General features: G+C 50.0%; 9 protein-coding genes across 26 annotated transcripts in view; 6 read left to right on the top strand and 3 right to left on the bottom strand.

The window, feature by feature from the left end:
- The window catches only part of SVOP (SV2 related protein), a 23998-nt gene extending 6139 nt beyond the window's left edge, over nucleotides 1-17859 (top strand). For 4 of the 8 annotated variants that reach the window (XM_021413253.1, XM_021413252.1, XM_021413255.1 and 1 more), the window contains 14 exons: nucleotides 863-948; nucleotides 1629-1727; nucleotides 2299-2370; nucleotides 2942-3066; nucleotides 5439-5502; nucleotides 6722-6847; nucleotides 7263-7391; nucleotides 8514-8587; nucleotides 8901-8977; nucleotides 10018-10125; nucleotides 11601-11712; nucleotides 12288-12369; nucleotides 12603-12692; nucleotides 13252-17806. In XM_021413253.1, the coding sequence (XP_021268928.1) occupies nucleotides 863-948; nucleotides 1629-1727; nucleotides 2299-2370; nucleotides 2942-3066; nucleotides 5439-5502; nucleotides 6722-6847; nucleotides 7263-7391; nucleotides 8514-8587; nucleotides 8901-8977; nucleotides 10018-10125; nucleotides 11601-11712; nucleotides 12288-12369; nucleotides 12603-12692; nucleotides 13252-13458 (1451 nt within the window). In that variant the 3' untranslated portion in view covers nucleotides 13459-17806. Of the gene's footprint in view, nucleotides 1-862; nucleotides 949-1628; nucleotides 1728-2298; nucleotides 2371-2941; nucleotides 3067-5438; nucleotides 5503-6721; nucleotides 6848-7262; nucleotides 7392-8513; nucleotides 8588-8900; nucleotides 8978-10017; nucleotides 10126-11600; nucleotides 11713-12287; nucleotides 12370-12602; nucleotides 12693-13251 lie in introns of all 8 variants that reach the window. The other 4 variants (XR_002443502.1, XR_002443500.1, XR_002443501.1 and 1 more) reach the window with 4 other exon arrangements.
- On the bottom strand, nucleotides 17888-26630 carry DAO (D-amino acid oxidase). 4 transcript variants are annotated; one of them, XM_021413264.1, is made up of 13 exons: nucleotides 26521-26621; nucleotides 25592-25774; nucleotides 25206-25500; nucleotides 24125-24322; nucleotides 23502-23616; nucleotides 23253-23329; nucleotides 22906-22971; nucleotides 22611-22665; nucleotides 22172-22276; nucleotides 22011-22093; nucleotides 21053-21170; nucleotides 20786-20884; nucleotides 17888-20024 (listed from the first exon to the last, which is right to left on the bottom strand). In XM_021413264.1, exons 4-13 carry the CDS (start codon nucleotides 24316-24318, stop codon nucleotides 19905-19907), a joined length of 1032 nt encoding a protein of 343 aa, XP_021268939.1. In that variant the 5' UTR covers nucleotides 24319-24322; nucleotides 25206-25500; nucleotides 25592-25774; nucleotides 26521-26621; the 3' UTR covers nucleotides 17888-19904. The 4 variants fall into 4 exon arrangements, with proteins under 4 accessions (XP_021268939.1, XP_021268938.1, XP_021268937.1 ...); XM_021413263.1 differs by having other exon boundaries at nucleotides 25206-25503; nucleotides 25592-26630; XM_021413262.1 differs by having other exon boundaries at nucleotides 25592-26630.
- On the top strand, nucleotides 26816-55282 carry SSH1 (slingshot protein phosphatase 1). 3 transcript variants are annotated; one of them, XM_021413247.1, is made up of 15 exons: nucleotides 26816-26881; nucleotides 29656-29696; nucleotides 40040-40143; nucleotides 41537-41601; nucleotides 42179-42300; nucleotides 44367-44435; nucleotides 44840-44905; nucleotides 46182-46376; nucleotides 46626-46719; nucleotides 47691-47819; nucleotides 48730-48776; nucleotides 49664-49810; nucleotides 50503-50703; nucleotides 51606-52221; nucleotides 52634-55282. In XM_021413247.1, the coding sequence occupies exons 1-15, from the start codon at nucleotides 26816-26818 to the stop codon at nucleotides 53909-53911; spliced, it is 3240 nt and encodes a 1079-aa protein (XP_021268922.1). In that variant the 3' UTR covers nucleotides 53912-55282. The 3 variants fall into 3 exon arrangements, with proteins under 3 accessions (XP_021268922.1, XP_021268923.1, XP_021268924.1); XM_021413248.1 differs by lacking the exon at nucleotides 26816-26881 and adding an exon at nucleotides 26909-28920 and having other exon boundaries at nucleotides 52634-53911; XM_021413249.1 differs by lacking the exons at nucleotides 26816-26881; nucleotides 29656-29696 and adding an exon at nucleotides 37510-37648 and having other exon boundaries at nucleotides 52634-53911.
- On the top strand, nucleotides 58796-98164 carry CORO1C (coronin 1C). 4 transcript variants are annotated; one of them, XM_021412420.1, is made up of 11 exons: nucleotides 58796-59120; nucleotides 78880-79079; nucleotides 85370-85492; nucleotides 90148-90277; nucleotides 91746-91927; nucleotides 92489-92608; nucleotides 93203-93307; nucleotides 93955-94100; nucleotides 94827-94884; nucleotides 94972-95217; nucleotides 95567-98164. In XM_021412420.1, exons 1-11 carry the CDS (start codon nucleotides 58805-58807, stop codon nucleotides 95684-95686), a joined length of 1746 nt encoding a protein of 581 aa, XP_021268095.1. In that variant the 5' UTR covers nucleotides 58796-58804; the 3' UTR covers nucleotides 95687-98164. The 4 variants fall into 4 exon arrangements, with proteins under 4 accessions (XP_021268095.1, XP_021268096.1, XP_021268097.1 ...); XM_021412421.1 differs by lacking the exon at nucleotides 58796-59120 and adding an exon at nucleotides 64657-64805; XM_021412422.1 differs by lacking the exon at nucleotides 58796-59120 and adding an exon at nucleotides 64688-64842.
- Nucleotides 98772-100965, top strand: SELPLG (selectin P ligand). Its single transcript, XM_021412426.1, has 2 exons — nucleotides 98772-99278; nucleotides 99766-100965. Exon 2 carries the CDS (start codon nucleotides 99771-99773, stop codon nucleotides 100851-100853), a length of 1083 nt encoding a protein of 360 aa, XP_021268101.1. The 5' UTR covers nucleotides 98772-99278; nucleotides 99766-99770; the 3' UTR covers nucleotides 100854-100965.
- TMEM119 (transmembrane protein 119) lies at nucleotides 101111-106473 on the top strand. 2 transcript variants are annotated; one of them, XM_021412424.1, is made up of 2 exons: nucleotides 101111-103905; nucleotides 105030-106473. In XM_021412424.1, exons 1-2 carry the CDS (start codon nucleotides 103205-103207, stop codon nucleotides 105751-105753), a joined length of 1425 nt encoding a protein of 474 aa, XP_021268099.1. In that variant the 5' UTR covers nucleotides 101111-103204; the 3' UTR covers nucleotides 105754-106473. The 2 variants fall into 2 exon arrangements, with proteins under 2 accessions (XP_021268099.1, XP_021268100.1); XM_021412425.1 differs by having other exon boundaries at nucleotides 101111-103910.
- Nucleotides 107891-110786, bottom strand: ISCU (iron-sulfur cluster assembly enzyme). Of its 2 annotated transcripts, none has more exons than XM_021412530.1 (5): nucleotides 110672-110786; nucleotides 110488-110601; nucleotides 110174-110284; nucleotides 109673-109751; nucleotides 107891-109429 (listed from the first exon to the last, which is right to left on the bottom strand). In XM_021412530.1, exons 1-5 carry the CDS (start codon nucleotides 110750-110752, stop codon nucleotides 109425-109427), a joined length of 390 nt encoding a protein of 129 aa, XP_021268205.1. In that variant the 5' UTR covers nucleotides 110753-110786; the 3' UTR covers nucleotides 107891-109424. The 2 variants fall into 2 exon arrangements, with proteins under 2 accessions (XP_021268205.1, XP_021268204.1); XM_021412529.1 differs by having other exon boundaries at nucleotides 107891-109434; nucleotides 110672-110785.
- On the top strand, nucleotides 110927-125756 carry SART3 (squamous cell carcinoma antigen recognized by T-cells 3). The gene is made up of 19 exons (XM_021412526.1): nucleotides 110927-111234; nucleotides 112649-112775; nucleotides 113795-113899; nucleotides 114170-114354; nucleotides 115249-115354; nucleotides 116124-116248; nucleotides 116450-116605; nucleotides 116703-116841; nucleotides 117191-117298; nucleotides 117724-117801; nucleotides 117891-117949; nucleotides 118681-118790; nucleotides 119116-119228; nucleotides 119556-119632; nucleotides 120036-120207; nucleotides 120940-121388; nucleotides 121829-121981; nucleotides 123554-123741; nucleotides 124364-125756. The coding sequence occupies exons 1-19, from the start codon at nucleotides 111061-111063 to the stop codon at nucleotides 124542-124544; spliced, it is 2805 nt and encodes a 934-aa protein (XP_021268201.1). The 5' UTR covers nucleotides 110927-111060; the 3' UTR covers nucleotides 124545-125756.
- On the bottom strand, nucleotides 126201-130351 carry FICD (FIC domain containing). The gene is made up of 3 exons (XM_021412528.1): nucleotides 130192-130351; nucleotides 129608-129949; nucleotides 126201-128809 (listed from the first exon to the last, which is right to left on the bottom strand). Exons 1-3 carry the CDS (start codon nucleotides 130274-130276, stop codon nucleotides 127734-127736), a joined length of 1503 nt encoding a protein of 500 aa, XP_021268203.1. The 5' UTR covers nucleotides 130277-130351; the 3' UTR covers nucleotides 126201-127733.

Genomic DNA, 136161 nt, shown 5'->3' with positions numbered 1-136161 from the left:
CACATCACCCAAAAAAGTGGAAGCGATGCAACATGCCAGCATGCTGAGCTTCAGTGCCAACTGCCTGGGCTGTGGTCACAGACTGGGGTCCTACAACATTTCTAATATTGGTTGGATTTGTTTGATTTCCTTTTGGTTTGGGTTTTGTCTTTTGTTTTGTGAGAATGTCTAACTCTTAGCTAGGTAAAGCTTTTCTGTGCTCAAGTGTTAAAACCTTGAGACTTAAACTGTTTTAAGCAACTGGAAGATCAAAATATATTCTGGTTGTATTTCTCATTTACTGTTTGAGCAAAGGAATTTGAGATATCATAGCTTCTTCAGATGGCACAAAATAATGAGGTCATGCAAATGTGTGGGAAACATAACCCTCAGCATTTTTAACAGAACTGTATTAAGATATAGATGCCTTGGACAAATTCTTCATTCACTTAATTACAGTTTGACTCTGAGTACAATAAAATACTCTTCTGCACTTTCCATCCCTTGTATAGTATTGCTATATGCTGTTATATGTACTTCTCACTGAAGGAATTTGTAAGTCAGTGGCTGGTGGAGTTACTCCCAGGAGCAGCAGGCTGAGAATGCACTGAAGTCATTGGTGCTACTCTGAGTTATTTCTCTGTCAGTAAAATATGTTATGAATATTTAGAATCGTCTTGGCTTTAACACAATTCCTGAAAAATATGGAGAAAAAACTTGGGTATTGGGAATTGTATAAAAGCAAAGTAGCTCTGTTAGTTATTTTAAATCTAAGCAGATTACCCAGTTAATAAGTAGTCACCCTGACAGAAAATGCTGTCTCAAGGGATGCATCTCTCTGGGAAAGGAGTACACTTCTGCACTAGAACTGTTTTCTTTCTAGATACTTTCATGGTGGAAGATGCGGTGGAAGCCATTGGATTTGGAAAGTTCCAGTGGAAGCTCTCTGTTATTACAGGATTAGCATGGGCAAGTAACTGTTATCAAGATGAATTGCATGATCACCCGTTACAGAATCTCAGTGATTTCAAATTAAGTAGCCCTTCTCTGTAGACAAAAAGTCTCTAAGCAGATAATTGTGCAATGAAGAAAGAATTTTACCTGAAATTCTAGAGTGACAGCTGGACTCAAACTTGTTGTGTGGAGGTAAAGAATGACTGATTGATTTCTCTGTTGCTGAAATTCTCTACTTGAAATGCTTGTTTCAAATGGAAAGGATACAATCCTATTCCTACAGATGTCAGTTTTCATTCAGTGACCTTACCACATTCATCCCATCCGCTAAATTCTCTCTTTCCTGTATTAGTCAACATTATCGTTCTCTGCTTCAGATGAGCACCAGTTCAGTACTTCTGGTTTTAAACTTTGATATCAAGAACAGGAAGGCAGGCTTTGTTTTCACTTTTCTGCTGTTTCTGAAGCACTGTTTGTTACATCCACAGCGGTATATTTTTGGGTAATGATGTCAGGAGCCCTTATTTTCCGTGGACATCCACTGTACGTTGCAAACATACATGTTTTGTTTCACCTGCAATGAAGAAATGCCAAGAGAAGAAGCAAAGTTCATTTCAAGACGGGGGATGAATGACTGTTGTATCAATCTAATTTTCAGGCAGTGCTTTATTTTTGTTTCTTTTTCACTTTTCTAGATGGCAGATGCTATGGAAATGATGATTTTAAGTATCCTAGCTCCTCAGCTTCATTGTGAGTGGCGATTACCAAGCTGGCAGGTTGCATTGCTCACATCGGTAGGAAAAATAACTGACAGCTCCTGTATTCTGTAAGGTTTTTCCACGCACTGTTATTCAGACATTATGCTTTATATCCCACAGTTAAATCTGTTCGTGGCCTTTGCAAATTGCCTTCTTAAAAAGCCAGAGCTTGAAGAAGGGAAACTCAGTGAGAAATGAGGAAAATTTGCAAGTTTTAGCTTCAAAGTTTCATGTAATTTCCAGGAAAATATATGAATTGACTCAGATTAATTGTCATTACCTTCATTATGCAAGATTTCATTCTTTTCTGAAGACAAGTAAGAGATTCAGTCTGCTGAAACTCACCCTAATTCCTGGACAACAGCAAACTCCCTTTCATGTCAGTGGAAGTGATGCTGGGCTAGAGTGCATTCTGAATAATCTCACTGTATGAATAATTGCCTTTAGTAGTCTCTACTGCAGAGGAACCAGACCTGGAACGTCTGGAAATTTTGGTCTGCTGCTGAAGTTTTCAAGTTTCATTTGAAGCTGTGTTTTCTTTGCTGTCATATGGGAATTTTCGCTTGTCTTGTTGTTAAGGGGAAGATTTTTTTCTGGTGTTTCCTAGGTGGTGTTTGTGGGAATGATGTCCAGCTCCACCCTCTGGGGAAACATTTCAGATCAGTATGGGAGAAAAACAGTAAGTGTTCAGCTCCTGCTGGAACATGTGGAAGTATTGCAGCAGTGTGTGTATTTTAGTGGGTGATGTTGACAGATGTTGACAGCTTGTATGTATGAAGAGTTAAGCAGAATTAAGCAGAGCCAGAAGCGACCTCCCATGAAATAAAAGGGCAGAAGTTTGGGAGATTTACTCTCAGAAAATAGGAAGGAAATAAGAAGTGAGAAAAATAAGAGCCTGGTGGTGTTACAAAGTGAAGTTTCTTGTTGCTGTTGTTGTGAAAGCCTCTCTGAAATTCTGGGTGCAATACAGCAAATCCTTGTACAAATAGAGGAATTTTGTGTTCAGTTTGTGAATGGGTCCATAAATCCATCACGTGCTGTGATGTCATGTTACTGTCCTGCTACCACCTGTGCCACCTTCGACCAATCTTTAGGAAACCTTTAGCTGCTGGACTTGCAGAAGCAGCATTTGCACCTTCTGGCTGTGAAGTCAGAAGTTTACTTGTTGTTTATTTACATCTAGTTTACATGTTGTTTATTTGTGTTACAGCAGAGATTTTATTTTTCCCTCACTTGTCTGTTAAATACAGGGGCTAAAGATTAGTGTGCTATGGACCCTCTATTATGGGATCCTCAGTGGTTTTGCGCCGATATATAGCTGGATCTTGGTGCTGAGGGGCCTGGTGGGCTTTGGGATTGGAGGAGTGCCTCAGTCGTAAGTAAATATTCACAAGTCTCTTTTCTATCTTCTTTGTGTTATTTAAAAAAAAAAATGCTTATGTCAAATTCAAGACTTTGATCGGTTTAGTAGTCCCAAGCCCACTTTTCTCTTGGTGTTTTGGATCTAAAATATTAAATTTGATAAGCCTTTGAAGAAATCTAATACATCACTGAGGTGAGTCAGATTTACAATGACTTCTAAGTGAAAATGCTGGGTACCTAAATGTAATATGCTATATGCCTTGAGTTCTATTTCACCCTCAGGTGAAAAGGAGAGGCCCAAACGGCACACCTAGCAGTAGGTAAAGCACAACAGACAGCATTTTGTAGCCATGCCCAAACACTGCATTAACAAATTGTGCTGGGAGTAGTCAATAAGGGATGTCATGGACTTGCTGCACGATAGATGGTGACCTAAACAGCAGCAGTTAGAGGTAGAGTGAAGCCTTGACTACTCCTGCTTTTGTAAAGCTCCAAAATATTGTTCAGTCAGAGCCTGAACTTTCACATCTGAGCCTGAGTTGGAGTTCCAAAATCATATAGCCCAAACCTGGAGCAGTTCTGATATCTTCATGGCTCAGACACATTTCTAGTACGAAGGTGGTGTCAGGACATTTCTCTATTACTGAATAATTCCATTCTGAAGAAGAGGATCTCTAAATTTTCCACTTTAATAAATAAATCTGTTCTTGGCTTTTAATTATAAATGGAAAGGGATGAGTATATCTAGTCTTTCTCCATATAGTCCTTTATCCTTATTAATAATTGATATTTTGCCTCATGGAGGTGCTATTTCAGAGTAATCAGAGCCTAACTTTGATTGATGGCTCGCAGACTTCTCCACAAGGCAAGTCAATATCCTGCCTTTTCTATTGCTGCTCCCAGATAAAAGATTCAGAGCTGAGATGGAGCTTCACAGTTTTATTAATCTTCTCTTACTGCTCATCTGCTCCCTGTTAGAAGCTGCACAAAAGCATAACATGCATGTACAATTGGAAAGTCCTTATCCTGCTGTGTATCGAGCAGCAGTGAGGCATTTTCTGCCATGCAGTTCCGACTGAGCACAACTGGAATGAGGCAGGAGAACAACAAAGACGAAGCATCGGAGTTAATAATGCCTCGTACTGCAAACCCATATTAATGATGTTCCACAGAGCCCCGGTGGAACAGTTACAGCTCAGCTAATTCCACTTTACGGAGGGGTGGATAAAGCATAAGGGCTGCATGGCTTAATGAGAGACAGAGAGGAGCTGGTTACAGAGCTCAGAGTGGATTCCATTGCTGCTGAGTCTGTTTCTTGCTCTAACTGTAACAGCAATACCTTTGACAAAAAGAATTAATATATATCTGGCATGAGAAATAGCTCCTTTCTAGTATTAAGTAGACAATATTACTTTGGCTACGAGTAGCTGTATTTCAGTGAAATAACATAGGCATCTTTATAATTATATTATTGTATTCTATCGTTGGTATGGGAGAAAGGTTTGTATGAAATGTGCTATTAAAAAGAATACACCCAGCAGTAATAAATTAACTAACTGTAGCAGATGTCCCTTTACCTCTACACGTGTAGGAGCTGCACCTGCGGCCTCTTGGCCTGTGAGATGCTGTGTAACCATGAGCATGACTGCTCATTCACAGTTCCAACATCCAGTCTTTCACAGATACTGTATTCTTTCAGAGATGAGGGTGAGCCAGTGGAATGCAGAGAAAGTAGGAGCCAAGAGTCTTACCACACTGAAGAAGACAAGGGAGCCTTGGTTGGCTGCTGGCCCTTTGGTTCTGCCCTCAGGAAATGTTCACGCAGAAGCCGTCCCATTGGCACAATCATGAAATAGCAACTCTGTGAAGTCAGATGATTTATTTTTGATTCCTCGCTATCTAAGAATGGAAATTATTTTATACCGATAGCGCAAGCAGATCTTGAAAATGTTTATGTCTTAGAAAACTGAAACCTGGCAGAGCAGGCCAATGTGATGTTCTCTGAGCCAGGTGTAAATAACTTATCCAGCAAGAGCTTGCATTGACTGCTGATGGACCACGTTGAAAATGCAGGCATCATGCCCGTCCCAGACCAAAGCAGTGTTATGAAAACATACGCAGCAAGAGCTGTTACATTTAGCTAACAACTGCAAGTCATGTGAGCAGAACAAATTCTGCCCTCTCTTGCAATGATGAACTAAAAGAGATTGTTTCGATGTCGCAAACGAAGTCTGAATCAGTGTGCACGGTATTGCTGGCTCTGAAGGCTGGGAAGGGTTTTTGTTACTCCTGTGGGTTTGGCAGTTTTAATAAAAGACAAGCACAGTGTCTGACACCTCTCAGTGTGCTAACATGATGTTTTTTTCTCAATGCTCACTCTTACAGGGTAACCTTATACGCCGAATTCCTTCCAATGAAAGCCAGAGCAAAATGCATTTTATTAATAGAGGTGAGTAGTGTAGCTATGTGTGCTGGTCCACGGGGGGACATATTCTGCTGCTGGTTACTGCCATTCAGTCCTATTGATTAGCGGTGTCACACATGGCAGCAGTCAGGTCTTGACAGTCCAAGTTAGTGTGGAGCTCTGCAGCACTGAGGTCAGCGGGCCCAGAACAGTGCCAAGTACCCAGCACTTCTGAAGGCAACACGCAGAGCCCTCTGGTGTGACCTAATGCTGCAGTGAGATTGATGTGTAGCTCAGTAATGGATAATGAAGAGCTGACCGTTCAGTAAGCGCAGGGCTAAATTCAGCTCTCCAGATTCAATCCAAATGTATCAAAGTCACACGGAGAGGAATTTCGCCTTATAAATACTTTAAGGGAAAATTTGCAGCCCTTGGATTGAAGGGTGCCAGTGGAAGTCAGTTAAGCAGAGAGCAGGGCTGTTACTCGTCTGAAGCAGTCCATTTGGAAGGAGCATCCTCATGGAAAACCTCGCTGCACTGAAACAGCTTCTCAATTGCACCAGCGGTTTTCTAAGATAACTGCTGGCCAGTCCTGCTTTTGGCTGCTTCATCTTTTGTAAATAGAGTTCAGCAGATGAATCGCTCCCTTCTGTGCCATTTTTGTTCTGCCGCAGTTTGGCTACCTCAGAGCAGCACTGGGTTAGAAATACATTCTGAGCATTAAATAGCAAGCTGTCAAGGAAAAGAAGATTAGTCCTTTTCCAGATTCATAATCCAAAGGAGAATAATCCTGCATGGCTAGGATATGCAACAGGGTGCCAGCTCCATTACTTGCTCAGAAGGTATCAATTTCTTCTTTCACTTACAGGACAAACTCTGAGTGGCTTTGCTAGCTTGGTTTTGCAAAGGAAGGCAAATACTATAAACCTCATGGTGTTAGGGGGGTACAATACCCACAGAGAGATGTTAATGGTCATTTTGCTTAAGAAGCAGAATGTGATGAGCCTATTCCTTCTAAGAAGCTACCTCTGGTTAAACATGAGCGTCTAAAGAAAGTGATGTTAGGTTTTCAGAGCTGAGCTTCTGCCACATGTGCACAGATCCCCATAACATACCTCCATTTCTGTTTGCATGCAGTGGTGCGTATTTGAAATGTCTCTGGCATTTCTGTCTCCAGCTGTCCCTACAGAGAGCCCAGTTTTGAACGTTTCAAAGAATGCTTAGTGGCATTCTCATCTGTGACTGTTTCTTTTCCCGTTGGCAGGTCTTTTGGGCTATTGGAACGGTGTTTGAAGTGCTCCTAGCCGTGTTGGTGATGCCCACTCTTGGCTGGCGGTGGCTTCTCATTCTTTCTGCCCTCCCGCTCTTGCTCTTTGCTGTCCTGTGTTTTGTAGGTATTCTCTTAAAGATGTGTTTAAAAATGCCAATTTTGGAACGCCTAGGGCATCTTGGGATCTGCCCGGGATGCTTTGCCTTCCCCACTGAGAAAGGATAATGTCAAGATCCTGCAAAAATGCTCAACATTTCTTGAGTAAAAATGAGACAACAGAAAGATTGAGGCTGGAGTTCTGGCTTTATGGCAAAAATGCTGCTTTGCAGTTTCTCAAAGCCTAAAGAGGAACTTGACATTTGACACAAAGGAGATTTTCTGCTTTGTTAAAGATTGGTTCTGTGATCCTGTCTTATGTTGGTAGTCTGCTGGGGTCGTGGAGATTTCCCACTGTAAGCTCACAAATAAAGCCTGCAGTTTGTTCATTGCTGTGTATTTGACATCACTGTGCATGTGGTCTGCTTTGCTTTCTTAGTGGCTGCCAGAAAGTGCGAGGTATGATGTATTATCTGGAAATCAAGAAAAAGCCATTGCCACTTTAAAGAGGATAGCAACAGAAAATGGAGCTCCAATGCCTTTAGGAAAATTAATTATTTCCAGACAGGTATGTATGGGTAACTGGCACATGGGATAACAGTGAGACTGTACTGTAGTCATAGGGATTTATGTAAGGAAATAATCGATGTTAACTTTAATTTTAACATCTCAACCACTAATAAAAAATGAAAGAAGATCATAGATGCCCAAACCATGGTATGAAAAAATCCTACTCTTAAAGAATATCACACAAACCAGATCAAACTCATGGGATGAGGTGGAATCTCATGTTGAATTTTTGGATCTCATGTTGAATTTAATCCTGATTTTGTGGAGCTGGAATGCTACAAGCTCCAATGCAATCCTATTGCGTGGAGCCATTCAGGTTGTTACTTCTGAACTGTATGCTACCACATGAATTACATTGGATTTCTTTTCACTTTAGTGTTACACGACCAACTTTTCAGCACCCCTGTCAACATATAAATCAGCTCTGCATTTACAGAACACAGAGCAGACTTTTACAGGAAAAAAGTTACAAAGTTAGCCAGCAAGCAGGAACAGCAGAGGCAAACCTGTTGGTTTGAACGGCAGCAAAACTGTAGAGCTCGGCAGGAGCTTTTTAGTACTGGTCTTACTAATTGGAGATACAGGTTCAATTTTCTACAGCCTCGATGAGTGAGGACCAGAGCTCTTGTGCCTTTCACAAATACTTGGTTCAGCCAGGGTAACTATGATGGGCTGTGCGGGAATGCTCTGCAAGTTTTGGAAGATTCTGTTTTCCGGGTGGGGTGGGAAAGCCCTTTTCCTTAACCACAGGTTTGTGGGCTGAGCCTGCCACTCTGTTTTAGGGACACTCCGTTGAAAAGGGGTCTGCTTGCTGGAGGGCTGCCCTGTAGTTCCTTGGCACCTTGCCCTGGGTCTCGATGGGCTGTGCTAATTTAGCAGAGCTGACTGCAGGCCGCTTGAATCATATGCTAGCTGTGTGTTGGCAAAGTTCTGCTGTTCCACTTTCCAGCCCCTCCTTCCTCAGACGGATTCTCACCTTCCGACCTGAAGAGCCCTGAGTTCAAACTGAACGCTTGTCCTAGTGCATCGTCCTGTATATTGTTATCCCTTGCCACTGTACATCCTCCAGTCTGGGAGCAGTGAGTGCCCTGATTCTCTGACTTACATTTGTTTTCAACAGGAAGACCGAGGAAAAATGAGGGACCTTTTTACACCCCATTTTAGATGGACCACGTTGTTACTCTGGTTTATATGGTAAGAGGAAATGTAAAGGGCTCGATGCCAGCACGATTCTAATGGTTTTTAATTGAGGTGTTTAACAGTCTCATTAAAATACAGCAACATCCTCTTCGAAAAAGAAAAAACCCAAACTGTATTGATTTGTAATGTATTAAACCACCCAGTCACCTGCATTCTTGATCTTATCGCCCTTTCCTTTTCTAGCTGCTGCTAGGAAATAGCTTTGAGGTAGCACTCGGTGGGAAACCTCACACAGTGGGTTCTGCTGTGGTTCATGTTGTTTACCAGAGGTGCTGTCAGCTGAGATTTCTTCTTTTCTTCCTTGCAGGTTTTCCAATGCTTTTTCATACTATGGGTTAGTTTTATTAACTACAGAGTTCTTCCAAGCAGGAGATGTCTGCAGCAGTGAGTACTAGTCCATCTCTTCTTTTTAAATATGCCCTGTAAAGTAATGGAATATATTTTATTTGATGACTTTCAGCAGTTAGTTTAGGAAGGACTGTGGCTGCCAGCCTGAATTTTAAGGCATCTACTCCTATTAAACACCATTGACAGACAGTGCCTTATTTCCCACACAATGCAGAGAGGTCCTGCAGTGTCTCTGAGCCCAAAATGTAAAACGGCAAGACAACCTTCAAAAGGAGAGCTTTCAGAAAATGTGTCTGTTCTTCCTGAGAAAAGAGTGATGGAATCAATGTATGTTTCTAGATTTGACAGGCTTAATTAGTTCTGAGATAGAGATAACTGCTGCTACTGTGGAGCTCCCAGGTTCTCAAGATGTGAAGACCTGGAGAGAAAAAAGATAGTGCTGGGAAATCAACGCCCTTTCTGATGCAGGTTTTTGTGTTAAAAAAAAGCTCTGACTGCATCAAGAAGAGGCTGACAAAGTTTGATTCCCCAGGGGAGGCATGATTTTATTCAGAACAGTTGTGATTTGTCAAAACTGTCTGGTAGTTTGAAAATTATGGGAAGGGGATGGGTAGCATTGGGAGAAGATACAGAATCCAAACTTGCACAACAGTGCAGACTTGAAGAATACTTTTTTTTTTTTTTTTTTTTTCCCCAAAGACTTGGAATTATTCTGTCTTCTCAAAGTACAGATGAAGGGTTAATATCCCAACTTATGTAGGGAGAAACCTGTGTTACAAATGTTAATTCTGCTCACTGTCGTAAGCCCTGGGCTGAAGAATCACTAAGCCTGTACAGCTGATATTCAGGTGTACATGCAAGTCTTCCTGCCACAAATAAGACCATAAACTGTTCAGTTGCAGCTGTATCTTCTGGTCTGAATGTACTTGTTGTGCAGCAGCGTTACCTTGGTTCACATCCCTTCTTTTATTTTCAGCAGTAAGAATGGGTCCTTTAGCCATAGGAAAGGAAGATGAGCAGAGATGGGATTACTTTAAATATATATATATATATATTTATTTATTTTTCTCCTGCAGTTTCCAGTAGAAGAAAAGAAGTTAAAGCAAAGTGCAGCCTAACCTGTGAGTATCTGACAGAGGAAGACTACACTGATCTGCTCTGGACAACCCTGTCAGAATTCCCAGGTAAGTGGTGATAAAAAAAGCTGCAGTTTTTCTCTGCCAGTAGCTCGGTGTAATTGGAATGGACTTTGGTATGACAGAAATGGGTTCTCCTGACTGGCCTAATGCCACTGTATTTCCAGAAGCAGTGGGGCTCCTTTCTTGAAGTGTTTGATACATGCAGTACACACAGTAGCTGTAGCTCCCTTCACTGTCCGTGACATCACCGCAGATAAAATCACTAGTAATTGCTTTGTGAACCTATAATGGCCTGTCTTACTATGGATTCGTTCCAAGAAACATATTAGGCATTCAGAGGAAGAGTAACGATTAAATAAAAGGGGCAGAATCACTTGAACTTTTATCCATAAATGACTATCCAAGACTATTTTAAAAGGATCCTGGATATAGTGAATCAGTGGAGGACTTGCTTCATAACACTCTGTCCAGCACAGCCGTGATTTTCAGTCAATTTAAAATGAATTTCAATGAACAGTCTTGCACAGGACAATCCAGATAATATTTAATAGCCACTGTTTCTTTGGATGTAAAAGATGATCTCTCAGTACTAATCTATTTGAAATAATGCAGTGAGGCAGTGGTGGGGATATTTTCGCTGCTTTGTATTGCAGTTTCAGGGACAAACACTCAAAGAGAAGCCATTTAATATGTGAAAAGTTGTGAGTCTGTGGCACATGTGCATAGTCCATACCTAATGAGAGTGTTGTCTTGTATAAAAGTCATTCTTGGGAAGGACATAAGTGGACAGAAGACAGTATGTAGTCTCAGACTGATGCTATAGCTGAACAGACTGGTTTGGTCCTGAGACATACTAAGATAGAATGCAAGAAACACTAACTGGGATACCTCTGAATATGACACTGGCAACACTGGTGCTTGCATAATCCCCACGCTTGCTGTACCTCTGCCTTTAAAGGCATCTGGAAAAATTGCTGAAGAGAGAATTCTTAAGAATGTGAGACTTACAGAGCTTGATCCATTTCTTTTATCAAAGAGCAGGTGAGAAGTGATTCGATGGCAGCACATAAACAACTTACTGGAAAGAAAATAGTAGGTTTAAGCAGTGGAAAGATTAGCAGGGCACAATGGTTGGACGTTGAACAGAAGATATTCCTGTTAGACACAAGGCAGCCATTTTTAGCACTCAGGTTGGGAACCACTGCAATAATCAGAATTTAGCAGATGTCAGAGCTGATTGCTCACTGCTACATCTGTGTGCCCCCTGAGTGAGTGTGCAGGCACATGGACCCCTGTGAACATGGAGCAAAACTCACAGACTGGGACACAGAGTGGTATTTTTTTGCATGTGCTAACGGTAATTGGACCAGCCTGTTCCACTCCTCTGCTTGATTCCTCTCCCGAAAAAGAACTTTGAGAACAGATTTTCAAATCGAAATAACATAGCCTATGTTAAAAGCCAGCTGATGCAGCCTCCACCTGTGCTCAATTCCCAGCAGTCAACTTGTCTCCTTCTACAGGTGTGTTAGTAACACTGTGGATTATCGATCGGATAGGCCGCAAGAAAACCATGGCCCTGTCCTTTTTTATCTTCTCGTTTTGCAGCCTGCTGCTGTTTCTCTGTGTTGGAAGGTAAGTAAAACGTAGTGAGAAACCAGCACTGAATCTGTGTTCTCTAATAATGGTGGCAGGAGGCAGATGTTTGTTTCTCGGGGCTGAAGAGCAAAGAAATGTAAAATAGCCAGTGGAGAGCTCTCTGAATTTAAACCTTTTCAGGCACAGTACAGAAACTGTGTAATAAGAAACCTTCCAGTGCTGTAAATATTCGGTTGGTATGTAGGTTCGTGTGTTTTAAACAGACAAGCTGCAGTCTGATTTCTTTTGTGTGCCGATTTTTTTTGTTAGCACCATTCATAACATGGAATCTATTTTGTCTTATTTAGATAAGCTTAGGCACTGGCTGATTATTTCAACAGTCCTCAGCTGTCAGTGAGAATGAATACCCTTAGAAAACTGATGTGACTGTGGGAATGCAGATTGTTTGGCATCACTATTACATTAAGGGTCCAGAAAAAATATGAAGGGTTCATTTTAAAAAAAAAATTGTTGTAACAAAATTAGCATTTTTTTATTGCACATGCCTCCAAGTTAAACAAACAGATTGTACAGAACAATCCCAAACACTGCTCTCCTTTTTATCCTCACAGAAATGTTCTTACTGTGCTGCTCTTCATTGCAAGAGCTTTTATTTCAGGAGGATTTCAGGCTGCTTATGTTTACACTCCGGAGGTAAGGAGGTTGGTTTTGTAATGAGACTATTTAAGGGGATTGAGAACATGGTGGGAAAGTCATTTTTATGACCTCTTCACAGTGGACCTAACCCCAGATATGAGTTCCTGATCTCATCGTTGTCTAACAGAACTTGCTGCAGTGCTACTTATTGATTTCCATTGATTAAGGAGGTTGGAAGGAAGAGGAGGGAGCTGCTCACTTGAGTTAATGGGCTGGTGCTTTCTTCACAGGTTTACCCAACAGCCACGCGTGCTTTGGGCCTGGGAACATGCAGTGGAATGGCCAGAGTGGGAGCTCTCATAACGCCATTCATTGCACAGGTAATATCCCTTCTCTTGGTACTGATGGCCTAGGAAGGTGGTGGAGAACCTGCCTCCCTGCTGTTAGGGCCACACCAAAAGCAATCTCTGCGTGATGTTGAAGGACACTCGTTGCCCGTTCCCTGAAGAGAGTTCAGGCTCATCTCTGAATTTACCTCTTACTCTAGAGGTCTTAAGATGGGAGATAAATAACCACGGGGCAGGCTGCTGGATGGACGTAAGGGCTCCTTGGAAGACACCCACCTGGAGATGGGGTCTGCGAGGGGCTCACAGGTTTCTGTGGGTTGTGCAATGCCACTTTTCTTTTGAGACCTCAAGTCCTAGGTGAAGCACGTGTGGAATGCTAGGCAAGGAGGTTGGGAGAGCCAGGCTCTGCAGGGACAGGACTAAGAAGCCTGTGTCAGGAAGGGTTGCTCTGCAGAAAGCTAAGAAGAAAGCTTATGACTGTGTAGTCTTTGAGGAAAGAAAAGTATGCAGCACTAAAATTCCTCCTACTGTATTAGTATTTGCCTTTCTTTTTGTGATAAGGCTCAGTGGTACTATGTTGTGTTTTCTGCAGGTGATGTTGGAATCTTCAGTCTATTTAACACTGGCAGTTTACAGTGGATGTTGCCTGCTGGCCGCTGTGGCTTCCTTCTTCTTGCCCATTGAAACGAAAGGTCGTGGCTTACAGGAGTCCAGCCACAGAGAATGGGGACAGGAGATGGTCGGGAGAGGATCTCGTTCCCCAGGAGTCACCAGGTCTAACTCTGGGTCACAGGAATGATGAGACATGAAATCCTGCTGAAGGAATGGATGAAATAAGCAAGATACGTTCCACAAAAGGCCAACTCTGAAGCATAGAAAGCAGACCATACTGTCACTGCCAATGTCATGTGTCAAACTGCAGGAACTTTGGGGTTGAACCTAAGTAAATCGTGTCACTACTGCTCTTTGCTCACACACATAAAAACTTTACTTCCATATTGAAAGGCATTTGATCCAGATGTCATTTGAAACTTAGCAGGAAGGGTTTTTCTTAAGTCTGTTGTGCTTGCATGGTCAGCTATTCAGCTTAAAATGTCCCGTGTCAAGCAAATAGCTACCTGAATGCCACTCGGTATAAGCTGTAATTAAAATAATGTACTCTCGATGCCTAAAAACAAAAGATTAATATTTATTGTGTACTTGGCATAGCACACGGTGGATTCCATACACTACAAAATAGGTTTTATGAATTAGATGCCTGCCTTGCACTTTTTAGCCATCAGCAACAACACCAATGCAGTAACAGCAAAACAGCTGATGCTTACGAGTTCACTTGCTTATGGGTTCTGCTCCTTGAGAACTAACGGGCACTGTGAGTGAGATTGCTTGGGATCTATTTCCTGAATGTTTCTCCCACTCGAGGCAGGTAGTTTGCGTTGGTGAGGAGCGGTATTTGCTGCAGAGATGGAATCTCATGTGAGAAACGTATGTGCTCTGTAAATCTTGATGGTTTGGAGCAGAATTTGACTTTTCTACCATTGCCAGGAACACTGAGCACTCTGTTGCTTGGTGAAGACTGCTTCATCAGTGCTGGTGTCTCTTTGTGTGTGGAGATGCACGCTGTGGTTTTCTGCATGGGTCCAGGCCTGTTTCTGCTCAGTTTGCCTAAGTGTGTTCCTGCAGTGCTGCAGCCAGAACCTTTGGTGAGGATGCCTCAGTCTGAACAGCTACGTGGAACAGTTTGGATGGGGCCTCTTTTGAGTGTCTCCCAACAGAAGCTGGTCTCCTGACAGCTGGACTGGACTTCTCAATAGCTGCAGATTGCACATGGACTGCAACGGCAAGCTGGTGACAAAGGAATGTAGCTGGCATCGCGTCAGAACAAACATCCTGGGAAGAGCCAAACCACAATCTTCCTGAGAAGAGGAACTTCACTCCTTCAGACATAGCCAGCCTGTGGAGGTTGGTGATCCTGCTCTTGTTGGAGAATGTAACAGAGTTCAGGTGAGGATAAGTTTGTCTTGTTTGTCAGAAATCTGTCTCTGCAGGGAGTCGGAATTCCGAGTCTGTGGACGCGCAGCGAGGAAATGCAAACAGAAGCTGAGACCTGTCTTATCCACGTCTCAGTTTGTTTTCTGAATTCCACACTGTGGAACACACGACCAAATGGAATGAGACGGACTAGATGCTGATCGCCAGGCTGCGGGAAAGCAATACATTTTTCTAATACGTGTGGTCCGTTGTCTCACAGAAATGTTGGTAAGTGTGCAACAAATTTTGCACAGTAGAGTTATCTTAAGTATTCTGGGAACCAAGCCCCTTTTCTGTGGGGTAATAACAGGTCACTGAGTCTGTTTTTGGGTGCAATACAAATGAACACTGTTAGGGTTCACCTTTTGTTTAGGGATTTGCAGCACTGTAGTGCAGTATATTGCTCCAAGACACGTTGGGGCTGTTTGTTTATAGCACCGAAAATTAGAAAGAAAAGAAACTGAGGAAACTCAGACTAATTAAAAAAGGCCAAAGAGTTTGTTGATATTCCGTGTTTGAGTATCTTCTGCTGAGAAAAGGTCAAGTGTGGCAAGGCACCAGAATGTCTGTCTGCTCTCTTACTGCTTTCTGATGGTGACTGCAGCGAGGGACTCTGGAAGCAGTGGGTGTAAGCAGGCACTTTCCTTTTTGTGGTTATATGAAAATGCAGCTCAGCTCACAGGAGATCCTGCTGTCGATGTGGCTGGTGATGTAGGAACGCACTGTCTGTTCCAGTGGCTGTTGCTTCGTGTGGGTCTGGTTATCTTTGATCTTTGTCTCTGCTGTGTTTGTATCCTGTGTGCTCGGTCTCCAGCAAGCTCAAGTTCCAGTCAGCCCTCAGCAAACAGACGGGGCTCTCATGGAGCTGACAACCGGTGCAAATAATTTTTTTTTGCCACCTTTTATCAGGCTGTAGTTGGATAATTTTCCCTAACATACTATGCAACTGGGGTAGCTCAGTGCTGCCTCAGAGATGCACTGACTCGTTTCCCTTGGATGCGTGAGGGACGGGCATGGTGCTGGCAGAGGAAGGAAGCATCTCCTGGATGCTGACATTTTGGTGTACACCCCAAAACTGGAGTGCCCAGAGGAGAATCCAGCTGGGTGTGAGCCCACCTTGGAGGTCAGGGTGAATATAAAGTGCATGAAATCCATGGCTGGGTGAATGCCACCTCACAGCCTGGCTGCTACCTTGGTTTGCCACTGAAAGCCTTTTCCTTACAATTCTGCTTTTCCAGTGTTAATGTTCACACGGCACTTTGTTATTCTTTGAGCCAATATTCAACAGCATTGCAATGGCCTTCAGAGTGTGCATTCAGAGGATTTAGGAAAGTATAGATATCTAGTAAACTTCAAACAAAATATTGCCCGGGTAAAGGCTTATAGGTAAGGCAAAGCCTTTGGATGCTGTTGAGTAGTTCGGGTTTTAACCTGTGACATTTACAGTATTGAAAAAAAATCAATACAAATTGAAGGCACTTTTGCTTTTCACTTCTTACAAATTCTGCAACGGAGAATGTATCTAACGATACGAGCGTTATTAAGAAGGCGAGGACGTTTGAGATAGCTCACTGAAAAACCAGAGGGACGTTTGGCTTGATACACAGCAGCCTATAAATAACCATGCATCACGTCTTATCAACATGGCAGCACCGCTGATGTACATAACAAGCTTCCAAAGATCGTTTCACACGCCGTTGACTATTTTTCCCTGATGAAGGAATTAATAGAGCTCGTTCACTGAAGACAATGAAGTGACATAATTCTGGAGAGCAAACAGAGTTGTGGGATTCAGAGTTCTGCTGTCCAATATATGAATGTGCAAAGCTGTTGTGGGAAAAAGAATTCTCCCAGTGTGCTTTGATGGAATGATTTCGTATTCCTAAATGCTTGCCGAAAGAACATTGAATGTTTTCCTGTGTTTGAATGTACAGTTTCTAAGCTGGATACATTTTAATGTTTAAAAACTTTGTGTATATGGAGCTTGTTGTAAAATGATCCTCTTGTTCCCCTGTTACGGATGCAACATCGGATCGTTGAATTCCACCCTAGATATTTTATGTTTAAGAAATAAATAGTTTTTTCAGTAAAAATGCCCTTGGCTGTTCCACAGGATTGTCACAAAGGTAAGCAACCTCCCTGGGGTTCCCTGTGATGGTCAGATATGGGATGCCCTCAGGGCAGGGAGGCTTCTTTCTATTTATTTACTTCTTTATGTACACTTTAATTTTAACCATCTCATTTGTAGAAGGCATAATAGTGTAACCCTGACAGCCTTCCTCTGCTCTTCCAGTGGTGTTCTGATGCCCAGTGATTTACAAACTCAAAGAGGTTCCTCTCTGAGCCACCACGACTCATCATCTGCCAACGCTGTGCGTGCTGTGGCAGCGTGCTCCCGTCCCAGCGTGCAGCATCTCTGCTCTCACCGCCAGCACAGCTGCTGACGGGGTGCTGGGATGCAGAGCCCCATGTCTGCGGATGGGAACAGTTGTCTCGTGGCAGTAACACTGGGGGAGAATATTCATTCTTCTGTGTTTTCTGTGAATTTTTTTTGGCATCCTCAGCCCTTCCCAAAGCTCGTTCTGCTTTCCAAAATGCCGGAGCTGCCGCTGGCTCGCAGAGGATGACTTTACTGATACTTGATGCGTTTCCAGCTTTGTTTTGTGTCACAGGCCATCGCTGCTGAGAACTGGGAGTTCGTAAAACGTGCTGATGCTGCCGCTGGAGAGGGCATTTTTTGCTTGTCAAGACACACTTGCAGCAGCCAGCTGGGCTCCCCGCTGGTTCTCTCTTACCTTACCATTGCCACAAAAATGAGCTTAACTCTCCATGGCTCTTCTACCCCATGGCGTTCCATTTAGGGCTTCCAGCAGTGCAAAATACCGCTCCTGTAGCTCTGCTCTCAAAGCAGAGTGATCAGCTGAGCTCAGTGGTGGCATCCCACGCCGTTCTGTCTGGGGGCTGTTGGCAGCCACGTGCAGGCACCCCCACGGTTTCACACTGCTCTATTTCAGCTTTGTTTGTCCGCTCAGGAAGTGAAATGACAGCTCTTCCTTCTGCAGGAGGAAACGGCCGGGAAAAACGTAGCATTGAACACTGGGAGAAGGAACGATGATCTGCTGGAACGTTTCTATCAAATCAGCATTCGAAGCCCTATCCGTGCTGCCATTAATAAGAAGAAAGCGTCACGCGCAAGGTAGTTGGCTATGATCTTTATTGTGCACACACGTTAAATTGTAGCCTTTTAGAAAATAAGCAAAATCAGAAACTGCAAATAAAACCCCACCCCCAATCATTTCTGTTTGTTTTCTAAGAGGCCCCACACGACTCCATTTGTCATCCTGACCAATGCAGGACAGCTGCTCCTACAGGCTCTGAGATCAAAAGAATCAACTGCTTTTTGCCAGCTCGCTTCTTTCTGTTTGGAGTTACAGCAGTGCAAATAGAACACAGTCCTTAATATCTCATATTTGGAAGAAGTGAACTCAAGTGGATGCCATTTTGCTGGACGGCTCCTACTCAAGCACTATCACAGATCATTAGGCTTAGCATCAATCAGTGGTAAATGTTCTCCAGATATTGCCTTTTCACTGTCCTTTTCTGGATGATAACCCTCTGAATGTGACTGCAGTCCATCAGGTGAGCTGCCAGATGAAGAGGGAAACCCTTTGGCAGACAGACTGGACAAGACAAGAGCTCCTATTCCCATGCAATGGCACTGCAGGTGTCACAGCAGAGGCAAGCACCAAGGATGCAAAAGGTTGAGAGGAAGGAAAGGGGACAGGGCAGCACCTCTGAGAAATTCTGGCCCTTACAGTGAGAGAACTGCTGCTGTGTTTGTACAAGGGCAGACGCTGAGCTCATGTGCTCAGCCAAGATTCTCAGGTTGTTCCCACTGCTCACGACGTGTAAAACTTGGGAATTTCACAGTGTGAACAGTTACACAGCATTCAGTGGAGAACCACGTCACGGGGAGGTCTCCTGGGGCTGTGCTGGCACAGTGACCTCCACAGCACTTCAGAAATGGAGACAAGCCTCATACATGCCTGGGGGCAGCAGGTCTCCTGTGTGTGGATCATATCCTGCAGCACTGAGCACTCACCCTTGGGGAATCTGAAGCATCACGGCAGGTCCTTGGGCAGGGTGCTGGGTCTGTGGGACTGCTGAATCCAGGATGAACCCAGCTGCACTGCAGCAGCTCTCATTCACTGGTATGGCACTCTGGATCTGAGGCTGATGCTTCCTGACCTCACAGCACCTTTCTGTTTGTGAAATACTTACAGCAGGAAAGGCACGTGGCATGGAACAGGAGCCCAAAGCTCATCTCCAGAACAATGCCTGGGACCCCTGGAAGTGACACTGACCACCTCCTGCTCCTTGCTCCAATAAGAGTCACCCTCCTGGGTGCTGTCCCTGCCTCCTCCCATTGGCACAGCCCCGGGGCTGCCTCCAGCCCCATCTCACAGCTGAGGGAAATAGGAAACCAAAGTGCCCATGGGAGTTTTAGGGACAAGAACAGCTATTTGGTGTATGTGCTGTGCTATATATAGGATCTGGCAAGTACACAGAGCTGGAACATGTTGCTTTTGTTACTAAAAACATCATTTGGAAAGCCCATTTTAGGTAACCGCTGCTGTCTGCTGCCAGATACACTAACCAGGTGCTGAAGACCCGTGCTTTGTCCTGGCATGAATGTAAGAAAAGCAATTGTAAGCGGAGCACGTGCTTGTGGGGCTGTTGTCACTTCCCTGGGAGCTTCTTCCTACTAAGGAGCTTTTGCCTCCCGGGGGGAGCTCACAAATCCAATTATACACTGGGTGTCTGAGCAGCCAGCAGAGACCTCGTGTAGCACCAGCTCGCTTTCAGATCCTGTCCCACTGTGCAGATGAACTGCAGGACTGCCAAGGCTTCAGCTGAACTCCACCTGCCCTTTGCAGACTGATCCCTGGGACAGAAGTGCACTTTGTCACAGATAATTAGTCCATGTTTTAAAGCACTTCCTTTGGGTAGGTTGCATGAGGCCATGGTGGAGGAAATTCGGCCGTCTGGCAAACGGCAGCAGCAGAACTGGCAGCAACCCGAAAACAAGACAGGAGGAAGCAGCAGCGAACCTGGCAGGAGTGTCAACAGCCTACATGCACCACTGTTACTTGCATCTTTTTGCTGTGATTTCTAAGCTACTGTTATCGCAATAATCCCAGGTGAGCAGGCAACTCACAGGCGGGACTGGGACTGCTTCTCCTGCAGGATGTTCCCGAGCAGCCGGGCTGCAGCCATGGCACAGCCCCAGTGGATGGTGATCCCAAAGCCGCCGTGGCCGTAGTTGTGTATGACCTGCCGGGGAGAGAGGGAGTCAGAACACAGCAGCACTCACCACCCTGCTCCTCAGAGCACACGGGGTTTGCTCCTGACAAGGTAAATTGCTTTGCTTCGGCTGGAGCCCCACTCGCTGCCAAGGCAGCGTAGATACGATGTGCTGATAAAGGAACAGAACGATCCATACAGCAATTCAAAGACAGCCTCACTTTGAACCACGTTCTGGGCTTTGCCTAAATACACTGAGCCCTTTCCGAGGCCTTTCCAGCTGAAAATTCAATCTATTTTCACTACGCTTAATTACATTTTGCAGTCACCATCCCCTTTGGAGCTTTAATCTTTTCTTCAAAGCTGCACAGAGGCACGTACCCGAACCCGTTCCCTCTGTAGGGCTGTGGATGAGCTTCGAGCTGAAGTGCTGAGGAGTGATGCACTCCTACATGGACAGGGCCGTGCTGAGGCTCCAAGAACAGTGGCACACCGCAGCTGGTGCCATTCCCAACTCCCTTCTCTTAAAGGAGACATAGGCAGGGCCAGCAGGACTTGGTGCCTCAGAATTTTACTGTGTCCATTAAGGACTAAGCTCCAACTGCAAGTTTTCCTTTGGCAGTAACGCTCTCCCCATAAAATCCATCACAATGTTTTCAACACTTATCTCGAGGATTTGCCATTAGGAGAGGGGAGATGGAGCGAGGACCGCTGGCAGCGTGGCTGCAGAGCAGCAGCCAAGTTTGTAGCTGCTAGCACCCAATTAGTGCCACAGTTAATGAGCACAGTACCTCTGTTCTTGAGTGCCCATGGCCAATGCTTTCTCGCTCCAGGCGGATGCTGGGACGCGCCGGTCTCAGGCCGCTCCACTCCTGCACAATCTCTGCTTTCTGAAACCAGAAGCCCATCAGCCCAGCCAAAATCCTCCCAACAACCCCACCAGGAAGGTGTGAGCAGTGAAGAGGTGCACAGAAACACCTCCAGCTCTCAGGGTTTGCTGAAGGGAGTCACCATGCACTGCTGATTTGGGGGTTTGGTGCCAGGCTGGAGTCACCCACCTGCAGCGCGGGCAGCAGCCTGCAGCACCTCTCCCAGATGGATTTGTGGTCCTGAGCACTGTTCTCTTCGTTCCAGTTGCCTTGCTGGTAGATGCCTCCCAAAACCGTGAACTCACTCCTGCACCAAGAGCACAGGGCAATAAGTGGTCCCTAGCATCCCTGGTGCTACCAGCTGGAGGCACTCACTGTGCCATGCCCACAGCACGCTCCTGCCTGAGGCATCCTCACGAGCCAAGCAGGCAGGAGAGCAGTGCCTGAGCGTCTGCTTGTGGGTAAGTTGTTCATTAAACACTATCAGCACCCAAAAGGCCTTGGCAAAGCAAAGGGCTGATTTCATCTCCTATCAAACAGGGTGAGGGAATGGAATGCTCCCGGCAGGGAGCACAGATTCCCACCATGTTCTGCTCCCCTCAGAGCCAGCCTATGGCACAGCCAGCAAAAATAAACACGTGGAGAGAGGAATTTCTGTGGGGTTGGGACAGTGATAAGAGATCGCTAGGAGCACTTCAAGTGGGAGCTGTGAGCATTCAAAGTTCCTATTTACATCATGGCTTCTTGCCTAAACCTGGGAAGTGCCAGAAATGCAGCATTCAGGTTACAGCTTAAAAAACCTCACCGTTGCCAAAGTGCAGTGGATGGCTGCTCTCAGGGGGATACAGGCGGGATGCACAGCAGACATGGATTTATTTACCCTGCTGCTTAGCTCCCTGGGTACGTGCATCTGCTGCCATCTCAGAAAGATCCCAGCATCTCTAAGTAAGCTCCCAGAGGGAAGCAGGTGCCGGAGAAGTGCTGGAAGCTGGGCTCTGCCTGGCACTGCTGCTCCTCAGGCTCTGCTCCCCAGTAAGAGACAGGGGCAAGGAATGCAGAGCTTGTGGGCAGATGTAAGCAGGGAGCAGAGCTGGGGTTGGTGCTCTGAGTGCAGAGCACTGCTAGCGTTACGCTCGCTGCTACCTACCCTGGTATGACATAGGGTGAGCTGTAGATCCCCGACTCCATGTCGTGAGTGATGATGAAGTGCTTCACCCATGGGGCCAGGACCTGGGGGAAGAAGGCAGGAGGGTGACAACGGGTGACAGCCAGGACACAGGATGCATATGGGGCAGGCTGCAGCCTCACCTTGATGATCTGCCCACGGGCAGGCTGCAGTGCAGGGTCTGGCTGCAGCTCCCCAGCACGGATCCCGGTGCAGTTTATGACAACATCAATTCCCTGGGAAAACATCTACCGAGAGACAGAGGTGGTGCAGTGAGCAGCATGCAGACAGTGATGCTACCCCAGGGAGCACGAGATTCCTGCATCAACACCAAGCCAAGCATTTGGTCCCGCACTCTGGTAATGAATAAAACAGAAGGGCCAGACCCAGGGCACAGCTTCCTCAGCACGGCTCTTTTGTGTTTGCAGCTTAAGGCAAAGCCGCACTGCTGATGCTTGACTGCATCTTGGCTCCCCCCCAGCCCTAGGTTCTGCTGGAGCAGGGTGCTTCAGGGGAGGATGGCCCCATAACACCTTCTGCAGCAGAAATTCCAGGCTCATGCTCCCCACGTCCCCAGCTCACCTCCTCAAAGGACTCGACCTTCCTGTGGAAGAACTTCACGCCTCTCTGCGCTAGCCTGGAAGAGCAAGTTCATCTGTTACCAGCACATAAAAGCCAATGTACCATTCAAATTAATGCCTGTAATTGATGCACAGAGTAGGTACGGCTTGTTGCTCCTCGTAATAAACACTCATGGTCTTCTCAGCAGTTCTTAAATACTCTCCAGCCATTATTAGCTCATTTCCCTAATGGCGTGGAGCCCTGTTGAGCCCTCTAGGTCAACCAGGGAAGAGCAGCAGCAGGGCTTAATACTCACCTGTTGGTGAGCCAGGGCAAATAGCTCCTGCACTCCAGCATCAGTGCTGTGTTGAACCAGCCATAGCTGAAAGACACAAGGATAGAAAGTGATAAGGACCACATCAGCTGCCCAAGGGCAGCTGCATCCTCTCCCATGCACTGGCACAGCCAGGGCTTTATTTTTTCCCCTGTTTACTGCATAGCTGATTTTCTTCCCTGAGTTCAACAGTATATAGTGAAATGAGAGAGGGACCTGGAATGGTTTTCATGCATTGTTACTGCTTTCTTTGAGGTGATTCCTACTTCTTGCAAGGGAAGCAACTGTGATGGAGCCCAGAAACTCCTGGAAAAAGGTCCTCAAAGTACCTGTAGCCAGGGAAGAGTTCAAGCTCTTTCGGTGTCAAGTTCCTGAAGCCAAGGACAATGTTCTTCCAAGATGGATCCTGCAAAGGGGAGAAGGTCCGATGTCACTCAAAAGGCTGTAATCAATTGAGGTACTGCAGGGACAGGAGTGACAGAGATGTCCTGGCTGCCCAGCTCCAGCACAGAAACTCAAACCCGCCCAGTGCCCAGAGCTGGGGCCCTTCCTGTCCCCCCCCATGCCCTACTCCTTACTGGTACAGGCTGCTTAAACAGGTTGTATCCAGAAATCAGGAACAGTCCCATTTCCTTCGCTTCTGGTGAGTTGAGGTACCCCAGGAGGTGCTCAAAGGTCTCCTTGTTCCACAGCCTGCGTGGAAAAAACAGCAACACCAACTGCCAGCCCTTCAACTGGTGGGAAACTGCAGTGAGCAGGGATGGATGCTTCAGAGAACCATATAATCACAGAACTGTAGGGGTTGGAAGCGACCTCTGGGAATCATCCAGAGGTCAGGCATCCCACCCTTTAGATATTGATAAGCTTTGATCAATCCCCTCTCAGCCTTCTCTTCTCCAGGCTGAACAGCTTCAGGGGTTTCAGGGAAATCAGCAATGGGCCCGGTGCTCCAGATGTGGCCACCCCAGGGCAGAGCAGAGGGGAGAAGAACCTCGCTCACCCTGCTGCCCATGCTCTTCGTAACACACCCCAAGGTATCACCGGCCTTCTTGGCCATGAAGGCACACTGCTGGCTCCTGATCAACCAGGACACTCAGCTCATTCACCGCAGAGCTCCTCTATAGCAGGTCAGCCCCTAACCTGCGTACTTATCACAGAATGGCTTGGGTTGGAAGGGACCACGGAAGACGCTCCGACTCACGTCTCCTGCAGATTGCCGTGGTCACTCAGGTAGGGCTGCCACAGGCCCGCAGCCCCATCGCTGGTGGTGTGTGGTGTGAAGCGGTCGGCATAGACCTCCAGCTGCAGCTGGGGCACCAGCGCGTGGAAGCGGTCGTGGATACACAGGGCAGCGGACAGCCCGATCACTCCAGCCCCAATGACAGCGATGCGCATGGCTCTGCATGGTGAGAAAAAGGCCTGGAAGAAGGCACTGGGGCCGAGGTGGCATGGGGCTTCCTGAGACCAATCCAGTATGATCCCAGTTTGGCTGCTAGAGCACAGGAGGATTGTGCAGGGACTGAGCTGTCTTGGGGGCACTTTACGTGCAAACACTTTCCCCATAGAGTTTCCAAAATGCTCTTCAGCACCTGCCTGCAGTGAGCAGGCAGTGCAATCATGAATGTAGAGTTGCGGTGTGTCATGGTGGTGGGAAAAGTTTTCAACCATCGCTCTCAGCCCCTGTGCTCTTGCCAACAGCCCTGGCTCTGCGCATTGACCTGCGGTAGGCCTCCAGCATGATCACCATGGAGTCATCATAGAATCATTAAGGTTGGAAAAGACTTCAAAGATCATCAAGTCCAACTGCCAACTCATCCCCACCATGCCCACTAAACCACATCTCTAAGTGCTACATCTCCACATTTCATTGAATCATTAAGATTGGAGAAGACTACTAAGATAATCTAGTTCATATTTTAAAGCACTGGGTATAGCCATGGGCACCAGGCTGCCAGAAGCATGCCAGACCTGGTTTGGGGCAGGATTAGAAATTCTGCACCAGTTTTATTTGGATAAGGTGAAGCACAGCACCCCTGTGACACTGCTCAGCTCGCAGCAGGACTGACGTCTGCTTGGGCTGCAGGATGAGTCATGGGAACGATGGGCAGCAGGACAGGGCCATGCTGCTTCCCATCTGCTGCCACTCACAGGTCAGAGCCAGCAGAAATCAGGGCTACTTCTGCCAAATGCAGCCCTGAGGACAAGCTGAGGAGGCATTCATCTGCCCTGTGAGCCTTCAGCTGGTCAATAAATAACAGAAACACAATTTTCCACCAACCTACCTGCAGAGTACTCCAGGCAGGCTCTGTGGGTTTTGGAGGCTTCAGCAGAGCCCCTGGTGCAGTGCAGCTTGTTTGCAGCCCCGCAGTCCAAGGTCTGAGCGCCCAAGGCTCACAGCCGCACCCTGTGCTGGGCAATGGGGTCAAAGTCTTTCCTCTGGTCCCAGGAGGTGGAGTCTGGTGCCCCATGGTCCATCCTCTGGAACCCCACAGGGTCACTGGGGTCCATGTCAAAGTCCCCAGCAGCAGGAATTCAGTCCTACAGGAGGCAGGGGAAAGGTGGGGGCAGACAGGCGCTCTGCTGAGACAAAGGGGAAAAAAACGTTATTCGAAGGCCTAAATTATTAAAGGCTTTACTTATAATCAGCAAAGCCTCTTAAACTAATTACCCTATTACTTGCCCGCTGCTTGCTTTTGGCACTGCTGACCCTTCACACTTTCTTCAGCTTGGTTATAATGTGGCTCCTTGATGCTGTACCTGGAAATGGAGGCTCTACAGATGCTCTACGGATGCCTTTTCACCCCTATGGCACCTCCGTGGGGTGTCTGGGGCACGTGGATGCAGCAGACAACTGATTTTTCATAGAATCAAGGAATCATGGAATGGTTTGAGTTGGAAGGGGCCTTAAAACCCATCCAGCTCTACCCTCTGCTATGGCACACCTCGCATAGAATCACAGAATTATTAAGGTTTGGAAGAGACCACTAAAATCACCACGTGCAACCCCAACCCACCCCCACCACGCCCACTAACCACATCCCTCAGTGCCACATCTCCACGTCCCTTGAACACCTCCGGGGACAGCCACCCCACTACCTCCCTGGGCAGCCTGTGCCAATGCATCACCACTCTTTCTGAGAAGGAAATGTTCCCAATATGCAACCCAACCCTCCCCTGGCACACTGTGAGGCCATCACCTCTTGTCCTATCACTGTTACTGGGGAGTAGAGACCCCCCCCCCATGATAACCTCCCATTAGGGAGCTGTATGGAGCACCCAGCTGTCACAGCCTGAACAGTGGCGGGGGCCCACCCAGCTCGGCCTTGGGCACCTCCACGGACGGGGCACCCACAGCTTCTCTGGATGACTCCACACCCTCACACTTTAGATTTTCCACCTCACATCTCACCTAAACCTACCCTCTGCCAGGCTAAAGCTGCTCCCCTTGTCCTACCACTACAATCCCCACAAAGAGAGGCACCGCAGAGCCTTCCCTCCCCCAGGCCGCACCCCCAAGCTCTCAGCCTGTCCCTATCGCACAGCTTCGAGCACCCCACAGCTCCATCTCCACACAAACTCTCAGCCCCCGAGGCCTACCCTCGGCGCAGGACCGACTAGGCCCCACCCCGGCTCGGGCCTGCCCCCTGCTCTGGCCCGCTAGGCCCCACCCGGACCCGCTAGGCCCCACCCCGGCTCGCGGCCTGCCCCCCGCTCGGGCCCACTAGGCCCCACCCTGCCGTTCCGTCCTCCCGCCCCTCAGCCCTCGCTCCTCCCCGCAGCGCGGCGGCCACCGGCGGGGCCCGGTGCTGCGCAGCCGCCGGGCGGGATGGAGGCGGCCGGAACCTTGCAGCCGCCGTTGTAGTCGGGCCCTTATCGCCGCGGTCCCCCCGTCATGGCGCTGGTCACGCTGCAGCGCTCGCCGACCCCCAGCGCCGCCTCCTCGGCCAGCACCAGCGAGGTGAGGCGGGGAAGGGAGGGCTGGGCCTCGGGCGAGGCCTCCGCAGGGCCCGGCCGGCTCGGGGGGTTCACCCCGCCCCGCTATGGGCCGGTTCTCGCTGCTGATTCCGCTGCCATCACCGCCGCCCCCCGCTGCCGCCTTCTGTACCCCCACCCGTCCCCTTCTCCCTTCTTTCTCTTTGGTGACCCCCAAAAAGCTGTTCCTCTCCCTCGCCCCCCCCCTTCTCCTCGCTGCCCTTGGCCCCGCAGGTGCGCAATCCTATTTGTCACCTGTCAGGGCCCGCTGGCCCCCGATTAGCTGCTCTCGGGGATGAGCTCCGTGTGGTGGTTGGGTCCTGGAGCTGGGGAACATGGGGATGGTGCTTGCACCCTTCAGAAGGAGCGTGTTGGGTGCTGGCATGGATCCTGCAGCTCAGAGCTGCAGAAGGGGACAAAGCAGTGTGGTCTGAAGAAGAAGAGGCTCAGGGGAGAGCAAGAGCTCATCGCTCCCTACAACTCCTGAAAGGAGCTTGTGGGGTGGGGGATCGGCCTCTGCTCCCAGGTAACAGCGATAGGATGAGAGGTGATGCATTGCATCAGGGGAGGGTCGGGTTGGATACTGGGTGAAACTGCTCTGAAAGAGGGGTGATGCACTGGCACAAGCTGCCCAGGCATGTGGTGGGATCACTGTCCCTGGAGGCATCCAAAGAACGTGGAGATTTAGCACTGGGAGATGTGGTCAGTGGGCATGGCAGGGGTGGGCTGATGCTGGACTTGGTGGTCTTACAGGTCTTTTTCAGCCTTCGTGATTCTATGAAAACCTGTTGACCATCTGATCTCCCCAAATGGCTACCACCAGGTGCAGCCAGTGCAGTCGGGCTGGGTTTAACTGGGAAGGAGAGTCCAGGTGGGCCGCTCCCTTCCTGCCCACACACACCTGGGTCAGGCCTCATGCTGTGCAGCTCGGTGCCCACCTCTGGTTTGTCAGTGGGGTAATCCTACTTCCCCCCAGTTTCCCACCAAACTTGCCTCCTGGTTGTGCTTTGGTGACTCTCAGGGGAGTCATTCCCTGTTCCATGTGAGTGCTCCCTCCTGGCATGCAGCCTCATAGAGCTACAAACCATCAGAATTCAGCCTGGTAGCCGATTTCAAAGGAAAAATCCCTCCAAAGAGTGTCTGATTTCTACTCCTTCTCCCAAGGATGGATTTGCAGGCTCTGCAGGGTTTTTAGCCTATGGTGAATAATTACTAGAAGATATATATTTTTTTAAATGGAAAATGATGACCAAATATTCTTGCTAATTGTGAGTAAGCTGCTGCAGCCTCTCCTAACTTCTCAGCCTGAAGGAATGCAGGAAATGGATGCTGCTGCCTGCACGAGGCTCGCTGTCGTAACACACCATAAATCCGTAGGGGTGATCCATCCGAGTAGTGATGGCATCATGATGTGTGTCCTGGCCGTGCTGCTTCCTCCATGCCCCTTGTGAGTAATGCCTTGGAACTTGGAGGGATGCTCTGCCCCGATGCTACCCGTGCTGTGCTCCTCTCTTCCATTGTTTCTTTTCTGCGGCAAGGAAAGCGGACTCGAAACCAAGTCAGCAGCTGCAAAAGCTGATCCCAGAGCGGCTCTAGGACCCGGCTCTGCTGCTGAACCTCAGTTGGGATTTCACAGCCCTGCTTGTTTAAAAAACGTCACTCTCCGACCCGTTGCTACGTGACTGACCCAAACAAACACAGCAGTGACCTCACCGGACCCCGCAGCCCTCCCAGGGCTGTGGGCAAGGGGCTCATGGTGCTGTGAGCGCTGTGACTCTGGCTCTGGCCACGCCATGTAAACAAACTAAAAATAGAGCTGGTATGCTTCCCTCCAGATCGCCGCCCGTTGTGGTTGTTTGAGATGGGATCTGTGCCTCTCTCTTCCTCCCCATGGCTGTACTTCAGTATCCAGGCCACGCGGTTGTGTGGTTCTTGCAGGCTGCGGACTCTGACCCCTGAGCCGTAATGGGAGGAGGATGCGGAACAGCCTGGTCCCTACGCACACACACTCAAAACTTTAAGCTTGTATGTTTGATGTGAAACTACTCGCTTATTTTTGGGTTGTACAAAGCCACCTGGAAATAAGTAACCCTTCCCAGGGCACTGTTTGATGTGGGTTTCAAGTGATGTTAGTAAATCACGAAATGTTCTCTGTGCACTGGTGCTAATGGGGAGACACAGACCTTCAGGAGAGCATGCTCTGAGTTATCCAGGTCTGAACGGTGGTTTCCTTGTCACAACACAATCCATAAGGTCCTGGGTCCCCAGCGTGTGGTTGCTTTGAGGGGATGCTGCTGGCCCTCATTCTGGTCATGCAGGAGCAAAGGAAAGGAATGATCTTTGAGCTTTTTCCTTCCAGGCAGCTCTGGACTCAATTAACCACAATTCTGTTTTCCTTTAGTGTGGAATTTGGTCCACAAGCTGGTGGGGAGGTGGAAACAGGCTGGGCCCTTCCCAGCACTCGCTCACACTCCTGTGTGTGCAAGGCAGGTCGGTGTGCTTCCGAGCGATGCACGCTGCAGGACCAGCTTGCAGGATTAGGGCCTAATAGCCTTAAAGCCCCCGTGAGCCCCTTTGTCAGAGGGCACGTATTGCCAGAGAGCCTCCTTTATCTCCAGCACTGCAAAAACACATGGGGCGCAACCACCCACTGTTGCTAGGATGGTTTTAAAGGACGTGTTCTTTTTCTTTTTTCTTTTGTTTGTCTTATGGAAACAACCAGCATGTAACTTTCTCTGTCTCCTTCTTTTTTCCCCTCAGCTGGAGGCTGGCAGTGATGAGGAGCGCAAATTAAATGTGAGGTAAGCAGAGCTGTGTGGCTCTAAGCATTGTTTCTGTTGCTGTTAATTGTCTGCCATGCACTGGGGTCCCGATCCCACCCAAAACTCTGGCTGTTCACTCCCCTTTCGTGGCCAGCCCTGCAGGAGCTCCGCACTGTGGACAGCCTTCACCTTATCAGCGTGGGCTTGAGATGAGGGCTTAATGAACTGAAAGCATAAAAGGGAGTTTGGTTTGTTCCTGATAGGAAGAAACTGGAATATTGCTCATCAGTTCTGATCACAACACTTAGCTGTTAGCACAGCAGCTCTTTTTGCTGCTGCTTTGGGCTGGAGCTTTGAGTAAGGAAAGGAGCAGAGCTCAGATCTTTCCTGGCTATTGAGCCATCCCATAAGGGAATTTTGCTTCTTGGATTCTGGGATTGTACTGAGCTGCTTTGCTCATACAAGGAGGAGGGGAAGGCTGAGATGCCCTGCTGGAAAAGGGCAAGGTGACACTGTGCAGACACGAGGAACAGTAACAGCACAGGTGGTTTGGTGGGACACCAACCTAATGGGGCTCTGAGTAATGATGTGGGTTGCTCACTCTAAAACCAGCTGCTGCAGACAGCTCTTAACCTCTAACCTGTAAACCACAATCCAAGAGATAAAATGCAAAAACACAGCAGTGCTTGTGCTTCTCGATACGACGTCCTACTTGAGATAAAAGCAAAGCCACAAATGCTGCTGCTTTGAGTCTGTTCTTGTTCTTTCCATTCCATTGCGTGGTTTGAGATGTGTTGTTGCAGTGATGTAAAACTTGGACTCCGGTGGCAGCTTTCTGCTGCAGCCTGGTGGTTCAGCTGCAACGAAGACAAAGCTGGCTGGGCTTGGATCCTGTGACACCCAGCAGGTTTGTGCAGCGTGTGGATGTTAGAGCACAAACGTGATTATCCACCAAGGGAAATTGGAGAGGAAGGCTGTTCCCTCATGGAGCAGGAGGTGATGTAACGTGGCTGCAGCTGATGTTAAAGCAAAGTTTAGTATTCCTGGTTTTCTTCCCAGCTTGATTGTGGGCTCATTACATAATGAAGTGCTTAAGCCAGGAGCCCACTGATGTCATGAGCAGCAACACATCCTTACTCCTTGTGCTTTTTTCTGTGTTATATTGAATAGTAGCAATCTGCCAATAGCAGGCTGATAGTTTTTGTTTATGCATGTGATATTTGTACTGAATGAGGAAACACAACTTTATTCCTTCTCATTACACGTCAACATGATGGCAAAGCACAGAGGGATGCTGGGAGGTGGCTGAGTGTGAGGGCCACCTTTGACTGAGCTCTTTGCAAGCCAGAAGTGTGCATCCATCTTTGACCAGAGTGATCCTGTGGGAATGGACAGCGTGAGGCTGAGCTTAAAATCTGAATGCTTTTCTGCACGTCGTTGAAAAGTGATGTTAAACTGAGATCCTGACAGCTTCCCCTTTCCTTCAGCCTCCTGGGGCTACTCCTCCCTACGTGGTTTTCAGGATAAGAATCTGGTAATCGGGTTGTGAAACAGAGCTAGAGAATGGGACAGCTCTTGTGCAAAGCCTTTGCTGTACTCGGGGAAACAGCACTGAGGACTGGTGGAAAATCTGAGGCACTGGTGCAGACACAGCTTTGGTGATCGATGTCACTCCTCTGTGCAGGGGCTGGGTGAATCCCACCCCCTCCTGCTGGAGCCGCTCTGGATCAATTCCCTGAGACTTTACCCGGTGCCCATGGGGTGGCAGAATTGCTCAACTTCATCGTGCTGCTTCTGCAGCAGCTGAGAGAACAGGTCCTCTGAAATAAGCCCAGGAGTGGGCTGGGATGGTTTTTGTGGATTTTAAATCCTGGAGCAGCCTGGCTGGAGTCTTGGGTGACAGTTGTGCTTTGTCACATCTGCCCTGAGCCCTGGGGTCAGTGGTCCAGCATGAGGCTTTGCAGACCTCAGAGGCCCTAATAGGTAAAAAAAGGAAGGGTTGCTGGAAAGAAGAGCCGAATCTGCTGCCAGCTCAAACTGGATTTCATGGATACAGGATGAATGTGCTCTTACTCAGTTACGGCATAACTTTTTCATCCACGTGCTGAACAGAAGATTTTCCTTCTGTCCAAAAAAACGTGAGGATTTTCATTCTAGGCTGCACGGTTGGATCTGGTGATGTGAGCTATCAGGCTTCTTCTCTCTGACACTTGGGGGAAGTGGTCTGTGTCCCAGATTCAGAACTGACCGCGCGTTTTACTTCTCTTTGCACTGAGCTCCTGTATGGTTTGTCGTTCCAAAATGCCTTTCTTTCTGTTTTCTCCCTGAAAAAGCTTCTGCCCTAAAACAAAGTGAAGGGATACGTTCAGCTTTTCCTTCAGATGTCACTGTCTGCATTTTCAGAGACATTACTGTGCTTAGGAGTCCTCCTTTTTTCTCACCTCCCAAAGGCATTTCAGCAGCATCACCTGCTGCAGTCCTCCTTCCCGAATGCTGCCCAGCCTTGGGATGCTGTGCCTTGATCCTTTTTTTTTCCCCCCTGCAGAGCACCTGCATGATCTTGAGAAATCTCAGGCAAGGCGAGGTTATGTCAAGCGCACAGGAGAGTGCGTTAGCTCCATTTCAGTGGGGGATTAGGTGGAGCCTGCAGGTTTATGAGCCCTAACCCCAAGCCTCTGCAGCCCAGCAGGAGGAGGATCACTGCAGGCAAGCTCCTTGCAGAGCATCGTCCTGCTGGCATGCACCGACTGCCTCGTTAGGAGGAGCTCGTTAGGTTAAATTCATTGCAGTGAAGCAGGCTTCTGCCTGGCGCTGTGGCCGCTTCGGTTAGGGAAACTCCGAGCCACGTGCTGCACGGGGAGGCTCTTATTGTGCTTTGTTGTATCATGGATTTTAATGCACGACAATTTTGTATTAATACTTCGGTCTTTAGCTTTTGTAGGGATTTCCGTGCACGCTCAGATGGCGGCAGCAGCGCGGCGTGGATGGCTCCGAATAGCTGTGCTTTGGTACTGGGGGGTATCCAGGGCTGGGGCAGCTGTCTGACAGTTGTTTGAAGGGAGATTTGGGGGCAGAAGCTGCTGACTTGGTGAACTGTTCAAAACAGGACGCTGAATCACATCCTGGCCGGGCTGCAGCATCCTGCCCTGGCGCGCTCCATACAATGGGGCGGCGAAGTGACGGGCTGCTGACCCACAGGGGCTTCTGGCCCGAGCTGTGGCCACGTGAGCCCGTGGGGAGATCACTGGGCCACGGCATGCTGCGCTGGTTTGTGGGGATGTCAAAGTGAGCTGGGGAAGCGTGCGCTCCTCTCCCACCTCTTTGGGATTTGGCCTTTCCAGGAAACTGTTGCAGACTTGACGTTGAGCAGCAGGGTGAGTTTCCTTGGATGCAGGCAGGGTGGCAGCAGGAGGCTGCGGTGATCAGACCGTGTAGGAATTGTGTATAAATCTTTCTCCTTTTTTTTTTTTTTTTCCCTTTTCCTCCCCTGAAACCTCAGCAGTTTGGCAAAAACCCTCTGGCCCTGTTATCAAAGGAACCGACTTCGTGCTGAACGCTTTTTTTTTCCTGTAAAGGCCAGTGTGGTTACTGTTTACTTAGGCACCAAAGAGCCGGGTCAGAAAAATATTTTGGTTCCAAATGCCTCCTGATTTTTAAATACCTTAATCTTTGATAATCAGCTGCCAAGATCTGCGAGTCAGGGATTTCTCATGCAAATCGGGCTGTGGCCAGCCTGACAAGTGCCCTCGGGAGGTTGTGGAGGATGTGAAATGGACAGGACACCTTCAGAGGCATGGCTTCGCTTCCAGTGAACAGCACTGAGGTTTTTGTTTCCCGAATGTTCGCGCAGCGCTCAGATCCCTGGCGTGGAAGCACTCTAATGGCACGCTGAGAAAGCAAAGTAAGGCAAGCGAAAGCCCAGCCTTGAGTGGATGGCTCACGGTACAAAGCGCATCCTCTGCTTGTGAGCGGGATCAGAAGGACCCCTCTGCAGAGCTTGCTTTGCCTCTCTGCCCCATGAAGAGAGCAGACAGAACACAAGGGCTGAGGGCTCCGCTCGGCCCCTGGGCACTCTTCTTCCGCTGCCAAAGCCACGCTGCTCACCCTTGTCCCTGGGGTTTGCTGGGTAAGGCAGCCTGCAGCAAACGCTAGAGGGGGTGCCTGTGTCGAGCCAGAACTTTTCCTGCCCTTCTTTTACCCTGCGTGATCCGTCAAGATTTATTTTATTTTATTTTGACGCGTTACCAATGTGTCAAGTACTCCCCGGTCTCCGCTGCCTTTTTTGGAGTCGTTCTGAAACGCAGCAGCGGAGCTGTTTTGTGGGTTGCTGTGCCACTGCTGCTTCCCATGCTGCTGGCTGTGTCCTGGCTGACCTTTGTTCGCTCCGCTTGGGAGCTGCGTTCTCCAGCCCTGGAACCATTCTTCACCTTCCTTTTCTTTTCCAGCAGTGCCGCTGGAGAGTTCCCACTTGTTCCTCGTCTCTGGGAAACGCTGTCAGTGGGTGAACTGGGGTGACTTAATGACACAGCTCATTGTTTTCATCCCTTAAGCTGACAGGGAGGAATGCGGGAGGATGGGGCCACGTGGAGCTCAGCTGGGGAATGGGATGGGGCTGGGGATGGGGCAGGAGCTGCTCCCGGAGCTGCCAGGCTGAGGGGCTCGTAGCATATCATAGAATGACTTGGGTTGGAAGAGGGCCTCACCTCCCTCATAGAATCATATCATAGAGTGGCTTAGGTTGGAAGAGCTGTGGCTGTAGCTTGGCAACAAGAACAGAACTGGTAGGAAAAAGAACAGAAGGGAACTGGTAGGAAAACACAGGGCTTTGGGGCTTGTTATTGCAAGGGAAGGGAGCCAGCATTTGGGGAATAAGCAGCTGCTGGATGGGCTGAGGTCTGTGGGGGGTTTGGCCCTACGGCTGTTACAGCAGTGACCTCATTTTCCAGTGGGAATCTCAGAAATGCCCGCTGTCATTTGAAGTGTTAGCTCCGAGCGTGCCGTGTAGCTGGGGATGCTGCAATCAGCCCCGTGCCTTTCCGAACTCCGCGATTCATGGGATGTGTAAAAAGGGTTTCATCTTTTTTTTTTTTTTTTTTTTTCCCCTTGTGAAACAGTCTCTATTTTATTTGGCCTTTCACCATCACGTACTAGGGATTCCTAGAATTTTCTCTCCCCAGGCTGTTGGGAGCTGTTCTGCTAACTCATTTTGCACAAGTCTCTGAAATGGGAGCGAGCTCACTGCTGTGTTCGCTTCCCTCTTCCTGCCCCTCTCTTGGGCAGGGCTCTGGCCGTTATCTGGGTCTTGCTGCGTGCCAGGATGGTGCTGGGATGGAGCTGGGCAGGGGCAGCACAAAGCCATGGAATGAGGACGGAGCTGCCGTGTCCCCTCCTGTCCCCGCTGTCCGCACGGAGCGGGGCCAAAGGCTGCGTGGGGCGAGCAGGAGTGGCTGGAAGCAGTCTATTTATCTTAGGAAATCAGCTTTTGTGGGCTCCATGATTGATTTCATTTTTCTTTTTCCTCTTTGTGCCGGAGGAGAGTTAGTATCTGGCGCTGTGAATGGCCTGCAGTGTCTCCAGCCCTTCTCAGCATACTTGTGCTGTGAATGTGGCCCACGCCTTTGGGCAAACAATGCGTGCTCAGACTCCGTGCGTCGCCGCAGCCCTAAAAACACAAGCCCTGCTGGGTCTTCTGCCCTCCTTACCATTCCTTGGATGGGGATGGGTGTGGGATGCCCTGGCCCCGTGGGGATGGGGATGAGCTCCGGGCTGTGCTGTGATTCGCAGCTGATGTTTTCGGTTCTGACATTTTGGGTTTCCTCTTGGAGCGCCTTGTCTGTTATTTGGTCAGCTCCGTGTCTTCAGCTGAGAGCGATGACTTCTTCTAACCCATCAGAGCCGCACCCTAACGTAGCCACAAATATGGAAAGGGCCTTCCTGCCTCACATTTTTTGGTAATAAAATACTATTTCAGAAGACAGACATTTCCCCAAGTTCCGCTGTAGGCAGCTGCCTCAGCTCGAGGGGCACCGGAGGGATTTTGGCAGAGCACTGCAGTCCCAAGCAGTGCAATGTCAGGAGGTGGTTAGATGCCTGCAGTTCCCACCCAGGTCAGTTGATCACCATATCACAGAGCTCTGCAGTAGCACTTCGTTGTAGGACAGCTTTTTCTGCATTGGGGTTGGGATTTTTCTTGCCCTGCTGCATGGAACGTGCAGCAGCCTGGAGGCCCCACGCAAGCTCAGCAATGCAGCTGCTGCTCATCTTCCTGCTCCTTCTCCCCTCAAATTTCAGTTTCTGTCAGATGTGTTCCTTTGCAGTGTAGCTGGTGTTATTTTGGTGTGACTGCCTTCTGGATGCTGTAGCCTGGAGGCATCCCTTGTCCCTGGAGAGCTCCAGCTCAGCCCGGATGGACTGGTGCCTTCCTTTGCCCTCCTGTCACTTGTGTGTGTTGCTGTGTTAACGAGGGAGAGGCTGAGAGACTTAATTTGACAAACATCTAGTGGCAGGAGAGCGTGGCGTGGCCCCGTGCCTAGCAAGGCTCCTTTGCAGAGCTTTGCAGGAGCACAGCACCCTGCAGGACGTGCAGCGTGGGCCCTGCTGAGGATGGAGGGTGACTGCAGACTGCTTGTTTGCCTTTGCAGACTCGGGGAGCAGTGTTTTGAAACGATGATGAGGCACTGCCTATTGTGTTCTGAAGCCACTTGAAACGTAATTGATGTGTGTTATGGCCACGTTCTTCTGGAGCTTTCCTGAAGGGGAAGAAATATTTCCTTTTAAAGCTGAGCAGCGTGGAGCCGGCGGACAGAGCAAGGAGCTGCGGAGCCAGGAGGTGCCATAGTCCAGAACCATCCTCACCTCGTAGAGCTCCAGGCACAGGAGGGCCTCTGTTTTATGGACAGCAAAGAAGTGCAGCTGTTCTGTCAGCACCCTCCTGCTGACACTCGGTGCTCCCAGGTGCCTGTAAGTGTAGGTTTTGCCCCCCTTAGGGGGCTGATGTGCTCCCACTGAGATCATTTGGTAAGGGGCTGCCCTGCAGCCCTCCTGGAGCACCCAGATGCCACGCCACCGCAAAACCCCTGGGCTCAGCGTTTCTTTGAGAGCCAAAAGGGGCTGCTGGAAAGCAGTGGTGCTGGTTGGGATTCCTGGGAGGGCATCCAGCAAATCGGTGGGTTGCGCTGTGTGTGCCAATGGGCAGGGCAAAAAAGGAACAGAAAGCTGCTTCTTCCTCCGGGGGGGCTGGAGCACCAGCATGCTGCTGTGGTGAAGGAATTAGTCAAGGGTCGGTAAGAAATAAGTCTCCTTTGAATTTGGTTATAGGCAGTCCCTGACAGAGGAGGAATTCCAAGCCACCTGAAAGAGGTTCTTGTTCAGCAGCGCATCGGTCACTGTGCAGTGCAGCGCACCGGGACGTGGCCGCACCGTAAGGGGGGGAAGTATCCTGATCTGTCTGCGATGCCTTTGCCACATAGACCTTCCATTACAGGGTTTTGATTGTAAAAACCAGTAAGGCATTGGGCAATATGGAATGTAAGCATCAACGCGATGCTTTTCACCTCGTCCTGCCCTGCATCGCTCTGTGAGCACGGGGAGGAAACAAACAGCTCGCACCAGTCTGTAGGAGGGAAGTGATTAGACGAGCTTCAGCTGTTTTTTTCCCCTCCTGAATGGCCTTCTTTCATCAGGATATGTTAGGACAAGTGCTTTTTCAAGCCAGGATATCAGTGGAAGACACAGTGTTCTGTAGAAGTCATCCAGTTCCTGGGTAGCATCAACAGATGCGATTGCTCTGCTCCGCACAGAATATACGATCGACCTTTTCTTTTCCTTCTTTTCTTATTCTTTTTTCTTTTTTTTTTTTTTTTGTATGGGTTTAGAAGCAAAAGGATGTGAGTTTTACGGCTAGTTATGAATCTTTTCGAATTTGCTGACTTCTGCCTGACTCTTGGGCCAGCACAATGCTTCTGCTGTTCAAAGAAAACCAGTCCAAATTAGTATGTATAAACCACTCGTCTTTATGCCTCTAACAAACGCTGCTTGCTAGGGCATTTAGCACTGCTGCTGGGGAGGGAGCTGGGGGTGCTCTGTAACGATGGGAGAAAAGCTGCAATTGGGATGTTTACTGGAACTGCAGGCTTTAAAAGTGTCGGAAGGCTGGGTTGGGATGTCGCCTCACGCCTTTTTCTCACTTGTATTTTGCTAGCTATTAGAGGATTTGTGTGGAGTGGCTGAGGGTGAAGTGTTCCTGGAGCAGAGTTAAGGGTCGGCGTTGGGTAACCTCGCCGTTTTGGTGCAGTGTTCCGGGAGAATTCACAGTGGCTTTTGTGCAGCACTGCGCCTGTGGCATCCCACAGCAGCTCGGGGGGAAACTGGGGTGCTGGGGAGCACGAGCTGGCTTATGAGGTCGGCGTGCAGATGGAGACGCAAGCATTTAAGCTAGAATACTTCAAGCTAGAGCAGACATCTTGCTCTCGGTCGCTTCTTCAGTTTTGCTTTTATTTGCTGTGCTGATAAAGACCCGGTGGCAAAACGTGCTCTGTGCAGGTCAACCTCTGCCTGCGGGCACTGTGCTCCCCCAGCACAGCTCTCTGACTGGGAACGTTCTGCCTTATTGTGAAGGTTTCCTGCCTGCAGTGAAGGAGAGCGTTAGGAGCTGCACATTATCTAACCGTTCCTTTCCTCTTGCTGCAAAACCAGGGGGGTATGCACGAGGCGGCGATCTAGTGAACATCCTATACGTTGTGTTGGTGTCATGGCTTTGGTGCTGCTTCTGTCTTTGTTTTTTTTTTAACGCTTTCTTGTTAGGTCAGGAGTGAGGAGGAAACAGGGCTCTTGTGGCTTTGCTTATGGGATGGACCAAGCACCCGCCCGCAGGGATTCTTGCTGTGGGTGGGTGCTGGTGGTGAGGGCTGCGGGGCTCACAGTGAGCCAGGGGTGAGTGCTGCGGGAGCAGAAATGGGGCAAGCTTTGTTCTAACTACAGTGCAGTTGTCCTGCCGACAGCTTATTGGCCTGAGATAGGGCTGAGGGAGCCTGGAGCTTGTGTGAAGATTTTAGGGTGCTCAGCTTTTTAGGATGGACTGAGGTCTCAAATTTAAACTCGATCCCGCTTTTCTAGGAGCTTTGTGCCTTGAAGAAGGCTGTAAATTCAGGCAGCTGACTGCAAACCTTGGCTCTGTCCTTGGAAGAGGGAAGACCTAACTTGGAGCAGGAGCTGGGAAGGCTTGAATTGATGGCTCTTTACCACATTGCTGGTGCTCTCTGGGGCCTTTGCCTCTGCCTAGCAGTGAGAGAGCACACAACAGACCAGCACTGGGAGCAGCAGCTGGGATCATTTGGGATCATTTCTGTATGGGATCATTTTCTGTAGCATAAGCAACTCTCATGCAGCCCAGACTCATAGTGGAGCTCTTATATTTAGTTGAGAGCAGTCAGTAATGAACTGTGATCTATGTTGGGAAGCACAGGACAGCAGAAAGTTGGGCTGTGTAGCAAGGAACGTCCCTTGTGATGCTCCCTGCCTGATGTTTGGAGTGGGGTAGGAAGTGCAAGGTGAGCAGTTACTGTGGCACCTAAAGTGTAGCTTGGGACACGTTCATTGCCAGCCCTGTGGGGAAATGCCAACTTTAGCACTTATATCCACGTCTATTTCTGAAATGCTCACAGTGTACAGTTGCAATTACAGGACCGTGTAATTAGGCTTGTGCTGCTCCTCGCTCTGACTGCTGCTTCTGATTGGCCTCCTCGTTAGCTGTGTCTCGTTTGTGTGTGCATACGCTGTGACCTCCCTTCTTATCAGCACTATTTCCCAGGACAGCTGTATCTCAGCAGAGCAGAGAAAGGCCTTTGCTGTTGTGTCTGTTGCTTTTTGCCCTGAAATTTCAGCGCACTTCATTCTCCTGTGATGTGCAGGTTTCACCTTCCCTCCCTGCCCCTGTAAATCTGTGATTTATAGCTGCGCGTTCTTGTTTTTGCATTCCAAAGAGATCTCAAGAACTGAAATTAATAGGGACTGATTGACTCAGGACCTGATCCGAAGTCATTTACAGGTCCAAGCCTGTAGGAATTCTTACCCTTTGCTGTTTTTAAGTTACAGAATTTGATAATCAAGTGATAAAGTCATTTCCAGTCCATGACAGCTCAGGCAAGTATCTCCTGCTATGGCCAAGCAATAAAATGCTGGTGGAAAATGACACAATTCTTCATGAATAATCCTGGAGCTGTGCCTTGCAAGTGGCAGAATCAACCTTTGGGAGCAGCTCCTTGTGGCAGATCCTGCTGTGTTTTAACAAGGAGAAGCCCTTCCTTCCCCAGATGCCCCGACCGGAGCACGCGTTTTCGCTGCTGTTTCCTTTGAGCTGACTTCCTGTGTCGTTTGTTTTCCAGCCTGAGCGAGAGCTTTTTCATGGTGAAAGGAGCAGCCCTCTTCTTGCAACAAGGAAACAGCTCCCAGGGCCAGCGAAGTCTCCAGCACCCTCACAAGCATGCAGGTATGGATTAAATCATGGCCTGACGCTCTCTTCCCTCTTTCTTCCCTGTTCCTCTCCCCCACACTGGCAGCCCCTAGCAGGTGTGGGCAGTGGTTGGCTCCTCTGTCTGTCACAGTGGGCCTTGTGCAACCCGCTGGGGAAAACCAGGTTTTCAGTCCTCTTGGTTTGGATGGGAAGGGGTGACAATTGTGTCTTCATTTACACTTTTGTCATTCTCTTGGAAGTGTAACTGGAGCAGGAATTCATTCTCTGCAGACATTGTGGCGTTCTGTAGCCAGGAAAGCCCTCTGAGCCAGAGTCTGTGCTGTATGTGCATCCCTGTCTTCTGCAGCCTCCGATGAAGAAATGTCACTTGTTTCTGCTTCAGTGGTTTGATCTTTGCCTTCTCCTTTGGCCTGTGGGGAGGAAAATGCAATGGGCTGAGTCGTGTGGCTCTAGCACCCCTTCTGTGGTTACTGAGCTCCAGATTCAGTGTGTCAGGGACGTTTCTCCTGAGTGCTCTCCCAGCCTTCCACAATCTGAAGCTTGGGACTTCATCTTTCATCTTGACAGCATCTTTCTTTTTATTTATTTATTTTTAACTACCTGTTGCTGGTTTTGTTCGATGCTACTTCTTAAAAGTGAGGAACGCTTTCAGTAGGATTTGAGTCTCTGGACGAACACCCATTTCTTAGCTCCTTACACCCCCTTTTCTGGTTTCAGGAAATCCCTTTTTCAGTTAACGGATCTAAATCTGGCCTGCAGACATTTCTCATGGTTTGAGAACAGCTTGTCCTTCCTCCAGGCACACTCCAGTGTTCCCAAATGGTGGGAGGAGAGTTGTGTGGTGCATGTCTGTAAGGACTGATAAGCCAACAGGGTTTAAGGAAGTTGGATCCCACTCATCCTGTAATTTTATGCCTTCTGTCATTGATGGTTTTGTAATAAGTGGTTAAGGGGCAAGAAGAAATAAGCTTATCAGGGCATTTTGAGTGCAGAAGCATGTGGGAAAGGCACAGTGTGGTACTGTGTGCCTGCTGCTTAGTAAACACTCCAAGCACAAAGAGGCTGTTTGAATGCCAAGCATGGCTTTGGGTTTCTTCAATTGTCAGCAACTTCATATACCCAGCAAACATCCTACGGAAGGAATTTTATCTTTTATGGAAAGCTATGAGTGCGTTACCAAGTTATTAGATGTGAACTTGGTTGGTTTTCTTGTAGATTCTTTGTTCCTTTTGCTCGCTTACACCGAACAGGAATGTACCCACCACTCTGGAGTAGTTGCATGAGCAGTCCTTTATTTGATGCAGAAGGGATGCATCACCTGAATAGAGCATCTCCTGCAGCCCTTCCTCCTCAGGAGTTGCTTAGATTCAGATGACCTGTTCTGATGGTTTCTGTGCTCTCACTGCAGGTGATTTGCCTCAGCACCTCCAGGTGATGATCAACCTCCTTCGCTGTGAGGATAGAATCAAACTGGTAAGAACAGGTGCATCTTCCTGCCCTTCTTTCTGGTGGAGGTATTTGAACCAGGTCTCTGCAGGGACACGGAAAGCATTGGCGAATCCAGGTTTTCATGGTTAGCTTCAGTCCCATGGTGTTTCCCTGTGTGCTCCTTTGAGGCTGATCCTTACATCCAGGTTACGAATTGGGTCCTTGTTAATTATCCCCTCTAGAATGGCTAGATAGAATGTTTCAGTGAAGGCTTATCAGCGTGGAAGAACCCTCTGAGCCTCTCCAGCTCAGTGCACAACCAATACTTTTACCAGCTTTCGAATTGAACATCTTCAGAGGAAATCTTCAGATTGTGTTTGGTAACACTTCTCCAGTGTGGGACAGGTCATCTGGACTGCTCGCATTTCTTCTCCTCTCCTGATTCCAAGTCAAACTGGCAACTGGCCTTGCTTGGAAGAGAGACTCTCTCTCCAAGTGTCTTTCATACTGCGGCTAAATAAAGCTTTTGGGCACAGTTGCACCTGAAAAACATTAGTCAGCAATGGAAGTAAAGATTATCCAAAGGCTGTTTTGCAGAGCTTGATGTCTTTTTTTTTTCTAGGCTGTCCGTTTGGAAAGCGTGTGGACAGACAGAGTCCGGTACATGGTGGTTGTGTACAGCAACGGGCGACAGGACACAGAAGAGAATATTTTGCTGGGTGTGGATTTTTCCAGCAAGGAGAGGTATGTCTAGGGCAAGGCTGGGCTTGGAAATCAGGGCGGCTGGATTCTCTGGAAAGCCCGTCAACAACTGTCCCCAAGCAGTTAATTTTCATGTCCTCTAGCAAGAGAGGAGCCATAGCTGTTAATTCTTCCGACTGTTCTGAGAGTGCCTTTTGTTCCAGAAAACTTTTGGTCTCCTTTGATTCTCTGGGCTCTCAGTGCAGCTGTGGGCAAAGCATTCACTTGTAATCCATCTTGGGGGCTGTGGTATCTACCTCATCTGTGGTAGCTTGCTGTCTCCTCATGACAAAATGCTTCTGTGGAAGCGTTTGCTAAACTGGAACTTATTTGCTCCATCAGACTTCAAGTCTGTTTGTGGCATGATGCAATGGAGCTGTTTCAGGTAGGTTAGTTGCCAAATAGCGTCAACAACAATAGTCCAAGAGTACCTCCAAAACCAACAAACAAATGTGTTAGTAATGAGCTGTTCCTTTTGTCTAACTGATAAGAGCACAGAATGTTTTGGAATGAAAACAAAACGTTGCTGCAGACCTTCTCCCATAATTCCAGTTATAGGTGAGGAAACCAAGAACGGCTCTTGGCTCGAAGAGGTGAGGCAGCTTTGGCAGAGCTGGAGTTAGAAGGCAGAGCTTCCAGACTTGTTTCTGTTCTCCAGTGATTGAGCACGTTGCCGTGCTGAGCTGATGTAGCCAATGGAGCTTTGTGGGGTTTTTTTTGTCTGGAAAACCTCTGTGGATTTAAGTGGGAAGGGGGAGCTTCTGCACTGCAGTGGGTCTTGTTGGTGAACTCCTAGCAATGCCTTCCTAAGGAGATTGTTGTCTTGGCTTTGCTGCTGCTTGTGTGTCTGCTCTTAATTAGTGCTGTTGGTGTTAGGGAGGAAATTCCAACGTAGCATTCCCTTCTGGCATGCTTGGTGCGTGACAGCAGGGAGCATTGGCCTTGTCCTCTCCAAATCCAAGGTGACCTTCCAGTAATTTGCTCCTGGAGGTGATTGGTGTGAGACAAGAGGAGAGATGGAAAAGTTATGGCGAATCCATCCTAGCTGCAAGGCTTGCTGCTGGTTCAGTCAGTTGCCTCTGACAGCTGAGGGATTTGTTAATTAAGGAAAAGCGTCGTGCATAAAGAAGTCTGTTGGCATTAGTGACTCACTGAGGGACTGCAAGGCTCCGTGTTGGGGCTGAGATGGCACTTCTCAGCTGTGAGTGTTCTGGCTGCTGACAGTTGGGCTGGTCAGGCTTTTGTGGGCTTTATTCCTTGTACATGTGTTTAATAAGAAACTTTTTTTCTCTCAGAGCTGTAGAGTGCACATTGTCTACATGTGTGTTCAAACTGGCCTCTATCAGAGCCTTTGATTCACTGTAGGAAGTGGCTGAAGGCTTTAAAAATAGTAGAGTAAAAAATATAAAACAAACCTGGGTTCTTTGCTTTTGGTTGTTGCATGCATCCTGATTTCCTTTAAAACTTTAATATCTCAGCAACTGAATTATTTAGTGGTTGAAAGTTGCCGGCCCCCCATTATAGTACGGTTTTCTTGCCAGATTGCATCTCTGAAATGGAAGTGTTCTTCTGGGTTAGGTACCCCCATAAAATGCTTTTTTCTTTTCTACCAGCCAAAGTGATGAAGTGAGAACCGAGCACACGATCCTTTGAAAGGCCCCAGGGGTCCTCTCTGCAAAGGGCAGAAAGGAAAGCACCTACCAGCACTTGCTGAAAGCTGAATCTCTGCAGCCAGAGATTATATCCTGCTCTTCTCTCCTGTTAGGGAACTTCCTTGCCCTGAGCTTATGAGGGTGATAGAGGAGCAGAGGTGGTGAGGCAGATACTGCAGTGCATTCTGGCAGCTGTGGTGGCTGATTCTGTGCTCTTGGTTCTCCGGTGTCAGAGAAGACCTTTACACTTTAGTTGCCCATCTCCTTGTGTGCTACACGTTGGATGGTCGAAGGTATTATGAGGAATTACTAAAGCAAGGCCAGAGCATTTTAAAAATTAAAGGCTATTAATAATTGAGGATATTGGCATGACTGCATTGTGGCCTATATTTAACATCCTTAACGTTTCTCTTCCAGTAAAAGCTGCACTATAGGAATGGTTCTTCGTCTGTGGAGCGATACTAAGATCCATCTTGATGGCGATGGGTAAGAAACCCCATGAAAAGGACAGATGTGAATGGCCTTCCCTTCTGGGGGCTGCTGTGGGAGAGACTGCCTGTCATCATACAAATAAGTCCCAGTTTCAGATTCATGGCTGCAGTCCTTAAATTCAGACAGAGTTTTTGTCTTGCTGCCCTCCATCCACGCAGTGGAACCTGTCATATCCAGTCAGTGCTTTCCAAAATCCTGCCCAAGGGGTGGAGCTCCCATTCCTGGCGGTGTATGGCAGGTGTCCGCTTGCCACCTTTGTTTGGGAGGATAATGGAAAATCAGTGATGGAAATTCCCATCCCTTATTCCTATTGATTGTGGGTGCTCCTGTAGCTGCCTCGCAGCAGGCTGAGGTGCAGAGAAGAGCAGTTTGTGACTGTTTTTTCCCCTCTCTCTTAGTGGCTTCAGTGTGAGCACTGCTGGGAGAATGCACATCTTCAAGCCAGTGTCAGTGCAAGCCATGTGGTATGTGTGCTAATTAACTTTATTGAGAAAGAGGCTGTAATTTCCGTGAATAAATTACCAACAAACAAACTGCATTTTAGCATTTTCCATAACTGATACTTAGCGAGCTGCAGCAGGGATGCCGCTTCCTTGCATCAGCTGGTAGCAAGGCTATGAAGAGGCTCCGGGAGCACCGATCCAAAACCAGCATCTTCTCCTGCAGCTGTGTGCTCTGTGACGTGAGAGCAGTGGGAAATGGCACTGATGAGATGTATAGACATGAAAGCCCCACGTGAATTCATCAGGCTGCAAACCCGGTCTTTCCTCTCCGCGCATACTTCCCTAGTAGGAGGGAGTCTCGCGACCCGTTGCCAATCTGATGGCATTTCCAACTCTGCCCCATCCCTGGGGCCAGGCTGGGGCTCCTGCTGCGTGGAAACTTTCCGTACTGCTCTGCAATCATGCTCACCTTTCAGCTCCTGACACCCCTCCCATGTGCAGGGATTCCAAAAAGCTGAAGCAGAGATGGCTGAATCAGCAGCGGCTGTGCCAGCAAATGCCTTCTTGAAGAGGCTTTATCCTGCTCCAAACAGGGCAGATGCCTCTCTTTGGGTTCTGCATGGAAACTCCTGTGCTTGTGATAGCTGGTAGGGACAAGATAAAGATGTAGAGAATGGTGACGTGCTCTGGATGGTTTGGTACAGAAACAAACAAAACTCTCGTTCCTGTCATTTTTTGAACTCGGCCCCTCCTGTTGGCAGCCTTAGATGTGGTTAATATGTTCCCTACAATGACATCTTCAGAGCAGAGCCTTAAAAGAAAGAAGGAAAGAAAAAAAAAAAAAAAAAAAGGAAAAACGGAGGAGGGAAGGGAGGAAAGAAAAAGTAATGCTAGGATTTACAAAAACAAATGACCCAATCTGGGCCCTGTCCCTGGAGCGTGTCAGGGGCCAAGAATGCTGTAAATATGTATTTGACTCCTTGCTGAAGGTGGTTTGAAAATTGTCCATGTTCTTTATTTTTCTTTGGTCTGGCTTTACAAGTTAGCTAATGATTAGGTCCCAGAGTGGCTGTGCCTCGTGCTTGCCAGTTGATGAGGAGAAAATCTAAGCCTGTTTCAGATGGGCTCTTGAGAAAGCCTCCAACGTGCCCTCTCTGAACTCTGATACAATAAAGCTGCAGCTCTCAAAAAGCAAACTGCAACACACAGTGCTGAAAGTCTTCTGTGAAAATCTCTTAATCTTGATTTATGTGTTTGTGCTGATTGTGCCTGCACAAATTTGTTCCCAATCTTGCAGGTCTGCTCTACAGATCCTCCATAAAGCCTGTGAGGTTGCAAGAAGGTACAACTACTTCCCAGGTGGGATGGCCTTGGTCTGGGCCACGTACTATGAAAGCTGCATCAGCTCTGACCAGAGCTGCATCAACGAGTGGAATGCCATGCAGGACCTGGAGTCCACCCGCCCTGACTCTCCAGCTCTGTTTGTTGACAAGTCAGTTCTCAGTTTTATTATAAAAAGTTGACTTGGTTCACAAGAGAAATCCCCTTTTGTCCCTTTTGTTCCTCTGGCAGTTAATTTCCTTTCTCTACTTAAATGCCTTCAGATGTTTTCCTTCCATTTTCCTGATCGAGATGCTTTCAGTGCAAGTCCTTCCCACCAGCCCTCTGTGCTGTCCACGTTGCATTGTCTCAGGAGTGTTTACTGCTGGTTTGGAGACATCCTCTCCCTTTTCCTTTCCAGGCCAACTGAAAGGGAACGGACAGAACGCCTCATTAAAGCCAAGCTCCGGAGCATCATGATGAGCAAAGACCTGGAAAATGTGACTTCAAAGGAGGTAAATAGAAAAACTCCTCCTCCTTTATTCTTCCTGCTGGACTCCTTTTCCAGACAATGTTGTACTGACAAAAAGATGTTGTAAGGTGAAGTACCACTGGCTTTTGAGTGTGTTTCCAACTGATAAAGGCTCTGCTCTTGGCTTTGCTACACCTCTGTTTCTCTAGCAGTAAAGCAGAGTAATACCAATATCGGAGCGCATTTTTTCAAGACTTTAGTAACAAGCCAAGAGTGGCATGGGAGGTGATACTTCATTACAACTTGAAGCACGTGTGGGCATGTCCAAGCAGTGAATTTGAGGCCACTTATTCCTCAGAGTTACATGAGCACAGAGAGCACTCTCTAAAGATGCAGTTAGTGGCCTGAGTCCTCCCAGCTGTGAATATGCACAGCTGTTTTAGAGGAGCATCCTGGTCTTCACTTGTTCATGGACACGGAGCAAATTGTGTGCTAAGAAACAGTGTCTTCCCCTCTCTTTGTTGGCTTCACTTTCAAGATTTTGTTTTCTTTGTTCCTGAGCAATGTCAGAGAGGCTTACAGGTGAAACTTTGCTGGTGTGCCTATGAATGAAGAGTCAAGGCTAAAACTAGTTTGGATCCGTCCCACAGGGGCGCAGTGCAGATGTACTCAGAGCAAATGGTAATAGTTCCATGCAGGTTTGGGTTTTGAGTTTCATGTTTGTCAGTTGCCCTCCTGGGTCTTGTTCATCTCCAGTTATTTTTTGGAAGGAGGTGCATGACACGTGTATTTTACTTGGATGTTATCTGAAGCCTTCTTCACAGATCTCAGATATGGGGGCCTAAGATGCTTGGAGTGATGCTGCATAGTGAGATTCTTTGTCTCCAGAAGGCTGAATCCCTCCTGCTGTCTTTAATGAAGTACATAAAAAGTGTTTTGTAAAAAGAGTGCCAATAAATGTTTCTATTGAACAGAGATGATTCTAGGTGGCATCCTTTGTTTTCTGCTCTGCAGATCCGGAATGAGCTGGAGAAACACATGAATTGCAACTTGAAAGAATTCAAGGAATTCATAGACAATGAAATGCTGCTTATCCTTGGTCAGATGGACAAACCCTCTCTGATTTTTGATCACTTGTATCTGGTGAGTTGCCCTCTTAGGAGCTCCAGCACAGATGAAGGCTTAGTGAGGGTGACCTGACGAATCACTGGGCTGTGGGGGATCTGCATTTGGTGTCGAGTTCTATGTGCATGGCCAAAGCTGTATGAAGAGTAAGGCTGAAGGTGCTGTGCCCTTCGACTTTCTGCAAAAGCAAAGAAAGATGTGTGTTCTGTGTAATGTTTTGCCACTAGATGGAACTGCAAGCAAAACCAGACACTGCCGTCTGGAACAAAGACTTGCTTGAGATGAACACATTTGTGCCCCTTACATGGGGTCACTTTTAGGTTTTTTTTTTCCTGGAGAGAGTCAGAGGAAGTGTTGATGTCTGAGGGCAAAACCTGCTTTTTAAACCATGCTTAGCTTTCTGTTTTGTGGATTCAGTGAGATCCAGTGTGACCACCTCCAGAACTTCCAGGATTTGCCTCACTCTTCCCATATATATATATATATCCTTGTGATCACAGTTATGCCACACATAATTATTTTTCTTTCTCAGCACTGTTTATCTCTGTGGTTAAAAATCCAGAATGGCCAGGGCATAGTGATTTGGGACTGAGCTTACCCTGACTCTTGAGTCTTACAGGATTTCTTCCTGCACAGCCCTTGTGCCTTTTTGTCCCCAGTTCTTCTGATTTCAGAGGGACCGTGAACATTCCTCGTGCCTGAATTTGAGGCTGTTAGAATGAGCCTGCTCTGCCTGCTAGAATGATTCAGGCAGCATCCTGTGGTTCTTCACAACACCCTGAAGCTGGTGGTACTAATTGTGCCCTTCAGTAACCATTAGCAACATTTCAGTTGGCAGCTGAAGAGCAGTGCTGAGACTGGGGCACTCAGAATCTTAGAAATGGAGAAGCTCCTTTGAAAGATGTTTTTATCTGTGTGACTGTTGCAGGGGTCAGAGTGGAATGCCTCTAACCTGGAGGAGCTGCAGGGCTCGGGGTGAGTACCGTACCGTCCAGGCTCTGAGTCCTTTGACTTTTATACTGAGGTCTCTTGAGATGCCGTGTGGCATTTGTAGTTGGTAGGGATGAGTTCCCAGCAGTGTGGGTAACTGATCATCAGGACTTTGGTCAGGAAAACTTTCCTACCTCATTTCCATCACGTATGAAGTGGAAGTAACAAAACTTTTAAGATCTCTGAACCACCCTCCCGGTGTGTAGCAGCCAAGTACGAAGCAGACATATACGCTGTTGTGTCAGGTGTAAATTCCTGCATGCTGCAGAAGAGCAAATGTTACAGTGCAGCGTTTAGGAAAAAACTCCATCTCAGTGGAGCAGAACTTCCTGTGGATGAGCAATCCCCACCTCACCTGCCCAGACAGGCAGCTGCAGGGCTGTCTTTCAGCACACTCTCATCACCACACCACTTCTTGGCTTGATTTATTTTCAGGTTTTTTGGATGAGTGAGAATTTTACGTATATTTGCTGTTCTCCCAAGGCATACGCCACCTCTGATGTGAGAAACTGAAAATTATTGCTCAACAGCATGACTAAAAATGTTTAATTTGGAATCCTTGGGAACAGATGTCTGAACGTCTTTGGGCCAGTGGATCAACCAGCACGTTAATGCTTCTGATCTTTGGTGAGGGCATCTTGACATGCGGTGTCTAGAAGTCAAAGCTGGAAAAACTCTGCAATAAATACCCCACGGCCTTGATTTATCTGAATGATATGAAGCAGTAAATCAATACGGGCCTTCTTTCTCCCTAGGTACATTGCAAACCCTGCTGTAGTATTTGGCAGGAATCAGGAGATTCACAATGTGCATCAGCTTCCTTTTCATGACCGTGGCAGCTCAACTCTTATTTTTCTTTTCGCTCTCCGCAGCATTGACTACATTTTGAACGTGACCAGGGAAATAGATAACTTTTTCCCTGGCTTGTTTGCCTATCACAACATCCGGGTGTACGACGAGGAGACGACTGACCTCCTGGCTCACTGGAACGAGGCATATCATTTCATAAACAAGGCCAAGTAAGTGGGCTGGGGGACGTGGTTTGGTGTGTGAGCACATCCCAGCAGAGCGCATCCAATCCAAGCCACAGCAGGAGCTGCCTGAAGTCTGGGGGAGGTGACACTGCCCCGCGTGCTCCAGCCAGCTCTGCAGCTGGAGGTGGCAGCTGGGCTTTGCGTTACATCTTCTGCCAGGAGTTCTGTGTCCCTGGAGCTTCCGTGTACTTTGCGTCTTCCTGTACTGGTTTTAACCCATTTCTAACCGATGGGTTTTTTTAATTACTATTATTTTGTTTTGCTTCTAAAAGGAAACGGGGACGTTTCCTCTACTTGAGATGTTCTGGAAATATTCCAAGGCGTGTCCTTGTTGGATGAGCCCAAGAGATGGTGACAGAGCCCATCACACGCTGCTGGTTGTCACACGCAGGTTGCTCCTGCTTACCCCTGTGCCCAGAGCATTGGGCAAGAGGGTGGGAGGCTTCGTGATGGCCTCTGACATGACAGCATGGCTGAGGCTGCCTTTCCCACCTCCTGACTTTTCTGGAGAAGGATTCTTCTCACGGGCATCTTAGTCCAAAACGCTCCCAACCTACTGAGCTGTGGTGTTAAGAGTGGTCAGCAGGGCAAAGCACTGCCCCTCCACCATTTAAAATGTTAACAACATGGATGATAACCAGAAAGGTTAGAGAGGTGTTTTCTTTATCTTTCCACAGGAAGAATCACTCCAAGTGCCTGGTGCACTGCAAAATGGGCGTGAGCCGGTCTGCGTCCACCGTGATAGCTTATGCAATGAAGGAGTTTGGCTGGTCACTGGAGAAGGCCTATAATTACGTGAAGCAGAAACGCAGCATTGCAAGGCCAAATGCAGGCTTCATGAGACAGCTCCTGGAATATGAAGGCATTTTAGATGCAAGGTGAGGTGACAGAAGGAAGATTAGCAGGAAATCAAAGGAGCTCATCGTAGGCAACACCTCTAGAGTTTCGGTGTATCGCAAAATATTGAGTTCCATGGATTTCTCTTCAGCCATTCAGCTCTTCTGCTAATGAGCAAGACAAAAACAGTGATGACGTGTGTGGTGCTGCAGTTTGAAGGCCACTCCACCATGCAGAGGGGCTCTCTTTGGAAGGGCAGAAGCAGGAGCCTGGGCTAACTGCTCTTTTCTAAACCCTTTCTCTGCCAGCCCTCCTCAGATGGAAATTAGCTGTCTTCCAGGGAGATCTGCTCTGGTATAATTCATCAACAATTTCTCTGTGCTTGAAAAGCGTGTTGGTGTTTCTCAGCAGCAAAACATTGTTCTTGTTTTATGAGGCAGAACTGAGCTTGGGCAGTGTTGGAGGCGAATCATTTGCAGTTCTGGGTGACCATGCCAATCGCGAGGCTTTGTCACTGCAAAGGCTGTAGTATCTAATAAGGGTTTCTGCATGCTCCACTTGGCCTCTGCTCTAGCTGGGGAAGAGAAGGAAAATTTTCCACTCTGGTTCAGCAGAAGCCGTGCCATGAAACGTGCAGAGATGTTGGTTCAGAGCGTTTTATGCTGGCAGAAGTCTCGGTTTCCCTTGTGTGTGGTTCAGGGCCCTGCTGTGAGTCTGCTGGGCCAAAGAGATGCTGGAGGAGGTGCAGTGGGCAAACTCCTGATGCTTAGGATGGCCAGGTGGGAGCGCGGGGCTGGACCTGCCAGTCAGTCTGTGCTGGGTTGTGGATCTGCTCCGGGCATAGAGAGGGAGGGATGCTCCTGGAGCTGAGCACCCTCAGCTTGTGCCGCAGCCATCAGCAGCTGCTCCACTGTGCTCACTTGTATCTCTGTCCTTCCTCCAGCAAGCAACGCCACAACAAGCTGTGGAAGCAGCAGGCAGAGAGCAACCTCCCCCAGAGCACAGACGGCACTGCAGGGTCGGGTGACTTCTTACTTGAGAGCTTGGACATCGACCTCGAAAACCGGCTGGCTGACCTGGACACCCCGTCGCAGTCGGCGTACCTGGACAACCGAGCTGGCACGGAGCTGCCCATAGGCTTCAATTACTGTTTCCGCCGCCTCTCGGACACGCTGCTGGAGAACAAGGTGCCTGGGGACAGGGAGAGCTTTTGCCACGTGGAGGAGCTGGAGCGGGATGCGCTCACGGAGCGCGCGGCCTCGCTGGCGAGGCAGCCTCCAGCCGTGCCTCCGGAGATGGCCAAAGGCCTGGAGCCAGCGGAGCCACTGGCAGAACTGAGCAGCTTCTGTGAGAAGGAGGTGAAGAAGAAACGGGACTTCAGCCCCCGGAAGGCGAGAATGGTGCTGGGCACCAGGGAACCGGGGGAGGACGGTATCAGGGAGGAAAACCCCATGGAGAAGTGGAAGCGGCGGTTGTCCGTGCACAAGGAGGAGAGCAGGCTTAATAGGGAGAACCTGAATAACAACAACAGCAAAAGGAGTTGCCCAGAGGATTTTGAGGTGCGTATGGATCTGATGTGTAGGTGATTAGCATGGCTGACTACTGCAGGCAGAACTACTCATCTTCGTAGCACAGTTTCATTTGACTTGGAATAAAGCCTTTCGTTCCATGATGAGCTCCTCCTCCTTTTTGAAGTGCTTCTGAACATGGCTTTGCTTGCCCAAGCTATGGATATAGATGCCAGAGAGAGAGAGCACACACATGTGAGTGTACTATAAACTGCTCTGGGCAACTTGCTTGCATAACCATCACTTGAGACGGTAGGTGTCCTTCCACTGGGAGTTATTGTTCCTGCTGTGGGGCACGAAGAGACAGGGCAGCGGGCTGCCTTTCAAAGCTGCATACATCTCATGACCTTTGCCTCTCCCTGTTCTGCTCCCACTGATCTGTACCTGTTTTCTTTTTTTGCAGCATGACGCAGTGTTTGGGATCCTCAGTAAAGTCAAGCCTTCCTACCAGTCCTGTGCTGAGTGCATGTACTCATCGGGCAGCCTGGCTCCGGACTCCTTTGGGGAGCAGTGTGAGAAGCTGAACCCCAGCTCCGCGCACCGCAGCTCCACCATCTGCACGCAGCCAGCCCTCCTCTCCCACCTCCCCTCCTTGGGGGAGCACCTGCCCAGCAGGGCACGCATGGAGGAGGGAATTGGGACTAGAAACACTGAGGCACTGCTTCCCCTGTCAGCAGGAGGCGGTGCTTTGGAAGCTGGTAATTGCAAATCCGTGGTTGCTCATCAGTGCGGCTTTTCAGAGAAAGGAAAAGACGTGCCAGAAATCCCTGTCAGAACGCTGCAGCCCAGGAGAAACTCACACTGTGACAAGAGCCTCCTTAGCACAGAAGTGGTGAAGGAAGAATCTCTGGCCAGAAAAGATAGCAAACCTACCAAGGACCTGAAGTACTTGTTGTTCAGTAAAGACTTGGAAAAGCCAAGTGCTAACAGTTACTTGATGCAGCATCAGGAGTCCCTTATCCAGTTGCAGAAGGCAGGCTTGGTTAGGAAGCACACCAAAGAGCTGGAGCGGCTGAGGAGCCTGCCCTCGGACACCTCGGTGCTGCTCCGAGAGAGCGCCCTGGGCAGGGCCGAGCCCAGCATCGCAGAGGAAGGTGAGGAGCTGGTTCCGCATCCCGGCCTCGTGCCCCTGCTGAGGCCTTCGCCGCCTGTACCCGGAGATGCTGAAAGCGACCTGGAGAAGCTGGAGGTCAAACGCGTGCTGGAGGGGATCTCTCAGAAAACCTCCACCCCCGTGGTGTGCAGGCTGGAGCACACCAGCAGCTTCACCAAGGACTTCCTGAAGACCATCAGCTACACCCCCTCGTCCTCCCGCAGCTCCAACCTGACGCGCAGCTCCAGCAGCGACAGCATCCACAGCGTGCGCGGCAAGCCCGGCCTGGTGAAGCAGCGGACTCAGGAGATCGAGACCCGGCTGCGGCTGGCCGGCTTGACTGTCTCTTCCCCGTTGAAGAGGTCCAATTCTCTCGCCAAGCTGGGCTGTCTTAACCTGTCCTCCGAGGACCTGTCCAGCGACATGGACGTGTCGACCATCACGGGCTCCAAGGAGGCCGTTTCCAGCGAGTCTTCCGGGCTCTGTGAGCCACCCTCTGCCCCAAGGAGCGCGGATGTTGGCTCCAAGCTGTCAGCCAAGCCGGCCCTTGGGAACACGAAGACTCCGCTTTGGCTTGGCAAAAGTTGATGCCTTCCGTGGGGGGGGGAATAGGGGGCTGGATTTTTTTTTTTTGTTGTTTTCTTTTTTTTTTTTCTTTGTTATTGTTATTTTTCTAAGGCATTTATTCGTTGCACCAATCATCCGACTTGCGGTAGTTCGTCTGACGCCGCCTCTTCTTCCCCTCCTTGTACTCTTAAGCGGGGAGAAAAAGAAACGTAATGGGTCGTGGATGGCACAAGGGAAAATAAAATGTTTTGCATGACTTAGAAGAGGACCGTGTGTGTGAGTCGCCCGTTGTCCTGCAGGACGCTGTTTCTCATACTGTTTGCCAAGTGTAACAATGTGCTTGCGTGTGTTTGTATATGGATAGATACTTCCATCTGTCTATCTATATGAAATGCTGAATTGAGAGTCTCAACGAAACAATTAGTTGTGACTTTTTAAATTGAAATGTGTCCTGCTAAAACAAGCACTCGTGGACAAAACCTTTATAACGGTGACACGAACGCTACCTCTGCTCCTGCCGACTTTTAGTTGTGGTTTGTTTGGGTTTTTAAAAGCTTTTCCCACCGTACTGACTGTTACCCGAAGGCGTTCCCTTCCTGTTAGCTGTGTTCTGCTGGAGGAGCGGTGCCGGGCTGTCCTGCACCGCGTGCTGTCGCTGTAACGTCAAGTGAAGGAGTGTGAAGCCGTGTTCGTACCGACTGTGATCCGCTGGCGTTGTCCTTTGCTGCATGACCACGTGAATCGTCGTTGTCTCCTGTTGGTGACGGAGTGCTTCCAGGTTGTGTTGCTGTCGAAGGTTCGTCGTGCTCAGGTGGAGAGGTGCTGTGCCCTTCGGGTGTTTTTCGCTGTTGTCGTGGTTTGTGATGTCCCAGTGATGATGAACAACCAGTGAGTGGCCGTGCACCGTAGTGAGTCTCAATGTGTGATGCTGTGTTGGTGTTGTGGGGACCTTTTGTCGGGCTGCTGGTGGCACACGGGACAATGAAGCCATCCCCTACCTGGCTGGGCAGGACAGCTCCTGGCTGCCCATGTTCCCTTCGCAGTGTGTAACAGGCTGGGGTCAGACCGGAGCTCCCAGGACAGCGATGGCAAGCGGATGCGCATGGAAATCCCAGGGCAAGAGTGAGCCCCAAACCTTTAAAATCCCTGTGGAGCCCTGTCAAAGCCATTCTTAACGATCCTCTCGTTGAGGTGAGGGAAAAGCAGAACTGTGAACTGTCATTCTCAGCCCACGTTCATCAAAACCTCAATGGCTCGAGAAAGGGAGCCGTGTGCTTTACTGTCCTACGTGCCCTGAATTAAGGTTTTTCAAGACTGTACTTTTTTTATATTAACAGTGTGAGGAATTGGAGGGACTGGGAATCAGTAAATAAACGTCCCTCTTGAAAGAGTCTTACATTCCCCGTGCGTTTTAAGGGCGCGTTTCCTATTTCCCCCGTGATTTGAAGCAGAGCTCCTGCACGTGGGGCCCCGGAGGAGACGCACGGGGCTCTGCCTCCTTTGGGGCTTGGGGCTGATATGGATGCTGATGCCCACTGCCGTCACCAAGAGGTTGGTGATGCCACCAGTGCCACTGCCATCGGAACAGGCGTGGTGTGCCATACCGGGGGGGTTGTAGCCAAAGCTGTGATGCTGCTCACAGGCTCGGATGTGTTGCATGAGAAGGTAGATGGTTTGCTTTTGTTTTCCACGTATCGTAATCCTTCTTTTACAATGGAGTGCCTTAAGACTAGTTTACAAATACTGTGTATTTACGCTGAGCTGTTCAACTCTGCTGTTTGCTGTTCATTTTTTTTGGTGCTTTCGGTGTATCCGGTGGCAGTGAGACTGTTTCCACTTCCTCCCTCCGGCCCCGCTCACCCCTTCCCCATTTCACTGCTGCCCGTGGGTGCTCAGCCAACTCCTGCCCATGACCCAAACCCAACCCCATCCCAATGGAAAACCCAAAGTGGGCCCCGTTCTCCCACCTGGTCGCTATCAGGATGGCTCAGCAGCTGTGGGAGGAGAGCGAGGGTGAGCGCCGGGCCGTGTCCATCGCTGTCCTGTCTCATAACAACGTTCTTTTCATTCCGTTGTATTTCTTGAGTCTGGTTTTATATTTAAATCGGCAGTATCTTTTGTACTGTGCGTTGGCGGTAGGGGATGCATAATGCACTTTTTTTTTTTTACTTTGGTTTGTACAGACGTACTGTATATTTTATGTCCTTCTGGTGAGAAAAATAAACGTGTTGTTTTTTTTTTTTTCCTTTTACAAACGAGCTTTGCAGCGTTTTTGGGAGGTGGGGAAGGATGGGCTGGGCCATACCCTTGCTGTGCTGGGTATGTTCTCCCTGCCCTGCTGCCAGGGCGCAGTGTAGGAGCTGCACCTGAGCCATGGCACGGGCCCGGCTATGGCTTTTTAAGTTGGGGAAAAAAAGAAAGAATATATGCTTAGCTCCTGGAGGCAGAACGGAGGTGGGTATTTCTCTTTTCAGAGCTCCTGGGCTGGGTGCGAGGATCTGCCCCAGGGTCCCCCCCCCAAGAGGAAAACCTCCGCCCTGCTCCAGGCGAGCAGCTCTTCCCCAGCACCCACCGCGTTTTTGCCTTTAAAGGCAAGCAGTGAGCGGGGCCGCGCGCCTGCGAGGAGCAGGGTGCTGCCCGCCGCTGTGGGAGCTGCGCCGGGAGGAACATGTCAGTGTTTACCTTGGCAGGGAAGCAAAGCGCAGGGGCTGGGGATGCTCTCCGGCTTTGGCACCCTTTGCTGAGTGCCTCAAGAAGTCCTTAACCCCCACCAGAACTGGGCGCTTTCGGGGGGTTCTCTACACCACGATTGTTGTGGGCTGGATGTTGCCCGCTGGGTGAGCTGCTGGTGCTGATGTGTGGGTGCAGAGCTCACCCTGGGGGGGGGAGGAAGCCCCGGGCTCGTGGCGTCTCCACGGCAGCGCTTTGCACACACAAAGTTGTGCAGTGGGGAGGCACTGGGAGTGGAGGTGAGTTTGTTCCTCTTCCGATGGAGCGCCGTGCTCGGTGCTGCATCCTGTTGGGACGTTGCTATGGCAAAGCCACATCTGCAGTGACGTGAGGACCGGGCGGCTCTCGGGGCTCAGACTTCTCAGCGAGTTCTGCCCCAATGCATCCTTACGTGGGGACTGAGATTCTCCTTTTAGCCCCTTTGCCCCTCGCTGCCTTGCAGGCAGAGCTGGGGAGCAGCATCGTGCCTCCATTGAGCATCTCCCACGGGCTGGAGGTGAGCCCAAAGCTCAGGGTGCTGAGGGATCTGTAGGAGAGAGAAAATAAGGAGTTTGGTTTTGGCACAGCGGGGGCAACCACGCTCTGCCACATCCCTGCAAAGGGCTTTGAGGAGTGGGAGCGCAGCGCCCGCTCGCTGCCCTTTGGGCCAATTTGGGAGTTTTTCTGCATCCTGCGCTGGGATCCCGCCCCAGGGCAGCGCTGCACCATAAAAGGCAAAGCGCTGGGGAAGCGCTGGGATGGAGCCCGGTGCCAGGCGCCCGCTCCCCCCGTGGCCGAGCTCCCGGAGCCCGCTTGGCAGCAGCGGTCACATCCGAAGGGGGGAAAACTTTGAGCTCGCAGCACTGTTTAGAGAAGCACCCAGCACATCCGTAGGGATTTTTGCTAAGTGATGCCTTGGAGTCTCTCATAGGAAACTTGTTTCTGAGCGCGGCTGCCGTTGGGCTCCGCTTTTAGTGATGCCACAGAAACTCCCTTAGCACTGATCCGTTCCTGAGCTCGCTGCAGCCGGCCCGGCCCTCCTGGGGGCCCTGCGCCAGCGGTGCTGCGTCCCAGCGAGCAGCGGGCGGGCGGCAGCTGCGGGGTGAGCCCAGCGCTCCTGCTGGAGGGTGACCCTGCCCCCGACGCCGGGCCTGGCCCCAAATCACTGAGAGCAGAGGGGAGCGAGGAGCTGTGGCTGCTGGGAAAAAGAAGAGAGAGCCTGGAGGAGGATGCGGAGGGAGTGCTCCCCATAAGGTGCCATGGGGCAGCACGTGGTGCGGTGATGGGCGCTGCGCAGGGAGCGACCCCAGGCCCTGCGCTAGGAGCTGTGCCATGCCAGCAGGCAGCCCCCGGCCACGAGGCTGAGGAGCCCCCACGACGCCGGCACAGAGCAAGGAGAAGGCAGCGAGCCCTGGTGGGAGCGAGGCGCTGAGCATGGCAGCCTCCACCTGGCAGTCCTACGGATATTTACGGGATGACACAAGCCAGGCACGAGGCACAGACTGCGCCACGTCCCGGGGAGGTTCGGCAGTAGCACGCCAGGAGCGCAGCCCTCAGCCTCGCCAGCAGGGCCTGGGTGCCACGATCCGGGCACGCGGCCCCACCATGAGCTCCGCGGGGATGGAAGGAGAAAGCCCTCCGAAGGTGTACGAGATGCAGGTGGGGCAGCAGTGGGCTGGCAGCGGGCGCACGGTGAGGCCGGTGGTGTACAGGCTGGAGGAGAGCGAGTACCGGCGGCTGCTGAAGGAGGCAGAGGAAGGCCCCGAGGAGGAGTGGGAGCCTGAGAATGAGGGGCTCGGACCGCAGGAGGGCTGCCCAGGGAATGGGGTGACAGCGAGCCCCAGGCTCCATCGGATTGACGTGCTGCGGGGAGCCCCGCTGTGCCGCTCGTACTCGGAGAGCAGCGTGGAGCTGCGGGCGGCGAGCAAAGCGCCGGGCTGCCCCATGGAGGGTGGCAAACCCCGCGTCCCCGCCAGATCAGACAGCTTCGAGCTGATGGATTACATCCTGCAGAGCAGGCAGGAGGCGGGGGCACCGCTGTCCCACAGCCCCCGCGACGGATTCACGCAGGTGTTGGGCTTTGCACCGTGCCAGAATGGAGAGGATGGGCAGCTCGCAAAGAGTCGGGCGGCCAGGGATGCTCCAAAGCTTTCAAGACAGAACAGCACCCAGGTGCCGGAGAGCAGGGAATGGCTCGGAGCAGACATGGATATGGAGATGCTGGAGTCATACAGTCAGAAAAAATCACCTCCGGCCCCACCGGTCAGGTCGCACAGTAAGGAGAGCCTGGCGCTGAGCATGAGCAAGACCGTGGCACTGAGCGAGGCGCTGCTGGAGCCCTGCGGCCCCACAGCCCAGCCAGGAGGGAAGGAGCCAGAAGGAGGGGGCCCAAAGGAGCAAGGGAGGAAGAGCGAGGAGGAGGAGGAGGAGGAGGAGAAAGTGCTCAAAGTCGCCGACGCGAAGAAAACCTTTGAGAAGGCAAAAGCAGAGGGGAAGGCAGCGACTGGCAGCACCCGGAAAGGTGAGGGGGGCAATGGGGGGGGGAGCGGGGCACAGCTGCACAAAATGGGCAGAAAGACAAGGGTCTGCAGGGTGGGGGATGCGGGGCACGGCTGCGTCCTGCAGAGCTGTGGTTGTGTGAGGGAAGGAATTGCGATGGGTGCCAGCGGAACTGCTGTGTGAGAAGGGGCTTTGCTACGCCGTGGCTCTCCCGGAGCCTTTGGTGCAATTAGTAAATGAGCGCCACGTCCAGCTCAGGTGCTTTTCATGAACAGGTCTAACACGGGAGCGCCTGCACGGGACTTTTTCACGCTTTCACGTGTGCTCCTTTACCTCTCTGCACACCGGGCGATCCGATATCAGTTGAATTATGGCGTAACGAGGAGGTATGGTTGTCCTCGGGTTCTTTTTTCCTGCGCTGTGACTTGGCCGGGTGAGCTCAGGAGAATGACATCAGTTGGAAGCCGTCCCCCTGCAAAGCTGTGGGCTCTGCTGGGATTTCAGCTGTGAAACAGAAACAGGGAGAGGTCAGAAATGAGCGTGCTTGAGGAGGTGTCGGACCGTGACGGTGGAGCTGCACCTTCGGCGTACTGACAGTCTGAGATTGGGGATTTCCTTATAAAGGAAAACAAATGTCAGGGCGCAGGAAATCTGTGCCGGTTCGGAACTGAGTTACACGGTTGCTTAAAAGCCAGGGGCGGTTACCCCACTGGGCCGGGGCAATCACACTGAGAGGAGATCCCTGCTGGGGTGGTACAGAGCAGTGGGGAGAGGTCTCTTCCTGCAGCCCATAGGGAAAACCTGCTGCTGAGCTCGCCTCTTCCCACGCCTCGCGCTGCGCCAGGAGATCTCGCTTCTGTGTACCGCTGTGTGATGCCTTTCTTATACCTCTGATTTTTCCAGCACCTTTGGCCCAGCTTGATCCTAGACAGCAGGGAGAGAAACAGAACGAGATGGCAAAAGGCTTCCAAACTGGTTGACTAATGAGGACAAGACTGGGCCGTGGGATGCGTGACACGGAGACCCCGCAGCGCCCAGCCCCGCATGCAGCCCCGCTCACTCCCTGCTGCCTGCCTGATTTTTTCCTGCTATTCAGAATGATAGGAAGCGTCAGTCCTGGGATATCCGTGTTGTAAATAAAATACAGCTCGCTTTTTTCATTATTGCTATTTTTTTCTTTTTGGTGCGTGTTCTGCTTTCTCATCTCTCTCCCGTAGTCAGTCAGCTGGCATGGCGGAGGTAGCAACAAAGAAAAATCCCATCTGTTGCAACTAATTGCTTTGTGGTTATTCGGTGTCCCAACAGCTTAGTTAGGTGTGAGGACCACGAGGCTTTTATTGCAAAAAAAAAAAAGCAGGGGGGAAAGGAAAATATAATATATTACGTGTTCATAGAATCATTTGAGTTGGAAGGGACCCCCAAAGCCATCAGGTCCCACTGCCTGCAGTGCACAGGGACACCCACAGCTCCATCAGTGCTCACAGCCCCGTGCCCTGACCTTGGGCATCCCCAGGTCCAGCCCCTTGAATGATCCTAGATGATGATGGAGAAGAAAAATACATGAGGAAAAAGACAAGCTTGGATCTAATATAAAGATCAGCTCTCACGGTAAAGCTGGGCAGCAGGTATTCTGTGCCTTTCCTATGGAGCTGTTGGAACGGATGGCTGTGACATCTATATTGCTACGCATAACACGCGTGAGAGTGCGCACAAGGAGTAATAGATGTGCTTTATGAAATGTGTGTTTAATCATTCATAGCTGCAGTATGAATTATGGATAATGCCATGGCCTAATGCTCATGTGCAGGGACGGGGCAGAGCCGTGATAAAACTGGGGGGCTCCAGCTCCTCGCCCCTACTTTAATTCAGGTGTTCACCTTTCCTTCTGTCTGCATCACCGATGTGCTCTCACATTTCTCCCTTTCCCAGCCGTCGTTCTACAAACCTGACGGAACACATTGCTCACGTAATCTTTGCTCCGTAATTCCACAGCTCCCCTTTCTGGCTGAGGACTGAATAAAAGAGATTTGCTTGCGCGGTCCCAAGGTCTGCAGGCTGAGCTGGGACGGGTGGGCCAGCACCAAGAAATGTCTTAGAACCATTGCGCCCCGGCTGCTTTGCATGGTCACGGAGGCATCCCTTAAAAATAAAGCTTGTGCCGTGGGCTAGAGCTGCCCTTGCCAACGTGTGCCCAGTGGTCACTGAGAAGTCAAAAGGCTTCAAGAAAGAAATTGAAAGACAGCGGACGCAAATGTCCTGGCAAAGTTGTATAGTTGGGATGCCCACAGTCCCAGCCTGTCCTGCCCGGAGTATTTTGTGTGACTTAGCAGTAAAGCTGCAAAAACAGGACTTCAAATCGCTGATCTCTCTAAACCCTCCGTAAGCCGTTTCCCTTCATTCAGAATATATTTAGCCACGAGGATTTCGGCAAATTGAAATGTTTGAAACAAATGCATCCCCCAAACGACTCTCCTGAGACGGCGTGGCCGGGCTGCGCCCCTGGGGATGGCTCTGCCCTGCCCTTAGGAGCACTGCTCGGGCCCCCGTGGAGGCAGCAGGCAGCCTGTGCCACCCTATTTTCCACGTTCTAATGTCTCATTTACAGCTGTCTTAAAGCGCTTATTCTTTTAGCGTGATGCCCGGGGGAGATGCACTCCTGGGGTTTGCTTCTGATTCTGTTTCTGATTCGCGCCGCGCTGCGAGCAAAGCGATTTTCCAGCAGGGCTGAGAGCCGCAGCTCTGGGCAGACGATGAGGAGCAATGCTCCAGGGCTTTGCAAACAGCCCGTGTGCCTCCGGGTGTTGCTTTCTTCACCTTTTCTGAACTAGAACGAACAACTCTGCGCTGGCAAGGAAGGCTGGGGGGTGTACTGAATGTGTTACTTATAAGGCGTGTCAGGATCGCGGCGGTGATTTATTGCACCGATGGAATTGATGCATATTTGCAAGCAAGCTAAATTTAGCTGCTGACCTAAGTTCCAGAGATGGAGTCTGGAGACACGGTGCTGTTTCCGTATAAAGGCTGTGAGACGGACCCGGCAGCAATGGTGCATGCATGTAGCAGAGGGCAAGATCGGTGAGACGGCAGAAAGCAGCGGAACATGCTCTGAATAAATCCTGAATTTTTCTGCAAACTTTCATTATCGGGCGTGTTAGCGCTTCCAAAATAGAGGGACAAACTTTGTTGTCGGATTCCTTGTAGCTGCAAGAATTCGGTAATTGGATATTTTCCTTTAGAAAACGGAGAATTTGTGACATATTTTGACAAGCTGTTGGGCTCGGCTATAATTTACGTACTGTTTGTTAGGATGATTTCATTCAGCTGAAGTGATGAAGATTGCTGTTTACAGAGGAACCAGAGAGCATCTGTAGAACCTTGGCCACCCTTTTCTGTCGCTGAAGACTTCAGCTTGAAATTTCTGTCATTTCTTCATCGCCTTCTGTGGTAGTCTGCTGGGATTGACACGGCTCATTAACACAGGTCAGGGGCTGTGTGATCTTTGGAGTGTTTCCACCCGAACTCCTAATGAAGCAGCAGTGAAAATCCAACAGGTATCGCTTCCTTCTGAGTCAGCCCCGAGTGGCTCCTCCAATGATGTGTCGAGTGAGCCGCCCCGCAGAGGGAACGCAGAACTCATCGGTCAGGGCGGTAATTGGAAGGGTTGTGTTCTGATTGGATTTCTCAGGAGAAATTTCACTTTGTCCCCTCTGTATATCGCTCACTGTAGAACCATGGAATGGTTTGAGTCAGAAGGGACCCCCAAAGCCCATCAGGTCCCACTCCCTGCAGTGCACAGGGACACCCACAGCTCCATCAGTGCTCACAGCCCCGTGCCCTGACCTTGGGTGTCTGCAGGGATGGGGCACCACCACCTCTCTGGGCACGCTGTGCCAGTGCCTCACTGCCCACATTGTGAAAAACTTCCTTATATCCAATCTAAATCTCCCCTCTTTTAGTTTGAAACTGTAGGTAGATGCCAACATCTCATCTGGTTTCTCTTCTAAGCTATGGGTAGTGCTGGGTACTTCCACTTTGTCTGTTGTATTTCAGACCAGAGTAATGATTAAAACACCGTGTTCTGAGCTAAAAGAAGCTATACACATGCAAGATCACATTATTGTCAGTACCATTATCCCTTTGCATTAATAGCTTCAATCAGCTTCTAACCCAGATGCTCAGTGTGCGCAGTGCAGTGATGGCAGCGGGACTGGCAGCCGCCAGCACTGTCACTGACTCATTGTATGACCTTCACTGAGTCACGTACCTGGATGGAAAACATGAATCACCATCCAAACCCATTAAACTGCAGATTACCTACGGGTCTGCCCCCTATAGGGCTGCCACGCTGCTTTTGTTTTCCTCTTTTTTAAGATTCCAAGAGATCACTTGCGGGACGAGGGCTGAGCTCGCAGGAAGAAGACATTAATTTCATGTTAATTGCTGCCAAGGGCGGGTGCTGGCCAGGATGCAGCTCTCATCCCGAGGTGTATCGTTTTGTCCCAAGGTGTTGCTGGGTACAAGAGGGAGACCTTCCTGCTGGTTGGTGGTTCGCCTCGTGTCAAAGTTGAGCGAACGTTAGACGACGTTTGATTGTTTAATTTGCAGCCGTGGCATCCGGTGTTTGCTCCAGTCAGGCACACGCAGCTCGGAGGCTTTCTGCAGGCCCTTCACGTGGGAAGAGGAGGCTCTCAGCTCCCCACAGCCACCTCAGCGAGCTCTGAACCATGTAGAGAGGAAGCCACGGGCGTGCCGCTCCCCTGCAAAGCCAGGCCCCTTAACCGCATGCAAACAGATTCGCGAATATTGGCCAAAATACACGAGGAAGCCGAGCAGCCTCGGGTTTTGGCCATGTATGGTAAACGCGGTGTCCCTGTAGGAGCATGGCTGTGGGCAGCCCCACGCCAGCGTCCCCAAAAGGGCTTCGCTTCCAGCGCCCATCTCTGGTTTTACGGCAGCTGGGCGCCCACTGATGAGCCTGCACGAGCCAATGAGGCAATGGCCGCTTCCACTGCGGAATTATTGGGTCTGTTTGGTGTTTTTGTTGAGAGCAGCCCAGCCCAGAGGGCTTACGAGGAACTGCCAGCTCTGGTTGCGTTCGGCCAACATGGGGTGCCCCAAAAACGCGCTCTGAGCACCTCTGTCTACTGTCTGCTTGGGTATTTTAGGTAAAAGCACGGGGCAGGGTGAGTTGTCACCACATCAAGGAGCTGTGTGTGACAGGGCAGTGCTGTCTGTGAGGGAAGAGGCCTGAGGAGCGGCAGGGACTGCTGCGGGCACTGCCTCGGTGGGAAGGCGGGCACTGACAGAAGGGACCGAGTGCATGAGGGAAACGGTGCTGCTCCTGACGCTGCCAGAACCGTGCAGGGACCACCCCATCCCCGCATCCATTGCTGAGGGACAACTGCCGGCCGCCCCCTACGGCCCCGCGGCTTTTAGCGGCGCCAGGCAGCAGAGGGGAGGGAGAGACAGAGCGCGCGACCACGCGTGGCGGCGAACACCGCCTCGCCATTGGCCGAGATACCTGCCAATCACCCGAGCCGCGGGAGAGAGGCGTGGCTGCGCCGCCGGGAGGCGTGGCCAAGAGGGGGCGGAGCCTCCTCCCGCTGCGCCGCGGTCAGTCGGGCGGTGGCGGCGGCGGAGGCGGCAGTGTTGGAGGGGGATCCGCCGGGCTGAGGAGCGGACGCGGGGAGGCGGCTGAAGGATCGCGGTGCGCGTGGGCGGCGGGAGGGGAACCAGGGACGGCGGTGGGTCGCCCGGTAGGGTGGAGGTGGCGGGCTGGGGCGGCTGTGCCCACGGGGAGGCGGGAGGGCCGGGCCGAGCCGAGCCGAGCCGGGCCGGGCGGCGAGGGCAGGCGGGGCCGCCCAGAGGGAGCAGCCGGTGGCCGCAGGGGATGCTCGGGCGGGGCCCTTCCTTCTTGGGCCCTTCCCTCGGAGGCGGCTGTCAGCGCCCGGGGCCTGCGGGGGAAGCGCCCTGGGAGCGCGGGCGGCTGCAAACCGCGGTTTCTCGCCGCTCGCCTCCTTATTAGGTAGCGAAACGCTCCGGCACCGCCGCGGTTCCGGCATCCGGCGGAGCGCTGCCGGGCTGGGGCCGCCTGCTGGGTGCCGGCAGCGCCCGCTGTGCTGCCCGGCTCGGCTCGGCTCGGCTCGGCAGCCCTTTGTCCCGATGCCGGCTGCCCCGGGTTGTGCGCTGCCGCCGGGCTTTGTTGTTGTGCACGGGCAGCAGCACGCCGAGGGCCGGAACGCTGCTTGTCCGCGCTCCGCCGTCAGCTGCCGCTCTGCTGTGCTGCACGGAAAGCCTTCTGACATGCATAAACATCCCTCTGCTGTGCCTTCATCCAGACAATGTGCTGCAGGAGACAGGTTTCACTCTGGCTTTTTGTTTTCTTTTTTCTTTTTTTTTTTTTTTTTTTTTTTCCCCCCCCCCCCCCCCCAATCTATCTAGAAACAAAAGTACAACTGATTGATGCAGTTCTATTGTGGAGGGTGAGTGCCGTGCATTGGTGTCGGTTTTTTGTTCCCAGCTGTAGTTGCAGGCTGTGTGTCGGAGCATGCCCATTCAGCCCATTCATGCAGCTGTGCCGTGGATTAGACCCCGCAAGAAGGATGGCAGCAATGTGGAGGAGTGACATTTGCAATGCAGCGCTCTGCGGCGCGCTTTGCACTTTGCCGGTAGCAGCTCTGCTTTCATTTCAAGCCGGCCTATACCCAGACTGCTCGCTGTGCTGCTCGCTCCCCCCTTTGCCTTTATAAGCACGCAGGGCTGGGTTCGACCCCATTGAATCATCCCCTGCTCCAGGGGAAGAACGGATTCCTGTGCACTCAGCGACACGCTGTGCTGCAGCTGATAGTTGTGCTTGCTGCAAACTGTGCACGCAAAGGTAGCAGATCAGGTGCTGCTGTGATCAAGTCAACGCATGTCTGGCAGTAATTTTTCAATGGTCACTTGTAGCCTTGCGTAGAGATCGCTTTAATCAGCACTCTGTGTCTCTTTTATGCGCGCTGTTGGCATCCCCCTGTCTTCTGGTGAGCTGCCTTTCAAACATCATTGCATTTTTCAAGTTAAATCTTCGTGCTTATTGCATCTGTCACTTCTGGGATGCACTCCAAGCAAAAGGCAGATTCAGTGTAATGGCAATGGGATGGAATGCACAGAAGGGTAAAACATCAGCGTTCTTCAGAGATACGGCAGAGGGCTGGGAGAAGTCTGTGCTCGATGACTGCTCCATGCATCATGCTGAACTTTAATGGTCGAGACTTCAACGACGGTGTCATAAAATGGCTCATTACAGCATAAAGTTGCGTGTCGGTCGTAGGAGAATTTATGTTAATGTCTTTAATTTGATTATTGATTCCCGGGGAATATAATTAGCTTGGATGCCAGCTTCCTAGTTGGAAGACGTGAGCAAAACACTTCCTGGCCTGGGTTTTCGGCTCGGTGAGGTCATCGCTGCACCACTCCCAGGGCCAGGAATGTCCTTTGCTGTGAACTCGCAGGCGCATTTTCACTTGACTTTTGAAGCGTGGTTTTGTTTGTTTTGGTTTTGTTTTCCTGAGGGCTTTGGTGATCATCTCAGCCCTCCCGTAAGGATGCGTTGGAGCAGAACTCGCTGAGGATTTGAAATGCCCCAGTTTCGGCGTTACACAGGGCACATGCACAAGATTTATATGTCTGTGCTCTCTTTTAGTTCTCTCCCTGCAGCCTCCCCCACCTAGAACTTTGGGTCAGAAAGGCTTTGGGCTGAGGGCCGTGTTTCAGGCCAGCTGGGGGTGAGCGCTGATGGTTCCAGATGCGCACGTGTCGGTAGGGATCGCTTACTGCGCTCTCCGTTTGCCGATAGGATTCTCTCATTCCGTTTTTCCCATTTGAGTAATGACACAAAAATGGGTTATTCGAGTTGTTCTGAGGTTCTGGCTGCTCAGCAGGGCGACTTCACGTCACTGCAGGGTGATGCTGGGGTCGGCTCACCCAGCGTGAAGGGTGCTCCTCTGCAATAAGTGGTGTGAAATTCTTCCTGGTTACAGCATCACGGCATTCATTCTGCTGTAAGTTAGCCTTGTAGTTTTATGTCGTGAATAAAAAATGGTCAGAACGAGCGGCAGGATACAGCTGGAGGTAGTGATGTGGCATGAAATGGAAGGTGACTGTTGAGGCACTGCTGCGTGCTTGCTCAAATAGGTGAATTTTTCTTTACGCTTCTCCCGTGCAATTCTTCATGCTAATGAGACAGATGTAATCTCTTAACAGCGGTCATCCTTGTAAGAGGTCACCCAGTGCTCCTGAATTGGGGCGGACCTGGGATGGAATACCATAACAGCTCTGGAATCCAGCTCTGCAGGGCAGGAGCTAGCAAGGAACTCGACAGAAATAAGGAAAATGGTGTGTGTTCCTGGAGGGGAGAAAACCATTGGTTCTGTCAGAGCCTGGAGCCCTGCGATAGAAGAGGTCTCCCCACTTCAGAGGTGACAAAATACAACGTGGGCTCTTGGGTTCGTTTTTCTCCTTTGCTTTTTTGTCAATGGTTTAGATACCAAGGAGGAATTGTCTGCGTTGGAGAAAGGATGATTCTTCAGCATGGTCACTTTGTTTCTTCGTCGGTGTTGCTTTTTCTTTTTCTCTTTTTTTGTCTTATTTTGGCTGATAACAAGCGCTAGATGATAAGTTTCTCGCTCTCAGTGTGTGATGGCTGCACTGGGGTCTGGGCTCGGAGGGGGAAGCCGGAGGTGGTTGGCTCAGTTACAGCGCTGCCGCTTGGCACTGAGCTGGGCCTCCTGATCCGTCTTAATTGGGTTTTCCTTGGTTTCCATTTTAATAATTCGATTTGGAAAAGCAGTGGAAATAAAATTAGAGTAGTGGTGGGATCTGACTTAAAGTGATTACGTCGAGCCCGATGCGGTCGGTGCGCCGAGATGCGCTAGCAGTTCTTCTCTGCAGCTTCCGCTGTTTGTGTTGAAGTCAGTTTTCTTTTGGAAGGTTCTTGTATTTTCTCGTGGCTCTCCAAAATGGGTGCAAATTGTCCCCAGATCTTGGCAGGCCGCACCATCTTTGCATGCGTTCCATGTGTGCCCTGCTGCCGCGTCCCACCTGCAGCTCCAGGATCTGGGATTTTGGATCGTCCGAGTGCTTTGCAACGTGGGAACTAGGTCCCTCTTCTGCATGTAGTTGCCATAGTGACTGTGCTCTCCGGTCCCCGGGAAGCTCTTGTTTATCTCACGTAAATGCATCCAGTGCCACCTTGTAATGCTGCATCTGGCAGGATTCTCTTTCTGTGCGGATCTGGCAGGGATTTGGCATCCTCTGGTCCTGCAGATTTGGATGTTGGGCGTGTGTCAGGCACAGTCAGCCAGACTGATAATGGAGATAATTAGCACCACCAGAGATTAGCAGGCAGTAATGAAGGCAAGCTGGAGGAATCACGCTGCCCCCCAGGAGCCAGCCGGTCGCTCAGCATGGAGGTGGTCATGGGCACACACGTGGCAAGGGCGGCAGTGCTGGTGTCTCAGAGATACTTCTAGAAATGGTTTTTCCACTCACTTGAGGTGCTCAAGCCTCGCACAGACTGTCAGTCCATGCTGGTATCCTGAACTCACAGTGGTTTGGGGTGTGTGCTTGGTGTTGGGTTGTGGTTTTCATTGCGATGAGGCCAGGCAGCGTTGCAAATGTTTCTTGTTTCCGAGTGGGAAATGGGAGGTCATGCGTTCTGCTGGGCTCCTCAGGTATGGGGTCCTGCAGCTCTGCTCTTTGCACCAGCACACGTCATGGTGTGTGCAGGTAAATGGCCATTCACGCCCTGAGCTGCTCAACTGATTTCATACCGTGTGACTGACGGAAGCGCTGCAGAATGGAGTCAGTGGCCACAAAGCTGCCTTGTTCAGAACAGGAGGGGGATTAATTGAATTATTTTTTTGAGTTTTCAATGGTCCTGGGGCCAGAGGGGGAGGTTGGAGGGGAGAGTAATTTTCATTTTTGATCTGTTGAGGTCGGTTTGCAAGGCAGGGAGAAATGGGGAGCCAGCTCAGACAGAGGCCAGCTGCCAGATGCAGCCCTGCCTTGGTGCAGCATGGCGTGGAGGCACAGCTGTCCTCGCTCCGAGCTGCGTGTCGTGCCTTCAGCATCTCTTTGCCCGGCCCCCGCTGTCTCTGGAGCGATTCGTTCAGGTTCTGCACGGCCTCTCCCGACGCTGCACTGCCCAGATTCAGCCTCCTGTTTCACCGTGCTTTGGATGCTCATGTATTATCTCTGGGCTCCTCACTTTGCTCCCTGATGTTTCTCTGGGGGCAGAGGTTATCTCTCAGTTCCTTTTATGTAGTGCTTGCCACATTGGTCTACAAGGGGAGCTCTGAGGCACTAGGAAGGATCACACGAAAACCAGCTGGGGCTTATCTCAACGCGATGCCGCCTGTTGTTTTGGCTGTTCCTCCCGCAGTGCTGTAAATGCCACAGGAGCTCTGTCGGGGGGTTGAAAGCTGAGGCTGTGCGTGCGGTAACGTGACCGTCGAGACAACAGGTAGGTAAAGCTTAAAGGTCACCAGGGGCTGTAATTCCTGCCTGCTTTGCCTGAGGCCAGGCCGTGCTCATGTCACCGCTGCCTGTGCCGGGTATTGGGTCCATGAGCGGAGCAGCTGCAGGACAGAGATGCTTAAACTCAGCCCTTGGTTAAAGCAAACATTGGAGGGGCTGTAGTTGGTACCATGGGAAAGGAGTTGGCAGATTGACCTCATCACTCTTTACAGCTAGGTGAGGGTCAGCCTCTTCTCCCAGGTAACAGCTGTAGGACAAGAGGTGATGGCCTTAAGAAGCACCAGGGGAGGTTCATGTTGGATATTAGGAACAATTTCTGCTCCAGAGGAGCAGTCAGGCACTGGCACAGGCTGCCTAGGGAAGCGTTGGGGTCAGCATCCCTGGAGGTGTTCAAGAAATGTGGAGATGTGGGACTGAGGGACATGGTTACTGGGCATGGTGGAGGTATGGGGTTGAGCTTGATGGTTGTGGTGGTCTTTTGCAACACTAATGATGCTGTGATCTAGCCCAACCCTGATTTCCAATTGCTCTTTATGGAAAGAGGACAGGACAACAATGGTGCTCGCTGAATTACAGGCTGCTTGGCCAGAACTGCTGGCAGGACAGCAAATGGAAATCTGGAGATGGACATGCCAGTTCCAGCTGTGAGAAGTGAGATTCATTCTACAGCTTATTTGTACAGCATTAAAATGTGAAATGTGTTCACGTTTGTCCAGCCCGAACCTTCTGTGTCTCTGTGTCTCCTCTGCTGTGGATATTGTCTTGCCTTTGACAATTATCATAGGTTGGCTTGGTTTGGAAGGGTCCTCCAAGATGATCTAGTTCAATGGCTGGGCCGTTTGCAGAGCTCGGCACCCGGTCAGTCTGAGTCACACTTGGCAGCTCCTCTGTCCTGGCTGTGCTGAGCTGACGTTTCTGCTTTATTTCGAAGTGGTGAGGAATTTGTGTCCCTGCTGGCTTGGTGTTTATAGCAAAGCGCTTTCCGTGGGCCTGGGTTTCCTGGTGGGGCGTGGGCTGCTTGGAGAACACTTCATCCATGTGATAGATTTTCATCGAAGCATCTTCAGTGTTGGTAGTTCTGTGGTACCTCTGGGTACTGTGATGTGTTGGAATTTAGGAGGAACAGAATAAGGTTCATCAAATCCTTTGGAGATTTCTCCTTTTGATAAATCTTTTCAGGTTTTAAGGCGTGATCCACTTAGCTGGAGAAGCAGTATAATGTTTCCAGTAATGTCTTAAGGCTACTGAGGTTCAACAGGAAACATGCTCACCTTAGAAAACACCGTGTTAATCAAATTACCTTCATGACTGCACCTCTTCTTGACTTGTGCAGAATGGGAAATCCTGCACGTGTTATTCTTTGTGCTGGGCTCCTGGCACCCAGGTGCTGTTTCTGTTTAGCCTCCAGTGTAGGTTTGTCACTGAAGATGATGCATTCCTGCATCGGGAGCTGTTTTGGGTGCGATGCCTACTGATGAGCTCCTGTCACACACAGGCTTAGGTTTACAATTTACTTCACTTGGGGGCCTATGATTGATTCAAGCTGCAGGAGAAAATACAGTCCTTTCTTGCTGGTAGGACTTGGTTGTGCTAGAGAAGAGCACTTGTGCCTAGCTAATTAGTTGGGACCTGTGGGATGGGGTGAGCTCCAGCTGAGTTATGATACCAGTGGTTTGATAAGAAATAATGAAGGTCTGATGGGGAAGAGCTCTTTCTGCATTCGTAACCAGCATCCTTGGCTGTTACTGTGCTTTCACTCAAAGCCCATCTCCCAGGTTAAAAGGGAGGAGAAGAAAAGTCTTGTGGTATGTCACCCAGAAATATGAGTGATCTCAGACGAAGCTTCATGTAACCTTCAAGAGAGCAGAAGAATTCAGCAAATCGAAGTAGCAGCCTCGAACAGATTGGTACTTCCCCGTTAGCTCTGCTGCACTGATAAGAGAACTAGGTCAGCTGTATGGAGCAAGCATTTTATCTGCATACTTCTCTTAACAGGCATCCTGGAGCTTGGCTGTCGGAACAGGCTGGCTGACTTGCAGCTCTGCACAGGGGGCTCTGCTCTCTGTCTTGTGTTTTCCTCAGGGTCGGAGCATGGTCTGAAGCCCTGTTGCTCTCTACTTGATGGGTTGTGCTGCTCTTACTGTTGAGGTGATGCAGTCAGTCCCCAGGGGTGTAAGTAGCATCTTCCATCACGCTGGTGTAATGTCTCTGGCTGAAGTTCATGGTGCTGTTGTTCAGCTGCTGTCTCTTGACAGTAGGTGAGTGTACAGCATACAAGGAAGCATCTCTGGTGTTCATTCCAGTGGAGAAAGTGGAGGAGAAGGAAGGCTATTGCAGGAGAGCATGGGGAAGGCACGTGTTATGTGCCATTATGAGGTCTTATCCAGGGTTTTAATGCTTTCTTCTTTGCTTTGCTCTCCCTCGTCTTTGGTTATTACACACTTTTCATTTTTACTAACCCTTTTTGTGCAGTCTGTATGAAATTGCCTTCATCCACATATCCCCAAATGCATCACTCATCACTGCCTGCAGGTTGACAGAAGATGTTACAAAAGATGCAGGCCAGGAAGGAGGTTTTGCTGGAGGCTGCTGCAGGGACAGGGCAGCAGGAGAGCACCCACTGCAAATTATGGCAAATGATGTAGTGTTATATGATAAAGGTAAAAGCTACAAAACAGTCCGAGTAATAAGGTTGCGTACCCAAGAAGATGAAGGTTTCCAGGTGTGCAATTCAAGTGAAAATATCCACTGCATCCCTGCTTGCTCTTGAGAGGAGCATCAGCCACAGCATGGGGGATGTATCCACAGGGCAACCTCTGCAGAATGAGTCTGTGCCTCCTGACGATGTGTGGGAGATGGGAGCATTGAGGGCACTTCTCAGAGCTCTTCACATTATAGCAGTCTCAGCATGACAGCTCTGAAAAACAGTCATATCAAGTATTTCACGGGTTAGAACTAGCACCTTGCGCTTCGTCCAGGACTGCAGTTCCAGCTTATTTCAAGTTTGGGTTGCGTTACATTTTTTGAGTGTGCTGTGCTCCCCAGTTGAGATATAATCGAATTCCCTGGTAGTTTGTGGCTTAGGTTCCCATCCCAAAATAGAATCTTGCCAGTGGTATAACAGCTGGAAATTTCAGTATTGAGTTCAAATTCCAGCTTTTTGTCTTTAAAACGAAGTGAAATCAGATGGCAGAGTCTTGCTCAACCTAGGCTAAAGTAACCAAAGACTGAAAATAATCTGTGCACAAATACGATGTATTTGGGAATTGTGACCATCTGTAGTAGTGCTCGCCCTGAGTTTAAATAACTCAGAACATCTGAAAACAAAAGTTCTGTCAGCAGTGGGCTCAGTATGAATTGATTTGAAATGGTACACCGTAGAGGTGATGGTGTGAAGTTAAACAGTGTAGGACTGAGTCAAGGGATTCACAGCGGTTCGCTTTTCTATCAGAGCTGTCATGCAACGTGGTAGGGCGAGCTGCAGTTTTTGTGGTCATGTGATTTTTATTTTATTTTTTTCCCCCCTCTGCTTCCCCCCTGCCTAAATATCGCAAGACTCAACATCATGAGACTGCGCCCACTGATTTGCTCAGGAAGGGAGATGAATTCCTGCAGCCTCGCTGGTGCTGTGCTGGTTCTGCACTCTGACTGCCATTGTACATTGCAGCCTATGCAGCCCATCCCAGCCTGCCCAGCACATGCTTGCCTGGGTGTCCCCTGCAGGTTGGCATGCTGCTTTGGGCTTACTGATCCATGCCCTTAAAATGATCTGGCAAGCTTTTCTTTTTGCTGGATTGCTCTGAGATGTTCCTAAGGTGTTGTCCTGTGCAGTATGGTAAGGCTGTGAAGCATGTGTCTGCAGGCAGATGTGCACTGTGCACAACACAAACACACATGTGTGGCTTGCAGAGGAGGTTGCACAATGCAGTGCTCAGAGACGAAGAAATGCCTATGTGCGGTGGTTAGGAAATATTTGGGCAGTGCTCAGCTGTTCCCTTCCTCACATGTGTTGGGATGGAGCAGTCACACACCCACTGTTCCCTTGCAGGTGAAGAACTGTAGAGCGATAGAATCACAAAGTGGTTGAGTTGGAAGGGACCTTAAAGCTCATCCAGTGCCAACCCATGCCATGGGCTGGTTGCCACCCACTAGATCAGGCTGCCTAGGGCCCCACCCAGCCTGGCCTTGAGCACCTCCAGGTATACCTCACCACCTTCTAAGTGAAGAATTCTGTCCTAACATCTAACCTAAATCTTTCCTCTTTTAGTTTAAAATTGTTAAAGAAGTGTTCTCACGTGGTATGGGCAGCAGGAGCAGCACAGCGATGGGCTCGCACCCTCTGCTCTACATCTGCCTCTGCACCTTATCTGCCATGCAGTGGTCAGAGCCATCTGCAGAGGACATTGCAGTGTTCCTCGTGGGATTCTATGGTGCTTATCTCGGCTACATCCAACTGCTCTGCAGATGTTGCTGCGTGCGGTGGTGAGGCTGTTCTCTGCCATGCGTACAGGACATTGAAACATCTGTGGCCTGGTTATTGGTTTGGGACCATGAAGTCCTTTCTGATGGTTTTTGTGAAGTTTCAGCTGTGAGCACTCCTTACTTCTGCCCAGGCACAGGGATCTCACCTAAGTGCCTTCAGGGAGACCCAGTCAGATACTGAACACAGGGGCTTGCTGCCTGCTGGCAGGGACAGAAGGGACTCTCCATGTCACCAGCAAGGCAGGTGTCCCCTCATAGCGGGCATCGATAGTGATCTGCTCTGGTGACATTGCCTACAGTGCCTTGGTCTTTCTCCTTATCTGCTTTGCATTTGTTGATCATTATCTGAGACTGAATTTATTTCAAAGCCGCTGCTGAAGCGCATGGAATCCCTTCAATAAAGCTGGTGCTGAATGGAGTTTGGGGCTTACCATAAACAGATGCAACTTTTGCTTATCTTCAAGTTTCCCATTTAAGGAAAAGCCCTGCTCCTTTCCATCCCCAAAAGAAGCAGCGTTTTTTAAGGAAGTGCCATTCTCCCAGTCTGGTTGCTTTGTATCCCCCCTCCTTAGCCGTAGCCTCCGGCTGGCTGTGGCTGAAACCAACCCTTTCTTTCAAATGTCGCTCTTTCCAGAAGGGATCACAATCACATGGGCTGAGCAGGATTTTGCCATTAGTGGGGGGTTTTCCTGTAAGTGTTCCCTAGCAGGATGCGTTTCCTCTTGCATAAGCAGCGTGAAAACCCTCCGAAGCCACAGAAATACATCTGTTGGCTTCTCTAGACAGATAAATCCTTTATAAACAGGAAAATGGGCAAACTCATGGTAACTCTTGTGACACATCGTGATGGGAGTTCAGAAAGAAATGGAATGAAAAGTATCACTGTGCGAGTATGGCTGATGGCATTCTGCATTTCTGAGATCCTTTTAAAAGCTGAAACAAAGGCCGGAGCCTGAACCATATGGTAGTGGGAGACAGAATTGAATGCGAGGTAAAATTCAGCTGGAAGTCACTTGACATGTGGGGAGGAAAAGACTGAAAGCGGAAGGCTCTTTGCTGTGCCCCACACAGGACACGCAAGATGTCGGTGTCCCCGAGCGGGTCCAGGAGATCGGTTCAGGCACAGAGCTGTCAGCACTTCTATTGTCGCTGTCTTTGCAGGGCGTCGAGCGCTTCTGTTCTAATTTTGCTGAGGGCTGTAACTCTGGCAAAATTCAAACTCCTTTCAGCTCTCAGCAGTGAGGCTTTAAATCCTGCAAAGTTGTACTTTACAAAAAAAAAAAAAAAGCATTTCCTGTCTAGCAAGTGTACGAAGATCGTTCCAGCTCCTCAGCTCAGATTTAGTGGCAGAAACCACGATCTAATTATCCTTCTCTTTTGAAAGCTTAACACTGAGTCTGCTGCTGAAGCCCAGCCCTGTTTGGCCATGCTGTGCTGCAGCCACCAGAAGCCTTGCAGCGTTTTGCAGATGCCGAAGGCTGCATCACTCTTTCCAGACAGCGGATCGGCGTCAATTTTGGCATTTTACTGTATAATCCTGGGAGTGAGCAGGCTGAGTGCTGCCCTACCTTCAGCCCATCTCTGCTGATGGCCAGGAGGACCCGTCCCAGCCCAAATCCCAAATTAGATTTGTAGAATCTGTTCAATTGGAAGTGATCCTTAAAGGTCATCTGATCCAACTCCACTGCAGTGCACAGGGACACCCACAGCTCCATCAGGTGCTCAGAGCCCCATCCCCTGACCTTGGGTGTCTCCAGGGACAGAGCTTCCAAATTCTGCTCATTTTGTGGGTGGTGGAAGAGCGATCCTTCACACTTCAGTTCTGAGAGACAAATTAGGATACTAAACGCTCTTCACATTTTAACAAGAGGCTGGCATAGGGAGATGACAACTCTTCTTGGTTCTCAGGATCAAGCTAACCCTGTGTTGTTTTCCACCTGCCCACTTTCTGTGCTGTGCAGGAAGATCCATACTTGCTGCTCTTTATAGCTGGAGCCTGCACATTTATTTTTTCCTCACTTCTCTTTGGAGAGCAGCCAGATCAAAATGGCTGTGATCCAAAGCCAAGACTCACTCCCTTTGCTATGGAAATGAGGACTCGGAGGCTGTTCACCATGTGTTCATCATGGAGAGCTCCTGCTAAGAATGATGAGCTGTAGGTGGGGGAAGAGGGCAGCAAAGGTGTGCTTGAACAAATCGGTTTGGAACAAATGGGGGTATTTTGGGATACATCTGGCTCTCTGTGTTTTTAAATGTCGATTGTGGAAAACAAGAAATTTACCCTGTCAAAATGGGAAAAATTCTGTCAAATGATAAAAATGAGGCAAATTGCGTAGCAGGATTTTACTGTTGGAAAAAACAGAATGCTTGAGAGGAACTTTCTCTCTTGTGGCGTCCTGGTATTGATGAAGTGAAGGAGAGGTATAATTATCCAAGCTATACTAACAATCCCTCTTTTTAACTACCATATCCACGTTCTCAGCATTAAAGCAGACAAATCGCAAAACCCCTGCATGCACCGTATGTTGGCAGTGGGCAATTTGCTGCGCGTTAACTTGGCAAGGCTGCTCTAAGCCCTCACTTTACCTTCTAATGAAACATCAGTGGGATAAGAACAGTCCACGTTCCCACTAGGGAACCAGTGTGACCAGCAAGGCAATGTGTGGCTGGTGCTGGGGATGGGGACAGCACTGGGAGCCCACAGAGCCAGTGCTGAGGGCAGGACTCGCAGCAGTGGACCCAAAGCTCTGTGGCCCACCGCCATGCAGCACTAATGGCTCACAGGGAGTAGGCCCGGCCTCTCTGCTTCTGTGCAATAGATTAGTAACTGGGTGTGGAGCTGTGTTTCTTGCGTGATACATCTCCATCAGGCCTCAGGCAGCAGGAGGACGGCATGTTTTTGTTTCTTTCAGGCATCTTGAGCTGAAATCCACTTGGGTCAGGATTTGCTGAGGCCTGCTGAGGGCGCAAAATGGCGCCGGTGGGCCGTGCTTCGCGCTCTTATCGCTGCTGGTTGGTGGCTTCCCATCGCGCTGTGCTGTCGCTGGGTGTGCCCAGCCCAGAGCAGCCCCGTGGTTTTAAGTGCAACGTGTGGCAGAACGTGCGTTGTGCAATTCCACTAACTGACAGAGGAAGTCTAAGTTCATCCGTAACATGACAGTCATCGTTAATAAGTTGTATGTAGCTTTTTTCATCTGGGAATCGTAATTGTTCACAATGTTTTGCATTTAAAAATTACAATTGCCTTTTTTTTTTTTTTAAATAAACCGCACAAGCACTGGCACAGAGTGCCCAGAGAGGTGGTGGTGCCCCATCCCTGCAGACACCCACAGTCAGGGCACGGGGCTTTGAGCACTGATGGAGCTGTGGGTGTCCCTGTGCACTTTAGGGAGTTGGACCTGATGGCCTTCAGGGATCCCTTCTGACTCAGTGCATTCTACAACTCTGTGATAACAAAATGGTGTTTGTGGCACTTCTGTAGCTTCACAGTGACTGAATTAATTTGGGAGATTGAACAGACCATCAGAAACTGTCCTTGTCCATGCCCCCACCTGGGCAGAGCCTTGTGATGGCAGGGGACAGTGGGGCTGCATGGTGCTCGGGGGGATCTAGTGGAAAGCAGGCAGAGTGCTTTTTTCTTACAAACGTCGAGAGCGGAGTGTTTCGCTCTATAGCTGTCTGTGACACTAATTGTAACATTTTTCTCCCCTTCAAACACCGTGTGACTGCTGATTTCCCAGCTCTGATGAGTGCTTTGCTCCAGTTTTGCAGCTCTTTGTCGCCGTTAATTTTTTCTAACCTCACAACTACAAACGGCGCTCGTTCTGCAGTCTCTTTCAGCGCTCTCACGCGAAGGCGCTGCCGTCAGATGGATGCACAGCCTTTCATCACCAAAAAGCAGAGATGCACTCGCACTCTGCTCAGTCTCTCACTTGGGCATCAGACTAGGTCTGCAGGGAGCAGCTTTGTGAAGCAGTGTGGCTTTCCCAGCTCTCCTTCCACAAAGGGAGTTTCTGGGAGGCAAGGCAGGAGGTGGATGCTTGCTTCCAGGGCTGGGATTCACACGAGGTCCCATACCTGAGTCTTCATCCAGCGCTGGAATTTTCCATGCTGGTCAGTTTCCCTCTATTTTAACTCAAGCCTTCTTGAAAATCCTTTTCTCAAGAGAAGTGCTAGAGACACGCTAAGTTAATTTGAGTCATTAGGTTGTTTCCATTACTCCTTTCTGCCTAGGAAACTTAATTTTATTATTTTTTTAGTGAGATTTTGGAGTTAGAAGAAAGAAGTGGAAGCTAGCTGACATGTGGAACCACTTCACAGGAACACCGGATTTTGAGAGCTCGCGTTTTTATTTACATCTTCTGGACCCTGTCTGACTTGAAAGTAAACAAGTTCAATCCAAGACCAGATTTATCCCTGAAAATATGCGGAGACTTGACTAAAAACTGCTTTTAGGATTAGGAACTTCCTTTGCTGCAGAAGGAGCGTCTACAATAGCAACGCTGACACTTAACCAGCGAGCTCCTTCTGTGAAACACCCTTGAGTGTGCGGTTTGGTTGTGTCAGGGATGAGGCAATCTGTGTTGTTTTTTAAATGCAAAACAAGCCGAGAACTTAGCAGGTCTACAGGAAGCTCCCTGTGAACGCAGCGGTGTGTGAAACTGCATTGTGTAGCGGTGGTGCCGGGTGACAGCGAGGTGACAAGTCCTTGACTTGTCTTCTGACAAGCAGCAGGTCCCTGCATCTGGCTGACCACCCTCTGCCATTCCTCTTCTCCACAGACACAATGAGGCGAGTGGTACGACAGAGCAAATTCCGGCATGTGTTCGGCCAGGCCGTGAAGAACGACCAGTGCTACGATGACATCCGCGTCTCCCGCGTCACCTGGGACAGCTCCTTCTGTGCTGTGAACCCCAGGTTCGTTGCCATCATCGTGGACGCGAGCGGCGGCGGGGCCTTCCTGGTGCTGCCTTTGCACAAGGTGAGTGCTGCTGAGTTTCTCGCTGTTAATATGCTCAGCTTTCCCTTGTCATTTCAACGCTTGTTTGTGAACAGTGCTATGCGTGTGAAGTCTCTGCTGTGTTGTGACAAACCTTGCTCGGTCATGCTGTGTAAGAACACGTGTAATGCCGCTGGAATCAGAATAACGCTTCCTGTGCATTAAACACAGTAAATAAGCAGTTTGCTTGACTGATCTAAAACAAATCTTTATGTCAGAGGTTTCTGAGTAGAACTCATGCTCCTCCTAAAGCCTCTCCATTTGTGCTAGCTGCAGTCTGGTTTTTCTGCCATCAGGACTTGGCTCCCTGAGCTTTGTGGGAATCGCTAAATTCGGGAATGCTCCCTGCAGACCAGGATGGGGTGGGTGGCACAGCTGGGTTCTGCTTCATGCGGTGCATGTGCACAGCCCTCGTGACCATGGCACAGCTGGTCTGGCTGCTGCTTGTCCTGTCATTACACTTCTGTTGTATGGTGTGAGACAAGAACTAGTTCAGTAAGGCAGCAGCTCCAGGGCCCTTGCAGCTCTCCTGCAGCTGTCCCAGCCTGTGTGGCTGTGTCTGGGCTCTGATACTGCAGCCAGCTCTTGCCAGCCCTTAGTACCTTACACAGAGAGGAGCAGTGCTTCGTCTGAGCCTATCCCTCACTTTTTCTGTGCCAAATGCTGCTCAGTCTCCAAGAAATAATGTCACAATGAGGCTGTATGTACAATTTACTTCTCTTCCCTTTGAATATTTTTGTAGCTCCCCAGGCCTATGCTTCGTAAAGCGCACAGAAAGGCTAGGTTCCTGCCCACCAGCTACGAGAATGGCTGCATCAAATAGCTGGAGGAGGCTGTAAAGATGGGCATGGAAATCACCCCATCAGTCTCATAATTTTATGGAATAAAAGTGTACGAATGAGCAGGAGCAGTGTCTCAGACTGAAATAAATTCTATAAATTTGTTCTGCCCCCGGGTATCATGTGGAAAAACCACAGTGCATCTTTCATCCTTGCAGGAGAATGCTGCTCTCCTCTCCCTTTCTGATGCGCTGGCTTTTACCACAGTCAGATTACAGGAATGCTAACCTGAAAATCCTTGACAGGCGCTTGGCCACCCTGATCCCTTCATGTGTTCGTAGTTAAAAACAAAAGCATGAAACATCAAACCTGGATGCATTACTTCATCTTAGTAATTTCTTTCCACAGGAATTTTTTCTCCTTTGAAAATTTACAATATGTAAGATGGATAGCTTGATGAGATGAAGGGAAATAAATGTCTTTAAGAATGATAGCGGATTGTACTGAGAATGTTTCTTGCTCTCCTCAATTCTGCAGTTTGATGCTTCAAAAATTGCATGTCTGGCTTCATTTATGTACTTAGTGTAAATTCTTGCCATGTTAGAATCAGTAGCCCAATACTGATATAAACTGATTCTAATACAAACGTAGAGCTCAAGTATTTTGATGGTGTTGCTTTACAGAAGCAGTTAGATTTGGGTTCATAACCCTTTAGAAAAACGGTTCTTTCCAACAGAGGAGCACCAGATCAGGAAGTGTGCTCCGTGGTGTGTTCCATCATCTCCTGGTGTTTCCTCATTCGTTCAAAACCTTCCTATTTTTTGTTTGAGATGGCATTTTGTGCTTGTGCGAATAAGGAAAAAAGAAAAGCTAGCATTCCTTCATAGTAACGTTTTGTCTTTGTGACCCTCACACCTCTCTTAGCCATACTCTTCACGTGTCTTGCCTATTATCAGCCCTTTTTTCCTAGCTCCGTGTGCAGATCTGTCCTGCTGTAAATAGCAGTGGTGACCAGAAGTGAATATAACATTCTGATGGGGAGTGCATCACAGGACCAGACGTGGCGAGTTCTCACTTCTGCCTTGCTAGCGCTAACGAAGCAAGCCAGCCCCCGGGCTCTTATATAGCTCTGCATTATGCTCATCTCCACAGCAGTTCTTTGCAAGCATTCTGGGTTGTGCTGTCCTCGAGCTGCATGTCTTGCTCCTGCCCAAGCCTGGTGCCACAGCACAGACCTGGGTTGGAAGCCCTTTGCTCAGTTGCTGTGGCATTGCATGCCTCGCAGCACAGCCCTGCCAGGACATGTTCCTATTTTCCCCTTGCTATGTGTTATTATTTGGTGGGTTGTTGGTTTGTTGTTTTTTTTTTTAATTTATTCGATGATTCCTCTTGCTATCTTTTGCCTTCACTTCTGTGTCCCCAGCCACATTCCCTCCCTGTTTTCCAGTTCCCTAGTGTTCCCATATGATGAGGTTAGGGGCATGGCTGGCTGCCCTAAATCCCTCAGCCTGATGCTTTCTTTTGCAGCACAGCACGTTGTGGGCCATGATCTATCGCTTCCCTGTGACCCTCTTTTATTCCTGCCTCCATAGGTGACAACACTTGCTCCTTCAGCACCCTGAACACCCCCACATTCCGACTTCTGATTTAGTCCATTTAGCACAGGTGTTCGAGTTCTCACAGCATGGTGCTTGCTGTTATGTTCTGGGGATGAAAGCAGCCACTTTTACACCTTGCCTTTGGTATGGTTTTAACGTTTAACACCTGATGCAGCTCTGGCTGCAGAGAAAGCAGCCCCCTTCCAACCCCTGGGGCATCACTCTCACAGTCTGACCTGCGGGAGCTGTCAGCACGGCCAGGGCTGCAGGAGCCCCCTGTAACACCGGCTCCAGGCCCCGCTAGGGGGGGGGGCCCTCCGTTCACCCCTCTCGGGCCCGCTGTGCTTTGCGGGCGCTGCCGGCTCCGGGCCGCGCACGTGTCACTCCCCCGCCCTTTCCCGCGCCGCGCGCGCGCGTTCCCGCGCCCGCCGCAGCGGTACTGCGGCGGCCGCGGCTTTTTGCCTTATATGGTCATGACAGCGCTCGGGGCCGCCGGCAGCCGCCGCGCTGATTGGCGGGGGCGGAGCCGCGGCGCGGCAAGTGCGCGCCGGTTAACCCCTGCGTGGCCGGGGCTGCGGTCAGCGGAGCTCGATGCCGGCGGCGGCTGCTTTGTCCTCCCGCCCTGTGCATGGACCGGGCCGGGAATCACCGTCCCCGTGTGCCGGCAGGAGCCTTCGGACTCGCTGGGAATTGCAATTCCCGCGGGTTAGCTGCTCTGCAGAGCAAGCTGTAGATAAAGTGCTTTAATCTCTATCCATTATGGAGAGCAGATAATAGGCTCATCGGCGTGAGCGAGCTGTGCGCGTCGGGGAAAAACAGTGGAAACGGCACACTTGTTGTAGATTGTGTGTGAGGGGCACTGAGCAGCACGATGCAGAGCAGGACTGCTGAGCTGAACCGGGATCCTGATCCCAGTGTCTGCAGTGGGTGCACAGGGAGGGAGCCCAGGGTGGAGGTGTACACCAGCCCCACAAGCACGCTCCAGACAGCTCATTTGGAACCTCGCTTCCTGCACGCTGCTCCCAGCAGCTCCATGGAGGTGAAAACTGGGAGTTTCCCAGTGTGCTGGGGAAAGTGGCTCACAAACACCAGGGTGCTGGGCTGCACTACAAAGGAGACTGAGGACACTTCCCCCCCCCCCCACCTTGCAAAATCTTTGTGGCTTGCAAAGAAGAAAATGCTGCTGCAGGGAGTTCTCAGTTGTGGCAAAGTGTGAGCTGTTACATAAAGCCTCCAGAAGGGGAAGTGCTGCCTTTCTCCAGTGTGACTGTGGACTCTTTCTGTCCCTCTGAAGACCACAAAGGAGTTTTTTTTTTTTTTTTTTACCCTAAATTTTGCTCAGATTCTCACACAGCTCCAAGTAGTGTTGCACGTTGAGTGGGAGAGATGAGAATTCAAGACAACTAGACAAAAAAGCAAGATATTACTAGTTTTCATTTATCACCGTCCTCTCGTTTGCGATAGATCATCAGGTTCTTGATGCACTAAGGAAGAGAGGGCAGGCGCTAAAGCTACAGAAATCTCATTTCCGTAGGAAATTGAGGGGCAAGTGCTGTTCCCTCCCTGCCTTACGCTTAGGTAGTGCTCAGTGCAAGGCTGGGCTGCTGCAGCTCTTCAGGCCTTGTGCAATGCTAAGGGCGGAAGCCGTGCTCGGTGGCTGCAGGCAGGGATGGAAGGGATCGCTGCACCGAGCGGCCATCATCTCTCCTCGTCCCCTTCCACATTAGCTATGGATGCCGTGATTGGTTTAGTGGTGACTAATGGCTGTCACAGTCACGAGAGAGCAATTCACTTCCATTGCATCCCATATTATTTTCCCTGAGTGCCACGTGCGTGGCCAGCTGTTGCGACCAGAGGTGGAAGATCAGTGCCCAGAGTGCATCAAGCTTCACTCCATCCGAGTGTGCAGAACTGGAGATGGTCACAGGGAAAACACACAGCTCAGAGAAGAGGACAGGTAGCTGTCAATTTGTTTTCTAGGCTTGGCGCTTGCAACCTGATTTCTTTCTTCAGACTTCTGCAAAGTGAGGGTGGTGAAATCGCTGCTGCTTGTGCAACTCAGTGCAACTTCCCTCTTGGTGGTGGTGAACATAGCCTGGCCTGGGGGAAGCAGCTGTTACCAGCGATATTTTTACCATAATCTGGGGGCTGTTTCCTGCAGCCAATTGCCCTTTTCTGGCAAAGGAGCAGTTGTGAGGCGATCACATTAATTGGTGAAGCTGCCACTGTTAGGGATGGTTTTCCCGTGCTGCTTATCTGACCCCTCTGGATTTAATAACAGGGCTTTTTGTTCTCGTCTGTCAGTTCTTAAGGGCAGCCCACCCCTGCCAAAGGACCCGAACTTTGAGCGTGCTCCTGCTCAGCATCATCCAGCATGCTGGCACTGATCCTCAGATTCACCTTTTTTGGCTTTCATAACTTTGATCGAACTACAACTTTCAGAGCATCAAAAGCTGTTACTGTGAAGTGTCGCTCAGGCAGAGCAGTAATGGATTTTGAGAAGGATTTAATTTCTTGAAGTCATACTGAGTTAATTTTAAGCTGTGTATCAGCACTTGAGGTTTATTTTAAATCCTTAACTAATTAAAAGATTACATTTAAAAAAAAAAAAAAAAAGGAAACAAAACCAAACCTGGGAGGATTGCGGTAGCACTTTAATGCGAGAATCCGCTTTTGGCCAACCCCCCCGCACATAAATCCTAAAGCCCTTCTCTGCACAGCAGCAGTGCAGGGGACGGGGCTGTCCCTGTTCATAAATAACATCTCATTTTCCCTTTCTTAATTCCCTTATTAAGAATTTTTCTCCGTAGGTCACTCCACATGCAGGAGAGTTGTGCGGTGCAAGTGATGGATGCACGCTGCTGCTCACCTGTAGCATTTTATTTTTTTTTAAACCTGAATTTGGCCATTTAGGAAATGGTTGTTGTGGTGTTCCTGTGATTTAACTCCGAGCCTGTTGGATCTCTGTCTTGTTTTCTCACCAGGAGAGGTCTGGAGGTCATCAGTCCTCCAGTGCCCACATCCAGCCTGATTCTGACCCTCCACCTTTGAGCAGGGAGATCCTTCTGCACGGCAACCAGCAGGAGCTGTGCCCAACTCCAAGGCTGGCGCTGTCACCACCACGTGGCAGAACTGAAATGCCAACCATTTCTTCCGTGTATTGAAACACAAAAAGTGAAGAATCTGTCCCAAAACCTTCCCTCCCTGCCTCTCATCTCCCCTCGGCCGTGTTTTGCTGAGGCATCTATCATCTGTGGGCGGCAAAACCCTTCAGGAGGGCCACGGGAATCCCCCCCTCGCTCTGGTTTCAGGATGTTAAAGGGGTGCTGTGCTGGCGTTGCTAGATCCATCTCACATGGGACATTTGGTTGGCTTGTTCTCTTGGAGAGCTGACCCGTGCCAGGAGCTGACCTTGGTGGCATGCTGGTGGCACTGGGGTGTGCCCTAGGGGCAGGTGGGGATCAGCGAGGGCGTCGCGGTGGCAGTCAGTGGATCAACAGCATTTATCATTTAGCCCTGAAACACAGTGTTTTGCTTCGCTTAACTGCGCCTTAAAAGCTTTCCATCTCAGCAAAATGCCTTTGGGATGAAAGCGAGGACGCTTGGTGAACTCCGAGCACTGCAGCACCCTGCAATTAGAGCTGCAGCCCGGTTATCTTTAGCTGTGGCTGCCCGCCATCATGAAGCACGAGCAGAGCTGGCCTGCACCACGGGACGTCTCCAAGAGGAGAGTCGCCGGCTCGTTTCCTCTGTTGGTGCACGAGATGCTCCAAATGCCATAAAACCCAACACCCAAAGCCTCGGTGGAGCGTTAGGAGGAGTGTTCCTCTGTTGTCTGAGATGTGCTCTGTGTTGTCAGCGTATCACAGCTCTCCTCCTCGCTTTTCCCCTCCAGACGGGCCGAATTGACAAGTCCTACCCAACGGTGTGCGGGCACACGGGACCGGTGCTGGACATTGACTGGTGTCCCCACAATGACCAGGTCATCGCCAGCGGTTCTGAGGACTGCACCGTCATGGTGAGTGGACCTGCTTTCATGCTGGGAGCGATGCTGCAAATGGGGCTCGTGTCCTGATTCCAATGGTAGAGTCCTTGCTGACGGAGGAGTACTAACGGGCATTCTCTGTAGCGGGTTTTGGTTCTGCTTAAGAAATGAGGATGCCTTCTGCCTTGGCATCCAACTTTTCGTTTTCTCTGGGACAAGTGGAAGAGCAGTTCTGCCTCTGGGGATTTGATGCTGGGGAAGAGAAGGCAGTGTGCCACCTGGCAGTGGCTTGGTTTGGTTTGCAGCGCTTTACAGGAGGCAGAGGAGGTTCCCAATCTCAGGTATCCACATGGATGCGGTGGTGCGTGCTGGAAAGCCATAGGGATTAAAGGGGAACAAGCCCATCTGCTTTCACAATTGCTTCAGCCCTTGGTTTAAGGCTGAAACTTACATCTTTTCCTACTCACACGTTGTGAGAAGACGTCAAAAGTTTGGGATTTTTTAGATTTATATTTATTTTTTTAAGTCTATGAACAGTGATCCAATTTTTACACCTGCCAGCCTTGGTCCCGAGTCCTGTTTTACCCACTGAACAATAGACGACCTTGCTCAGTGATGGATGTGGAATCCTGTGTATGCAAACACAGCAGAATAAGTGAAAGAAAATGCTTGTAAGATGAAATAATGCCAAATAACTTCAGTGATCTTTGGCCATATTTAGAAATGCTGTAGGCTGAATGTTATATTGAAATCTTATTATAGATCATGTCAGATAAATTCCATTGCTTCTGTTCATCGTTAAAATGTTTGGGAGGGGATTCATCCCAAGTGGCTTATCCTGGGACAGCGCTTGCTTGTGATCTCTCTGTCTTGGAAGCCAAAGCATGTTAACAAAGCATACTAAATTTAATATTAAACAAAACAACAAGCTTCTGTGTTTGTAACAGTCGCTACTGGGCTAGGGCTGAGCTTTGAAGGATGCTGTTTTGTTCCTCTAGAAACCAGAATCCAGAAAGGCTGTGAGTCAGAATGAATGCCTTCTGAAACATGAGCATCAACAGAAGCAGACGAAGCCATAGTCCATAGCTGCTTTGGGGAGGCAAGATAAGTCTCTAATCCAAGTGCAATGACAAGTATGTTGCAAGGCTCCAGAGGGACTGAATTATGTAGAAAAACCAACAGTGTTCAATTACAAGTTGTCCAAATGCTCTTGATGCATGGACAATACTGTCCACGTGCGTCGGAGCCCGCTGCTGTGCAAACAGCTCTGCAGGGCTTTGTCTGCTCCAGGGTAACTGCCCATCCCGTCCCCACACCCAGTATGTGTGGGTCTGGGAAATGGTGGCTGTGAATTGCGTGGAAAGAAGCGGAAGAGAAAGCAAAGAGGGCTGGCTGAAGGCTCGGCTGAGTCTCTTGTTAGGTCTCGCTTAGTTTCTGATGGGCAAGTCATCTGGGACACGTATTAACTGGACTGGACAGAGAGCTGGAGATTGTAGTGTAAAGAACACGCCTGGCCTGGATTGCTTGGGAGAGGAACTGGATGAGCCGGTGAGCTGAGCCGTCCCAGCCTTAATTGCTTGTCTGGCTTGGCACAAGTTGTTCCGCATCCTGTTTTCCTTGCTTTTCTTCAGCAGAGGTTTTGGAGTCCTGCTTCCCGAGCAGCCTGGCTCTGAATAAACTTGTCTTAATTCCTTTGAGGGATATGGAGCAGTTCTTCAGCTCTGAACTGCTCATTAGCCAACACAGAATGCAAAAATCAGTGATGTGACGGGGGAAAATCATGTGGCTTTTTGCAGAAGCACCAGCTGCTTTTAAAAGGTAACTTAGGTCTTCAAAGGCCAACTGTACGTTGGTGCTGAAGGATTTGAGATCTGACCCTGTGCCACAACAGGACCCATCAGTGTCAGCTAGGCTCATGGTGAGGGGGAGAACGTGGCTCTGAGAATCTGTGCAGCCAAGCAATGAGAAAGGTCGATCTGTAAGGTGAAAACAGACTGGGAGCTGCATCTGAACAGGTAATTATTTGGGCTCATTAGCGCACTGGGAAAGCAGACATCTTTTTTTTATATACCAGTGGGGCATTCCCATCTCCTCTGCTCCACGCTGCTCTCAGAAAGGTTTCCTTGAAAACGCAGTGGCATGCGGGTACCTTCTGTGGCCTCTCTTTGAAGAAAGATTCTCTTGTGCCAGCAAATCAGGAATTACTTAAATATTCATGCTTGGTGCTCTGCTGAGTGACTGTAATGCACTGAAGGTTTTTTAATTCAGCTGGAAAACGTTTGATTCTGGAAAGGCTCGTAAATGGTATCAGATGGCCTTTCTCAGATAGGGGAAATTTGCTTCATTAGAAGGTGAACGCTAATGGCCTCGTTTTTAATGACCAGAGAAGAGTTCATTCCATGGAGCAAATTGGTTTCAAATGAAAACGGAGCCCTCGCAGCGCCATGCAGCGGTCAGAATGGCTGCCCCGAGTGCCTGCTCCTGCAGGGATGCAGGTAAAACCCAGGGCTCATTCATTTCACCGTGCAGTGTGAAGGCCTCCACGTGGGAAGCTGTGCTGTGCCCATTCCATCCCACGCAGGGAGGTTCCCACCCCATGCAGGAATGCCGAGCCGGGTCGCTCGGGAGCACACCCCGACCTTTTACACTCCTGGCCTTTTTTGCAATATCAAGCAGGATTATTAGGTCAATAGTTTGTGTAATCTGCAGGGGATTACGCTGGCCTGCAGCTGCTGTAAGCTATAGGGGCTTTCCCTCTTTCCCTTGAAGAAAAAAAAGATATCTCCATCCTCCAGAGCGTTCTTAAAAATCCCTTCCGTTAGTTTCTGCCTGCAGTTCCCCCCTCTCCTCTCCCACCCTTCACTTGCTGGTTCCCCGTGGTTGGAGCTGTGGCTCAGAAAGCTGCCCTGGCTCAGCCCAGCTGGTGCTGCTCCACTTGTTTGTGAATAAACCCCATTTTCGAAGCTGCCCTGCAAACAGCAGGACAGCCATCCGCTTGGGGTGAGGCTGCGTGTGTGTGGGGCAGGGCAGCGTGGAAGAACAGCCTTGCCCCTCCAAGGGGAAAAAAAACGCTGTGCTCATCAAGGCTTGCCATTTCCAAGGGCTCTCCAAGCACCCTGGGGTGAGCAGAGGGCTGGTTCCCTGCCTCATCCTCAGCACAACATCAGCCTGCCTCTGGTAGTCCTCACTGTCCTGGCATTTTTGTCTAGAGCAGAAGCATTCTGGGTGGCTTCTGGGTCTTTTCTTCTTCCTGGTCCTCTCCCAACTGTGCCCCAGGCTGCACCCATCGTCCCCATGGGGGCTGCACAGCCCCCTCCCCAGTGCTCCCACCCCTCCCCGCCGTCTGCCTCAGGCAGCAGCTCTTTCCTGCAGTGTTGCATTTGCACTCAAAATCATTAAGGCTTTGGAGGTGGTTCCTGGGAGACCTACGTAAAATAATTACATTAAGCACCAGTGCCAGTTTTAGCAGGCTGGCTGTGAAGCTCTGCGTGGCTGTCAGCAGACGTGCGTTAGCTGTTGCTGCTGTCAGGCTTTTATTCCCTGGCTGGCACGAACAAAGCTGCTCCTGTAAGAGCTGACAGCTCTGTAACCCAGTGTTACCTTGTCAGGGGCAGGTGCGATGACTTGTTGCAGTGTGCAAGGTGTATTTTGCTTTCAGAGGGAGGCTGCAGTTGCCGATGCTGCCGTGCTCTTTGTAACGTGATTAAAGAGGTGAAAGCCAGCACTCGCCATCCTGGTGCTGGGCAGGAGGAGAAGGAGGGGTTTGAAACCCTGGAGGGTGCAAGCAGGGGAGCAGCAGCGCTGCTGAAATCGTGTGGGGTTGTTTGGAGGTGAGCTGCCTCGGTTCCGGAATCATCCTGCTGCCTCTGACAGCTCGCTGGGCACTGCGGGCAGGGCTTGGCCATCCCTCTTCTCCTCCAGAAAAAAGCAAACAATAGAAGGGAAGCAAACGTGCTCTGCTGCTGCCACCTACCTCCAGCAGCTATAAGTGCTCGGTTTAAGGCTTCTCCTTTAATTTTTTTTAACATGCCGGATGTAGGTCAAACTCAGTTCAAAGATGGTTGTCCAGCGCTGAACTGCAGCAATAGCTTTGGTGGGCTGCTCCTGCCCTGGGGCACGGGGATGGACCTTCTCTCCCATCACTGCCCATCGCAGAAGGCACCACCTGGGGTCAGTGTAGCTGTCCTGGCCCCACAGCTGGAACTGCAGAGGGGTGATCAGGGCCCTGGGGCTGCTCCTCCCCCTGGTGGCACTGTCCTGACCAGCAGGAGCCACGTAGGTGAGACTGAAAACTAATAGCCAGCGTTTCTAAAGAAGTCAGCCCCAGCATAGCTGCGACTTCTCTATGAGGGCCAAGCATAACTTGGAAGGACAGCAGCTGGTTCAGGTGGAATTGAGCAGCGAGGCAATGTTTTCTGAGTCCTTCGCAGGCAGCAGCTGATGGTGGACGTGGTGGTGGAGGAGATTTGCAGCATGACCAGCCAGCAGTCAGGTGCTGTGCTGGGAAGGATGTTACACTCAGCCCAGACAGAAGCTCTCAATCTCTTCCACATAAATGGGGAAACGGAGGGATAAGTGACAACCTGTGCTCCCGCTGCGGCTTGGCACAGGATGCGTGAAGCAAACGAGTCCTGTGCTCGTCAGAGGGGTGCCCCTTGGCTCACCGTCTTCCCTTTTCCCCTTTCCAGGTGTGGCAGATTCCCGAGAACGGGCTCACGCTGTCCTTGACAGAGCCAGTGGTAGTTCTAGAAGGCCATTCGAAGCGAGTGGGCATCGTGGCTTGGCACCCGACGGCGCGCAACGTGCTGCTCAGTGCAGGTATGTGGCAGTGCACCCCCGTGGCATCCTGCGTGGCTGTATTGGAGGAGAGGGGGCTGGTGGCTCCTCCTTTCCTCTCCCAGCTGCTTCAGGCCGGTGAATCACAAGACCCGTGACAGTTCCTAGGAACACTGGGACACGTGGCACGCAGCCCCCTCCTTATCTTGGCCTTTTATTGCCTTCAGTTTGCAGGGCCAAGAAGCAGGAAATTGGAGGCATGAATTATGGGATTACAGCTGTTAGATTTTCTTGGATCTGCAAGTTTCATCAGCTGATGGCCGTTTACATGCACTCTCCTCGTCCCTGTTTTCGTGTACTTTCTATAAAAGGCCCAACTGTTCCTCCATTTCACTGATCTCTGCGAGCTGTCCTAATGCCTGGCTCTTCATTCCACAGACTTTCAGTATTTTCCACGTTGCCTCCTCGGCTGGTACAGTTTATGCAATGAGATTCTTTTGGCCACTGAAAAACAGTCAAATCGTTATGGAAATAAAATGGAAAGTCGTTATCCATTAGCTCACTCTGCAGCTTTCGTAGCACGACCTTTAGCTTGGAGCGTAATAGAAGCAGCAAATGGTTTCAGCTGGACTGTCAGATGAGCTGTGTGTTTTTTGGGAGATGTGAAGGCTCTCTGAGGTGTTGGTTTGGTTTTGATCTGGTTTCCCCAAAAATGCTTTGATGCAGACTTCATGGCAGTTAAATTAATGGAGCTCGGTGTGGGAATGCACAAGAGGAGAAGGCAGCTTGCTTGCTCAGACTCCTGTTGTGTGTGTCCGGGCAGCCTGGCCAGGAGGATGCCATCAGGTCACTGCAGCCTCCAGGCTTCCTCTTAGTGCCAACAAACTGATGTTGGATATCTCTTGGACTGTTTGGGAGTGCACAGGAATCGTTATCTTGCCCTCAGTGTGTTTTCACCCCTCCTTAAGCATTAGGAAGCTCTGCTAGCTTGCACATTGTGCTTTTGTTCCCTTACCTGGGATCTTACGGCTGCAGTCCTGTTCTTTATTTTGCTGTCATCTTGTTCAAGGCTTTATTCTCTATCTTCTTGCTGTTTGGTCCTTGAACAAAACCACCTGCCTAATGATCCTCGTGAAACTGCTGACCTCGGCTTTTGATGCCTGCTGGTTTTTTTCCCCATCATGTTCTGCTGTTTCTTCTACTCTCACTTGCCTAATTTTCCATCCACGCCGCTCTGTCTGCTGCAAATCTCTGTAACCAGAGTGGGCAGTGACTGTCACGTCAGTGCTGTAAGAACATCACCTCTTTGCCTTCTCTGGCCGCTTCGTCCCCACTCTGACCCTGTATTCAAGTGAGGTGGTGCTGCCTGGGGCTCTGCACACAGAGCATGCTTAAGAGATGGTGCCTGAGGCACTGCAGCTGCAGCAGGTCGTATTCCTTGTTCTCTGCTGCTGGCTTTCTTCTGTTCGCATCACGGCTGCGATCTTTAAGCTTTTATTTTCTCTTTCAGGCTGTGATAATGCAATTATCATCTGGAACGTGGGAACAGGTGAAGCCCTCATCAACTTGGATGACATGCACGTGGATGTGATCTACAACGTGAGCTGGAATCGCAATGGCAGCCTAATCTGTACAGCTTCCAAAGACAAAAAAGTTCGAATCATTGACCCCAGGAAACAAGAAATCATCGCTGTAAGTTTGTGCAGTCATTTCACTTCAGCAGAGAGCGAGAGCGTGTAAAGAAAGAAGCTTTCTTCCTAGTGCACGCCGCATTTAGTCGTCTGTTCCAAAGTGAGACAGAAATTACAAGAGGAATAGCAGTGGTTGGAGGATTTGTCTGGGTTTATTGGAATTAGTGTTTGAACTGGGATTTGAGGGCTCAGTTTTAAAACCTGCAGGAGTGTAATTCCGCATCTAATCCTTTTGCATAATTACAGTTTCAAAGTTGTGTACGCAGAACGGAGATTTAGCAGCCTGCATGCATTGTAGCTTGCGAAGAAGTCTTCCTTCGACCTTGTAAGAATAGGAGAGGCGAAGCTGAAACGAACTGGCTGTGACCACTTCTTTTGTAGCTTAGTAATGGCTTTCTTCCCTCAAGCATCAGGCAGGGATGGCTGGATGTTGCTCCCTATAGTCAGCATCCTGCATGGAGGGGCAGCGCGTCCTGCCGGCGTTCTGTGCAGTCAGAAGAGAAGTCACCACCAGAGGGGCCTTCTGCTGCTGGCTAAAGGCTGTTCCTTACCTCTATTTCAGGAGAAAGAGAAAACCCACGAGGGAGCCCGGCCCATGCGAGCCATTTTCCTCGCTGATGGAAACATCTTCACGACCGGCTTCAGCCGCATGAGCGAACGGCAGCTGGCCCTCTGGAATCCAGTAGGTTCCTATCCCACTGCTGCTGTGCTGCTGTAGTGCCCGGCTGAACTGGCGACCAGGACCTACAGTCAGCTGCTGTGTTTAGTTGATCTATTTGAGTTTCTTCCTTCTTCTCTCTGATCCTACTCAGACTTCCTGTGCCAGAGCATGTTGATGTTATTTGGGCTCGGTGCTCGCTCAGGAGAGGAAGTGGGTTCGCTTCTGTCAGCCCCTGCCTCACCGAGAGCAGAAGTGAAGCTGGCAGCTGCCCATCTGAAGTGCAGGGAGAGTACATGAGCTGTATGTACAGAGTGAGACAGCAGCAAATCCGTCTCACTGGCACAGGACATTCACTAACATGACTGTCATGCCTTTCCCTTGACTTTGTGAATTACTTGGGGTCCTGCTCTGAATGTGTCTTGTGATTAAAACATCCTGAGGGAATGAATGAGCTTGCAAAGCATCAGCATTTGTTACTCTAACTCACAGGGCCTTCAGGGTGAGGAAGCTGAGTGTTCCTCTAGCTCCAAAGAACTGGTAACAATGTAGATCCCATGTCAACATCAGCTTTTCCATTCTTTGTTAGCAACAGAATTTCCTTTTTCAAATTTCCAGAAAAACATGGAGGAGCCAATAGCCCTTCACGAGATGGACACCAGCAACGGGGTCCTGCTGCCGTTCTACGACCCAGATACCAACATTATTTACTTGTGTGGCAAGGTGAGGAGAAGCTATTGATGACCAGGCTTGTTGAGAGGTAGACTGATTGAATGAGTGACACTGATGAAGCTGCAGACAAATGTGAAAAAATCCAGGCTGCTTTGATCCTCACTCTGCAGGGCTACACAGAGCCTGTGAGGTCTGCACTGTGAAGGTCTGGTGTGTAACTGGATGTTTCTCTGAGATGAATTTATATGGGTAAAGCTGCTCTTCGTGCAACAAGTCATATACCTTCATTAAGACATCTTTTGTTGGTGTTGACCTGAATGACTGTGTGTTAGTGTGGGAGGAAAGAGCATTTTAGATGTTGTTATCCTCACACTTGAAGGTGATGGAGCATGCAGCAACACTCATGCTAATTTTGTGGGGTTCGATAACAGAAAACTGGGATCACTTGTGCTCCTTTCTGAAAGCAATTTGTAGGCATTAAGTGCTCTGGAGTGCCCACTTCTGAGTGCTGCAGCTTTGGACTTCCTATAAAAAGGAGCTAGAGACAAGAAAGGGTGAACAAGTAATTAAAAAGGAGGATCCGTACAAGTAAATTCCATGTCTTTGTAGACCACTAATGAGAAGCTGCCCTCTCCTGCTGTTTCAGAGATGCTGGTGTAGTAGGATTCATTCCTGAGTGATCTTCTTGTGTCCTGCAGGGTGACAGCAGCATTCGCTACTTTGAGATCACGGATGAGTCCCCCTACGTTCACTACCTCAACACCTTCAGCAGCAAAGAGCCGCAGAGGGGGATGGGGTTCATGCCAAAGAGGGGCCTTGATGTGAACAAGTGCGAGATTGCCAGGTAAGGAGAAAGGCAGATCCCAATCTCCAGCTTGTACGCAGCAAGCAGCTTGGAAGCTGTCTCGGGAATTTAGAGAGTAATTGCGAGCAGCAGCGTGTGCAGATGTGGTTCAGATTCACCAAGGAAAGCAAGGCAAAGGAAAGCACCTCAGGGATGCAGGCTGATGTCTGCAGTGGCTCCTGGCATGCTGCTGGTAGGGAATGGGCTGGAGGTGGTTGCTGAAGCTGTCTGGTCCTCCTCTTGTTATTAATGAAAGCAGAACCAGGAAGGAAGCGAAGCCTGCATTTGTCTGCAGCATATGAATTTTCCAGCAGCAGTGCCCCAGTGGCTGAGCTGACGGATTGGAGTTTGTGTAACTGGCTCAGAGTAAGACTCTATATAGTGAGCAGAAAGCTGGCTGCTGCCATACCTGGAAATAACTTGTGTGGTGCTTGTCTCGACAGCCCGAGCAGCAGGCTGTGCCATTCTGACAGCCCCTTCTGGCCAAAGTGCTCTCTGAAGGCACGCAGTGCCTCGGAGGGAGCTCTGCACACACACAGGTGGCTTTCTCCAGCCCTTACAAGGGCTCTGCTCCAGCGTAGCCCCGCTGTGACTCCTTAGGATTTCTCGCTTTCCATTGCCTCTGCCTCTCAGTATGCTGCTGTGCAGAACTGAGGCTTCCTCTGCGTGGCGTGTCGGCTGTCCTCGCTTCCAAGTCACGCCTCTTTCTCATTGTTTTTTGGAAAGGTTCTTCAAGCTTCATGAGCGGAAATGTGAGCCCATCATCATGACGGTCCCTCGAAAGGTGAGCGCAGGCCGCTGCTGGCGTGGTGTGCGGGCCGCTGCTGCCTTCCAGCCCCAAAGCTCCTGACCTGTTCGTTTCTCCTTGCAGTCGGACCTCTTCCAGGACGACCTGTACCCCGACACAGCCGGCCCAGAGGCAGCGCTGGAAGCGGAGGAGTGGTTTGAGGGGAAGAACGCCGATCCCCTTCTCATTTCCTTGAAGCACGGGTACATTCCTGGCAAGAACAGGGATCTCAAGGTGGTCAAGAAGAATATACTGGACAACAAGCCTGCTGCGAACAAGAAAAGTGATCTCATAAGTGCTCCAAAGAAAGCAGCTGATGCCTCAGACGCTGTGAGTAAAATCCACAAGCTTTTGGGGGTGCTGACCTGAAATTGGTTACCCTCCTGAGAAACAGTTCTGGCAAAGCTGCTGCGTGTGATGGCAGTACACTGGGGCTGGGTCAGGCCACTGTCTGCAAGGAGGGTTTGTGTAAACAGCCACGAGCGGGCTGATGGTTGGACTTGATGATCTCAGAGGTCTTTTCCAACCTTAGTGATTCCATGTTAAGGGTGGGAGTTCAGCACACTTGTGCCTTGCAAGATTCCCATCCAGAGAAGTCCCTTTGCTTTAACAACTCAATTCAGCTGGACCGAACCCTTCCAGCTCTCGTAACGAATACAAACCTTGTCTTTCCTTCCAGCAAAACGAAGCCAAATTGGATGAGATTTTGAAAGAGCTGAAATCCATCAAGGACACGATCACCAACCAAGACGAGCGCATTTCCAAGCTGGAACAGCAGATGGCGAAGATTGCGGACTGAGCGGGGCTGGCGGGCGCTGCCAGCCCAACACATTCCAGTTCCCCCAGTTCGGCAAGCAGCAGCGTGCAGCATTCCAGTACGAGCTTTCCCGTTCTCCCAACAAATTCACGTCAACGAGAGCCGATGATTAAAAGCCAAGCTTTTTAGTGAAAGATTTTTTTTTTTTCCCCCCTGATGTTTTAATGAATTTACGTGACTGTGTCAAACAATTCAACGAGAATTAAGTGCTACTTTTACAGTCTTTTTTTTTTTTTTTTTTCCAGATGTTGAATTCTTGAAAAGAAAACCCATTATGACTTTCAATGTTGTGCCCAAATATCTTTTCTAGATTTAGGGACCAATGCCACATTGTTCGTAACCATTTTTTTTTTTTTTTTAAAGTTGCCAAAAAAAAAAAAAAAAAAAAGAAAGAAAAAAGAAAAAAAAAAGTCGCTTTTTTTTTTTTTTAAATTTTATTTGCCACTTTGCAGTATTTGTGTTTTAAATTCAAAGGGACAGCACCGTGTGTGTGTGTGGCGCGTGCGTGGATGGGGGTGTTTATACTGTTTAGAGATCGGAACTGAAGCTATTTTGTATAAATCTTCAATGTTGAACAATCAGATCAGTTTCCCTTGCAGTGTGGCTGCTGCTGAGCCCCTCGGAGGTGACTTTCCTGCCTTCCTAATGCCTTCTGATGACAGCTGACAAATATATATATCGTTCTGAACGAAGCGATTCGTGCCACAATGCCTCTTCTCCTTTGTACACCCTGCAGGACTCCTGAACCAGCGTCGTGCTGCCCATGGAAAAGAGCTTGGGATCGTTCCAGCTGTGTCCAAACAGACATGTGCTCGTTGCTGGGTTTTATGTTAAGGCAGAAGTGACCTCCGTGCAGGCAGTGGTGTTGTGTTGTTGGGGTACAAAGCTTAAGGTGTGCAGTGTCAGCAGCCTGCAGGACACGCAGCTTCTGTGCTGAGTCCGTGGCAGCCGTGTGCGTGGCTGTAAATGTGTGCCTGCACCACCGGCCTCGTCAGCTTGTTTGCTTTCAGAAGCTTCTAAAAGCTGTGACTTTGCAATTCTTTGTCCCAAACTTTAGTGCTGATGATAGAAATTCGGACTCTGCTCTGAGGAGCAGCCAGGCCACTTTCCGGATGGGTCTCCAGAAACAAAATGCCTTCGATTGTTGTTGATGTTTTCCCTCCCTCTGTCATCCCTGCCTTAAAACTTTGCAGGAAACTGTTTATTCCCGGATGAGGTCGGCAACCCTCATCCCCTTTGAGGTCCTCAGCTGAAAGGTGCAGGACCTGCCAAGCTCGCTGCTGGGTTTCTGCTGCTCACACGAGGTCTGCACTGCCAGCGGGGTGCCCGGGCATGGGTCAGGCGTGTTCCTGGCCCTGTATCTGGCTATAGGATTTCCCATAGGTGTGCCCAGGATGGTGCTGCCCAGCCAAGCTCTGCCAGCCCTCAGGCTTCGCTGTGTTGATGCTGCCCATATGCAGTGCCCGGTATCCCTTGTCAAACCCAATGTGAGCAAAACTATTGGGGTCAGAGTGACATCCAGGAAGCAGTCAGCAGCTGACGAGCCCCCAGTCCCGTCCCAGCTGTGCTCTGGTCCTTGACCCAGCGCGGCTGCGGCGTGTGTGCCCATGTGTGCGTGCTTGGAGCCAGGCTCAGAGCAGCGGCGGGGTGCGTCCCTTCATCCAGGCTGATCCTTTTTTTCCATTAGGTTAGCTAGAAAGCCTCAAATCCCCCATTAGGTTGGATTTTTTGTTGTTGTTGTTTTTTTATTTCCAGTGTTTGCATGTTCACTCCTTACCCGCTAAGGATTCTCTGTGCTGGAGGGATGTCCGTGTTGGTGAGCGTGGGGACAGCTAGGACAAGTAGCAGAGAGGCACGAGGATGGGATGCAAAAGGCAGAGAATGTGTTACGATCCCATAGCACGAAAGCTTCTTAAAAGTGTTTTTAGGTGGGGGTGGGGGTGACCGCTGGTGCCGTGTCGCAGCCCTCCAGGTCGTGGGGCAGTTTGGTGACGTTTCTGTGCCGCAGTACATGGCTGAGCTGATGGGTCGTTGCTTTTGGAAATCAAAACCGAACGTTCCGCTCCCCCAAAACGGTGATCTCTGTGTTGATGTGCGTGTGACTTCAGGGTGGTTGTGTGCTTGGGGAGACCTTTCGTTTTATTTTTATTTTTTTTTTTCTGATTGGAGGGAAATAAAAGTTTCTGAACCGCTGGATGGAGGTGCCCAGATGGGTTGGTGTGCGGTGGAGGTTTGAGGAACGGCCGCCGTGGCTGCGAGCTTATAGCTTGTACTTTATTTAAATGAACTGATGATGCCTAGCCAGGCTCAGCCAGAGTCAGTGCCTGAAGCTTTTTGTAGCCGCGATATCCCAGAAGAGAACCAGCGACGTCCTGAAAGATGCGCTCTTATAGAGCGGCCATAGTATCTGTCCAAATATTTGCTTCCATTTTCAAGAGATAAAAAGTCATTGATTACAAACTTCCTTCTCTTGGTTTGTTCTTTGACTGTGTTCTTGCTGGGCCTGGGTGTCCAGGAAGGCGTGGGAGCGGGGAACGTCACCGGCCGTGCCCAGGTCCCCTCTTGGAGCTGGTCCCGGGTGGGTGCAGGGGCTGCGGGGTTGTGATGCGGGTTTTGATGAATGATGGCACCAAGGGGTAACCACAGCAATGGAAACCCAAGGGTGTCAGACAGTGGCTGAGCCACCCGTCCTCTGGGACGCTGCGTTCTGCCCAGCCTGGCCCCAAGGGGTGGTGGTTCCCCTGCTGAGAGGGCAAGATGGGGATGCTCTCTGCAGGAGATGTTCCCTTGCAGCCCGTGCGTGCCCTGGGCCTGTCCCCGTGATGCTCTGCCTCTGCCCCATGGGTTCCCCAGAAGCGCTGGGGAGGATGCAGCTGAACGCTGCACCTTGTGCTTGGACAGAGGGCTGCGGTGGGGTTGTTTATGGATGCAGGGTGTGCGCTGCGGATGTGCTCTTGCAGCACCCTTCCTGCGGGTGCAGCTCCTGCGCGCTGCTGTGCCTGTGCTTGCGGTCAGGGCGGGTTCCTCCCCAGCGTCCCTGTGCTCCGTGAGCCTGAATGCTGCACTGGGTGGGTGCCAGGAGAAGTGTCTGGGCGCAGGGGCTCTGCAAATGCATTGAGCCAAGCCCCTGCCCTCCTCCTCCTTTCCACACCGGGGTACCCTGTGTCCTCCCATGGGGTCACCTCTCAGGGGTCCATACCCACACTGTGCCATGGGTGCTGCCGGCTTTAGGACCGCCTTTCCCATCACTTCTGCTTTTGGGGCAGCAGAAGTCCCAGCGTGCAGGCTCGGAGGAGCAGGGCAGTGAAGTGCTCCCGGGACCACCACCCTGGTAGAGGAGCAGGAGGCCGCTTTCTGGGGTGCACGCAGCCCCTGGGCCCTCAGTGGCAGCCGGTGACAGCGTCACGTCCTCCCCTTGCAGGGCTCCAAAACCGCAGCCACATTTCCTGCCCGCCCCAGTGGGGAGCTGCAGGCGGAGCGCAGCCCACGACGCCCCTGGGGTTGGGACTGGGGCCCTCAGTGGTGACGGCCACCGGAGCTGCAGCTCGGGGTTGCGTGACGTCCCCCGGCACAGGTGAGCCTCAAAACCCATGGGGATGGAGCAGGGTGCCAAGGGGATGCTTGGAGTCCGCTGGGGCTGCCACCCTCTGCCCCATGCTGCTCACTGGGGTGTGAGGAGGGCGGATGTGGGGCAGTTTTGGGGCTGGGCGTGGGGCCACAGGGGCCCTTGTTGGCTTCTGTCTGGGGCTTCCGACAGCCGTTTGGGGACTGCTGAGTGCTGGGTGGGTTTGGGATGGCTTTACCCCTGCTCCGAGTGGATGCCTCTGGCTTTATGTTGGCAGCATGGAGGGGGAGGAAGGCACTGGGGGTTGTCAGTCTGCAGCCCGCACTATCCCCGTGCTTTCATTTCCACCTGGGCAGCCCCCCTGCACCCACTCTTCTCGCAGCGGCCGTCTCTACCACGGCTCGTTTCCCATTTCCAGCCCCTCCACTTCCCTTTGCAGACTCTCTTTGCTCGGGTGGAGGGGCCTCATTTCACCTTTCCCCCGTGTCCTCCCCAGGTCCCATGGCACTGGGCTGCGCTGTGCTGCTGGCACTGCTGCTCAGCACCCTGCAGGACTGCAGGGCCCGGCCCACGGAGCAGGGCCTGCAGTGGGTTTGGGGGGCAGCAGAGCAAGCCCCGGCCGAGCCCCCGCTGCCCTCCCGCAGGAGAAGGGCTGACACTGGACCCCACAGCACCGCCGTGACACCCATTGGCAGCGAGACTACATCCCCTGGGCATGACATGCTGATGGGCATGGAGCCAGGCAATGCCACCAGGCAGCCCAAGGCCTTGGTGGTCACCACAGCGAATCCATTGGATGGTTCCCCTGAGCCTCACAAGCTGCTGGGCGCAGAGCTGGACAATGCCACCAGCCAGGCCTTGGTGCTGACCACAGACGGTTCCTTGAATGAGACCAATTCCCCCCAGCCCCTCGTGCTCTTGGGCACAGAGCCACCACCAAAGCCAGGCAACACTCCCAGGCAAGGCAAGGCCTTGCCGGTCACCACAGCAAATCCTTTGAATGAGACCAACACCCCTGAACCCATTTCACTGCTGGGCACAGAGCTGCCACCACGGGTGGGCAACAGCACCAGCCAGGCCAAAGCCTTGGTGGTCACCACAACGGATCCTCCGTATGAGACCGACTCTCCTGAGCTAGTGCCCGGCACAGCACCCCAAAGTGGCAGCACCGTCGTGCCCAGCCAGCTCATGGAATCCACCTCATGGGAGGTGAACACAACACCTTTGTCCACGGAACGATGGCGGACCACAGCGCCGGGCCCCTCTGATGACCTGTGGGACAACAGCTCGCTGATTAACAAATGCCTGCTGGCCATCCTGCTGCTGGCGCTGGTGGCCGGGCTCTTCATGGTGTGCACGGCAGTGCTGGGCACCCTGCTTTGGCGGCGGGTGAGGACGGCGCGTCAGCAGCTCAGCCCCACCGAGATGGTTTGCATCTCCTCCCTGCTGCCCGACAGCGAGCGCGCTGCCACCAATGGTCCCCGGCTTGGCGTCCCCCTGCGTCACAAGCTGCTGGTCGATGCTGGTTCTGAAGCTGATGGTGACAACCTGACGCTCAGCAGCTTTCTGCCAGATCATTCCTGAAGCATCATGGGGATGGAACAGCGTGGGGCCCACCCCTTGTGCCACCAATGTCCCCGCTGGAATCATACAGAAGAGACTCATCCGCCCCATTAAAACGGCTCTGCTACACAGATGCGGCGATCTCTTGGTGCCTACCCACATCCCCATCCTGAAATTTCGCTTCTCCATCCCCCTCCTCCCCTGGCAGCAGCAGAAATGAAACCCTCCCAGGGTACAGAGCCACATGGACATGCTGACCCCGGGGTTCCCAAGCTCATGTTGGGAGTGGAAAGGGCGGTGGTGCTGCAGTGGGTGTGTTTGTGGCTTAACGTGTTCCTGCCTGTGGTCACATGCAGTGGGGCAAGAGGATGGCACTGGGGCTGGTGGAGTGCTGCTGGCCTGGGACCCACCTCCAGGTGGTGTCCATGGGCTCTTGGCCTTGTGTCCAGGGGGAGAAGGGGACTCTGGGACCGTGCTGGTCCCACCGTGACCCAGTGGGGATGTGTTGGCCACCCCTAGCATCACCAACCCAACCTCTTCTCTGTGCCCAGCCCTGGAGGAGCCACGCGAGGGAGCAGAAGTGGCTTACATCCCTGCCCTTCCATGGGGCTGCGTCCCCATGTCACCATCCTGGTCGTACATGGGCACATCCTTGCATCTCCATCCACGTGCCATTTGGGCACAGCATCCCCACCCCTGCTCTTCCAGGCTCAGCATCCCCATCATCATGTCCCCATCTCTGTCCCAGCTCAGCATCCTGCTCCCTCCATCCCCAGCCCTGTCTCACCACACTCCTTGACCCTGTCCCCATGTCCCCATCACCCGACTCACACCACTGTTTGCAGCTCGCATTTGGGCAGCAGAGCCCCCCCCAAGTACTGTGCCCCGATGCATCCGTGCCTCGAAAGCAGAGGGGTGGCCATCCTGCTCCCGCCCTGGCCCCCGTGTGTTTACATTCACGCTCTGCTCTGAATATTTTCCACCTCGCTCAATGTAAATGTTTACGGTGAGGCTGCAGAGCCGGTGCAGCGGGGGCGGCGTGGTGGGGCCACCCCACAGCTGCTCTTCCAGGATGATGGCCTCCATCCATCTGCCATCAAAGGGACATGGTGCCACGCTCCTTGCTGGAGACACCGTGTAGGATGGGATGTCCCCATGCCTCGAGCCACTACCGTGCAGGGCAGTGCCCAGGTTGGCTCCCAGGGCAAATCCGTGCTTGGGGATTGGTGCTGTGCATGGCTGCTGCACACAGTGCTGTGCGTGGTGCTGTGCTGTGCAGTCTGCTATGTGGCTCGCTGCTGTGCTGCCCACAAGGCCACGCACGCCGTGGTGCAGTCCTGCAGGATGAGGTTCTCCCCCCAGCTATTTTGCTGCCACAGCAAAGAGCAAACCCAACGGAGCAAATTACAAGCAGAGCAAGGCCGAAATTTCCCAAATTGCTGGTTGGGCTCGGGACTGTGCCGAGCCGAGCCCTGTGGGCCCCCACCTTTCATCTGCCCCAAATTACACAGCACAGCCCGGGCGGGGCTGCTCTACCCAGTCCCCAAAAACAGCATCGTAATGGTGGGTGGGTGCTGGCAGCAGGGCCACCCCAAATTGTGCTGTTTTCAGCCGGGGAGGGTGGCTCGGTGCTCCCCAGTGCTGCTTTGCCCCAAATCCCATCATGGCCCCATGATCCTAGAAACGAGGAATGGGGACACATGGAATGCAGTGAGGCCCTGGCTCCATCCCAGCCTCTCCGCTCCCTTTTAGGATTTTCAGATAATTTAAGGTCGGGAAAAGCAGCAGCTGCGAGCAGCCGGCGGGCTGCAGGCAGACAGACCACTGCATTATTTCTGGGAGCGAGGGGATGACGCCGGGTGAAACCTGAACCATGTCGGGGATGGAAACGGGGAGAGGGACAGGAGCGGGGACACCCACCATCGTCCCCCAGCCCGCTGTCCCAGTGCGGCGGCTTCTTAGGGGGATTCTGGCAGGGTCCCCAGGGAGGCGGGATGCAAATAGCAAGGGGATGAGGTCACTGCTTGAGTTACTTCAGCTGCAACGGAGGGGATGGGGGGCTGAGCAGGGTGGGATGGGGTGATGCCCCCGTTCTGGAGCTGTTTCTGCACCTCAGTGCCACACTATGAGCCCCCAAAAGTGTCAGGGAACCAAGACAGAAACCTTCCCCATCTCTGTCCCTATCTTGGTCCCCATCCCCGTCCCTACCCCTATGGATCTCAGGGTGACACCTCCCCCTACCCCAGGGACATAGCTCTGCATGTGGGGCATTGCCATGGGAGGCTGGGGGGCTGTGAGAGTCTGGCCCCCAGGGAAAGGCCAGAGCTGAAAGGGGGTGGCAGAAGGGACAACTTTGGTGTGCATGGTGGCACATGGGTTGGATGGGGCGGATAAGATGGGTGGATGAATGGGATGGGCAGATGGATGGGACAGATGGGATGAATGGGATGGAAAGGACGGATAGGACTGATGGGATGGATGGTATGAACCGGGCGGATGGGGTGGATGGGATGGATGGGGCAGGTGGGCAGAGCCCCGTGTGCGGTTCTGGTCCCTTTTGTCCCAGGGTAGATGCATCACCGCGCTTCACAGGACTGTGTGCCCTGTGCCCACATCATGGCAAGGCTTGGGTTTACAGGGACAGGATCCAGCCCCAGGTTGGGCTGCAGCCAAAGGGAACTGTGTGGGGGCAAATCTTACATTTCGGGGCTGCACGTAGCCCTGAAGGAATCACGCTGTTACCTTCATCCCTTACAATAACCTCCCCCTGGCACCCCCCTTTCCCTACTTACACCCTCCCTCACCGAGCAGCCCCCAGCCCCCAGTCCAGGGCCGCCCCTCTGGGAGGGGGCCATGGTGGGCTGGGGGCCGCCTGTCTTTCACCAGCCTCCCCCTGCTCCCTCCCCAACACGGCCCTAATGAGAACAAGCTGGTCCGCTGCGCTCACAGCCAGTGAGCTCAGGGCTGCGGCGGGTGGAGGAGGAGGAGGAATAGAAGGAGGAGGAGGAGGAGGGAGCAGGACTAGGGCTCAGTGCAGACAGGCAGAGAAACGCTGGACAGACACGCAGTGCTGGTGAGGTGAGCCCCCTGAACTCCGAGTCTGCTGCATGGGGTCTGCTCTCCCCGAAGCTCCCGCTTTCTAATGCTTTGTGCTCTCTTTTCTGCTCAGTCTCCAACTTTTGGGTGGCTCGATGGCTTTCGGGGTGCAGGATGGGGCCGCAGCTGTCTGTATGCTTTGGAGGATGCTATGTCTGCACAGCACCAAAATCTCCAAATTCTCGAGCTGCAGAAAGTAGAGATGGGTTTGCACTGGTGTGGAAGCCAGGAAAGGGGCCACATGGTGGGGATGGGGACAGTGGGATGGCGATGGGCACCCATTTGGGTTTCATGTGCTGACTCTGCAGCTGCCAGCTCCTTTTGCAAACGGAGTCACCTTCCTGAGACATGGGAGCGCACCCCGGTCCTGAAACTGCGTCCCCCAAACTCCCAGCAGGGATTACAGGGCCGCCTCCCACCCCGTGCACGCGCTGCTTTAATGCAAACCAGATTTCTGCAGATGGAGAGAGCTGGAGCGCCAAGATCTCCGGCTGGAGGCTGGGAGTGGGGGAGAAAACCCAAAGCTGGTTGGGATTTGGGGTTGTAAGGATGGGAGATAGGTCTGGGGGGGATGTGCTGTGTCCGGTACCGGTTGAGCTCCTGCCAGTCTATTTATAGCCAAGCTCAGGCTGGGAACCGTTGGGAGCACTTCACGCCGGGACAAGCGTTGGGAAATGCGGCGGCTCCGTCTGTGTCAGAGTTTCCACTGGAAACCTCAATTTTCAGGAATTTTCAAACCAGACGCAGGCAGCCTGCAGCCAGCTCTTGGCGCTCGCCCTGGTCACCTTGTCGTGCACGCAGCGTCCCCACGACTTGAGCAATTGCGTTGGGCTGCTTTCCATCTGTTTTCACAGCGCCTCGTTGCAAAACAAACACAAACTTTGCTTATCCTCACCACCACTGCAGCGAGCAAACCAAAGCCATTTTTTGCTTTTCTTCAAGAATTTTGGCTGTGTATGGCTTGGGGTCAACGCACTGCTTGGGTTGGGGTCAACGCAATGCTTGGGTTGGGGTCAACGTGATGTGGTCTTTGCTTGGGGCAGGGTTTGGGTTTTTCCCCCACCAAGCCCTAACGTTTTGCTGTCCCCCTGCTCTCTGCAGGGCAATGGCGGTGCGGCTGCCTGCGTGCCTTCTGCTGCTGTTGGTGTTTCTGGCTGCCCCAGTGCAATTGGCAGCCCCACGGCATGTGGCCGTGTTCCCCGAGCCCGGTGGTGGCAGTGGGGATGGAGAGGAGGCCTCTGCTGTGCCTCCTGCCCAACCTGTGACGCCGGTGAGTGGCCCCACAGTGGGGGACGCAGTGGGGACGGCCATCACCAACAGCTCGGCGCCGGGCAATGTCTTGGATGGGTTGGTGGATTTCTTCAAGGAGTACATGCTGCTGGTGGTCGTGGTGGGCTCGTTGGCCTTCGTCTTGCTCTTCATCATCTGCGCTGCCGTCATTGTGAGGCAGAAGCACAAGGCCTCGGCCTACTACCCATCCTCCTTCCCCAAAAAGAAGTACGTGGACCAACGGGACAAGACCGGAGGGCCCCGGTCCTTCAGCGAGGTGCCTGAGAAGGCTCCGGACCCCGACGCTGAGGAGCCCCTGGACTGTGGCCGCCAGCTGCAGGCTGACATCTTGGCCGCGGCCCAGAGCCTCAAATCTCCCACTAAAGCGCCATTGGCCAACGGGGCTGGCACCCATGGAGAGCACAAGAAGGGGGAGGAAGAAGGCAGCGAGAACCCTGTTGAGCCCCCTCCCCAGAATCAAGATGCTGAAGGAGTGGGGCCGGAGGCAACAAGCGCAGAGGGCAAGGAGGCCCAAGATGGCTCTCCCAGCACCTAGTGCCAACCATGGACTCTGAGCTGAGATCCTGGCGGCCCTGCTCACCGCCCACCTGAACGTGGAGGCTCGAGGAAGCCCCGATGAAGCCCCACTCCCCCTCCTTCACACCCCCCTGACCCTATGCGGCCGTGGGAGGCCACTTCTGAGCCACTGTTGTGGTGCTCGGTGCAGCCAAACCCATCGCTTGTGCTCTCCCCATGGGCGCTTCCCCTGGAACCCCTCAAAAAATGAAGAGAAAAGCCCGGGCTGGGTCTCCCCGCCGTCCTTGCACACCTTTCTCGCAGATGTTATTTTTGCTCATTATCGTATCCTGGCCCCCACGCAGGCAACGGGGCATGGAGGAACCATGACCCCATGACTTCATGACCTGCTGGTAGTTCTGACCTTCTGTGGTGGCCTGGAGATATTGCAGCCCCCTTGGATTGGGGAGGGGGATGCGCTGCTCCCATCCCACTCCTCCAATGCCCCTCCCCCCCGCAGTGCCTGGCGGAGATTTGAGGCATTTTGGACGTGTTTTGGTGAGAAAAAGAAGGGAAAATCTTAGCCAACCATAGCAAGAGGGAAGAGGATGCAGTGACAATGCCCCCATCCTTTTGTTTGTATGCCCTGAATGTCACAGACCCCTCGGAAAGCACAGTGAACGGAGCTCAGAGAGGAGCTAGAGTTTTGCCTTATTTTCTTAACCCCCTTTGCTATGAATAAAGACAGTTACTACGCACATTTCTTCCTCTCATGTGTGTTTCTGGAGCTGTCAGGGTTGGCAAGCCGTGGGCTCAGTGCCATCCTTCCCTGGCCATGCCTGGGGACATCAGGATGGGCAAGGGAGGCTCTGCACTGCAGCAGGCAGCAAAATATTTTGTTTAGAAAATAATAACGGGATCCATCCCAGAGTTATGCCCCCTACAGCTGCGTGCTCGCTGCTGGTGACACCCTCAGAGCCAGGGGACGCAGTTATCGCTTGCACAATCTGCATGAAATTCTCAGAAACCGTTATCTAGCGTCGCACAGCAGCGCGAGGAGGGAGGGCACGGCGCTGCCTAGCCAGGGTGCCCAGCTCCGGCCTGAGATCCCTTTTGGGAAGATACACACAGGCTTGTTTCCTGATCTTACACTGGCTTGCTTTGAGAACTCAGCCACATGCTTTGTCCTGCAGCAGGGTGTCCTGATGGAAGGCAGGAGTCTGCTGTACTTGGAATGCAGCATATCCCTGTATCATGTATGGGAACCTTTAGGTCATGGCCTGAACCAGTGATTGAGCACCTGGTGAAGGGGTGTAGCCAGCCCTGGGAGCACAGGTGGAGGCAATTCACATGTGTGACCCTGGGTCCACCCCCTCCCTAACCTCATTTAAGGGCTGGCAGCCACAAGGGAAGCATCTCTACTTCGAGATGGCCTCCTTTGCCATGTTTGGTGAGCCCTGATCCTTGGAAAGGGGTAAGCAATTCCTTCTTTGTTACTGGATTGTGACTGCTACCTTTCTTGGGTTTAAAGCAACTATTATCTGCCGCCACCTATCCTTACATCTCACATCCCTGGGTCTTTATATCACAGCATCCCCACATCCTTCTACCACTGTAACCTCGAGTATCCTTGTTACTCCAGCTGATGGCACTTTGCAGGAAAACCAAAGGATCCCCCAAACAGGGGTGTGACAGCAGCTTGCTGAGCCTCACTTCTCAGCCACTCTGTGTGGCAGTGGAGAGGTCAGCAGAGCCCCACCAGATCCCTGCCCCAACCACAGGGCAAGTGGGAATGCAGCCATCCAGATGCCTTCCCAGCACAGAGTGAGCGCAGGCTTTTATCTCCCTCCTGCTCTTTGCCTAAGGGGTTCTTGTGAGCACAATGAGCCCATTCTGCCCCAAAGTGCACGTGGGTGGCTGAAGTTTCCCTGATTTTTTTCACTGGTAAACCACGCAGCTGCTCCCAGGGAACGATGCACATTCCTTGTTACAGGAGGGACGAGGCTGAGGGCTGGAGTCCAGCATGCAGCTCAGTGGTGCATGGTGCAGTGGGCACAGGGTGGTGCTGAGCTGAGGAACCATGAAAGCAGTCTTGTGACAACCACAAACCACAGCAGCAAGAACACATGTCCTGCTTGGCAGATTAGGGCACTGAAAAAATAATTACGTTGCAGACAGAAACCAGAATGAGCCATTTATTTTTTTTCAAACGCATTGTTTTTAATGCAGCTGTGAAACATCCCAGGTATGAAAACTAGAAAGGAAGACAGGGTGGGGTGTGGATGTTTAAAATCTGTAAGAGCAGGCAAAGCTTTCGAGTGTATTTTCTTTTGATTTGAAAATCTGTGGCAATACTCCCCTGGAAAATAGCCATCGCCATGAGGCCCAGGAGAGCACAGCGGCCTGAAGAACAGAGGGTAAGCCATGCTGTGCGGCCATAAAACGTTTATGTTTTGAAATGATGCTGTGCCCCACGCTCCCAGGGAGCCAGCTCATGTGCTGGGTGTGCAAATCCTCCACTTGGTGAGCACTACCCCTGCTCAGAGGGGTTACCCTCCTCCTCTCAGAGGAGGTGTCTGCCAGGCCGTGTTTTTGAGTCTCCTTTCTCAGCTGAAGAGAATCCAGCCCTAAAACTACAGCAGACAACAGAGGCTGTCAGAAATCGCATCCAAAACCAGCTTTTGCAGCAGGTAAGGATCCCCTTCTGCCCATGGTTAAGTAATAAGAACACTGGCTGCTAGCTCTGCTTGGGGGAGGGGAGAGTTCAGAAGGCACCCCCAGAGGGCACAGACCAACCCCTGCTCTTCCACGTTGATTCCCCTCAGCATCACATCCCAGTTAAGCTATTTGCATCCTGGGTTTGAATCCTCAGCGTGTGTTTAATCTCTTTTAACAGAGTATTTGGCAAATCCAAGGGTTGAGCACTTTTAAAAGATGCTCCAACGTTAACTCTTGCCCTATTGGAGGACACAAACAAGCCTTGCTAATGCTGCTGGGTCTGTGCTTCCTGGCACCCAATCGCAGCTGCTGCTATTTGCTCATCTCCCACAGTCACACAGGCAGTGCCCTCTAGTGCCCGGTGAAGCATCTCAGCTCCTCCCAGAGAGCAGCGTGACGCAGATAGACAGCATGTGAGAGGTCACAGATTGTGAAACAAAACTCCAACACAGCTGCAGACAAACCACCCGAAATTTATATACTGCTTTGACTCACAAAGTGACCTGCAGATCTTACATCAACATTAAGACCAAGGCAATGTTTCCCACTAAACTCCCTAAAACATTAGGCAAAACTATAGATTTCCAGGAAAAAGAAGTGCAGCCCTTCCAATGCTGGAACAGCAGGATTCTCTCTTGTGAGAAGCTACTGGGGTTCCCTGCAGTGGAGCAGTCCTCCATTCTAATATTTCAAAACCAGTCCCAATAGGACACAGGCTGCTGAAATACCCACGTTCCAGTCATTTAAGCACTACCAGAGTGGCTGTACACACATGAACAGTGACACGTTGTGCGTTGAGTTGTGCGTATCTTACAGCTTCTTGAGTAGTGCGCAGGATTCTATTAATAGCTAGAATAATTGCACTGCAAATTTAACTGGAATGAGGACAACCTCAACAGTCCGTTTAGGAATTAGTTAGCTTTCTGCTCTGACTCTCCTTTCTTTGGATCCTGCTTTAACTTGTAGTCAGCCAAGGCAGCCTTGATTGCATCCTCAGCCAGCACTAGGAGAAAAAAAAAAAAAAAGCACAAAACAATGCTCTTTTACAAGCACTTCAAGAACAGTGACAAGTCATCTAGAACAAAGGATGCAGTACAAGCAGGAGCAGCCAGCAATACCCACCACTACGGGTCAGCCTTAGCTGCTAAGTGTGCAGAAACTTTATTTGGAGAACATACAGAAGCATCTGCATTCTCAAGTAAAAACTTGTTTGACCTCTTTCAGTTTGATTCTTTACTTACTAGAGCAGTGCAGTTTGACTGGAGGAAGGCAGAGTTCTTTTGCAATATCTGTGTTCTTGATTTTCAATGCTTCATCAACCTGAAACATACAGGTAGGGTGCAGTCATCAGACACTTTGCATACACACATGCGTACAATGCACACACACTACAAAGGCATTTGCTACAGGTGTGCTTCAAAGCTCTGAAACCAACCAAACTGATGCTTTGAGAAGGCAGTAAAGGATGCTGACAGTGTGCTAGCCTGAGGAAAGCCTCTCGACAACACCCATTTTATTCTGCTCCTGCCAAGCAACAAATCTGCAACCTACTGTAGGGAACCTGCTTAAGCAGGGGGGGTTGGACAAGATGACCCCCAGAGGTCCTTTCCAACCCCCACAATTCTGTGAAATGTAAGGAACATCTCGGAGCAAGCAGTGGTTGTTAATGAACCAAAGCACACTGCTGTCACTGACTAAGTGCCGCTGCAGGGACTGTTCTAGATCTGTTTACAAGCCCTTACCGTCTTCCCTTTCACCCACTCCGTTGCCAGCGAGCTGGAGGCGATGGCCGAGCCGCAGCCAAAAGTTTTGAAGCGAGCATCAACGATGCGGCCGTTCTCATCCACTTCCACCTGTGGGAACGTCAAGAGGAGTGCTCAGCTCTGCGAGACACAGGAGCCACCCACACAGGACATGGGATAAGACAGCGATTTTAGGCCTAGGGGGGGAGCTTTACAGCCCAAGGGGGTGTGACAGGGGAAAGCTATGTCACAGCCGAAGGAAAGGAAACAGCTGAGAATCGGGGTCTTGCAGCCGGACCCCGGGCTCCCCTCACCTGCAGCTTCATGACGTCGCCGCAGGCCGGGGCGCCCACCAGGCCCGTGCCCACGTTCTTAGCGTTGCGATCGAGAGAGCCCACGTTGCGCGGGTTCTCGTAGTGATCCACCACCTGCGAGAAGAACGCATTCGCTAACAGTTCCCAACGGCCGCTCCCCGCAGCCCTCCCCGCCGTCCCTCACCTTCTTGTGGTAGCCCACCCCCGCCGCCGCCCCCCGCCCGGGCCGCAGCAGCGCCGCCCCCGCCGCCCTCAGCGCCGCCATCTTGCGTCTACCCGCCCCTAGCAGCGGTGCGCACCACCAGCCCTACCGAAGGACCCCTGGCAGCCAAGGCCCTGAGGTGTCCACAGCGCCGCCTGAGCCGCAGCCGAGACTACAAGGGGCAGCGCGCGGAGCTGCTCGGCTCTTTGTGGCTGCGGCGTGCGAAGAAGCGCGGAGTTTTTTCGGGAGGGTTGCTCGTCCTTCCCCTCCCTGCGCTTGCCTGGGAAGAGTGTACAGTATTGGAACAGGCGCGCTGTGGACAACCCTGGCGGCTGGCGGAGCGCGGCCGGCTGCGAGGCGAGCTGCACAAGATGGCGGCGGCGGGAGCTGAGGCGGCGGCGGCAGCGGAGGAGGAGAAGCGCATGGCAGAGGGCGACCCAGAGTCGGGGGGCGATTCGGAGGACGAGGGCGACTCGGATTCGTCGGGCGACGGCGAGGATGAGGAGAAGGAGAACGAGGCGGAGATCCAGCGGCTGGAGGAGCAGGTGGGGCCCGGCCGTGCCCTGCTTTGGTCGTGAACCCCTGAAACGCCTCCAGAGGCGACGGGGTCACCTTTGGGCGTCTGCAGTGTGAGCTGTCCCTTTTAATTCGCTATTCATCCCTCGCTTGAGAGCGAGAGAATCTCAGTGAGCAGCTCTTACACGTTGGAAAAACTCAGCGATATCTTTCTTGATTTTGAACGAATTAAAACGCGTTTGCTGAGGAGGGCTTTCTGGTTGTTACTCGGCGCTGTGTCTGTACCTGGTGGTTCTTGGGCCTTGGGGCTGTGGGTTCAGTTTTCAGCAGAACTTTTAAGCTCGGTTTTGGTAGAAGGGATGTTCTAGAGAAGGCCCAGTGGAGGGCTGCGGAGGTGATCAGGGCCTGGAGCATCTCTCTGATGAGCCCTGGGGTGTCCTTCCTGCAGAAGGGAGGGCTGAGGAAGCAGTGCTTGTCAGTGTCTGAAGGGTGGGAGTCAGGAGAATGGGGCCAGGCTCTTCTCAGCCGTGCCCAGTGACAGGACAAGGGGCAGCGGATGCAAACTGAAACCCAGGAAGTTCCATCTGAACATAAGGAAAAACTTCTTCACCGTGAAGTTGACGAAGCCCTGGCACGAGCTGCCCAGGGAGATGGTGGAGTCTCTTTCTCTGGAGATGCTCAAAATAGATCTGGATGCTTTTTTGTGCGACCTGCTGTCAGGAACCTGCTGTGAGGGGGTTGGACTGAGGGATCCTCAGAGGTCCTTTCCGACCCCTTCAATTCTGTGAGTCTGTGTAACTGAACAGGGAGGTGATCATCCCTTTGTACTTGGTCCTGGTGAGGTCTTACCTCAAGTGCTGTGTTCTGTTCTGGGCCACTCACTACAAGAAAGACATCAGGGCTCTGGAGCGTGCCCAGAGAAGGGCAGCAGAGCTGTGAAGGATCTGGAGTACAAGTTCTATGAGGAGAGGCTGAGAGATCTGGGATTACTTAGTCTGGAGCAGGGGAGGCTCAGAGGAAACCTGACAGGTCTCCACGGCTCCCTGATAAGAGGCTGTAGGGCGCTGGGGGTTGGCCTCTTCTCCCAGGTAACAGTGATGGGACAAGAGGTGAAGGCCTTAAGTTGTGCCAGGGGAGGTTCTGTTTGGGTATTAGGAAAGATTGCTTCTCCGAAAGAGCAGTCAGGCACTGGGACAGGCTGCCCAGGGAGGTGTTGAGGTCACTGTCCCTGGTGGTGTTCAAGAACCGTGGAGATGTGACACTTGGGCACAGTGGGAGTGAGTTAGGATTGAGTTTAGTGGTGATGCTGATCTTTCCCAGCCTTAGTGATGCTATGAACTGGTAAGGAGATCTGCATGCCGCAAAAGAGAGTGTAAAGTTCTACTCTGCTAAATGTTTTCTGACTTTTGCATGCCTTTGAAAACTTTACTTATTTTTTTAAAGCTTTCTATCAATGCTTTTGACTACAACTGCCACTTGGATCTGATAAAGCTGCTCCGCCAGGAGGGAGAGCTGGTGAAGCTCAGAAGAGCTCGGCAGAAGATGAGTGAACTCTTCCCACTTACTGAAGGTACAGAGCTGCTTCTCCTTGCAGCTGATACTGATTAAGCATCAGCAGTGTGAAATAAAATTATTTCAGTAGTGAAATAATGTCTTTGTGCCAGATCTCAGCCACTTTGTTCCACCCTAAAAGATCAGATTGAAGCTCTGAATGCAACTAGTGTAAATAGCCAGCGTTAAGCTTGGGCTTTGGCACGTGCAGGGCAGTGAGTCTTACAGAAATTTGAGTTCTTGCTGCTTGCATCTGTGCTGCCCTGCCCTCTGCCTTCTTCCTGAGGGTGCTGCTAAAGGGTGAAAGTGGTGGGAGGGGGCATTTGTAGGTGCTCAGATGCTGCAGTAGGTCGGGGCAGGTGTGGGTTTGCTTATGCTACCTTTGCTGTAGGGCTGGTAACGTGCAGCTGTGGGATGGCAGCACTGAAATGGCTCCAGTCACTTAGTGGGTGTGACTCAGAGCCCAGACACACTGCTGCCAAAAGTGAAATTTCCCAGGCAAGCAGCACGAAATACCGTGTTGGTGCAAGGTTTAGGTAGCCCCTGAAGGAGGCGTTAATTTTTATTCATGATTAACAGTAAAAATGTCAATACTGCAGGGGCTGTTCTGGCAGTGGACTGTCAGCCTTGGCAATTGAAGGTTTCCTCTTAGGCATGTGGGAACTTGCAGCCTCTAAAGCCATTTACTGTTTCTTGTAAAATAGAGGGAAAGCTGTGCCTCTTGATGCCTCTTTGGTTGCTGGTGCACACGCATCCTCCATGTGAGGTGCTGACAAATTGCTGCTCACAACTTCATCTCTCTTTAAACAGAAGTGTGCTTGCTTGGAACTAGGTTAGAGAGATCAGTACCAAGCTTTTAATATAAATTAATTGTGAGTAAACATGGGGACTAAAATTGCTCTTTTCTTCCCATTGTCTCTGTCCCCATTTTTAAGCCTATTATTAAAAACTCAACGAAAATGTGAAAAGAAAATTGAAAGTGTTTTTTGTCTTTTTTTTTTCCTGAGCATTGGTGACTTGTAAACTTCTTGGTTTCAGAAATTTGGCTGGACTGGTTGAAGGATGAGATAAAAATGGCTTCTGAAATCTCAGAGCGAGAGAAAGTTTATGAGCTGTTTGAGAGAGCCGTGAAAGACTACATCTGTAAGTTTTTCATGTGTGCTATAAAATGTGCTGCCTTCGGGTTATGATTTTCTTTTTTGAGGAAAGTTTCTTCATTATGTTTTAATGCAGAAATTGAATCAAAAATACTGGAATGGAATGTTATTTTTTTCTGAAGCACAGGAGTTAAAGACCATTTAAAGGCGTACTGCACTGAATGGCAAAGAAAATGATTATGTCTTTGATAGGTATTTGAGATGCCTTTTTATTTTGGAGGACATCAGCTCATTTGTTTCTCATAACTTTGTTTAGGTCCTGAAATTTGGCTGGAATATGCCCAGTATTCAATCGGTGGTATTGGTCAGGAAGGAGGAATTGAGAAAGTACGCTCGGTATTTGAGAGAGCGTTAACGGCGGTTGGGCTGCACGTGACAAAAGGAACAGCTCTGTGGGAAGCGTACCGCGAGTTTGAGAATGCCATCCTGGAAACAGCCCAGGTGAGGCCGGTCTGGTGGGCTGCTGCCACTAAGAAGTTGTGGTGCAGCTTCTGAAGTCACCTTGTGCTGCCCCATCGTCAGCCTCCTTGGAGAAAAGAGGCTGTGGTGTCACTCGGTTGTTTCTTTTTGGCTGTAGAAAATGTTTAGTCTGGGAAAAATATTCTGTGTGTTTACTTGGTGTGAGAGCGGTGCTGTGTTTAAAATAAGATTGTAAAAATCTCATATCCAGGAGCAAAACTTCTCTGCTTCTTTGGCTTGAACTGACAAGAATAAGTAGTGTAGTTATTAAGCATCATTATTCTTTCCAGTGAATGCTTTTGCCCATAATCAATCATGTTTGCATTTCAAGGCTGCCTTGCACCTCAGCATTGAATTTATTCACTGTTTCACCCTTTTTGAAACAAAAAACTTTGTGAGATGGCCAGAATGTGAATATTTCTATTTCCTTGTAGCTTGCTACATAAGATGTGGAAGTTAATCAGTAATGAAATGACCAAGCAGAAGAGTAATGGGAGAGTACTCTTCTGCTTGTAAACAGAAAGGAATCTGGAAGTTTTAAATCATCTCTGCAAGACCAGGGATTTATTGAAAACCTATCTGGCAGCCCAGTGGGTTTGTGAATTGGCCTGTTTGTTGTTCTCTAGGTTATCATTTCCCAATGTGTCTGCTTTCACCGGGGAATGCTTTGTACATTCATCAGCTTCTGACTCTAGCAGTTTCCAAGTTTTAGCTTTCACAGCAGCCACGTGAAATGGAAGCTGGCCACGTACGTTCTTCAAGGATCGTGTAGTAGTCATTTGGAGCCCAGATCCCCAACTCATAAACAATACCCCCTCGTTGTTCATCAGCTCAGGCTTGAGGGAGCTGATTAAATTTCAATCCTTTTGTTTGCAGCCAGCTCCTGGCAGCGTTCCGTCTCCTGAGCAGCAGCAGATGCTCTGCAGCCAGCTTGAGAGGATCCACACGCTGTTCAGGCGCCAGCTGGGGATCCCGCTGTTAGGTGAGAGCCTGTGGGCTTGGGGAGGTGGCATGGATGAACTGTATTACAGCAAAGTAGGTATTCATGGTGATTATTCTTTCGGTAGAACCACACAAATTGCAGCTGTGGCATTTGAGTATTCATTCATCGGTTATGTTTGCCTGTTTTTGGGGCCCCCTGACTGATGTACATTTCCTGTTTGTTCGGAAATGCTCTTAGTCATTGAAACTTGGTTTATTGGTTTTCTTGATGTGTAATTTGAGGTCATTTAGGCTGTTTAAAGTACAAGTAATTAGCACAAAGCATGACCCTTAGGAGCCTAGGTATTCAGCTGAGAAGCTCAGTGTGTAAGCTCGTTGGCTGATAGGTAAATGATACATGCTGACAGCTGGCTTGATAGCCCTCCCATATCAGTTTCATACTTTAAACTTCTCAAGTCCCTTTTCTTGATTATTTATCTGCTTAGAGGAGAGAGTTAGGTGCAGGTCTCAAACTTCTCAAAATTTGCCTATTGAAAGAATCTGGATTGGTTTCTTCTTTAAAGCCCTGGGAAAAGCGTGCAACTTTGGTTTTGTAAAGAAAAATTGTTAGCTTTTAAACAACTTGTCCTAAGTTTTTGTTCAAGTTACACATGTAAGCTAAAGTGTCTGAACCCTTTAATCATGTGGTAGTGTGACAGTTAAGCTACGAAACTATAAACAGAAATATGAATGCATTAGAATCAAGCAGAGGTTGAATTCTGATCATTTATTTCATTAGTGATGGAACTTCTTCATTTCTGTTTTAACAGATATGGAGGCTTCATATGCTGAATATGAGGAATGGTCTGAAGATCCAATACCAGAAACAACAATAAAGAACTACAAAAAAGCTCTGCAGCAACTGGAGAAGTGTAAACCATACGAAGAGGCACTGGTAATGCTGTTACTTATACATTCCTTTAAAAATAAGAGTTAAATCAAAAGCTGGAGTCTAGTTCCCAGCACTAAAACTGATGGAGCTGTTGATGTTTAGAAGCTAAGCTCAGGTTTGAAATGTTGCGCAGGATCTACTGAGTCAGTTGAATGGTTCATATCGTGCTTTGTCTAGAAGATTTTTATTTTTCATATCCTATAGCTGGGTGCTGAAACCCCGAAGCTAGCAGAATATCAAGCTTACATTGATTTTGAAATGAAAGCTGGCGATCCAGCTCGCATTCAGTTGATCTACGAGAGGGCTTTGGCTGAGAACTGCCTTGTACCAGACCTTTGGGCACGCTACAATCAGTACTTGGTAAGGAAGGAGGGGAAAAAAAAAAAAGGCTGGTGTTTCTCTTGGCTGGGCTTTTTGGCTGATAGGAGCTTAAACCATTGGTGTGTGATTATTTCAGGACCGGCAGCTGAAAGTGAAAGAACTGGTTTTGTCTGCTCATGACCGTGCTGTCAGGAACTGCCCCTGGACAGTTGGGCTCTGGATTCAGTATCTTCTGGCAATGGAGAGGCATGGAGTTGATCACTGCATTATTTCTGGTAAGGAAAGATGATCTCAACAAAATTTCTTTACTGTACACAACTGCTTGCTGCGCTCTGAATGACCTGTAGAATTTGTTGTGACCCTTCTGCAGCAGTCTTAAAGCTGATGAAATTTACAGTAGTGTGCTTCTAAGGCACAACTGTTTTGGTTGAGCAGCTTCGCTTTTGAGCAAGCACTCCATTTCAGCTTTGCTTGAACACTGCTGAATTAAACTGGCTTTACATTGAATTTCTTAACCAATTTACTATATGCTGGACTTCTTGTATTTTCTTTGTCTTATTCTTTGAAATATAACTGAAAAGCAAATTCATGTTTGTGTGGTTTTTTTTCCTCCATTTCTTTCAGACATGTTTGAAAAGGCTCTGAATGCTGGCTTTATTCAGGCAACAGACTATGTAGAAATCTGGCAGGCATATCTTGATTACCTAAGAAGAAGGGTGGATTTTACACAAGGTATATACAATATGTCTGAATATACATTTGTTTACTGCCACTCTTTGAGACACACAGAACTTCTATTAAAAACAAACATACAGAAAAGCCACAAGATTTCATATATCTCACAAAAAATACTTTCTCCCCTCGTTAGCGTCTATAAAATATCAATTATTTTAGAGCAGCTCCTTGCTGAATAAATATTGTGTTGTCACAAAATTGCCCTCATTCATACTTTACCTCCTTGATGGGCTTTGCTGTTGTTTATGTTACTTTTGTTGGTTTTTTTTTTAGTTTGCGTGTAGTGAGTTTTACTGAAGCAGTAAATTGTGTCTGTTTCATTTCCTGCTGAAGTAAAATAATCCAAGGGTGTTAGTGAAAAGGCTTTAGGGGATAAGAAAGGAAAATTATAATTCTAAGGCATTTCTTCCTCTTCTCTAAAGACTCAAGTAAAGAACTAGAAGAGCTGCGATCTGCATTTGCACGTGCTGTGGAGTATTTGAAACAGGAAGTAGAAGAGCGTAAGTTAAATCATCCAATGTCTTGCCTGCTTTGTTCAGAATAACTTCTTCAAGAGCCATCCACAAACAGTATTTATTTTTCTTCCCAGGCTTCAGTGAAAGTGGAGATCCATCCTGTACCATCATGCAGAACTGGGCAAGGGTTGAGGTGATGCTTTTATCCGTTCTATTTTAATTGCTAGACCAGAGGGAATTTCTTTTTAAGCATTCCAGCTATTGGAGGCAATCTTCTTGTACTTTGTCATTATGTCTCTGTAACTTCTGTGAGTAAATCTTTCTTCCATTCCTGCACATAACGTAGCCTCAGGCTTGAGGCAAGACATCCTGGAGGGGACAGTAGTATGTTAGAAGAGTCATTGGGGCTTTACAATGTCTTTGCTGCTGTGACTGCACTGCAGTACAGACATGGGAGTAACATGGTGAGCTGGCTAGCCATGGTGACATGGAGCTGAATACTTAAGTCTGAAAATTGCCTTTTATTCTCCCTAATTAATGCTGCCTACAGGAGCTAGTTTCAAACTAGTACTGGTATCAGTGTGCTGTGATAGGTACAGTAATGAATAAAGACAGGAGGAAAAGTTCAGAAACAATTATATCCAATGCTTTGTGATGACCAAAATGAAAAAAACTGAGACTGATAGGTGGGCACAGGAGGTGTTATTCAGTGGTAGAATGACATTAGGTGTTCACTTCTGTTTGCTGGACTTGTGTGCATATTAGGTAGGCTGAGTTTTCATGTTTGTGGGTTTTTTGGAGTTTTTTTGGGGGGAGGTTCTTTGTTGTTTAGCAGATGGGGAGACGATGGGGATGGCAGGGAGGGATGTGGTGTTGCACAAATAATCCTAATCTGTACTGAATGAGTTGAGTACTGCTTTTCAGGCCCGCTTATGTAACAACATGCAGAAGGCCAGAGAGCTCTGGGACAACATTATGACTAAAGGGAATGCCAAATATGCTAACATGTGGCTGGAATATTATAACCTGGAAAGGTGAGAGCTTGGCTGGATGGAAGAATGTTTGTGTGTGTGTTTTATGTGTATTATATTTTTAAATTTAAAAAAAAAAATTCCTCATCTGTTTAAGATAAGGCTGATATGCTCAGCATGGGTATACTTCATGAGGGTTTATGATATGATTTTGAGGTTGTCAGAGAAGGTCTACGGAGTATATTTTAAAAACACTGCAGCAACAAAGCGTAGCATGGGCTAGATGGGGATGGTGGGGAAGGATTTACATGGAACATAGTTAACAGTCCTGCTTTGCAGTCACCATGTGCAGGATTGGCTCCTTACTGCCCTGTCTCCTGTACTGTAGAGCTCATGGTGACACCCAGCACTGCAGGAAGGCCTTGCATCGAGCAGTGCAGTGCACAAGTGACTATCCAGAGCATGTCTGCGAGGTGCTGCTCACGCTGGAAAGGATAGAAGGTAACAAACTGCACGTTGCTTCATTTTACAGTCTAGTTAGTGCACGGTGACAGTGAACTTTTTCCCCTTCTCTGGACTGATTTAGAGCCAGGTGAAATTGGTTGGATTTTTCCATGCATTTCTGAAGCACTGTATGATAAATGAGATGTTTCTGCTATGATGGGATTTTGTTTTCTTTGAAGGCTGTCATTTATATTTAGAATTGTCACGTGTAATGGCAATATAAGAGTTCTGTGAACTCAGCGATTCTTATTTTTCTAGAATTGTGGTTCCAAATTATGGGAAGGCTAAATACAAGGCTTTTTTTTTTTTTTTTTAATCCTTTAGGAACATTGGAAGACTGGGATGCAGCTGTTCAAAAAACAGAAAACAGATTAGCTCGAGTTAATGAACAGAGAGCAAAGGTCAGAACTTTGTGAACTACATAAGCAGTTTATGGGAAATACTGATCAACTGTGAATGTCAGATTTCTATCGTTGGTTCATGTAGATAAGCCCAAACTGTCTTAAAGCTTCTGAACTATTGATTTTAATTTAAAAGTGTGTTTAACTTCTTTTTGATGCTTTTTTCTCTTTCACCTTTTGGCACCTGGATGAGTGCAAGAATAACGTGAGCGCTCCAGAAAAGCTATAAGAGCAAATAATTGAGATGTGCTTTAAATGCTGATCCTATTAGTTTGTGTAATGTAGCTTAGGAGAAAACCCTCCAAGTTCAGTAACAGGGGAAAAAAAAAAAACATAGAAAAAACAGTGTATGAGAATGCTCTGCAATCTGCAGTCACCTAAAAGGAATCTTGCTTGTTCTTAGGCTGCTGAGAAAGAAGCTGCCCTGGCAAGGCAGGAGGAGGAAAAAGCTGAGCAACGAAAGCAATCTCGAGCGGAAAAGAAAGCTTCCAAAAAGGCTAAAAAAAATAGGGTTGGAGAAAAGCGCAAAGCAGACGATGATGATGAGGGTGAATGGGGACAAGAAGAGGAAGAAGGTAAAAAAAAAAAAGAAAAGAAAAAAAGGGCATGTCAGTCTTCTGCCAACAGGGGTTACCAGGTGTCTGCCTGCAGTTAAAGCCAGATGGGGAAAGTGCCATCACTGCCCTTAGAGCTGTTGTCTTTTCAGGGTCTCTTTTTTTCCAAGGAAATTTTCATTGTGTCATGAAATGAGATTAAGATCAAATGTCTTTTGGCCAGAAGGGTATGTTTAAAAAAAACTACTACAGATTTTACAGATTTTTCTTATTTCAGGTAAACAGTGTTGGGTTGTTTTTTTCTTTTTTTTAATTATTCAACTCGTCAAATGATGCAGAGTCATCGATCTAAATTGGGTTGCTCAGTAGTGTAGCAGTCTCTTGAATGGTGGTAACAAGATTTAAGATTGCTGTTACTAGGGTTTTATATATATATATATATATATTTTTTTTTTTTAAATAAAGATCCTCTTAGACAAGGAGATCATGAGTCAGTAGTTGTAACTGATGGGAAAATAGAAAAAATATCATTGGTGCTTCCATTTAAGTCCTTGCTGTCTTGGTCAAGTAATCAGCTATTAATAAGAACCAGAGGGAGGTTTCTATTTTGTCTGTGGGACCTGTCATTGTCTTGATTTCATTCAAGTTTGCTATTTCCAGATTCCATACTGGTAAGGGAGGACAAGCTAATTTGAGTGGGGAATGAAATGGTGTAACTTTTCTTGTAAGGCTTTCGATTTCATTCACCTGCAGAGCAGCCCAGCAAGAGACATAAGGGAGATGGTGATGGTTTGCTTCTTGAAGAAGATATGGAGTTAGAAACTGGGCTGTTTGGAAGAAGTGGACCTGAGAAACCAGATCATCCCACAAACCAGAAGGAAAAGCCATCCACCAGCCGAAAAGACATCCCCAAAGTTTTGCATGACAGCAGTAAAGACAGCATTACCGTCTTTGTCAGCAACCTTTCCTACAACATGACAGATCCTGAAGTGAAACTGAAAGAGCTCTTTGAGAGCTGTGGGGAGGTAGCACAAATCCGTCCAGTATTCAGCAACAAGGGGACTTTCAGGGGCTACTGCTATGTAGAATTCAAGGACGAGAAGTCTGCTCTGCAAGCTCTTGGGCTGGACCGTAAAGTTGTGGAGGGAAGACCCATGTTTGTTTCTCCTTGTGTTGACAAGAACAAGAATCCAGACTTTAAGGTAAACTTTCATTCTTTCAATAGGGTGTTGTAATAAGGAATAAATTGAACAGTGGGCCTGCATTGGAAAGCTAGCAAGGCATTCTGCTTCCAGAGTTCTTGCATCGAACAAGTTCATCTTGTATTAATTTGGAATGGTAATGTCTCAGCATTTTCTAGGAGTTCTTGGATTCTGTGTGACTTTGCCATAAACTAGGATTAATGTTGGCAGATTCTTGTGAATCTTTTAATAATCTGAGCACCTTGTTAATGGTGTGATGTACCCAGCTTCCTAAGTGAGCATCACTGGCAATCTGTCAAGATGCTGCTCATGGCTTTAATGGGTTGTTGTTATTTTTAATCACAGAAACGTAACCCCAAACACTTGAGTATTTTATAGTAGGTTGAAATTCCCTTTGTTTCTAACTGATTTGAGAAGTAACAGCCTTTTAATTTCTTCAGGTGTTCAGGTATAGTACCACACTGGAGAAACACAAACTGTTTATATCTGGTTTGCCATTTTCCTGCACTAAGGAAGAGCTAGAAGATATATGTAAAGCCCATGGGAATGTGAAAGACATTAGGCTGGTCACCAACCGTGCTGGAAAACCCAAGGTAGGCATCGTTAATGCATTCTTCATTTCAATGAAATCCTTCAAAAAGAAACTCTTCATAAGACGTGGATACAAAAAGTAGGTCTTACAGCTTAATGCAAGTGCCTTGAATAGTTACTGTTGTCAACCTTTGCACCACCCAGTGTGGTTTTATGCCACCAAATAAGAAAAAGAGGAGAAAGAGGAATTTTTCTGAAATGCTTATTCATTTGCTTAAGAAAAGTGTGTGATAAAAGTGGGGAGGAGGGAAAGTTACCTACAGCATTTTGAGTTCAGTGAAAAAGAGGCATTAGTAAGCCTGCAGGGAATGTTTCTTTCTAAAATAACTGACTGGATAGGGTTCACCTGGTATAACTGATTCCCTTCCTCCTCTGTCTTCAGTTTCTTCATGCTATTGTTCAGAGCACTGCTGCAGTAATAGATTTGCCAGTGAGAAATGAGACACCTCTCTGACAGGTGTTATTTCCATGCTGGAATAAATGGATGTTTGTTAAATAAGAACTAAACCAGTGGCTGTTCTGCCAAAACTCCACCTGAAGGCTCTGCCCTGTGTGGATGTCAGGCAGTTCCAACAGGTGTCATCCTGGTGGTGATGTGTATGTGTTTTTAAATGGACTTTTAACTCCTGTTAATATTTAAGTACAGTTCCTGTTGCGTGCATATCTTCTAAAGAATGCTCTTTTGCTGTCCCAAGCCTTGTGTAGTCCATGTTCTCTGCTGTGAGAGTCAAGATTTTATTTAAACCACAAATAAATACACTAGAACTGAATGCTGTATGAAACCTGATGTTATTTCCAGACCTGTGAAGCTGGATAATCCAAAAACACAGCTTAAGGGCTTGAGTGGCACTTAAGAATAGCAGTAAGAGAACTGGGAGGTGATGCCTCCCAGCAGATGCCAAGGGGAGGCCTTCTCCTTTGCTCTGCTGGAAATAAGACCCCATTACTCAAGGTGTACCAGCAGCAGGTGGTTAGCAGCTGTTACCTTGTGAAACTGACACGGATTCATTTCCTGCAAAGAAGGCTTTTGTCATCAGTCTCTGTTCTGGAGGCAGCGATTCCAGTCTCTTAAAGGCAGTGCCTTTGTGTTGTTAGAGCTGCTCGGGGTGGGTTTTAACTCCTCATGAAACTAAGGTGGCCCTATATTAGTGGGCTTGCTTCTATAGACGCAAGCTGTAGTGGAGTGGAAAATCACAGAAGAGTTTTTGTGCATCTTTCTGTTCTAACTGCATAGATTTATGTATCTTTTTCCCCCCTATGAATCCAAATCTGTCCAGATCTATCCTGGATATATGTATAATATATTTTTAGAAGTGAAGCCTTGCTGCTGAGGTAGTACTTCATTATATTTTATTGGGATCTTGTTTTTAAATACCTTTTCCTCAAATTAGACATGAAGAATGAATGCAGGTTGTACATTTGCATAGGTAAGAACTTCTCTTTAGTTAGTCTTAAAGAATACTGGGACTTGTGGCCGTGTTTAGTTCCATTTTCTGTATGGTGTTTTCCATTCCAGCTCTCACGCAGAGAACGAAGCACTCAAACTAACGTAGGTTACCTCTTTCCTTATTTAGGGCCTGGCCTACGTGGAATATGAAAATGAAGCCCAGGCCTCGCAGGCCGTGCTGAAAATGGATGGCCTGACCATTAAGGAACACGTCATCAAGGTGGCAATCAGTAACCCACCTCTCCGAAAGCTGCCAGACAAGGCCGAGGCAGGCAGAGCCTCCCAGTTTGCAGTGCCACGACAGATTTATGGAGCGTGAGTGTTGGCAAGGGAGACAGCTTGGCGGTGCTTAGAAAGCAAACGTTGGGTTTCTTTGTAGGCAAAAACGTAGGAATTCCCTCTAGAATGGGAGGGAACATCTAAAAGGTACTAAATAATAATACTAAAAAAAATTGATTGACGAGGAAAAGCAGACTTTTCTTCTTTATGTTAGCAATAGAAATAGGTCTGTAGTGACCAAGAGTCTGTGCTGGACATCCTGTGGTCTGATGGTCATACCTGAGGCCTTTTAACTTCCACAGCCTCTTGTTCCAAAGAGCTGACTGTTCACAGTGAGCACTGAGGCTGCTCTTTCTTCCTCCCAAGTGCTCTTGCTGCTTACAATGGCTGTTGCAGCGTATATGCCCTGTAGATAAAACACTGAGCTTCAGTTTCTGGGAACTGCCAGGCAGTTTTTTGTGTCAGGACTTAGGAATGCTGTTTCAAAGGGCGTCTACTGAAAGCTTTGCACTACTTACTACTGAAACAAACGGCAAGAATAATATTTAAGGGGTGTTCCTTGTAGCAAACAAAGCTCCTTCTGTTTCACTAGGCTAAAACAGGGTGTTCACAGAGCATTAGGATGTTTTTAAATGCTATTTTTTTTTTGGCTTTCCAGGCGAGGGAAGGGAAGGACACAGCTTTCGATGATGCCTCGAGCATTGCAGCGCCAGAGTAATCCTGTGGCTAAGGCTGAGAATGGGATGGTCCAGAATTCACCAGCAACGTCATCTGAACCCACTGAGGAGCCTAAAAAGATGTCCAACGCTGATTTTGCCAAGATGCTACTGAACAAGTGAGCAAATAGCCTGCAATCAGCTGAGCTGGTAAAATGTGAAATGCCTTTATGGAAGCCATGTTGTGTCCTTATGCTAGCAAGGAGAGAACGCCAGTCACAATCACTTGTAAATACTGTTCTGGACTACTGCATTCATTAAGATCAGTGTAGGATGGAACAAATCCATTTTCCTCTGTTTTTTAAGAGCAAAGAGTTATACTATGTTCTGGTAAAATGGCGTTATGTGATTCCTCATATTGAGGGTAACGAGGGGGGAAGCATTTCCTGTACAGGTTGGATGCCACACCGTTTTCTGAATACTTTACAGACATTTCTCTTTCATTAATGAATGAGATGCAATGTGAAGGCCTAGGGCTAACCTGGTCGAGATCCACTGGTCAGAAGCTCAGATTGTGATTGCAGTCATTCTCTCTGACAACAGACCCATTTTACACCGAAACATGCTCACACATTGATCTCCTTCCATTAAGAGTTAGATGGCAAATGCTAGTAACTTCACCACAATGGCCTATTTTAGTACTGGGAGAGTTTCTATACATTTCTGTGTATATGTATATACACAAATATACATATATATGTATTCAGTTAACGTTCTGTTCCAGTTGACCCGTTTTTTATATTGTGTATTTGTATAAGACATTCAGATTATTTTTAAGTGTCATGAGATAATACGTAGACCTGGTCTTTTTTTCCCCATGAAAGCTGTACATGCTCTTGCTGAGGACCATTTTTTTGTTTGTTTTTTTTTTGCTAGCTAGTTCATCTATCTTTTGCAGGTGGTTTCTGTATGGTTTTGTACAAATGTGAAGTGCACGTTGAAGTTTCTCAGTTTATTAAACTCAAGTTCTCAAAGGTTTTCTATAAATACCGTTGCTTTTGTTGAAATGTGGGTGTTGGAATTGCACTTATCCTATGGCAGCTAGTTAATACTGATGTACCTCACCTCTCAGGTGCGCTGAGATACAGTGTCACTTGCATACCTTTAAGTAGTTCATTCCATTTAGTATGAGTATCTTGAAACCACTTCAGTAATCACCTCAGACTTGAAAATAACTGGTACATGATCTTGGATAGAAATATTACTGCTTATCTAAAACTGCTGCTAACTGGAAGTCAGCACGTGTGGGGTTTGAATGTGAGGGGGAGAGCAGCACCGAGTTCACTTGTACAACATAAGCACTGCTGCAAATAAACACTATTTTCAGTGCTTACATTCTGTGCTTCTTTGACTTGGCTTTACTTTGTTTGCTTTGTAGGTTTTTGCTGTGTAAAATAGTTGTGTGGGTAACAGAGCAAGGGCCTGAATCCTCTCGTGGAGCTTGTTTGTAGTACAGTGTGCATCTGCTTCTGTGCTGCGAGCTTGGGCTGACCATCCAGCATGAAGCAGCGACACGAGACCACAATCTGCTTAGTCACATTCTAATAGCAGTCTAATACACAGCTTTAATTTGAGGGGCTGGTATATCCAGATGCTTACCTCACCCCGATGTCAGGCAGGCACAAAGCAGGAGTGATTAATTAAGTTTCCTTTGGCTGCTAACGTTGGACTTGCTGTTTCGGAGCCCCCCGCTGCAGTACAGCTGCACACTGTTCAGGGTGCCAGGATGTCCCCTCCTGTAATAACTTGCTACTCCAGGAACTGAGCTGTGAGCAGTTCTGATTTTACTGCAGACTTTAATATTAAAATACTTTATTCATCTGTTATTAAAATGAACTTTTTTTTTTCCAGAGCTCTAAAGTGCAGAATACTTTTATACTCACGTGGCACTACAAAAATAAGCATGCTTTGTAAAAATAGAACACTTGTTCACTTTCCCTGTCAGCAGTAATCAATACATAAGGACAGGCTGGTGCTACAGTGTATAGGTAACTCCCAGTCTTGTCTTCTTGTCTGTTTGCTGTATAAAATGCATCATTCCTACTACCTTGCAGGTAAGAGAGCTAGAGGGGAGAAAAACAGGCCTGGGACAGGACAGTACCTGAATCCATTCCTTCCACGTCTTTCTGAACTTGAAGGTGTTGGGATCTATGACACCTGGAGTTATGCAGTCACACAACTGCCAGGTGAGGTGTAGGGAGCAACTCCCCTCAGTGTTAAACTGCAAATGCTTTTACCTTAAAAGCACTTTGAATTGGGCAGCAGCTTCTAGGTGCTAGGCAAACTCACACTGTAGCAGGGAGAGGCCTGGGGTGGTTCTTTATGCATTTATCACAGGAATAACATGACCTGGTAGTTAATAAACCTATTAAGAAAAAAGGTCTCTTGTGTAGATGAAGGAAACTTAAGTTTTTGGCAAACTCACTCTATGAATTCTTACCAAACAGCACAGCAGATAAAGGCAGTCTCGTGGTTATGCATAATGACCTTTTCTGCCTGCAGCTTTGCAGGAGCAAGCTCTTTTCAAAACCCTGAACAGAAACCTGCAGCCAGCTGCAGTTTCCCAGGGGACCTGCCTGCTGAGAGGGGGGATCTGAAGCAGGGTCTCAGCAGAAAATCATCCTGCTGAAAGCATAGCAAGAGCGTTCCTTGTCTTGTTCCTGTCACGTGGTTTGTAATCATAAACCAAACACTTCCCATTTGTTGCACATACCTTACCCTAGGAAAGGCAACTGAAAGTAAATATGCAAAGTGCTACTTAAAGCAGAAATAGGAGGGGAGAAATGTCATCCTTCTTCCTCATCTTTTCTGGTTGAATGCGTCACAGTGAAGATGAAAGCTCGATGCAGCTGGGAGCATGCTATTACTGCCAGGGCTTTGGGTTTTGAGGAAGAGTGAAGGGACAGTATGAAAGCAACAACTTCATTGAGGCTTTGTCCCACCTGGCAGCTCCATGACAAGGTAAGACAAGGCTGTTGATTGACTTGGTGAAGGGCTGTGATGGAAGCAGCTTCTCAATGCTTAATTTTATGGAGAAAATCTTTTCTACTTCATTTTGTTTAGCCCCTCTGATATTTTACCCCACCTCTTACTGTAGCACAGGCAAGTTACAGCGCACAATCAACATCAACAGTTCAGCTTGGCATAATGTATATAAATAAATTATATTAATTTAATCAAACGTAAGAGACTTTAAATAAGTGAAATGCTAAAGAGTGACACCTCCTCTCAAGTCACTTCCCAGCAGAAGTACTGAGCAGCACGGCTTCCTGTTCACCCATGTGTTCCCTGCCTTCTCCATGTCTGGAACCTTCAAGTCTTGACAGGGATAGTTTGTTTGCATCCAGCACTGCTGCCATCAGCTTCAGGTAACCCCACAGAGTACTCCGTGGTGGCGATGAGCAACATGTCCAGCGTCGTCTCGGTACACTTAGCTATGAAGCGTATGAAAGGCCTCACATCGCCCTCGTTGGCCACTTCCAAGACGTGATAATACTCCGCCCGTTGCTCCTTGCGGATGGTGATGGGTGGGTAGCCTGCCTGCATCAGGATGAGGTTCATTAGCAGACGTGAGGTCCTCCCGTTGCCATCTACAAAAGGATGGACGTAAACCAACTTGTAGTGGGCTAACGCAGCGAACTCCACGGGGTGCAAACTCATGGCATCTTCAGAGTTAATCCACTGCACAAACTCCTGCATCTGTTTCCCAACGTCCTGGGGGTGTGGGGGTATGTGATGCCCTACAAACACCTGGGTAGTCCTGAACCGCCCCGCCTCCACAGGGTCAGCGTAGCCCAGCACTCTCCGATGTATCTCCAGGATATCAGTAATGGTAACAGAGCCTATCCGCGATACCAGCGTGGTATTGACGTATTTCAGAGCTGCGTGCATGCCGATCACCTCATTCTGCTCCACCAAACTTTTTCCAGGAACAGCATATCTGGTCTCGATGATGTGTCGTATTTCTGACAGCGTCAGAGTGTTCCCTTCAATAGCAACCGTGTGGTAGATGTGGTGATAGTAGGACTCCTCCATCACTCGGCGCAGGGCAGAATTGCCTTTGGGGATCGCCATCACTTTTTTAACCTTGCTGTCAATAATGCTAAAATACCTCTGATCTATTTCTTCAACTAAAGGCAGTGTCCGGTCCCGATTGATCAAAGCCTTCTCGTTGCAGGGAGAAAGGGTTAAAGCTTTGGAGTACAAATAGTCTGCTTGAAGAATGTCTTTTTCCTCTTCAGAAAAAATGCCAAATTCATTCAGGGCATCCACATAATCAGGGTCCATTTTGAGGGCGTATATAAAGAGTTTGTGCGCTTTTTCTCGCTTTCCTTGGCGCTTCATTTCAAGGGCTTGGTTCAGAGCTGCTTTGGCTTCTAATTTCACTTCTGAAACGCAACAATAAGAGCAGTTAGATCGCAAGATTCTACCGACAGCTTCTGGAGACTTATCACTCTTCTCTGATATGAAATTAAATAAAGGTTGTCTGTAAGACCTGTAGCAGAGAGCATGTACTCCCGCCACGAGGGCTTTTGGCCACGCTCACAGGCTGAGCACCTGTCAGCAGAGCTGCTCCTGGCAGGAACTGGGGCCAGGCAGGGCCTGCAAGCAGCAAGTGCAGGTGCAGCCACCCTGATCCTAGCAGAGCTTGCTTTGGCTACCAGGCTGTTGCTTGTGGGAGGACACAGGGCTGTGAGTACGTTCTGATGGCTGTAATGCCAGTTCCCTTGCTGTGAGCAGACTCCACAGCTCCTAATAGCACAGGTTTTTCATCTTCCCAGCAATAATAGTTGTAATGTGAACAATGATACCCTGCTGGAATCATAATGATTCCTCTGAATGTTTTCCAAATGAATGTCCTGTCCACTAAAGCCAGTAACTGCAGCCTGTTGTTGCCAGTATTCCAGTTAGCTCATCAGAGCTCACCACCACACAAAGTACCTGGAAAAGCTGAGATGACACAGCACTGCAGAAACCAACAGCACAGCACCCAGCCATGGAATGCAGCCTGGCTGCTGCCTGGCAATGGCAAGGGTGACCTCTTGGTAATTTACAGCTCAGAGTGGGGTAGTGAGAGTTCACTGCCATTGGAGATACAAGGGGATGCTCAGGCCAAGGGGGTGCGGATCCCCCAGACACAGCTGGTTAGAATCACAGAATCATGCAGCAGCAGGGTACACACTCACCTGGGGAGGCCTTGCCCTTCAGCACCAGCAGCTCCAGCCCCTGTGAGGTGACGCTCAGCCCCGTGCTTTGCCCCGTGTACCTGGTGACGCCCGTGTAGCCGGTGCCTAGCTTACTTCTCAGGAAGGAGAGCCCCCTGAGCACCGCATGGCACTTCTCCTCCACAGCGGGCAGCGGCAGCAGCAGCAGCAGGAGGGAGCCCAGCAGCAGCACGAGCACGGCTGCCCACCTGACGCGGACCCACAGGGCTACCCATTTCAGCTCGGGCTCTGTCGCCATAGACATGAGATTCATCCTGCTTCCAGTGGGGACGCGAGGGACATCTCCCTTTGTACTGCTTCTGCCTGCAAAAAGGAACAGCTGAAGCCAGAACCCACAGGGCAGGCACCTTCCCTCCTCCTCATCCCCCCAGGGCCCTGGCCTCCCCTCAGGCCCCATTTCTCTTTAGCCCCAGCCCTCGGCCTCCCCTCAGGGCCCATCTCCCCCAGGCCTCGACCTGCCCTCAGGCCCCATCCCCACCTCCTCGCAGCCCCAGACCCTACTCTTCCTTCAGCCCCCATTTTCCCTCCCGCTGCCCCCTACCCACCTTTACCGCCTCCCTCAGCCTCCTGTTGCCGGCTCCAGCCCGGTAGCCCCGCCTCCTCGCGTCCCCGCCCTCCGGGCTCTACCATTGGATGAGCCGCGCCGCTTCTCGCTTCTTATTGGTGCTTACGGCCGTTCCTTGTCCACCGCGTTCCGCCCACTTCCGACGCACCTCTTCCTGCGGCGTCTTCCGGGTAGCGTCACGCCTACAGGACGGGAGAGGCTCGTGGAGGGTAATGATTGGGCAGAGCTCACATCAATCTTAAGTTATCTGCCCAATGAAAAGAGGGCATTGGACAAGGGGCGGGACTGCTGTAATTTAAGAGTTACCTCTAGTGTTGCTAGGCAACAGCTGCAGTCTGGATGGAGCGGGGCGTCCCCTGCCCTCCTCGGGCTCTGGGCCGCATCCTGGTCGTCACTCCGAGGTTCCTCGTGCTTTGGGGAGGGTGCTGGGCCTGTGGGGCTGGGGAATGCCGCCTGCTTGCCTGCTGCGGCCTGCCCTGCGGCGGGGCAGCAGCTCAGAGCAGGAGCTGGGCTGTGCTACACGCAGGTTGCCCCAGGCAGGCTGCATTTCCTTGCTTTCAGAAAGGCAGAAACCGCCCTCTCGGTGCTCTTTGAAGTGTTGTTTTTTTACCGGGATTGACAGAAGCAGCTTGATGATTTTGTTTCAGCCAGCATTCCTACAAAGAGACCGACAGCACCTCAGCTTTGAGACCCTCAGAAGCAAATGGAGCCCGGGGCAACCCCTGCAGCACAACTGCTGTGTTCTCCAGCCACTGCAGCCTGTTAGTGCTGGAGGATAAATGTGGGGGATAATTACTATTTCAGTAATACTAATACTATTACTATGCCAGCCCTTCAAGAGAAAGGTGTGACAGAAATGTGTGTCTTCTTCAGTGCCAGTGACAGGGCACCTGAGCCTAATTACGAGATTAACTGCAGCATTTTCCTTTTCAAAATGATTGTGGAGTGTATTTAAAAGCTGATGACCAGTTAAACCTGGTATAATAGAGTGATGCTGCTAGCCAGAAATCCAGGCTGTGGCACCTCTCAGCAGCCTTGGAGCTGTTGGGTTGCTGTTGCCAGTACACGGTGCATTGCAATTATCTATGATTTTTTTCAGAGATAGTAAAGGAGCATCCCAAAGAAGATTGTAGGAAAGGGCAGGGACATAGAGATGATGGAGCTGTAGCCCTGGAGCAAAGGTTTGTTCACTGAGGCATCCTTGCAGCTCTCGATGTGGTTGAGCACAGCCCTTTTGGGAGCTGGGGGGCTCTGATGGGCACCCCCACCACCTCCAGGTGAACTGGCTCTCCAGGAAGTGCCATTGGTTGTGCCCATTGCAGGTGGATGCTGGAAGCACTGCCGTGGTGTCATGGGAGATGCCACCCGAGATAGCAGTTTTTATAACAAAACTTGAGGCTGAATTGGGTGAATGTGGGAGAGGCAGGACCCCCGTAGCCGGTAGGTGGCACTGACTCATTTTACTGCTCAACAGAAAGCTCCTAGCGTGGCAGCCTTCCTCCTGGACCCCGACACCTGCAGCGTTTAGAGGCAGCGATCATTAAAATACACATTCTAAGACTGAGCACTTCCTTCTGGCACTGTTTGTCCCAGGATAAAATTGCCACTGTGTGCACAAAGGAGGTGTGGGGGATCTGTTCCTGATGCTGGCAGTGCAGGTCTTGCCTATCTCCAGAGCTTGCCCAGTAGCTTTAAGGCTGATCCCTGCGATAATCTTGCATCTCCCCAGTTTCCATCGGGCAGTTAGTGCTGCTTCCTTCTGGCTTTTTTTCTTCCTTTGCTGGGAAAGGGGCATAGTCTGAGAGCTGTGGTGCTGGGAGGAATTCCTTGCTGCGGAGGCAGGGCTGCATATTGGAGTGTGGGATTTTAATCAATGAACAGATGGGCAAGTAAGAGATGAAATGCCTGGTGGTAAAGCTGTCACCCGGGTCAAAGCAAGGTTGTAGTGAAAAACGGTTCTGACATTCTCAGCTGCACCGCTCGCACGGCAGAGAGAAACCACATCCCAGCTCAAGTGCTAGCGAGCAGTGCAAAGACCAAAGGGGTTTTTAATTAAAGAGAAGATAGAAGGGTAAGCAGAAAGCTAGAGCGAGAACACTTCTAGCTGCAAACTAAAGACTGAGCGAGAGGGTTCAGGGCTGTGAGCGATTTAAGATCTTAGTGCGAGCATTGAAGGAGCACAAACACAGGGCTGAATGGAGAGCTGAAAACAAAGCTCTGAGAGTGCAGGGACAGAGGGCTTTGTTGGCGCTCCTAATGAATAACAAGGAATGAGCTTCTCAGACAGATTGGTTTGCAGTAATGGGAATGAATGGACAAAAGGAAAACTTTCAAAGCAATCTGGCAGCTGAGCTCAATGGGATTTTTAGCAAAGCTGGGACAGAGCTGTGCAGAACAGGCAGGGCCCAGGCAAGCCAGTGTGTGGGTATAATGAGAAATGTAATTCAGAGAGAGGAAGGAATAAGGAGTCCCATCTGTGCGGAGGAAAAGCTTTTTCATTATTATGCTTGTGGTCAGTGGAGTTTTCCAATCAGCTGTGCAACACCGCTGGTCTGGACATCAGGAAGGCTTTGGGGCACAGAAATCCCTATCCAAACATAGCAGGAATGCTCCTGGTCCTGTCCCCAGGCAGGAACTGGGGTGCAGCCTGAGGCTGGGTATGCCCCTGAGATAGAAGGGACAATCAAAGGGTTAACTATTGCATGGAGCTGGGGTACATAGAATGTAAGGCAAGATAAGAAAAGGAACTCGACGAAACTCCATTATCAGCAGGCACCAGTACAAGGAACCGGATGAAAACGGAGTGACTCTGCAAGGCAGCAGTGGGGTGAAAAGGGCAGAGTGATGAAGACGTCGAGCCTTCATCCAGCGACCACCAGGAGGAACTACAACGCATGTGCCAGAGGGATGGACCGTATGCAAAGGAATTACCGGGAAATGATGAATGTGTAGATGGGTCCTGGAAAACCTGCTGAATATGTATAAGCTTGGCTTTTAAATGTGTGGTGTTTTTGCTTACCCGTGGACAAGCTAGGAGGAAATATCCCCCTTGCCCCCGGTATATGCACAGTGCTGAATAGAACATACCTGCTTTGTAATCTCACCTGGGTTACAGAGTTTGATTCCACAAATCACCCCTGGGACCCCCAGTCCTCTCTGCCACCAAGGGACTCTCCTGCTGTAGCCTGCAGTCCCCAAAACCCGTGGGGTTCCTGCTGCAGGGGCTCAGCAGAGGGCAAGGCGGGCACTGTGCACTCATCTCCAGCCTGTCCTTGAAGCTGCTGTGGAAATGCTGAATCTAATCACAGTCCTTTTGGACTTAACTGCCACATAGACTTGACTAATGTGACTCCACGCCAGGCAATCTGGAAATATATTCAACCTGGGAGCTACTGCGGGGGTGATTTGCATGTCAATAACAGAAGGGAAATCGCCTCCCCCTGCCTCCTCTCTGGGCTTTCAGCGCCAGGTACCCCCAGCTCCGTGGCCATTTAGCTGCTTCCAGCAGGCAGCCGAGCTCTCCGGGAATAAGGAGGGCTTCTGGGGCATGCTCAGCTCATCTCTTGCTTTTACTTCCCTGCTCCATGGCTGAGAAAAAAAAAAAAAAAAAGCTAGAAATTAATGGGATAGATGCTTCTTAATCTGCCCATCACCCTGGCACACTGTGCAGAACTTTACTGGTCTCAGAGTACTGGGGAGCAAGGAAACTCTAGGTCATGGCACGTGGATGGATGCTTCCTAATAGGGGTGAAAGCCACCTCCTGGTCCTTGCCAGCTGCTGCAGGAGCAAGGAGGAACGCTGTGTTCCCGCAGAGCTGCTGGCTGGGGGCTCGTCTGCAGGATACATCATCCCATAGTTACAACTCCTGCACGCTCGCAGTCTCCTGGGCTTGTAATCTAGGACAAGGAGGGCTAAAACAGACAGGAGGGTAGGTGGTTTGTAGGAGCGGATTACAAAAAGAGCTGCATTCCCCTGTGAGATTGTCAGCTCACCCCCTGTGAAGGTTGTGACAGCTGTCAGCACTTGGGGAGGGGGCCCTGCGTGGCGAGGCAGGGGCTGGCTGAGCTCGAAGGTGCCTTCACCATCACTCTGGAAGCAGTGCTTTAAAATCAAACCCTCAAACCCACCCTGCCTATGTTGGGTGATGACTAGAGCCTCATCACTCTTGCTTTTGTTTGTTGCTGTTTTTTTTTTGTTGTTTTTTTTTTAAGCTGGAGGAAGCTTTTGGGAGCTTTTGGAAGCAGCGGTGGTGTCTGGCTGGAGCCAGCCATCCCTGTCCTGCCTGCTTCATTCTGGGGAGCCAGGACCTGAGCCCCACAGCCCTGGGGAGCAGGAAGGCAGATACTGAGAGCGGGAGGTCCAGGGACAGCTGCGTGCCACGGAGCGGTGGCTGCAGAACAGGGGCATTTTTCCTTAAAGGTGCCTGGAGAGAGATGCTCGGTTACCATGGCAACCACAGCAGCTGCAGGGATGCCGGGGAGGCAGCGGCTGTGCGCTGGCAGAAGCTCCTGGGCTGTTCAATGCCCTCCTTGTGCCTGGGTGAGGGCTGGGGTCCCCCGGTGTGCCACCAGCACACTGGGCACAGCTCAGCCCTGGGGACAATGGGGCTCTCCCAGCAGCAGTCGGGCCCCCAGGTTTTCTTGTTCTGATTTCAGGAGCTGTGCACCACTTTTCTTAGCAGCTGTACTCAGAAACAAGCGAGGCAGAACTCAGAATGAATGGATTTGCAAAGCAATCTGTGCTGTTCTTGGGCCTCTGCACTGCTGAGCTTGGAGGTACGGGGAGGGAGCAAGTGCAGTCCATGTTTTTTTGCCATGCTCTTACTTTTCCTGTATGCTGTTAAATAAAACGCCCTCTGAAATTCTTCCAAATTAAAATCTAGGCTCACCTCTCCCTGCCAGTGGCGGTGCAGCCCCTCTTATCCTCAGCAGCGTGACTCCACCTTTATCAGGTTCCTCCAGCACTCTGCAGAAATCAGGAATTGTGAAACATTTCGCTTTATGCGGCTGCGTTTAATTACGGGGGAGACAGGATGGTAAATCTGTGCTTTTATGGCTGCTGAAATGTTGTCTTCATTTCTGCTGCTTGCCTTGCGGCCCATCCCTGCCTCTGGTGTGCCCCAGCCATGCCTGCTCCCTGCAGCTCATACTGAGCTCTCTGCATGGGTGGGGAGCAGTGTTCGGGGTATTTCTCCCTGTGCTGCATCATTCACGGGTTCCTTCTTGCATGTGTCATGCCCATGGCTGGAGCTTGGCCTCTCCTCTGGAGGTCTGGCTGCTTGCTCAGCCCAAATTAACAAGCGCTGGATGCTGCAGAGAGCTGTAATTGCAGCTCGTCTGGGAATGCTTCAGTGCCAGGAGCAAGTCATAGCCTCATCTTTTTTAGTTACTTCATTTGCAGACGTTTTATGGAGGCTCCTGCTGACATTTGGGTTCTGCGCTTGAGCAGGAGGCCGGGCAGCTCCTGGCTTCCCAGAACTGCTGATGGGCTTCTGTGGGAGTCTTTGCTGCGTTTGTGCTCTTGTTCAGCTATTACATTTAGTCTCCAGTGATTACAGAACTGACAGCTGGTGAAGATTTGCATATGGCATGAAATTAAGTGAGTTCGTTTTAATGTCTAATCTGTGCAAAGCGCAAATTTGGTTGCTAAAAGCCTTGCTTTGCCTTATCACTGATGGCACATCTGCTTCGTGCATTGCCCTTTGGTTTCTAAAAGTCGTCTTTCTCCGTATTTCACCAGGATGAGCAATGAGAGTGGATCTCTGCAATCTTTCCTGTCCCTGCAGGCACCCAAGGTCAGGGAATGGGGCTCTGAGCACTGATGGAGCTGTGGGTGTCCCTGTGCATCACACGGAGTGGGACCAGACGGCCTTCGTGGGTCCCTTCCGACTCAGATGGTTTTATGGATCTATAAGTCTTTGAGGGAGGTGGTTAGTGGTATGGAGGGGAT

The sequence above is a fragment of the Numida meleagris genome, chromosome 14, assembly GCF_002078875.1.
Source record: "Numida meleagris isolate 19003 breed g44 Domestic line chromosome 14, NumMel1.0, whole genome shotgun sequence".
In the NCBI taxonomy this organism is placed as follows: domain Eukaryota; kingdom Metazoa; phylum Chordata; class Aves; order Galliformes; family Numididae; genus Numida; species Numida meleagris.
Note: the sequence above shows the minus strand (reverse complement) of the source record. Positions and strands in the feature narration are given on the sequence as shown.

Coding starts and splice junctions, on each gene's coding strand:
- SSH1 (XM_021413247.1), top strand. CDS start 26,816: ATGGCGCTGGTCACGCTGCAGCGCTCGCCGACCCCCAGCGCCGCCTCC. Junction 41,602..42,178: donor GTGAGGATAGAATCAAACTG/GTAAGAACAGGT, acceptor TTTTTTTTCTAG/GCTGTCCGTTTGGAAAGCGT. Junction 42,301..44,366: donor GATTTTTCCAGCAAGGAGAG/GTATGTCTAGGG, acceptor TTTCTCTTCCAG/TAAAAGCTGCACTATAGGAA.
- SART3 (XM_021412526.1), top strand. CDS start 111,061: ATGGCGGCGGCGGGAGCTGAGGCGGCGGCGGCAGCGGAGGAGGAGAAG. Junction 112,776..113,794: donor ACTCTTCCCACTTACTGAAG/GTACAGAGCTGC, acceptor TCTTGGTTTCAG/AAATTTGGCTGGACTGGTTG. Junction 114,355..115,248: donor CCATCCTGGAAACAGCCCAG/GTGAGGCCGGTC, acceptor TTTTGTTTGCAG/CCAGCTCCTGGCAGCGTTCC.
- TMEM119 (XM_021412424.1), top strand. CDS start 103,205: ATGGGTTGGATGGGGCGGATAAGATGGGTGGATGAATGGGATGGGCAG. Junction 103,906..105,029: donor TGGACAGACACGCAGTGCTG/GTGAGGTGAGCC, acceptor TGCTCTCTGCAG/GGCAATGGCGGTGCGGCTGC.
- DAO (XM_021413263.1), bottom strand. CDS start 24,318: ATGCGCATCGCTGTCATTGGGGCTGGAGTGATCGGGCTGTCCGCTGCC. Junction 23,330..23,501: donor TGTTTAAGCAGCCTGTACCA/GTAAGGAGTAGG, acceptor TCCCCTTTGCAG/GATCCATCTTGGAAGAACAT. Junction 20,025..20,785: donor ATGGGCACTCAAGAACAGAG/GTACTGTGCTCA, acceptor TCTCCCCGGCAG/GTCATACACAACTACGGCCA.
- ISCU (XM_021412529.1), bottom strand. CDS start 110,752: ATGGCGGCGCTGAGGGCGGCGGGGGCGGCGCTGCTGCGGCCCGGGCGG. Junction 110,602..110,671: donor GGGTGGGCTACCACAAGAAG/GTGAGGGACGGC, acceptor TTCTTCTCGCAG/GTGGTGGATCACTACGAGAA. Junction 110,285..110,487: donor GCGACGTCATGAAGCTGCAG/GTGAGGGGAGCC, acceptor ACGTTCCCACAG/GTGGAAGTGGATGAGAACGG.
- FICD (XM_021412528.1), bottom strand. CDS start 130,276: ATGGTAGAGCCCGGAGGGCGGGGACGCGAGGAGGCGGGGCTACCGGGC. Junction 129,950..130,191: donor GGCTGAGGGAGGCGGTAAAG/GTGGGTAGGGGG, acceptor TCCTTTTTGCAG/GCAGAAGCAGTACAAAGGGA. Junction 128,810..129,607: donor GAAGGGCAAGGCCTCCCCAG/GTGAGTGTGTAC, acceptor GTTGCGTTTCAG/AAGTGAAATTAGAAGCCAAA.
- SELPLG (XM_021412426.1), top strand. CDS start 99,771: ATGGCACTGGGCTGCGCTGTGCTGCTGGCACTGCTGCTCAGCACCCTG.
- CORO1C (XM_021412420.1), top strand. CDS start 58,805: ATGGATATGGAGATGCTGGAGTCATACAGTCAGAAAAAATCACCTCCG. Junction 59,121..78,879: donor GACTGGCAGCACCCGGAAAG/GTGAGGGGGGCA, acceptor TCTTCTCCACAG/ACACAATGAGGCGAGTGGTA. Junction 94,885..94,971: donor TCATGACGGTCCCTCGAAAG/GTGAGCGCAGGC, acceptor TTCTCCTTGCAG/TCGGACCTCTTCCAGGACGA.